Source organism: Lissotriton helveticus, chromosome 12, assembly GCF_964261635.1.
Source record: "Lissotriton helveticus chromosome 12, aLisHel1.1, whole genome shotgun sequence".
NCBI lineage: Eukaryota > Metazoa > Chordata > Amphibia > Caudata > Salamandridae > Lissotriton > Lissotriton helveticus.
The window spans coordinates 485,203,240-485,347,418 of record NC_136073.1 but is presented as its reverse complement, the minus strand read 5'-3'; the positions used below and the strand labels follow the sequence as shown (position 1 = coordinate 485,347,418).

The 144,179-nt window shown below is 44.6% G+C and overlaps 1 long non-coding RNA gene across 1 annotated transcript; it reads left to right on the top strand.

Annotated features, from left to right (window-relative positions):
• Positions 1-66,793: 66,793 nt before the first annotated feature.
• LOC144799856 (uncharacterized) lies at positions 66,794-127,200 on the top strand. The gene is made up of 3 exons (XR_013603889.1): positions 66,794-66,892; positions 70,827-70,907; positions 127,000-127,200. It is a non-coding gene; the product is annotated as an uncharacterized LOC144799856 (long non-coding RNA).
• The last annotated feature ends 16,979 nt before the right edge of the window (positions 127,201-144,179 follow it).

The window sequence follows — 144,179 nt, the reverse complement described above, 5'->3', positions numbered from 1 at the left end:
TTCTTATATTAGCACTTGCAGTTCACACTTTATTTGATATGGCTCTATATCAGTGCCTCTGCATTTAACTTTACAAACAGAGTGTTTGACATGAAACTGACAGCCACTGAACATTAAGCTACATGGTGGGTTACCACCATGCTTATGAGCTCAGTGACCTCGCTCGAACCACTCAAACATCATACACATACAATGACTCAGTTGTTACATATTTGTACCCAAAGTGTAAAGCATATGAGAGAGACAGGAAAGGATGGGGACTCCACTGGCAAGGCAGGAAAAAGAGAGATAAAATACAATTTGTAAATATGTTAACCTCACTGAGGCTATTATTTAGGATTTAAATGATTGAAGGAAGAATTCCTTAAAGCTTTCTTCTTTATTCCTCCTTGCTACCTTCACCTCCTAAATCCAAATACCCCATTTCCACTCACAGGCATGAGCACCAGATGTATTTACTCAGTGGCCATTTTGGTCTGCTGGATAGTCTATTGGTATACAGCATTGTGTTTTGGCATTTACTGTTTTCAGAGGGCAAGCAAAGTTGCTGAAGAGGAGTAGGGTTCTGTGAATGAAGATTACTGGATATAAATGAGAACTTTCGAGTTGATATATAGGAATGGCTTATAATTTCATAAATACATAATGTCAGAAAAGAAGAAGCATGAGCTAAATGCAAGAACATGTTGTATAATTTTTGAAACATTTGCCAGATATGTAAAGAAAAAAGTAGTGAGTACCATCTTGTGTCTGTCAGAACGAGCGCCATAAAAAATACGTTTTTTACTGGTCACAAACCCTCTGATTCGCTAAAAAGAAGGTTTGCAAATAGTTAAAACCTTTTTCTACACTATTAAACCCATTTTGGTATTGGGAAAAGATTTTCTGAATCATTAGAGTGATTCTGAAATGATTAACGAATCATAGTGTGGAAGAGCCGTATTTGGGGCATCCCTTCCAAGATGCAACTGGTAACTGATGTATAATAGTTTGTGTAGGAAAATCATATTTTCTGCATGGTAACGCACAATTTGTTTTACCTTTCCCAGGACCCTATATTTTTGCTGTCTTTAGAACTCTGTGCACTTTACACCTTCTAACCTGTAGTAAAGTGTCTGTAACCCCTCTTAAAAACATAGTTGAATTAGCGTATTCCTAATTAGCGCATTTAGCTTGCCTGTAGCTCCCTAATGTATGGTACAAAGTATAGCTAGGGTCTGGAATTTAAATTCCAGTAGTGGACTGCAGCACCTGTTTTGCAATCCAATACAGTGGCAAGACTAACATGACTTGAGGCTTACAATTGTAGCCTGACTGTCATACTGTAAAAACTGCAGTTCATCATATCAAAATAAACCCTTTTTGGCAGATATAAACCTTCCTTTCAAATAATCTTAGTCACCCCTACATAGGCCTTGAAGCCCAGAAGGCAGGCCACATGGTATTTAGAGGTAAAACATGTGGACATTTGATTTTAACATGTGCATACAGTTATGAGCACCATGAAGCTATTTTCACTGTGGCTGGCATAACTGTCCTATGTATAAACCCATAGTACAGATTAAAATACTAGCACTGGATCTCGGGAAAAGGACCAGCTAGACAAACAGTGAAACTACTATTTTTAATAATCAGAGTCCAATTCAATAGTGATGTTAGATTTCCAAAAAATATTGAAGAAAAAAGATTAGAAAGTTACCTTTTCCCTGCCTGAAGTTCTTGGAGGTTAATTTAAATTATCTCTCCAGCTTCTCCCAACCTGTACTTGGCCTGAATAAGGTGTGAATGAGATGTGAAATTTCTTCCAGGAGCTGCACAACAGGTCATTGTGATTGACAGGTCTAATAGAATAGGTAGGGATGACTCCTTTGAGCTCAGCAGAAGGGTGTGGTCTGTGCCCATCCTGTTGACACAAACTGTCCAATCGTGCTTGACAGGTCAGCTGAACCACATATAACACTTGGGGAACAATTGAAAGGGAACATGGTGCCAAGACAATCTTGTGGAACCACTGTCTTGTTGCTAAAGGACTCTGCTTTTGTCCTACCACACTTCTGTTTCTTGGCTTGTGGTGGGAACAACAGAAGCTCCAAGCTGAAAGTTAGTGTTAGATGTGGAGGACACTATGATTACCATAGTACATTCTCCACAATCACACCCAGCCCACAGAGCCCAAGTTTAATATGGCCAAAAACTTTCACCATCTTGAAGATGCCCAAAGTGGGTAGGATTGGCCCGGGTAACTTTTACCTCATTGGTTAGGGCATGCCCAGGAGTTATTCTCACCCACTAGCTATTGCCAGGCATAAATGTGGCCCCTCCAGGCACTTCAGAGCATGCTCTGGATCTGAGGATGACTGGACAGGCTGTCTGTGACCTGAGAGGAGCCCAGAAGGAGTGGACCGATTTCCTCTTGTACCCAGGACATGACAAAGAAGTGGATTGCAAGGGTCAGATGGCTAACCTCCTTTTCAAGCTGAAGAGACACACCAAGTTACACCAAGCCTTTTCTTAGAAGTACCAGGCTGCTGTTGGTTTCTGCCTGATATCCTGTGAGTGTCTAATTACCTCCTCTGTGATCCTGGGAGGCTTTAGTAGTGTTCTCCTGCAGTCGATTTGGACTTAAAGGACTATGGGGCATATTTATGAAACTTGTGGTGCAGTGCAGCGCAGCAAATCACCTTGCTGCACTGTCCTTTTGCCACAGGAAGAGGGCAGAAGTGCAATGTATTTCTCCAATACATGCATTCCTGTCCTCCCTTGCTCCGGTGCTGTTTTGGCAGCCTAGTGCTAATGTTGGCACCCTTGCACTATGGTGCAAGGGTGCTTGTCTTGTAGGCAGGATTGGTTCTGTGTAGAAAGGGGCACTTTCCTGCACAAAAACAATCCTGAGAGTCTTTTTCCTCTTTCAATGTGTGATGTAGAATGCAGCACATGTAGAAAAGGAAAAAATGAGTGGAAATAAACATATTTCTCCTCGTAACACCTCCCCCAGGGGAGGCATAAGATTTTGGTGCATTCCCAGGTTTACAGTCCTTGTAAATCTAGGAATGTGTCAAAATCCAGGGGAATTACATGGGAACACCCACAGCAATGCCAATGAAACACCTACCCAGGACAGAATAGTCCAGGCAGTGATTTACGCTGTGTTGCCTTAACCAGATTTATGAAGCCACTCAGACCCAAGCTAAGTGGCTGTGCATGGCTTCATGAATCTGTTGTAGAGGTTAGCATCGAGCATGTACCACATTGCAAGGTGCATGCATGATGTACACCTCCCAAAAAGATGCCCTAATGTCTGAAGGAAAAATATTTGACTGGGATGAACCTACTTGGTGTATCCAACCCGTGCTCCAATTGTGGCTAATCGCAAATTGCACCCAGGTCCTTATCAACCAGTGGCTATCATTGGCGATTTGTGCTTTTTGGAGAAATTTCTGACATTTTGATTTCATTTTATTTATTACATTTTATTCAAGTTTTCTAATTTGATTTGGCACTTTTATGTTTTGCATTTTTACTTTATTACTGTTTTGGAACTAAATACATTACCCATTCCCCTAAATTAAGTCTGTCTGCTGTGCGCCATAGCTACGAGGGAGGTTGACCTTAGGTTAATTTAGTGAGTTTGAGGGTTCATCCTGACATGGGTTGCGATTATTCATTGAGGTTGGTAGTCACCCACCCTAATTTCTCTTTCAGTTTTATATCCAGCAAACTCTGTCCAAAGGTGTTGGAGTGCTTTACATGACCACCAGTTACATTACACAAGAACACATTATTTTTATTTTAGGCACAGGGAGATAAAATGATTTGACCAGAATCACAGGATGTTGAGCCGACACGGACACTGGAACTTGGTTCACCATCCCCAAAGATGGCAGGTCAGGCAGTTACAAAGCAAACACAAGGAGATGATGGACGGAGCGAATAAACTTTTCAGACGCTCACCCCCGGTCACAGATCTGGGTTGAATCCATCATAGTTCTTTAGCTCCCTTCGCCACCCCAGTTCAGACCCAGCTATATACAAATCAGTCTTGATCCTGTGCCTTATGGGAACAGTCCAGCCCGAACTCCCAAGCCAGGTCTTCCCTGGACTGGAAACAAGCATCCTGGGATTGTTTTCAAGGTAACACCCTTCATCAGCCAGGCTAGCTTGAGTCCAGTGGCAAAGTGAGCAAGGGACCCACGTCTGGGAATACTCTGCCAACTTTGGGCAAACAAAGCAAACACAAGGAGATGATGGACGGAGCGCTGAAACTTTTCAGACACTGAACCCCGTCACAGATCTGGGTTCAATCCATCATCATTCTTTAGCTCACTTCGCCACCTCAGTTCAGAACCAGATATATGCAAATCAGTCTTGACCCTATGCCTCATGGCAACAGTCCAGCCCGAACTGCCAAGCCAGATCTTCCCTGGACTGGAAACAAACATTCTACAGTTTGCCATTGTAATTCCTATAGTACATAGGTTGGATTGCATAATACATTATTTTCCACAAGCAGCCTAGGCCTCTTCTTTTTACCTCTCCAATAGTACAGCTGGCTGTAATCGTTATTAGATTTTGGAGACTGTCATTTATTTCAGACATACCGGTGCATGAGATTATTTAACGTTCTGGTTGGTATATGTGTGTCTGTTTAGCTCTCCTCTGTGCCTTATGTATCTGAAATAGTTGGTGCCAAAATTGCTGGAGCCACTTTCTGCAACCCGTGGCTTCATGTCTTGCCAGGATCCTGGAGTAACTGGCTGAATTCATGAAAGGCAAACAATGCCCCTGGCGGAGGCAGCGTTCCCGGGAAAACCCGGAGCAGACATTTTCTACAATTTGCATAGTGGGACCATATTTCTGACAGGACAACGTTATGACACTGCTAAGAAAATGAGTTACAGAGCACTGTGTGGGAAGATGCCGATTCTAGTCTCTGTTCACATTCAGACATTTGTACGTTAGGCGAGACGAACGCTTCACCTGTGTGTCTCAAGGGTGTTATTAGTGAACACACATGATCAGGCAGAGCTGCACTTCCCGCTCTTTTGGGACTCCTGTGACGCTTTCCCTCCAAGACAATTATCAACCCTGGTAAATTAGTAAACACAATGCGCACATTAAGTCTCTTTTTTTTCTACAGACGTTCTCTGCATTGTTTGATTTACACTTCAAACATTACGAAATGTTTTGTTTTAACAACCGTGCATGAGGATTGTCTACAAACCTTTAAATGGTGCACCTTGATGTATCTGAGCCGTACCGAATCTCTTTCAGGAACCCCGTGCCTAGGGTGACCAGATCTTGAGAACAAAAAACCGGTACATTTTGGAAAAATAGAAGAAGGACTACAATTTTTCTTCCACTGAATGGTGCAGAATGACAGCTCTGACCAACATAGGACCAAAGAAGATGCATTAATAAAATAATTAAAATGTAATTTCTACAATCAACATCATAAATCTTAATTAAATTGCTTGCATATAACAGCTGCTAACAAGCATAGCCTCAGAACACCCAAAAAAAGTGCCTCTCACTGTTTTCAGTCGACCCTAAGTGACCCATTTGAAGTCCAAGCATTGCCACTTTGTACAGCCACTCCCACGAGGCTGATGTCACTTTCCTTGCTAGTGCCTCAGGGGCAAGGTATAGTCCTCCACCAGCCAGCATATGCGCTGGAGGCCTCCAACCTCACAAAAAAAGATTTTCAATTGTTTCACGAGGGAGCACCAAGCAGTGAGCAGTTCTTTTAAAAGTGGCTCCATGGTGCTCATTCTCTCCCTTTTGTGTCCTCCCCGATGCTGGTAGCGCAATGCCCCCTTCTCCCATTAACACCAGCCACCAGTGCCACTAAAAAAACAGTTTATTGTCATTTGAAACACCCTTATCATTGAGCAAAGCACAAACAGCAGATGTAGATAATGTATGCCCCAAATGATGTTACTAAAGTCATACGTTCCTGTGAACTTCTAGTAAACTACATTTCAATGATATGCAGAGTAAAAATGCATCATAGAAAATTACCTTGCCATTGCCAAATCTGCCAACATAGCCTAAATGCAAGGTAAAGGATGACAATCAACTAAGATGTTTTTGTTTAATGTGTGAAGATTTACACATAAACACAAGTCTCCAGACCTCTTGCAGGCCAAAACCACGGGGGAAATACACCCAGAAAAGTCTGTAGGTTTGATAATACCCTCTCAGCAAAGATTGTCCAAAAGTTGTTTTTAAAAGATCCCTTACACTTAGGCAAACTTGTCACAATTCATGTACTATTGGTACCACATCCCTTTTTATTTTAATAGAATGTTTAAACTGTCTAACTGATCCAACCTGATTCATAAAAATATCAAGAACTTTTAACAATCTGAGTGTAAACCCACCGAACCGTCCCCTAAAACCACATAATTGTCTGATATGGGCTTTAGAAATAAGCCTAATTTGGCCAGGTCCTGCCAAACCGAAATTTTTCTTTTTTAAAGGCAACATAGTATTTAGTTACCATCTTTCTACCTAAACATATTAAAGAACTGACAAAAAACGTGACCATATCAATACTCACGAAACACTTGATTGATCTCTGTATACTCTCGTTTTACCATCTCTTTTTTCCACAATGTGTAAATTGTGATTTCAGAAATGATAGTTATGGATGATCCACAATCCGCCATAACACTAATTTCTAGATTATCAATATAAATATCACAGTTAGGACTCGACCAAATTGTTTTCAACTAGTGTCACATCCATATCCACAGTCAATACCAGATTATTCATTTTTTCCTCACATTCTTCCTCAGTCTCTATCTTGTTGACTTTAACATTGGCAATCCTCGATTTGCAAACTGTCTGAAAATGTCTAACGTTTCTACAGTTATTGCAACGTTTTCATTGCGCTGGGCAAACAGAATTGTTACCCATGTGATCTTTGGTCCATGCCTGAAACAGGTACTCCCAACCTTTTATGTTACTACTGCGAGTAGTGGAAGTGAAAGTGAAAGTGATTTTTTTTATTGTTTCAGTTAATTAAAACCACAGCAATACATTTAAAAGAATCAACTAATGTGTTTAAAGTTTCTTAATATATAAGTGCAATCTCTGTTAATAAGTTCTAAAACATTCTCAGTCTAATACAGTGTTTAAAATAGAATGAAGTGAAATTAAAATACAGTCTGTCTAACTTAGTTCGAAAGTTCTTGGTTTTTTTCCTCTGTTAGGTTCCCGAGAGCCCTCTCCCCGAGCTACCACTGTCGTGTTATCCTTTTGTGGACAGGGTGCCAAATTGTGTTTTAGCGCTTGGGAGTGGGCTGCAAGGAACTTTAGTAGTAGACAGTTCAATCGCGTGTCTATTGGGCTTAAGGTTGCCATGATTGCAGATCTGCACGTTCTTATGCCCGCTCATTCATAGACTTTTTAAAAAGAGAGATTCAAGCTTGAGCTAGGTTCGGGCAGATACAGACAAGATGAATAATGTCCTCATTGCTCTTCCCACATAGTCTACATATTTTGGGTCTGTCGTGCACCCAGATTGGTTGGTCCATAATCGGTGGAAGTTCCCCAAACGGAGTCCCATTAATTTTTGTTTTCTATGAGCTGGGAAGGTGATTGTTAGGTATGGGGCTGCCACGAGTGTTTTATAGTTTGATATGACCATCCATGCGTGTTTTCTGGTACTAAACATAGCTTTATCAACTAAGAGGGAGTGGAGTTTTGTCGACTTGTTTATAGCATGTTTAAACGCCGGGTAAGGCAGGTTGAGTTCCCAAAGTTTTCTTGTTCCAGTCTCAGTTATGGCCTTTTCAAGATACTGATTATATGGGGACTTAGCATCTGATCCTATTTCTTCCCATAGTGCTTGGTGCAGTTCCGAGGCAGACGTATTCTGTTTTAGTGTATACCAGTACTTGATATTTGCATATTTTCTTCCCAGTGTTTCATTTATTATTCCAAATTCTAACCTCGTCTGAGCTGGTGAGGCTCCCTCTTGTATTTGGAAGGTGGATTTGAAGATGGCTGTCTGCATTTTGTTAAGCAGGTCCGCATCCTTCCCATGCAATCCTGCACTGCCATATGACAGGGTTGGAAGAACTTTTGCTTTTATTGTTGCCAGTAGAGGTTTATATGATGGCCCCGTGAGCTTTTTGGCCAAAGATCTAAAAGCGAATGAGAGAGAGTTTGATCTCTGAGCGATGTACGACATTTGCTGCTGATGGCTTTGTCGATTATCAAAGTAGAAGCCCAAGTACTTGAAGTTGGACACGGCCTCTAGCTTTGTTCCATCCAAGTAGATGTGTGGGCTGGCTGTCCGCCGCCTGGTGATAAGCATTGGTTTTGTTTTTGTTGTGTTTATCTCCAGGTTGTTGTTTGTTATGAATTCTGCCAGCCCTACTAATAACCTTTGGATGCCAATCTTCGTTATGTTCAACAGTACCACGTCATCCGCATAGGATAGATGAGTTAGCGGAAAGGAGCCAAGTTTAGGTGGATGGGATGGAATCTTATCTAGACTTGATGTTAGGTCTGCCATAAAAAGGTTAAAAAGATGGGGGGCTAGGACACAGCCCTGCTTGAGACCTTTGCTGGTATTGATTTTTCTTGAGAGCCGTGTTCCGTTCCCCAATTTAACTTCCATCCAAGTCTTGGAATAAAGGAGTAAGATCCTTCTCAGGATTTTATCTGGGATGTTCCAACTGCGCAATTTCCTCCATAAGATGTTACGATCTACGCTATCGAATGCTGCCTTTAAATCAATGAAACATAGGTGAAGGGGCTGTTTTCTTCGGAGATATTTATCGGCTAGCACTGAGAGAGACATAATATTTGTCAGTGTCCCAGTCCCTTTCCTGAAGCCTGTTTGGTTCAATGGTATTCTCTTAGTGTCGTCGGACCAGTTTATTAGATCTTTCAGGACAAGGGATGCAAAATGCTTTGCCTCCACATCTAGGAGGGCGATCAGTCTGTAGTTAACTGGGGATGTTCTATCTCCTCCTTTGAAGATGGGTGAAATTATGGAGCCCTGCCAACTTGATGGTATTTGGTTTTCGCTTGTTATCTCTTCAAATAATTTTTTTAATTTTCTGCACCAGAAGTCCGGATCAGTTTTCTAGACTATTGGAGGGATCCTATTCGGCCCTGGAGCTCCGTTGCCACGTGACTTCATTATGATTCTTCTTATGTCCTCTTCGCTATACTGTGTTAGTTCTACCTTGTTTGTTGCGTCCTTCTTCTCCCGTGGGCTAACCACGTCACGGTGAAGCCTGGTTACCAAAAGATCCCCGTCTGGAGATGGATTACCTCTGCATCCATCCTTTGGGTTTGGTGTTTGCATGCAAGAGGTTCTGATTCCACCGCTGGGGGTAATGCTCCCTTTTCTTTTTTTGGCCACTTCGTTGGTAGTTTGTTGGGTTGCTCCTGGGTTGGGCTGGTCTAGTGTTACCTCCGCGAACCTCTCTGTTAATAACGTGACCCAGTCCGCTTCTTGGACATTGGATGATGTTGGGTTTGAAGGGTGATTTAAGCTGTTAATGATCCTCCAAAATGCGTTTGAGTTGGTGTTCTTGGCGGTGCAGAGTAGTTTTACCCAGAAGTCATCCTTCAGAGATCTTTTGTGTTCCTACATTTTCTTTTTATATTCTTTTTTGAGGGTTTGTCTTTGGGCCCAGTCTTTGGATGATGTAGTTGTCTTTTTTAATGCTCTGGCATTTCTCCTTATCTCTATTTTGAGTTTTGCCAGGTTCTTTGGCAGAGAAATTTTGGTAGTTGGAGGCTGTGATTTATTTGGAACGGACGTACTTGCTGTTAATTTTCCCATAAAGTTCTCCCATTTTTGTATTTGGGTACCTATTGTTACCTCACTCTCTATTTTTAGTCTCTGCACGTTTGCCTGCAGCTCATCGATGTTGGCCGTTGTCCAGTTAAGTCGTTTCAGGTTAGTGGTAGGGAGGTTGTCTCCCACTGTATTGCAGCTGTGGTATTTGGGCAGTTTTAAATTGAAATAAATATGCTGATATGAATGATCACTTTTTGAGGTGTGTTCTATTGAAAATTGCTGAACGAATGGCAATAGTGGAAGAGAGACTGCTGTGTAATCAAGCCCTGAGGCCGTCAAGGTTCCTAGATGAGTATACTGCGGCGGGTTGTCACCTTTGGTTCTTCCGTTAAGGAACCACAGCCCGAGGAATTCCAGGCTTGCTACCAGTTTTCGACCAATTGGATCGAAGCGCTCTGTTTGCAGCTGAGTTTGAGGTTTGACATTCCAAAGTTCATTGTCAGCTGCTATAATCTCATCATCCTCAGGTGTGTAAATTAGGTTTGAGTTAAAATCACCTGTTACGATGATTTCCCAGGGTGGATTATTGTTTCGAATATCCCTGATTGTGGATTCTAGCTGATCCAATGTGACTTGTTTCTCTTTCACCTTTGGAGGTGCGTAGAAGTTAACCAGTAGTGTCGGAGTTGGTCTGCCCGGCATTGATAGTTTTATTAATTGCATGTTTGGCCCATATGGGGCTATTTGTTCTGAGTTAATCTTGATGTCCGACGCAATATAAACTGATAAACCCCCTTTTGGTCGACCATAGTGGAAGTTTTTCCTTGCTGGTATATTGAAGTGAGTGTACCCAACAAGAGGTAGCTCCTCCAATGCCCATGTTTCTTGGAGGGCAATGATGTCGCATGCTGTCCAATTGTGGGGTGGCGAACCTTCTTCCATCCATATCCTGGATCCGGCTATGTTCCAGGACAATAGGTGGAAGATTTCCTGGGTACTATCCTTTTGGGGTTTTTGGAGAGGTCAATTATTTTTCTGTTTGTTTAATGTATCTGTTAGCCAGTGCCAGTAGGCGGCGTCATCCTTGGAGTTTATTTGGTTACCTGTTGCAGTTGGGGGATGGATTGTCGATAAAGGGCTGTTCCCTCTAGCGTTCCGTAATACTGAAATTACCTGATCCTTTTTTTCTGTCAGATTTTCTGTTTTCCCCTTTGTTGCCGGACGATCTTCAAGAGGGCCTGGGTAGCGTGGTTTTACCGGCCTGGAAAGTCTTATGCCCCATGAATCGAACCTCTCTCTAAAGGATAGTTTTAACTGGGCGATTTCTGCTGTTCGCCATGTTGTTAATGTTTGTTCCAATGAACTAGTTGTGTCTTGCTTGCAAAATTTGACTGAGAGTAGGTCAAAGTTAGTTAGGTGTTGAAGCCCTTCAATGTTGGCGTAAAGTTTAAACAAATTTCCCCTATTGAGGATGTCATGCTGCCCCTGAGTTTCGTATTCTGGGGTAAAAAAGAGTTGTTTGAGATGTAAGTTGTCATTACTAGACCGGTTCTCAGGGCCTTTCCCTAGTTCTGGTATATTGTCTTGGCTGATTTTGCAGTGGGGCCCGGTCCCAGCGGATGTTTGTGTTCCGTGCGTATTGATTGCCTGTGTGCGCTGGGATATCGTGGTTATGGTCTGGTTACTCTCTTTCGTTAAGCCTCCGGTCGTGGCTGTGCTAGTCTGAGGAGCTCTAATGTTCTCAGACTCTGTACTCCTCTCTGGGGTGGCGTCCTCATTGCAGTTCAAGTTTATGTGACGGACTCCGTGCCTTAGTAGTATTTTTATTCCCGCAGTGGGGGGTAGACTTTTTCCACCCCAGACCCGGCTTTTCCAGTTTATGGTCCTTTCAGTTGTTTTTGATGGTACCTCCTGGTTGTTATTTACGTTAGTAAGTATGCCCTCTGTTGTGGAATCTTGTAACGTACCTTGAGACCTGCTTTGTCTTGGGATTGATTCTTCTCTGCTTGTGGGCAGTGTTTGGTTCCTTCGTATTGTTTTTCTTGGGTGACGTCACATCTTTGTCTGGCTGGTGTTAGTTTTTTATTCTCGGCCGCCTCTTGGTATTTTCCGTGGATCTCCGGGGTTGTAGGTAAGCCTGGAGGGCCGGTTGGTTGTGATATACTGCCGGTTTCCGTGCGGCTTCCTTTTTCCACTGCATCAATTATCTGTGTTCAGTTGCCCCAGACTAATATCCGATGTGCGTCTCTGTTGTTTGTTTCGCCTATGGCCGTTAATTCTGTGCATATGCCAGCATTGCTCATCGTCTCTGTACGAAGGGCCTCCCTTTCTTTTTTTGTTAAGAGCTGTTGTCCTGATGAGTTGTGTGTTTGATCAAGTGAGACGTCGGATTGTATTGTCGTGTTTGGTGTTTCCTCCTTATTTATAGCTGAGGTAAATATGTGGAATATTCTAGTACCTTCCTCCGCGTGCCCTGTTGGTTGTTTGTTCCTTGCTTTCCTTTCTCGTTTTTTTGTCGTCTTGTTAAGGAAGTTTTTTTATTTGGAATTGTTGTGTTTGCTGCTGAACTTATTTCTGCCCTGTTCTTGCCTTTGGGTGTGTCTGTTTCTGGGATCTTAACGATATTATAGTCAGTAATTTTTTTGGTTGAGTTCACTGTTTCTGGACTCTTAGCGTGGTTGTGATCAATAATTTTCCTGGTTGAATTTTCATTAGGAAAATGTGGATCTGCTTTTCTTACAGCCAGTATTTGTTCTATTAGGTTGGGAAGGAGGTTTAATTTGTCTATTATAGGACCGCAGGTGCAGGGACTCTGTTCCAATGTATACTTTGATTGAGCAGTTATTATCAGATTATTTAATTTATCCAGTTTGTTGTCGATCCCCGCAATGTAGTGGGCTATGTTGTTCATTAAGTCGACTTGGATATCCATTTTGTCGGATTGCCAGTTTAAAGCCTTTACTGTTGATTGAAGTGTTTCTATTATGGAGAGCAACAACCCTGAGTTGCTTACACTAGCGCTCTGTTCGTCATTCTGATTGAGTGGCGAATCAGCATGTTCTTGGGGGATCGAGGAGTTGCCCGGTTTTGGAGTAACAGTTCTTCCATCTCTGGGGTTTTCCGCTGTTTTTCCTTTGCTTTGCTGTTGAATAGACTGCCCTTCCTCGTTTGTGTTGCCTGGTTTTTTGTCTGAGATTTCTTCCCTTTTGTAGTTGGTTATGCTTGTGTTTTGCCGCTTTTCCTTGTTAATTGTTGGGCTTGATGTGAGGCTTGCTGTGAGGCTTGATGGTTTTATTTCCCCCATGCTTTTTCCCCCTTTATTTTTACTTGTGTCTTGCATTGATTCGTTGTTTAATGTTGGGCTTGGTGTGGAATTTAATAGCTTCAGCCATGACGTTTCTGAAGTGTTCTGACTAGTCAGTTCCATTTGGGTTGTGTTTTGTTCCCTGTGTATCTGGGCTTTGAGTATCTGAGGCTCTTTGTTAAATAATTTCTGTATTTGCAGTGCTATTGGGGGGCTTTGTGATTTGGTTTTTGAATTTTATTTAAAGAAGGTTAGTGCTGCTGTTGGTGTTTTGAGTTCTGCATTGGATGCTGATTTTTCTGTGCACGTCAATACTTCCTTCGTCCTCTTACTATCTGGGGTGGCCTCTATTGTGATTCCAGTCGCCTGTGTTTTACTCAAATCCATGACAGAAATATCTTCTGTACTGCATTTTTGCAGCGGCGAGTTTTCCTGGTCGAGATCCTCTCCAAGTTCGTCCTGCATATGGGCCATTGCTTTCAATTTGTCCTGGTACCTATTTTGGCGAGGTGAGCTGCTTGAGTTGGCCCGAGGTACCTGGGGGTTTAGTTTCATGAATATTGATGTAGGCCTTTGTTGCAGGAGACCTTCTCGGGAGTTAAAGGCGTAGGTAGGTCCGGAAGAGGTTGTTGGGCCGTAAGGAGAGTGGCTCCTGGATTTTTCAAAAAGAAAAAAGCTTTGTTTGTCTCTAGTTTCTCTCTCTTGCCCAGCTTTTTTCTAAACATTGATGCAATTGGAGAGATAAGTTGGGTGGGTAGCACTCTTGTTAGCCCTTTTTTTGTATCCGTTTTGTTTAGTGACATGTTTTCCTGGTTTGCTTTGCACTGATCAACTGGTGGAGATTTCTTTGTCTTTGGAGTCAGTTTTTTTTGCTTAGGTGTCGTCCTCACCCTACCTGATCTCATCCTTTAAGGGCTGTGTGGCTGGTTTTCTAGTATCCTTGCAGCCCGGTATCTGTACCACCTGTACCGCCTGTGCCGCCTGCACCGCACCAACCTCTGCCTCCCACTCCACTCAACTCCCCCTCCCAAGCCTGTCTGCCCCCAGTGAGTAGGAGCAGCTGCCGTCAGGGAGGATGGAAAGGTGTGACTGCAATGCAAAGCGTGTGAGGTGGGGCGGCTAATAGCGGCTACTGGCGTTACAAGAGTACTTTGGAGTACTTTGGAAGTCTAATTTGTCTGATTTACCGGAGGTATGCTAGAGCCTGGTGGAACACAGTGCCTCTACGATGGCGATGGCGTGGAGGCGTGGAGGCTCCGGCGTCCTGCTCAATGCCGGCTCCACTGCCTCTGTTGCTTCAGCTCTTTCTCTTACTGCTAGCTCTCTACTGCTAACCACTGGTGTTGAGTAGGGAAAATACTCCTCCTCCAATAGAGAACAGATTTTGAGAGAACTTGAGGAAATAGAGCCTTGAAGACCTTTGGGGGTTCGTGCTGTTGTAGCGCAGTTCAATGAAGGGAGGAATCATAGGAGGCCAGCGTTCCGGGAAAGAAAGTCAGCCACCCAGCTTCACCGGTGGCTCCCCAGTTAATAATTTAAGCCAAACCTCCTCGGACCCCACGACAGAAAAGCATGGAGGGCTCAGCAACCCAATCCGATAGCGGTCCAACAGTCTGGCAGTCCTGGTAATAGTAGGGACTCTGTTAGGGCCTCAGTGGGAGCCAGCACTATATACTTAACCTGGCCTCGGTGATCTCGATGATATTCCCCCCACCGAGCCAGGATCTCCGGGAGCCAGAATCTAGAGGCTCGATCTCCCCCCCTCTGCCCTCCCTGTTGAAACAACAGAGCCACGAGACCGAAGCAGTTAAGGGGTTTTGGAAAAACTCACGAGTGTCCGTTGTGCTGCCTCTCCGCTTTCCTCCGCCTCGCTCCGCTTTCCTCTCTGCACTCTGCTCGTCTCTCTGCTGCTTGCCCGCCTGCAAGACCAGACGAGACCGGGAGCGAAAATTGTGAAGCCTGTTAAGCCTAACAGCGTGCTGCACAAGCCGCTCCGACCGCACAAGCTGTGCCGCCCCTCAGGCCATCCATCCGCTCTGGCGCTGGAAACCAGAAACCGTGCGGGATGTAACAGGGCAAAGCAGGACAAAGGCAAGTTGGCCGACGGCAGGCAGCGGTGGCAATCGTAGCAGTCGTGGGCGCAGGAACAGCGGCGGCGGCGGCCTCTCGTTGTGCTTGTTGCGCCTGCTTGTGCTCTGGGCAGTCTGCAAAGCCTGGAGTGGAATCACTGGAATTCACCTTCGAGTAGATTTATGTTTAGTAGTCAGTGCATACATTGGTAAGGACTCTCGAATACAGTGAACTGTCCATAGTCCCTCAGTTAGAGCAGTATATCAGTTATAGCAATTACTGTGAATTCTTCAAGTGCTGGATTTCTTCAGGTCAATAACCTATCTTGAATCTTTTTTGAAAAGCAATTTAAATAAATTGGTCTCTGATGTAAGTATCTATGCTGCTCTCAAAGTCACAGGTCACAGCTAAACTACAAAGCACAGCTATGTACTCCTGTACACTTTCATCACTATTCTGTTTCCTATTAAAAAATGATGTCTTTCAAATAAAATAGAGTAAAATATTTGGCTCATTAGAAATTTGCCTCTGCAACCTTTGTTTAGCTTCCCTATATTCATTCCAGACAGAAAGCTGACCTCGGGAAGCTTCCACATCGGACAAATTGTCAGACACTTCATGCCCTGAAAGACCAAGGTGTTTAAACAGTAGTTTATATATTTCTTTGATGGTTCAAACTTTACACCATCTATTGCTGCTAACTATTTTTTTAAGATGCGTAACCTCTGCTTCCATTTTATAGGTGGCTTTCCAGGATGCTGGAAGAATGGAGCTGGTTGCATAACTTGTGATGAAGTCATTCTAAGACATGAGATAATAGATGCCCAATTATAAACAAATATCGTACAGTACAAAATAGAATATTATATTAATTGTTTCCACCAATGACTTAGTTTTTGCTTCTTAGTAACAACAGAAATTGAAAAGTGGGCTAGAAAATTTAAACAAATGTTACCAGCAACAGTAAACAGTGTAGGCTTAAACTGGATTTCAATAACCAGTCATTTAAAGATACTTCAACAAATTGATTCACTATAAAGCATTGGATACATATGTCAGCATCAGTTGCAAAAGTAGATAGATATGCACTGGACGACGATCTTTGAAGAATGTGGATTGGAGCTTGAAAAGTCGTCTTTTTATGCCGTAAGGTCGCTCTGAATGATCATTGACTGTGCAACGGTTTGGAAGCAGCCCATTTGTACACCTTTGTATTTCATGCTTTGAGTCACAGTACGGGTGACAAAGTGTTTAATTGTTCGACAGCATGATGTTGATTGATGCACCACTGTCGATTATAAAGGTTATGGGCCAACCATTGAATTTTAGTGAGATCTTTAGGCATCATTCTCCTTATGTGTTCAGAGCATGCGTAGCAGGTTGAATTATTTTACGCATAACATCTTGGAATATTTCTGAAGCAAAAGACACTCCAAAACCTAACCCTTTGTATCTAAATAAACAATATGATTTGAAAAAGCAGTTATGTACCTAAATTTTTCTTCCAATTCGAGTTGATGGTATCGCTCAATCAAGTCAAGACGGGAGAAGACTTTGACTTTGTTCAGCCGCATGATCATGTCTGCCATTTGCGGACCAGAATGTCTTTCCCTCTCGATTTAAAAACAAAAAACAAAAAAAACCATACAATAATACAGGTGCAGTACGGTGCCGTAATCAACGTTTCCAGATAGTCATGGTAAAGTAATACAATCAAAATAAGAAATTATCACAAGGTCATTGTTGGAATCTTCATTTTCGTGGTTTCCCTATATATTCACACATCAAACATCTATGCTAGCAGACTGTGCTGAGGGGGAATCGGTAAATGGTGTACAGAGGACGCCTCTACTTTCATTCAATGGGCCCCAAATTCTTGTCCATTTATGCGGGCAACCCCATCTCTTGTAAATTACTCTCTCTGCCTGCATACACTAATCCATATATGATTCCTTCCTTTTCGATTTGTAAGTATTAAACTGTTAGATGGGCATGATTTTGATTGATGCACCACTGTCGATTATGATGGTTACAGGGCAACTGTTGAATTTTAATGTGATCTTTGGGCAATGTCCATATGAATTCTTTTGTTTTGTTGACTCACGAGTTTTTATCATTTGTTTGTCTTCTTTGCACGTGGTAAGTTTCATGTGTGAATGTCGCTGTTGGACCTGGTCCTTTGGGCAGGTTCACCCCGAGATTTTTCGCTTTTTCCTAGCCTGTTTCTGGAACCTGGGTTGGTGATTTTAGGCCTCTATACACTTTTTCACTGTGCCACAGTGTAAAGTGCGTGTGCTCTCTGTGTATGTGTGGTGAGTGACCTGCCCTCCCATAGGAATGAATGGGGAATATGTATGCCCATGGTAGTTCCTGATGTGTGGGGAGTGCAGGGTCGAGTTTGATATGTATGAACTCGTGAGAATGAATGCTGCGTAATGGAGTATGCAGCATGGTTGTGTCTAGTCTAGAAGCGCCACTTTTAGAAGTTGGCATATTTGTGTAGTGAGTCTGCTGGCACGTGATTGGCTGGTGAGCCTGGCCCAGGAGTGCCTGGGCCTGCTTGTGGATTTACTGTCTGGTTTGAGTGGGACAGGGGCTGCAGGGCCCCGGAGGGAGTCGGAGACAGCCCGTGGATGAAAGGGCACATCTGCTGCCAGGGAAGCGGGAGGAGATAGCGCCTGGTGGTGCAGGGCTGTGTCTGCCTGGCCACCCTGCTGGCTCCCCCTCCTGCCGGCCCACTGTCACCTCTGACCCTGATGCTGACAGGAGAGGGAAACCAGAAACACCCAGGGCTCAGGGCCCGCTTACACAAAGACTTCAAAGGACTTCAAAGACTTTTCTGTGTATAAGAAGGGGGTGTCCCCTTCCAAAATCTTCTTGTTTCTGACTTGAATCTGCCAGGGGCGTGCTGCTGCTTGGGCTCAGGGGAATCCCTGAGTCCTGCCCAGCCCCTGGACTCCTGATGGACTTTCCTGGATGCCTGGACTTCTGGGGGACCCCTCAGCCTTGCTTGGGCTGATGGGGGGACTTGGCTTTGCCCCCCCTGGGAAGCTCTGGGACCGTTGCAGCATGGAGAAACTGCATTTTCCTGGGGAGAGCGCTGAAGCTGTATTTCTAGCGCCTGGAGGTGCTGTGCTTCCCCCTGAGCGCCTGGGAGCGCTCTGCCTGTGTTCTAGCGCTTAGGAGCGCTTCATTTCACCCAAGCGCTTGAGAGCGCTTTATCTGGACTTTCTAGCGCTTAGGAGCGCTTTATGCTCGCTGATAGCGCTGGACGCGCTGAGGTTTCATGCCCGTATTGATTCAAGTATTTACGAGTGCCCACCTCGATTTTCCGCGGAGAAAACAACCACGAAGGGGCCGCGACCGGATTGGCCGAGACCCGAGGAGAGCCGTGCTCTGATTGGTCTGTTGAAGGGGGCCTGGTCCAGGAGCCGCGCTGTGGTTGGCTGGCTCCTGGAAGCTGTATGACGTCAGGAGAAGGCGGAGAGAAGATGGCGGCCGTTGCGGGGCTCCCGTGATCGAGAGGGAGCCCCGAGAGGAGTGTGGCCGGCCGCTGGGGCTCCCGTGTGCAGAGGGAGCCCCGCGTGAAGGAAGCCCGGGGAGAGAGAGAGAGAAGCTCGACCGCCCCCGCCGCGAGGCCTCCGTGCTGCAGGGAGAGCCCCGCCTTCACCCTCAAGGGAAGCGCTGCTGCCGCGCGAGGTGAAGGAGACGCGCTGCCCCCACGTCCAGGAAGCCGGTGAGTGGAAGCCGGCTGGGAGGGGAAGTGCGAGGTCGCATACCTCGCTGGTGCAGTGTGCTGAGCCGCCCCGCTCTGCAGAGGGCTCTGAGGTGGCTACGGCTGGTGCGTGGGACGGGCATAGCAGGAAGGACCTGCAGGGCGGCCCCGGTTGGCAGCGGGTCGCCCCAACGTGACGCAGAGCCTGTGTGGCTCCAACATGAGGGGGCATGGCCTGCCGAGCCTGGGTGGCTCCCACATGTGGGGCATGTGATGCCCAGAGCCTGTGTGGCTCCACCGTTTGGCCCTTTTTAGGTAGGGGGGTGCCGGGGCATATTGTCGGTGCCCGCCCCCTCCAGCCTGCAAGTGTATGTGTAGGGCCCAGAGAGGCTCAAAGGCCCATTGATCTCGAGCCCAGAGAGGCTCAAGGGGGCACCGTTGGTTTAAGAGCCCGTGTGGCTCCAACGTGGGGCACGTGTACTGCCAGAGCCTGTGTGGCTCCAACGACCCCTTAACTGTGTTAAGAGCCTGCTAGGTTCAGGGGGGTATTTTGTTGAGGAGCCAGAGGGCTCCAGAGAGGGGACTGGATGCCGAGCCTGTGTGGCTCCCCCTGCTGTGGCGCAATTCGCCAGAGGGGCTACTGAAGGCCCTGCCACAGTTTGTCAGGATTCTCCAGCTGCCCAGCAATTAGTGGGCAGCTGCACCGGTTAGGCGCAAGATGGAGAGTGAGTCCCTGAGAGGGATAGAGATGGCACAGAGGTGCCCGGCCAGTCACAGCTGCGCAGCACTTAGTGCCAGCTGCAGCGTTTAGGCCCTTGTGAGTTTTCCCAGGTGCCCAGCAAGTAGTGGGCACCTGCATCGTTTAGGCCCCTGACATTGAGACTCAGGGCGTTCTAGCCCCAACAAGGTCAGTTGGCCTAGGGACTGCCACGGGTGGTGGCTTATGTGAGGTTTTGCGCAATTGTATGGTTATTGCACCTCTGAATGTATTTCCTTGCATCATGTGTTATTCCTGCACCTCTGAATGTTTTTAGACATCATGTGACTTTTGCGCTACTGTAGTATTCTGGTACCTCTGTATGTATTTGTATTGCATCATGTGCTTTATTCTTAACACCGCTGAATGTGTAGGTTTATACATTAGGTGTTTCTCTTTACTACTCCTCTGAATGTATATTTATGCATCATGGGTAATGTGTTCTTTTTTAGACCCCTAAATGCTGTTTGATACTTAGGTGGTTTTCCTTTACTACTCCTCTGAATGTGTTCCATACATCATGGGTAATGTGTTCTTGCTTAGACCCCTAAATGCTGTGTGATACTTAGGTGGTTGTTCTTTTTAGTACAGGTGGTCCTAGTGAGGTCTTGGTCCCCTGCGTGACAGTCTCCTAAGGGTTTAGGGTTGCGTAGGAGGTACTTACCTGTTCCCAGTAGTTACTGGATGTGATCTATAACTGTTACTTTGTGTTACAGTGATTTTATATACTTGTATTCTAATTTCTGACAAGTATTTCTATATCTGCAAAGTGTTGATTCTGACAGTGGCCCATGTGGCCCTGTCTTGTAAATAATCCCTTGTGAATATTGCCGTGCCAGTTGGCACCATGTACATGTGTGATTTCTATCTGATGTGATTTTTACAATACAAAAGTTATTTTAATATAACCTTGTGTGGAGTTCCTTTTGTGGTGTGCCTAGTATGTTGTTGCTGTTGTGCGCTGGCGCAAATGCTTTACACATCGCCTCCGAGTTTAGCCTAGACTGCTCGTGCCAAGCTACCTAGAGGGTGAGCAGGGGTTATCTTGGCGTGTGACTTCCTGGCCCTGACTAGAATGGTGGTTTCTGCCTGGCTTTGGCGTCAACCTTAGCCTACCAGAAATAGCCGGTTATAACAGTCGCTTTTTAGGTTGTTCCTGCACAGCGCTTGCGCTTTGCTTGAGAAATCTACTGTTTTAATATAAACTTAAAAGGGACTTAGATCCCGCCTCCTTTCTTTGCTGGCTTTTCATTGGTTCCTGTACATGCCACTTACCTTTTCTCCCTTTTTATTGGGTGTAGCATTATTTCCTGCATTTACCAATGCTTGTTCCTTGCCTGCTTATCTTATCAGTTCCCACTGCCAAAATACTGTTAACATCTATTTTGGTGGAACTATATTTTCATACAGTTTTGCCTTTTACTCTTGCAGCATATTTATATCACAATTTATCACCTTGCAAAGAATCACAGGATGTTGCGTGGAACCGCCGAGACTCCAGCTGGGATCCCTAGCTCTCAAGTCAGCATCTCTGGCCTCTGCACCACATCCTCTCCACTCCCATGCTATTTGTCAGGGAGATTTTTCCTTCTCTCGGACGATGATTAATGAAAAGAGCTCTTCATTCACTACATAGGTGAAAACAATGCATTACCAATGCTTATTTTTAGATGCAATCACTGCACACTCACCCTCTTCACTGTCGCTAAATGGTGACATGGAGGCACTCCTGCAGGATGAACTTGATGATGATCGACTTCCTCTAGTTTCCACCTGTCACAGTTGAGTTTGCTTCTTGACATTGTGGTTGTGGCGAGAATGCTTCTGGACCCTTCGGGCATCCATTTTCTAATCTTGCCGTATTGGGGTGGTTTCTATTTACTATGCAAACCCTTATGAAGTGGTTCTCTTTTCTGCAACCTTTGCACGTCTGTCCAATGGCTGGACATTTACTTTAATGTGAAAATGATAATCCACATCAGAAACACAGTTTTTCTTTTTTGAGGATGTCGACTTACGTGCATCAACTTTATGCTTGTATTTGCTCTTCATGATTAACACCAAGTCACTTTTTGCTGTTCCAGTTTCCATGTCAGCAGCTTGCCAATCTGCTCTTTCCTCAGCTCTTGCAGCCATTAGTAGTTTTTCTAAAATGAGCATCTCTTTTCGTCGTTTGTCTGAGCAAGTCCAAAAGACAGGCATTAATGACTCTGAGGTGCATGGCTTTTTTATTGTTAAATTCACTAAACTTACAGTGTTTGCTAAGCACATCAAGTCTCTCAAAAAACTCATCCATTGTTTCACCAACTTGGTTCTCTCGCTTAATTGAAAATATATCTTTTATAGTTGGCATTTTGACAACCAATTGAACTCGGCTCCTAATGCTTCTGTGATCTGACTGTACGATATTGTCTTTGTGAGATTTTCTTTATCACTTCTTTGACTCCATCACCAGTAAGATTCTTGAAGTATTTGATGATTTTCTTATGACTCACTTCTTCCAGAGTGTGAGAAGTTGGCCTGGTGTATGATGCCCACTAATTAAAGTGGGCACCTTGCACCAGTCCAAATTACCCTTTTGATGTATGAGGTCAAAGATAACCTTTAGAAAGCTATCCTAGTGGTAGCTGTGGAGATCAGCGTTCAGGCTTAATCTTGAAGGAATGTAAAGCAGCTTGTTTTACCAGAATATCACCTCCTGAATTAACTAAATGAAGGGTAACCACACAGTAGTTATATAAAAATGTGTATTTATTAATATAACACGCTCTACTAGCCTCTACACGAGGATAGAACACAAAGCACACAATACGAGATCAATAGAACAGTTGTAAGTAGCACAAAACACAGTGGGCTCCAGGGGGACACCAAACCTTATACTAAAATAGTGGTACAACAATCACAACTGGAATTAAGATAAGGTCTACAGCACATATAATCTTTGGTACCCCAAGGAACCACCCAAGGTGAGTAGATAGGGACCCGACAGAGGACAGGTGCAGTGTACTAACACGACCGCGGGCTCCGTACAATTCTATGGGGAAGTCGTGGTTGCAATTTTAAAGTTTAAGAACTTTTCTAGGAGGACTTCGAGCAAACCCTTTGGAACTTAAGAGTTTAGAGAGCCACCCCACCCATGGATACCGAAGTACCAGATTTACCTATCGCAGAGGAGCCGGGTGCATAGGTCTGGGATAGTGTCAGAAACTGCAGTTGTTCTCAAAGGAGGGCTGTGAAGAAGTACTTCTGCCGTGAAGGTGAAAAGGGTCCAGAGGAATTAAAGCCTGGATTCTCGAAGGAAGGAAACTGAAAGCCGAGGGGACAGAGTCTAGGTCACCTCAGAGTGACCAGGGGCCCGATAGATGAATGCCCACGGATGTCGGTGCTTCAGATGTGAAGAAGGGATGCTTGACTCTTTAGCCATGAGACCAGGTGATGTAGATGATGGCCAGGAGCCAAATGCAAGCTGTCCCATGAAGGATGTCGAGTGCTATGGGGTTGGCAATAGCAACCCACGCAGGAAGGTCAAGCAGGTTACGGTGTGGACATTCAAGGTCCAGGGGACTCACCAAGCAATGAGGAGTCAGGGCACATCTGGAACAACCAGGAAAGCCCAACAGAAATCAAGATGACCCTCAGGAAGACCCACAGGCTGGATGACCAGGAATCGTGATGGGACCTTGAGCAACATCGCAAAGTACCATCCCACGGAGCGCTCGGTACGAGGAGGCTGGAGTTCTTTAGTGCAAATACTGCTCAGAGTCAGGACTACAGGGAGTCAAATGCACAAGCTCGGAAATTTCAAACAAGCATATGCAACTGCAAATGGATGCGGTGCACAGGGGTTCGGGTTATGCAGTCCCCACGAGGGATACTGGCCTCAAACTTGCTGAGAGGGCAGATCGACCTCAGGAACCTCCGTAACTCACCTCCTGTGTTGCTCAAATCTTCGGAGTCCTCAAGAGCTCAGGAGCAACAGACTGGTCAGTTGCGTTGAGGTGCCTGCTAGTGCAGGTGAGTGACTTCTTCACTCCAAGGGAGATTCTTCAGTTGTCCTTAGTGCACCACAGGTCCTGTATGGTGCGTGTATGGAGCAAGGGCACAGACAAAGCTTTGGACAGAGAGGGGAACAAAGTTGAGCCCAGTCGAGTTCCAGCGAAGTCCAGAGTGTTCAGACGGCCGAAGATCAGTGGTTTCTTCTTGTAGAATCTTGTCCACGTAAAATCTAAAGTCTTACAGCCATTAAGCCCTTTTGTATCCACTGGAGAAGGTTGGACAGATTCAGGGGACCGTCCGAGGGGAGGGGCAGGACACAGGGGAAGTTACTCCCATGTCCTTTGTGTAGTTTCATGCCAGAGCAAGAGCCAGTGGCTCCCAGAACTGGTTTGAACTGGACTATGCACTGAGACACCATATGTGCCCCAGGTGCAGACTTTCAGGTACTCTCAGAGTGCACCCACCCAGTCCCAATACTCTAAATCCTGTCTAGGAGGTGGTCACACCTCCCTGTGACAGGATGCCTACTGTACTGCCTTCCTCTACTCGAGCTTGGCTCAGCAGTAGGAGGGCAGAAATGCATTTCTGGTCGGCAGCATCCTTTTTGTGCTACCAGGGTCAAGAAGGCTGGCACCGGATAGACCAGTAAAACCACGAAGCTTGCTTCTAAAGGGTGGATTCATACCTCCCACACCGGTTAACGGTGTGGAGGTATGATTCCATGGTGTTAGATGCCAAACACGATATGTAGCCATTTTAGAGATAGCATTTACCGTGAGGTTATAATGCACCTCTACCTATGTGTCCGGCTGAGTCACAGACCCAGGAGAATGGTCTCCGAAGGTTGCAGAGAGGCTGTGCTTATGCAGGGGCACCCTCTCACATAAAACCCAGCACCTTGCCTTCAGGATTGATACGGCCTGCTATAGGGGTGACTTATAAGTTTTAAGTGTAGTGACCTGAAGATATAGTGAACCTATATAACATAACATAACATATGTTATTTTTTGTTATGTTATATACTAGGGACTTATAAGGGTATCCCAGTATCCAATCTGGAGTGTACCAAAGTATGCATGACAAATGAAGTGAATGCCAAACAAGTATGGCCTCAGCTTCTCCAGAGCCCAAACCACAGCAAAGGCTTCACTTTCAATAGCTGACCAACATTTCTCACTGGGGGACAGCTTTCTGCTTACAAAAGCTACTGGCTGATTCGGACCCTCTTCATTCAGTTGTGATAACACAGCCCTACCCCAACTCAGATGCCTCAGTTTGAACAATGAATTGTTTAGAATAGTCAGGACTTTGCAGAATGGGAGCAGTGCACATTGCCTGCTTCAGGTCATCAAATGCCTTCTGACAGCTAACTGTCCACTGAACTTTCATAGGCATTCTTTTAGGGGTCAGATCATTTAAGGGGGTCACTATAGATCCATATCCCTTAACAAATCTCCTGTAATACCCAGCCAGGCCCCAGAAAGCTCTGACCTGAGTCTGGGTAGTTGGAGCAACCCTCTCCATGGTGGTCTGGATTTTGCTCTGCAATGGTTGAACCTGGCCTCCACCCACAAGGTGACCCAGGTACACAACCTTACTCTGCTCTATCTGGCCCTTGGTGGTCTCGATAGTGAGGCCTGCCTTTTCCAGAGCCTCTAGAACATTTCTCAAGTGGACCAGGTGATCCTCCCATGTGGAACTAAAGGCAGCAATATCACCAAGATGAGCTGCACTGTATTCTTCCAGGCCTGTGAGAACTTTATTCACCAACCTTTGAAATGTGGCAGGTGCATTCTTCAAGCCAAAGGGCATCATAATAAATTGATAATGCCCACTAGGGGTTGAAAATGCTGTTTTGAGTTTGGCATCCTCAGCTAGCCTGATTTGCAAACAACCAGCAGTTAGGTCAAATGTACTCAAGAAATTTGCTGAGGCCAAAGTATCAATGAGTTCATCTGCCCTAGGAATAGGGTGAGCATCAGTCCTAGTGACTGCATTGAGCCCCTCTGTAGTCTACACAAAACATCTTTTCTCTTTTACCACCCTGGGTATGAGGCTTGGGTACCAGGACTAATGGACTAGCCCAAGGGCTATCGGTGGGTTCAATGACTCCCAATTACAGCATCTTCTGGACCTCAGTCCTGATGCAGTCCCTGACATGGTCAGGTTGCCTGTAAATCTTATTTTTAACAGGCAGACTTTCACCTGTGACCACATCATGGGTACACCAAGTGGTCTGACTAGGAGTCAGGAAAAACATATGTCTGTACTGCTAGAAGACCTTCCTGCAATCAGTCTGTTGCTGCTCAGTGAGGCTGCCTGCAGAGGTTACACCATCAACTGAGGCACCATCAGGGTTCTGTGAGAAGAGGTCAAGGAATAGGTAATTCTCATCCTCCTGACCCGCATCAGTAGCCATGAGCAAGCCCATGTCTGTCCTGTCAACATATGGCTTGAGCCTGTTCACATGGAGCACCCTGTGGAGGCTCCTGGGAGTTCCAAGGTCCACCAGGTAGGTGACCTCTCCCTTGTGCTCAAGTATTGTATGGGGTCCACTCCAGTTGTCCTGGAGAGCTGCTGGGGCCACAGGCTCCAAAACCCATACCTTCTGTCCTGGCTAGTATATAGTCAGTACAGCCTTTTGGCCATGCCAAGCTTTCTGTAATTCTTGGCTAGCCTCAAGGTTTTTTGAGACATGTTTTACAGTAATAAATAAAAATGTACAAAGCCTGAAATCCTACCTAAAAAAGATGATGGGGTCAGGCGTGTCCAAGATGGCGACATGAGCGGTCAAGTCTTTAGCTCGCTCTGTCGCGGCCACCAATAATCCTGAAAATAGGCCACCAATGACCAGTCAAAGTCCTCCGGACCTGCTGCGGGATGCACCGGGGGCGTCCCGCGATCTCGTCAACACTCGTTTCCCAGCATTTTGGACCGTGGGGAGGCCGTACGTTGTAGCGTTGACCTGAACTCTTGTTCGTGGCCCTTCCCCAGACCGGACTCCGGTTGAAGATGCACCCCGCGGAGGCCTGCTATGTCCCTGGTGGCCTCTCCCTCATCAGTGCACAGCGATATGGTTGTGGCAAAGGCTCGTCGGGACATAACATAGCCAAATTGAGCCCCCCTGGGCAACAGTCATTGTTGGGGGAGCATCACTTCGATATACTGAAGACGGGCACGGACGCTTGTAGGCTGCCCGTGCTCCATTCTTGCTGGAACAGTCTTGAGGCTCGTAAAAGCAAGGTCGGCTGGGGGCCACCTGTTTTCCCATGGGCTCCCCCCCACGTCTACATCCATGGACCCACCAGGTGGCAAGAGGGTAGCCCGGGGCCCGTTCACTAGGGCTGATTGATCGGAAGGAGTGTTGCCCAGCACCACGCTTTTCCCCCAGTCATCGAGGGAGAGCCACTGCACTACACCCGAGCTGGGGTAGGCGAAAGACACAGGTAGGCCGCCCATGCTCCACATCTTGTGCGCACATCGAGTGCAGCAGCACACTCTGGCAGAGACATTTGGGCCCTTTTTCTTTCCCTCCTCCCCAGCACATATTCAATAAGGCCTGAGTACAATTGTGTGCTCTCTAGCCGTGCTTCGGTCGCCACCCCCAGGATTCATGGTTCAGGCCGCACAACTATAAAATGGCACCCCCGGCTCATAGGAAAGTGGGGCATGATGACCTTTTTCTCTTGCCCGGCCTCACCACATAATCATCCTTATCACCAAATGCACCGGTCCAGGTGCGGCACCTCCGAAGGGGGTGAAGATTGATGACTGCCTCCTTTGCCCGGAGGTGCATTCAACAATGGGGCACGAGCATTGACCCCAACATGCTTCTATTCCTCCTCTCCCTGGAATCTATGGAGTATTGTCACCAACAGGATGGGCAATACAAAACCGGAGAAACAGGAGTCACTGACTACGGGTCCACAGGGCCCATCGGCAGGTGCCGACCAATCATCAACTACCCAAACAATGCCACAGGTAGATCTCTTGCATTGCCTAGATGAACTCATGGCGGCAGTAATGGACATCAAATCCACCCTGGCCCCCAAGATCAATACACTATGCGCAGAGGTTGGCTCCCTGCGCGACGACCATAAGAAACTGAAGGACAGGATGTCGGATGTGGGATCCACAATCGCTAGATTGAAGCCCTCCATATTCTCCACTGTAGCCCAAGTCAAGACACTGCAAGTAGACATGAACTACCTCAGAGATCGTGTCGACGACCAGGAAGGTAGATGTTGACGGAACACCTTGCGCCTGGTGGGCTTGCCAGAACGAGTTGAAGCACAGAGCATGGAGCTATATCTAGAAACCTGGTTTTCAGACACCATACTCCATGGCAAGCACTCCAAGTTCTGCTCCGTGGAGCAGGCACATAGAGTCCCGGGAGGCCCTCATTGACCGGGCACTCCCCCCAGGCCGGTTGTCGCACACCTCTTCACCTAACATAACTGGGACCATATCCTACAGATCACAAGACACTGTGGCCTATGGGAAATGGAGAATGCGGATGTCCACATATACCCGAATTACACATTAGTGGTACAGCAACACTGGACATCCTTTATAGATGTTAAACGCTGCCTCAGTGAGCATGAGATAAAATATGCACTACAATACCCGGCCACACTGCGCATAAAACATAAAGGCAGCACAGTTTTCTGTCAATCTCCAGAAGATGCCTGGAACTGGGTGGAAAAGAATGGAGTGGCTACAGCTCCGAAATCTGCGGGGGCCCACGCCAACAATGAAAGAAGGTTACACGCCATGTGCGCCGAGGCCAGCTTTGCGGGCCATGCCCCACCAAGACCCAAGCAGTGCAGGAAAGGGAACAAGCTCTTAAACACAGGAGAAGCATGGAACCACCACATCACTTCTCCGCCCAGACTCAGAAATAGAGACCTCCCCGGAAAAGGAATCCTTACTCTCGGACTCACAGCAGCAGTTGATGCTAGGCGACGGCCCCAACGTGACGCCTCAGACTTCTGATGAACTGGGTTAGCTATCAACAGTACTTTGTCCTACAGGAACTGCATAAAAGAGAGTAATAGACCATTACATACAAGCAGGAGGCAACCATTGATTGCAAATCGCTGTCATTCCTTGAGTGGCTGGCTCATGAACACAATACTATGGTGGCTAGAAGACGGCAGTGAGACTGAGCGAGTATCTACATGCCCTACGCACAATAAGTGACTGTTACAGACCTTCTTGTGTTGTGCAATTGTTTGTTCTTCTTTGCTTTCTTATTTAACTATGTTTGCATATAAGTGCATATGTCCTCTTGCCCGTTGGCAATTCGGCCATGGGGTGGGGGGATTGGTTTATAGTATACCACAAAATGCCGTTTAACAATATATACCTGTGTGCCTTGCTAAAATGCAGAATTATCTTGTGTAGGCTATTGAGTCGCCTACTGCATGAGGAGAATGTACATTTATCGTAGGTGGTCGGGATACCCCTAAACAGTCTTCTTGCCCCCTCCTTCGTGTAGGTAGTCACTACAACGCTAAAGCGGGTTGGTCTTTGTTTCTTTATTGCTATGAGATAAGGTGTTGTCACAAACAGCAAAGTCCTTTTATAACGTGAACAGAAGAAAGACAAATTGTCGGTTGTAGGGTCTATCACTGAAGGCTTGCTTGACACTCCGGTCCCAGCTTCTTCTTAGAGTAAGGCGAGCATTAACCCAGAAAGTAAAAAACAAAGAAAAGAGGGCTCAGGCTACTGTTTTCTTGCATAAGTCTTAATCATGGGGAAGGGAAAACGTGCACCGTCACCAGAGTCTAATGTGTGTGCTGTGTCTAGGGCGCAGGGAACAATAGTGCTCTTTCACTGGTGCCCGATTAAGCGTACCCACAGCCCCTTAACTAGCCCTGAGCATGCACCCAACAATTGCCTTCTCCCACGACCCTCCTGGGCCGTGGTGATGGGAGACCCAGCCTCCTCACCGTTGGGGAGAACAGTGGTCCTGAGGGCAGTGCTCCTTGAGCGGTTGTGCTCTTTTTCTTCCTCCAGCCAGCCGGTGTGCAGATCCCGCGTTGTTCCTCCTGGGTAGGCAAAGTCGACGTCCTCCTTCTCGTCGCTCATGTTCCTTGCTCTCTGGTCTTCTTCCGCTTCGGAGCATGTGGTGTTCTCTTCTCCCGCAAACCACTCCGAAACACCTGACACCTCTTACCGACGCTAGCCGTCTTTTTCCACGACCATGTCCGCCTGTCCCTGTTCATCCACTAGACCGCTAACCGCACTTCCGGCTTTCTCGGCGGTGGCGGCGGCCATGTTGGGTTGGTCGGCGCCATCTGATGGTCGCAAACCATCACATCGCACTTAGCTCTAGCCGATGTAAATGCATGAGAATAAGTACTTATTGTTGACTTCAAATGTGCACGGTCTGGCTGGTTGTGCAAAGAGACACAAAGTGTACCAGTATTTACGCAGGAAGAGATCGCCATAGCTCTACTTCAGGAGACTCATTTAATGCAACAAACATTGCAGTTGCGTAGAAAAAGATGGAGGGGCACAGTAATAGGCACAACTTACTCAGGCTACAAAAGGGGTACCTGATCTGGGTGGCACCAGGTATCCCAATACAGATAATGCATACGTGCGTCGACCCTCAAGGCCGCTATGCAGTTCTGGAAGGTTCTTTAGACGTCGTCCGTTGTCCATGGTATCTCTTTATGTGCCTAACTCAGGACAATCCATATTCCAACAGACACTAACCCCGGCACTCCTCAGGGACTCATCGGTTCCCACTTACTGGGGGGGCGACCATAATGGCGTACCCGGCTTAACTCTCAACCGCCTCCGCCCTCCCCTCCCTGGAGAACAGGCTATTGGGCTTGCACACACCATGAGGGCTTGGGCCACACAGATGCGATTGACTGACGGTTGTTGCGCAAAACACCCTATAGATCGGGTATACTCACATTATCACACTCTCCATGACCTGCACACGCGTATTGACACCATTTACTGTAGGTAAACATCGCTCACACATGTAGCTCAGGCCGAGTACTTAGCTCGCACGATATTGGATCATAGCCCCTTGCAGGTTCAATTGACTTGGGGTGCGCTCAGACCCAGCATACCGACTTGGCGACTCCCTCTAGAGTTATTACGCGATCTGGCTTTGAATGCCACCATTTTGCAGTCCATAACCACATACTTCCAGACCAACGAAGGGATGGCCACACATGCCGGCATTGAATGAGATGCCCTGAAGGTTGTCCTAAGCGGGCACGTCATACAGGCAGTATACAGAATCAGCATGACACTTACCAGGGAAATCCAAGGGCTAGAAGCCGACATACTACACCAGAAACGCATGGCCCCCACGGACTCAAACATACTACCAGCACTCTCCAAAAACAGATTAGCACTGGATAAACTGTGCACTTTAGATTATAAGCAGTATCTGGCTAGAAGACACGCGGAGGGCTGCAAAGCAGGCAAGACGCTTGCATTGTTGTTGAGAAGTAATCTTGCGCAACCACCTATTACTGCAGTATATACCCCAGATGGTACATTAGTCAATACCCAAGAGCAAATTAACGACTCCTTTCATAAATACTACGTGCTATTATACAAGGACCGAGACTTAGGTGACCCATAGGCAATGCATCAGTTCCTAGAACAGGCGGCCATCATACAAGTAACACAGGACCAATACTCTGATCTAGAGGTGCCGCTCACGGCAACTGAAATCACAGACACTATCAAACAGCTAGCGAGAGGCAAACCTCCAGGTATGGATGGGTGGCCCGTGGAATTCTATGCCACTCAGCTGGCACCCTGGCTGCTCATGGTATTTCAAGAATCCTTTGAAAGAGGCACATTGCCCCCTTCCCTTCGTGAGGCTGTACTGGTAGTCATCCCAAAACCCATGCCCGTGATCCCCTACTCATGAGCTTGTACCTCCCGTTGTCTTTACTTACATTGGACTACACAATTCTGGGTACGTTGCTGGCCAATAGATTGCTGGAGGGCGTTCCCCTGTTTGTCCATGCGGACCAAAATGGATTTGTCCCAGGCAGAAGCACGGAGCTGAACCTTCGACACCTGTTTAAAGTCCTAGAGTGGGCCCAACCGGCTCACCAACAACGCTGGATAGCGGCATTAGATATATAAAGGCCTTCTATACTCTAGGGTGGATTACCCATAGGCGGTGCTGGCTCAATTTGGCATAGGTTCTAAGTTTCTATGCTGGATAAAAATATTATACACCAACCCATGTGCCTGGGTGAAAACAGGCTGAGTAATCTCGCCCGCCTTTGATATTGAGCGCGGTACCAGGCAGGGATGCCCACTCTCACCCATGCTGTTTGCCTTGGCCATGGAGCCCCTGGCCTGTGCGCTCCGCGTGTTATTGATTGGGCGCCCATGCGCGAATGTCGGGCCTGAAAGTTAATTGGTATAAATCAGTCTTAATCCAGATGTCACCCATCCAAATCGAGCAAAGGCAGCGGCAGCCCCATGCACCACTTACCAGACCGTATGACTCATTCAGATACTTGGGAGTTCAGGTCTATCACTCCTGTCTGATCTGATAGACGGTAATCCCGGAAAGGCGATCGCTAGTGCTAGGGTGAGTCTCCCATTCTGGACTGCTCTTCCATTATCCCCCATGGGCCGGATTGCCATTCCCAAAATGCTTCTTCTCCCTAGATTCCTATATTTTTTCGCCGTTCTCCCGAATAGACCGCCTCAGAAATTGTTGCATGACCTACGTTCGCTTTTACTGTCTGAAATGGGGCAACTCCAGGGCGAGGGTAGCACACTCAAATCATCTCCCTATATCGGAGGGAGGACTAGGGGTACCCAATTATCAGTTATACTATGCAGCTGCCCAGCTCCAGTGGCCCATGCGCTGGCTTGCAAAGAAGAACCTAACTGAACTAGACACCTGGGCAATATCGCTATCGTGACCAGATCTGCTTGAATGGCTGTCAGGTACCAGAATTCAGCTCCAGAGGAGGGAGGGTTGTACTCTGCTACGGGCAGCCCGTAGCGCCTGGTCGCTTTATGTGATATCCAAACTTCGTCCCATGTCATATGCCCCAGACCTTCCCATTGAGATGCTACCAGGATCATACACCCGCCTAAAGTGACCGGAACTGGTTGATTGGCAAGCAGTTGGACTGACAACATAGGGAGTCTAATTCGTAGACTCTGCCCTATGTGGTTTTGACACTCTGCGACACTATACGTGACACTGACACAACAGCCAACGCACATCTGGGGGGAAATAAGTATGATACCTGTGACTTCTGAAGCTTTACACACATTACTGACGCACGGGTCAGATAGGAAAGCTATCACGGCCATATACAATTCTCTTAGAACTGACACAGCCCCCTCATTGTCCCCACTGCGAGAATATTGGACAGCGGTGCTCTCCACTGAAATCACAGATAAGCAATGGCAGCAATGCATCAGAAATCCCAAGACAATTTCAATGAATGCCCGTTTGAAATTCACGCAATTCAATTACTTGCATCTCACATATTTATCCCCGCACAGGCAGCACAAATGTACCCGACCTCCATAAATGTTTACCCCAGGTGCCACGACACGGACGCTGACTTCATGCATATGGTCTTGACATGTTCCTACATCATAGCCTACTGGGGAAAGGTCTCTGACATATTAGCCACGGCAGCAGGAACCATATTTCCAATTTAGGGGATGCATTACCTACTAGGCATTACCAAAAGGAACGTGCGACGCAAGACCCTCAACAAATTCATTGACTTGGCATTGGTACTGGCCAAACGCTCACTGGCCAAGGCCTGCAAGTCCCCGACTGGCCCATCCGTCAGACACTGGCTACTTGCCTTTCGGCGAGCCTTGGTGGCTGAGCATGATATATCGACAGCGCAACTCCCTCATGCAACGGCTTGGACACAACCTGTGGACTGGCAACACTACATGACTACTATAGAAACAAGACTCCAAGACATGAATGACCATGGGTGACAGGGCACTAACACTGTCGCTGCTTCTGACCAATATAACTGAGATGCCCTGAGCACCATTGCGGGTGAGACACTCAGCAATAACTGTTTCACACTTCCGGCTCGGCCTAATCGCATCCACACGTACCGCAACATTGGGTCTGCATTCTCTCCCTGTCTACTCTGCTCCCATAACATGTATTACAGCAGGACCCTGTTGGCCTGCACTTCGCATAGATGGCACATCAGGCGGGTATATACATATGATAGTCATAGAATAGGCATACTAGCAAGGTGGTATCAAGTTTAATAGTTCTTGCTTTGTTCTGTTTTATTCTTTTACACTATGATTCAATACAGCTTAGTACAGTAACATCTGCTGCTAATCTCTGTAGTGACTTAATGCTGCCAATGTTTGATTGTAATGTCAAATGCGGGGATTTGCCTCCCTCCCCCCCCCAACTAGCGGGCACAAAAATGCAAATGGAGATGTATTATAATTTGAATTTAATACGACGTATATACAGTTGTATGTTTTACTAGATGTAAAATGAATAAAGATTATTTAAAAAAGAAATTAAGATGATGGGGTACTCTTGGATGTGAGACACTCTGCATCATTGTTAATTCTAGTCCCTGCTGAAACGGATTTGCACAGAGATTGGTAAATTCTCTTAATCAGGGCCATGACCAGAAGATGCCCTATTTCTCACACCAAAAGTTTCATGTTTTGCCTCTTTTCGTGGCATTTGCCCCCATTTTATGCTACCACTTTTTTGTGGTGGAACAGATCAGTGGAAATGTATGCAGGTGTCAGTAACAATTTAACAGTTACCAATAGCTCAAAGGAGATGGCGAGCAATTTGCAAATGGGAAACTGGCCTTGTTTGACAACTTCCTCTTTGGGAATTGTGCTGGGAAGCCTCTGTCACACAATGTATTCTCAAAAATGGTAACTTTTTTTTATAAAGCAGCATTGGTTAATTTAATTAACATTGGCTGGTTTCCCCAAAAAATTAAAAAAAACTTTTCCAATTTGGGAATTGAAATGCAGGGTTTGTAGTCTTTTGTTCCTTGCAGGCTGGCAACTATTTGTAGCCAATCACAGGTGATCGCAAATACTGATCTACCTAATTGATATTCATTGGCCCTGTGGCTCCATATTATGTGCCACGGATTATTAATGCATATATTGCATTGCAAAAGGAAAAGCAGGACCCAAAAAGTGAGTGTGCAATTTACACCTACTATTTTTGAACTATGGCTTCAAAATATCAGATCCTAGGTGTAGTACACAGTTAGTCAGGAGTACTCATAATGTCACTATTTTGGTGTAAGCTGCAGTGGCGTAACAAGGAGGGGCACGAGTTTCGGGGGCAGCAGCATCCACCCCTCTGTTACCTGTGGCCGTAGTGGGGCGGCAAAGCCAGGAATCACCAGCACCCCTCCTTCTCCTACATGCGCCCGCTGTGGGGCGGCAAATGCAGGTGCTGCCTTGGGCGGCGAAAGGTCTAGCTATGCCACTGGTGAGTTGTAACTTTCTTGATTGCGTGTTGCTCAACCTCTATTTACAACTTATTTTTTTTCCGTGTGCACTCTACATCATTTAGTAAAAGTCAAAGTATCTGCATTAGTTCAGAAAAGTTGAAGCCTGACAAACAATAAACAACTGCATTAAATTGAGATTTAATTCAGACATTGATGACGGGTTCAATGATCTAACCTGGGTTTATTGCCAACAGGAAGTTGCAATCAGCGCCATGTTGCTTCACTTCACTAATATGCTAAATCTGGTTGCAAGCGTCACACAAGACAAGGGACCATTTGGCAGTTATGCTCAAACAGTTTGGTCATGACTCATCCACTTCCTTGGACTATAGACCCTTGGAAAGCATACATGATGACTAGTGCAGATAATTAGCGCATTGGCTCCAATTACACGTAATGCGATTTTATATGCCAGGGTACTGCATATGCCTGGAATGCTATTCCAGCACATAGATCCGGCTATGAGAAGTCAATCTCCATAGAATGGGGAATATTGGTGTACAACCAATTTTCCCAGATGGATTTCCACAGGGATTCCCAATTCCATGAGATTAACATTTCTATTTACCACCTTCTCTGAGCTGAGCAGGGGTAAATCGAGGCTGGGGCCAGTTTAGGGCAGTGTTTGGAGGGAGCGTGGTGGTTGGTTGGCAGAGGGAAGTGGAGAATGTGGCCTTGCAGGGGAGAGCATTACCATTGCTTTCGAAAGGAGTTGGGCAGGAACCGGCGATCAGGGCTGGGTTGGTCTAGGTGCCTAATTGAACAGATATTTCACCAACCAGATTTTACAGGTGGCAAAATCAGTTCTGAACCTGGAAAATTAGGGTGCAGGAAGACTGGTCCAGTTATCAGTCAATCAATCAATCAATCAGAGCATTTGTATAGCGCACTACTCACCCGGAGGGTCTCAAGGCGCTGGGGGGGGGGTCCGCTACTGCTCGAACAGCCAGGTCTTGAGCTGCTTCCTGAAGGCGAGGTGGTCCTGGGTCAGGCGGAGGTGGGTCGGAAGGGAGTTCCAAGTCTTGGCGGCCAGGTAGGAGAAGGACCTTCCTCCTGTGGTGGCTCTTCGGATGCGGGGGACGGCGGCGAGGGCGTGGCTGGTCGATCGAAGCTGGCGCGTGGGAGCGTAGAAGTTGAGGCGGCTGTTAAGGTATCCTGGACCTTGGTTGTGTAGGGCTTTGTGTGCGTGGGTGAGGAGCCGGAAGGTGATTCTCTTGTTGACCGGGAGCCAGTGCAGGTCTCTCAGGTGTCCGGAGATGTGGCTGCGGCGGGGGATGTCCAGGATGAGTCGTGCTGAGGTGTTCTGGATCCGCTGGAGTCTCTTCTGGAGTTTGGCGGTGGTTCCGGCGTAGAGGGAGTTGCCGTAGTCCAGACGGCTGGTGACGAGGGCCTGGGTGACCGTCTTCCTGGTCTCGGTGGGGATCCATCGGAAGATTTTGCGTAGCATTCTCAGGATGTGGAAGCACGACGAGGAGACGGCGTTGACTTGTCTGGTCATGGAGAGGGAGGAGTCCAGGATGAAGCCCAGGTTGCGTGCGTGGTCAGTTGGTTTGGGTGCGCTGCCCAGGGCAGGGGGCCACCAGGAGTCGTCCCAGGCGGAGGGTGAGGATCCCAGGATGAGGACTTCCGTCTTGTCTGAGTTCAGTTTCAGGCGGCTGTTCGACATCCATTTGGCTACTTCTGTCATCCCTTCGTGCAGGTTGGCTCTGGTGGTGGCGGGGTCGTTAGTGAGGGAGAGGATCAGCTGGGTGTCGTCGGCGTAGGAGATGATGTTCAGGTTGTGCTGGCGTGCGATGGCTGCGAGGGGGCTCATGTAGACGTTGAAGAGAGTTGGGCTGAGCGAGGATCCTTGAGGAACGCCGCAGATGACTTCGGTGGCCTCGGATCTGAACGGGGGGAGGCGGACTCTCTGTGTCCTTCCGGTGAGGAAGGAGGTGATCCACTCCAGTGCCTTCTCCTGGATTCCGACGTTGCTGAGGCGCTGTACTAGGGTGCGGTGGCAGACAGTGTCGAAGGCCGCGGAGAGGTCCAGGAGGATGAGGGCCGCTGTTTCTCCGTTGTCGAGCAGGGCTCGGATGTCATCTGTGGCTGCGATCAGGGCGGTCTCGGTGCTGTGGTTGGCCCGGAAGCCAGACTGCGAGAGGTCAAGGGAGCCGTTCGTCTCGAGGAAGGCGGCCAGTTGCTTGTTGACGGTCTTCTCGATGACTTTGGCCGGAAACGGGAGCAGCGAGATGGGGCGGTAATTCTTGAGGTCGGTAGGGTCTGCTGATGGTTTCTTGAGTAGAGCGCTGAGTTCGGCGTGCTTCCAGCTCTCCGGGAAGGTGGCGATGTTGAAGGAGGTGTTGATGATGTCCCGCAGGTGGGGTGCGATGACAGCGTCGGCCTTGTTGAAGACGTGGTGAGGGCAGGGGTCTGTCGGAGATCCGGAGTGGATGGAGTTCATCGTGCGGATGGTGTCTTCGGTGCTGATCGGGGTCCAGGCGCGGAGTGTGGTGGTGGGGGGCGGTGGTTCGGTCGTGGCGTGCGTTGGTTGAGTGCTGAAGCTGTTGTGGATGTCCGCGATCTTGTTGTGGAAGTAGGAGGCGAGGGAGTTGCAGAGGTCTTGCGAAGGGGTGATGTCATTGTTTCCGGCGTTGGGGTTGGAGAGCTCTTTCACGATGTTGAAGAGTTCCTTGCTGTTGTGTGCGTTGTTGTCCAGTCGTTCCTTGAATGCGGTTTTCTTGGTGGCGCGGATCAGCTGGTGGTGTTTTCGGGTGGCGAGCTTGAGGGCAGTCATGTTGTCCGGTGTTGGGTCTGTGCGCCAGGTTTTCTCGAGTGCTCTGCAGTTCTTCTTGGAGCTCTTGAGTTCATCGTTAAACCATGGGGCTTTCTTGCTGCCGGGTCTGCTCGGCGGGGTCTTCAGCGGGGCGAGTTCGTCTGTGCAGTCGCTGATCCATTTCGTGAGGTTGGTGGCTGCTTGACTGGGGTTCGTTGTGCTGGTGGGAGGGTTCTTGCTCAAGGACGTAGTGAGCTGGTCTGCAGTGATCTTGTTCCAGCTTCTGCGGGGAGCCTGTTGCTGGTGATGGTGGAGCGTGGTCCTTCTGAAGCTGAAGTGGACGCAGCTGTGGTCCGTCCATTGGAGTCCCGTGGCGTGGCTGAAGGCGATGTCCTTGCTGGAAGAGAAGATCGGGTCGAGTGTGTGTCCGGCGTAGTGGGTGGGGGTGGTCACCAGCTGCTTGAGTCCCAGGTTTGCGAGGTTGTCCAGCAGGGTGGTGGTGTTGCGGTCGTTGTTGTTCTCCAGGTGGAAGTTGAGGTCCCCGAGGAGGATGTAGTCGGCTGAGGGGAGGGCGAGCGGGCTGATGAAGTCGGCGATGTCCTCGCTGAATTGTGTGCGTGGTCCCGGGGGTCTGTAGATGAGGGTGCCTCTGAGGGTGGTCTTGGGGTTGACGTGGATCTGGAAGTGCAGGTGTTCGGCGGGTGCGATGGTGTCGTCGGTGTTGGTCGTGATGCGGATGGTGTTCCTGTGGATGATGGCGATGCCTCCTCCTGTCTGGTTGACGCGGTCCCTCCGGATGATCTTGTAGCCGTCCGGGATGGCGATGGCGATGTCGGGCACTGAGGAGGCGTTCATCCAGGTTTCTGTGAGGAAGGCGACGTCTGGGGCTGTGGTGTCGAGCAGGTTCCAGAGCTCGACGGCGTGTCTGTGGACGGAGCGGGTGTTGAGCAGGATGCACTTCAGGTGGGTGCTGCTGGTGCTCGGCTTGGTCGGTGCTGGTGCAGTGCAGGTCCGGATGCAGGAGAACTTGCAGGACTGGCAGATGAAGGGTCCGTGGGTGCGTCTCGGGGTGGCTTGGTAGCATCCAGGGGTTCGGCCGGCGTTGAGTGCGTTGAGGGTGGCGGCGTCGTACGTCCGGCGGGTGGGCTGGGGTCTGCGAGGGCCAGGGGTCCTGGCACTGGGCGCGGTCCAGGCGCGGACGGGCGTAGACGGGCTTACCTTTGGCGCACCTTCGGCGCTCATTTGGTGCTCCCGCTGCACGCGTCCGCTGCGCGGTCGCTCTGGGGGCGTCATAAGAAGGGGGACGTGAGGGCGGGTCAGCTGGGCGGCGGGAGCGGCTCGTCCAATGGGCCGGTGGTGGGCGGGGCCTGGGCAAGCAGCGGCGGGAACGGGCGAGCGGCCGGCTCTGCAGTGGCTGGGCCGCTCGTGGGACCAGGGGGGCGTCTGCGGCGGCGGGAAATGCGGCTAGGCAGGCTGGCAAGGCTGGCAAGGCAGGCTGGAGCAGGAGGCGGCAGGAGGAGCAAGGGGGTGACCCGGCCTGGTGAGAGGCGCAGCGGTCACTCCCATGCACTCCTAGCTGTCCCCTTAAGAAGGGGGACGTGAGGGCGGGTCAGCTGGGCTGCGGGAGCGGCTCGTCCAATGGGCCGGTGGTGGGCGGGGCCTGGGCGAGCAGCGGCGGGAACGGGCGAGCGGCCGGCTCTGCAGTGGCTGGGCCGCTCGTGGGACCAGGAGGGCGTCTGCGGCGGCGGGAAATGCGGCTAGGCAGGCTGGCAAGGCTGGCAAGGCAGGCTGGAGCAGGAGGCGGCAGGAGGAGCAAGGGGGTGACCCGGCCTGGTGAGCGGCGCAGCGGTCACTCCCGAGCACTCCTAGCTGTCCCCTTAAGAAGGGGGACGTGAGGGCGGGTCAGCTGGGCGGCGGGAGCAGCTCGTCCAATGGGCCGGTGGTGGGCGGGGCCTGGGCGAGCAGCGGCGGGAACGGGCGAGCGGCCGGCTCTGCAGTGGCTGGGCCGCTCGTGGGACCAGGGGGGCGTCTGCGGCGGCGGGAAATGCGGCTAGGCAGGCTGGCAAGGCTGGCAAGGCATGCTGGAGCAGGAGGCGGCAGGAGGAGCAAGGGGGTGACCCGGCCTGGTGAGAGGCGCAGCGGTCACTGTTATAATTCGGTAGAGTAGTATACAGGGATCCCACTCTGTCCAACATGTAACTGGCCCCTCATTCTCATTTTATGTCAACCACCTTTCCCGAAAGCCTGTGCCACAGCAGTGAATACTTTAGAGCGTCAAGAGTGCAGGATTTCGAGTGGTTTTGTGATTTAAATAAAGATAATCATGGCAGAAAGTCACAGACATCCAATGTTGGTTTAATTTTCTGGTGGTGAGGTAATAGATTGAAGGGTGTTTAGGGGTGGGTGTACTAGGCTTTTTCGCCTAGGACAGCAATCGCCAAACAGAGGAAATGACTGTTGGCTGATGGAGCATTAACAATACTGGATTGTCATCAGGAATTAAAAATCCAGATTCACAATACTGCACTGTCTGACCTTGTGCACATAAGCTGTATTAATGACTAAGATGTGCCTGATTTTTTTTCTCTGGCTACCAAGGAAGCTATTTTTATTTCCTGCTAGTGAAAGTAGCAACGGGCACAAGCAGAAAAGAGTTGATGGTCTCTTATAGTATTGTAGTAAATTCCAGTTAAAAGTTCTAAAAATAAAAGTGAGGCTGTGTGCAGACAGATGAAAACGTACAGCCCATGACTGCACCAGGCTGCTCCTTCCTGAGGACAATTTCCACTAATTGGCAGAAGGGATTAGGGGTAATAGTGATTACAACTTTAGCTTAGAAGGACAGGGCATTGTCCCCACGTGGATTGAATTAAGGATGTAAAATATCATTTTATTAAGTCTCTGTATATCACATCTGTTTTATACAGTGGGAAGCCAAGGACACGTTTATGTCCCTCATAACAGTGAATTAGTGACCTTTCCAGGCAAGTGAAATGAAATCGCTTGAAAGGGAAATTCTTTTTAATTGGTGTGTTCATAAAAGGAGATTTTCTTTTTACATGAAATGCCCAGAGAAAGTAAAGCCTCTCAGCTTTAAGGCAAAATGAGGTAGGTGTGTCAGGAAGCAGTCACCGCCTGGGCCTCTCTCTTCCTCTGTGCTGGAGGTACAGTCACTGCGGTTCCGCCTCAGTGGCCACGAAACCGAGTCTGCTGAAACTGAAGGGCTCGGCTCCTGAAAGCCTCATCAGGACTTGTCATCGCTCTAATGAATATCATTTAAATTGCTTTGTATATTGGTGGGGTTTGGATGTCGATTTAATTTGTGCATGTGTTTGAGTTCTTCTGCTTGGCTGGGCTAATACAGAGCAACAGCCTAATGAAAAGTGAGTTTGTGACAGTGTGATCAGGCCCTACCCAATCAAATGGCTTTGAAGGGCAGTTTTGACAGCGTTCCTAAAAGTAAGCCTTATAAACCAGGGTGCAGTGTCATAGCATAGCAGACGAATCAATCTCAAACTTTGCCTGTTTTTGCACATATTCATATTTTAATCTATGCGGCCCTCCTTGGCACTTTGTAACAGACCATGACTACACTGCGTGTGTTTTTATTATATTTTGCCTTGACAGATGTGGTTTCATATTCTGAAATATGTACCTAGAATTCTCTGTCTCTAAAACCTCATGCTATTTGAATGCAGTCGATTAGTTGTAGCCCCTTTCATATGGCTGAAAGCATTGTGCTTGCACTGGGTTACAGCAGAAGCATCAGTTGACTGTAACAAAATAGATGTAGAAATAAAAAAAACACACACTTTATCATAGGCAATGGTTCAGGCCTTGTCAGGCTGGTGCCACATTTACTTAAAAAAATAATTTGCAAGCATATGTAAAAAAAAATTCAAAAGAAGAATAAAATGCCACCGCTTAAAGCTGGCATCAATATTCTTGCAACATATTTTTTTTAATAAAAAAAACGTTGCCTATAACTGACGTTATGGGTGTTTCTTACCAGTCCAGTGTTCCAAGATATAAAACCGATTTTTAGTTATTATGCACAGAAAATGGAAAATATGATTTCTATTGGTGCAAACAAAATGGAACTATTTACATTGAATTGCAGTAAGATAAAATCATAGATCAAACACACAATGATGATTAACAAGCATTGACAAATGCATTAGGTTTCGTCTATGTGATTAATAATATATATTTTTTTGTAAGTTTCAAGTTGTTGAGTATTTGTGCAATATAAGTTAAAGAAACTGCAAAAGTGTTGTGGCTTGTTTTTTTCAGAAAGGCAATGTATTGTGCAGTATCTGGTTGTTATATAAAGTGGTCCTGTACATTCAGAGCGATGTTTTGAAAGCCAAACTTATCATTGGCCTGGAACATAAAGGGGATTGGATGGCGATGCGAAGTTGTGAATTCCATCACACTGTAGTGTTTAGTGAGGGGCACTAGGCCCTCATTACGCAGATGAGCAATAACACGCAGACACAGTGGCTGGGGATTAGGTAATGGGCACTGAGCACGTGCGCTCAGCCCCTTTTATAGGCCAGGGTCATCTGACCTATGACGACTGGTGGTGGGTGGCTGTTAGGTGTGCTGGTACAATGAAACTGAGACACTAGACCGTGTCTTACGTTACTACATCCATCGCAACCTTAGTTAAGAAAACGACCCTAACTAAAGTCCAACCTGCGGGAAAGAATAGAGTTCACACAAAACCCATAACTCAATCACGACCACTCCCACGTAGTCTTCTCCACTGCTGGTCACGTCAAATACTGGCAATGGTGTCTCTTCCTGCCTCGGCCGACTTGCAGCTAGTAGGTGGGCTGTACAATCTCTTTCGCTCTGTTTCACATCCTGTGAACGTGTAGAGGTAATAATAGCAGGTCTAGAGTGTGTTGCTTTCCGCTGGATCATCCTGGTCAAGGTGTTCGGTTCAAAACTGGTTTCAGCCCTTGACGGGATCTTCAGTTGCAGGTTATCCCTCTCACTGATACCCCTCTCTCGTGGGTGTCCCCTCTCACTGGATGACCCGGAGGCCCTTTTCTGCCAGGCTTCCACTGAACCAGAGGACATGCCGCCTTGCCGCTCCAACGTGTTGAAGGACGTCGCTACGGGTCCTCTCTCCGTGTCCGAAGTTCCACCTGAAAGGGTGTTGTTGGCACTGGTTCCGTCGTGTGCGATCTTCGGTCCTCCAGAATCTTCAGCGCGAGCTTCAACAGTCCGTCTCTCGTTGTGGGATACGCTGCCACCGGTGTCCCTGAGGCCTCTGCCCCTGGATTTCCGCGGCCCTGTGTCCGTTCCATCCCAGAGGTGGTTTTTGGCAACAGACCGGCCTGCTCGCTTCCATCATTCCTGGGTGACTGTCGGGTTCGCACGTGGATGCTTACTTCCAGTGATGTTACATGTGTCCCGGTCGTGCGTGTGGACTGTCGTGCACCTTTCACGTTCTCCTCGGTGTTTCCCCTTCTGGTGTGTTGTAGTGTCTTGGTCCGCACTCCACTTTGCTCTGCTCCTTTCTCTTGTCTTCCTGTCATCGTGCTGTTCAGACCTCTTCTCCTTTCTTCTCTTTGGCGGTGGCAGATGTGCCACTCAGATCTCTTCTCCTTTCTTCTCCTTTTCCTTTGTGGCGTCGTGCCACTCCTTCGCCATCTTCCTTTTCGCAACGCGGTCTGGTCATCTTGCTGTCTCCATCTTCCTGACCAGACTTCTCCAGGCAGCGTGCACTCCGCCTGTTTTGCCCTGGTCTTGTCCTGGTTCTCGGACACTGTCTACTTCTCATCCGTGACTGTACCGGTCGTTGCGATCTTCTCTTTAGACTTTGAATGTTGAATTGTGGTTGTTGAAGTTCGCTAGTCGCTGATCGTGGACTGTGTCTTGGTGTTCGAACTTCTTGGACCTCTTGCCAGTCCACTCTGCCGATGCAGGCAGGCTATCTTTGGTCCTCTTGCGGGATACTTGCTGTGTTACGGTTTGTTGACCCTTGCTTCGGTCACCTCCTTTCGCGACCCCAAGTGGGTCGGCTTTTGGTGCGGCCATCTGGCTGGCCGGCTTCTTGGATGCGTCACGTCGTGTGACCATCCGGGTTCTTTGTGCGACCATCTGGTTGGTCGGCTTTACCTTCTGCTTTGCGACCAGACTGAGTGGTCGGCTTCACCTTCTTCTTTGCGACCAGACTGAGAGGTCGGCTTCACCTTCTGCGCGAGTCCTCACGCTTTGCCGTCTTCCGTGTGCTCGCTCTTCGCTCCGTTCTGGTGCTTTAGCGTTGGTGCATTTCTGTCCGCTCTCTTCCTGTGCTTCGTTGGGTGTGGAGGGTTACGTCACCACTCCTTGCTTCGTGCTCAGATCGCTCCCGTTACTTCACGGAGGTGCTTGCTTTCTTTCTGGGACCCTGGAGTAGTGTCAGTGGTTGTCGCGCTTCTTCCGTGTCGCACTTGCCTGTTGGGGAGTCTTGGGACCACTGTACATTCGTGTGGTGTTGCTCCTTTACTTTCTTCCGGCAGCAGTGACAGTCTGTGGCCACTAGGCGTCACCGTGCTTTCCGTTGGTGTGACTTCAGTGCTTCTGGCGGACTTCGCCGTTGCTCCGTCATCCTTCCTTGTGCGAGGAGTTCCTTCACTCCTTGCGCTTTCCTGAGCAGCGCAGTGTTGTGCTGTCCTGGTACCTGTGCAGAGTCCATGTGCTCCTGGCGCACTCCTGCGCACTCACTTGTCAGCGTCGTGGCATCTCTCCCATGGTGTGGCGTCTGTGCGCCAGTCCTGCGCAGCTGTGTGGCGTCGCTGTGCCAATCTTGTGCTGCTGTGTGGGTGTCCTGTGCCACTGTATAGTGTCTCCCTGGTGGCAAAGTTCTCTGGTGACTTGGTACCTGTTACCACTGTTCGCCTCTTTGTTCATTTTGGGGAGCTCTGTCGCTCCTACACGTGTGCTGTATGTAGCCTGTCTTGTTTTCCTATACCCTTCCTTGGCTTGCCGTGTGCTTGTGGGCTAAACACCAGTCTCAACTATGATCTGTTGTGCAGTGTGGAGGCCGCTAGAGATGTGGCTGGCATAGTTCAGCCACATTGGCTAGGCGCTCCTCCTTTCAATCCCCACCTGGGTAGGGCACTGGTGCTGCTATGGGCCCAGCAGCTTTCACGCTCTCGTCTTGAGACATGCCACGATACTTCTGGCTGCCTCTTGTGCCGTGCCTGTGGGTGTGCTGCGCACCTCGGCGGCCAGCAGGTGGCGCTGCAGGGCAGACCTGGAGATCTTCCCCCATGAACTCCCCTCGGTTCCCGGTACAAGTTGTCCTCGCGCCTCCTCAGGATTTCCCGGTGAGTTGTCTTTTATTATATTTATTTCCCTGGGCCATGCAGGAGGGCCCAATGCATGTTCAGTGCTTTCAGTGTTGTGGGAGGGGGGCGAATGTTAACGCTGCTGCTGGAGCCTGCCTGCTTCATTTTGAGCATTCTTCGACCATGCGGTCATGTCGAGCATCGTCGGGTCGCGGGTGGGCTCCGCTGTAGTTCTCAGCGCCCGGCAGCTCTCCACACGCTGCCGGTCGCTCACCGCTTCCCTATTCCAGGTTGGGCAGCATCTCTCCCTGCAGCGGGTGGGCTCCGCGTATTGCTCGGTCATCAGGGGATGCTTCAGGCAGGCCGCGGGTGGGCTCCGCTGGCCCTGCTTCAAGTCAAGTTCATTTTCGGCCGCATCACGCATGGCATAGCGTCCTGACTATGCGGGTGGACTCCGCTTCGATCTGCAGTCAGGAGGGAGGTCGCTTCAGGCTTGCGCGGCCCCCCAGTCACTTTTCGGTGCCCGGGCTCACCTCCGGCCTGCGGGCCTCATTCCTCTCACGGGGGTCAGTGGCGGCCGACGCGGGTGGGCTCCGGTCGGTCCGCTCTTCACAGGGCTCAGTTGCGGCCAGTACAGGTAGGCTCTGGCCGGTCCGCGCTTCTCTCGGGCCACGCTGTCGCGGCTGACACGGGTGGGCTCCGGTCGGTCCGCTCTGTCCTTCGGGCCACCGCCACGGCAGGGTGGCTCACAGCATGGGCACCCGGTCACTTTCTCATGGTCCTTCGGGCCTGGGGCTCGTCACATGCCCCGCGGGTCTCTCGGCGGCCGGCGCCGATCCTGCGGGGGAGAGGGGGGGGCGCGGCGTCGCCCTGCAGATCTCTCCTCTTCCCAACAATGTTTTTTTTTTCATTTTGGCTGTGGCACGCTGGGCACAGCTCCGCCTCATCGCCATTGTAGTGTTTAGTGAGGGGCACTAGGCCCTCATTACGCAGATGAGCAAAAACACGAAGACAAAGTGGCTGGGGATTAGGTAATGGGCCCTGAGCACGTGCGCTCAGCCCCTTTTATTGGCCAGGGTCATCTGACCTATGACGCCTGGTGGTGGGTGGGTGTTAGGTGTGCTGGTACAATGAAACTGACACACTAGACCGTGTCTTACATTACTACACACACCATATTGAGAGGATTTTCCCAAGGCACCACCGGGAACTTGGTTACGCCGCCAATATGGCGGTTGTGGAGGTTCCTGGGACGCTTCTCTGGCAGGGGACGGGACCCGCGTTAATGACGCTGTCCATGCCCACCCCTCCCATTGGTTGCCAGGCCACAGTTCCCAAGAAGCATTACATGTGCTTCCGGGGCAACGCAGAAGTTACGGGTCCCGGATCTAGCTGGGACCTGTTTCTGCCAGCTGGAGGGTTTCTCTCTCCCCCCACCCCCTTTAATAGGCTCGGCGGAGCGGTGAAGGAGCATCTGTTTTTGCCACGCCGCCGAGGAGTGACATCACGCCAACTGTGCTCGCCAGACACTCCAGGGAGCCTCTGTGTTTCTTTTTGCTCTTTTCCTTCCCCTGCAGGTTGTCATCAAGGGATCAGCAGCAGCTGGGAGGGTGTCAACTTTTCGGCGCGAGTGGCACAGGTGCAGCCTGCACAGAATGGAGAGGAGCAGTGGGGAGAGCTTTGTTTATACTCTGCGGGAAAAGCTGGTGACCTTGGTGGTGCGTGGCTGAGGAGGAGCAGGATTTTGGAACTACATGCACCCCTGGCAAACCAGCATTTTGCAGCAGTCAGGAGCCACGTGGGTAAGAGCGTTGCTCACCTGTCCCAAAGGATTAGCCTGAGGGAGTGGCTCTAGCTGTAGCTGTGCTGTGGTCGACCAGGGAATTTGCCTAATAAGGTGAGGGTCTGGGCATTGTCCCAGACCAGCGGAGGGGCAGGAAAGCGGGGTACAAACTGTATAGCGCCTTGTTAGTGTAGGGGCTGAAGCCTCTAGGGGGGACTGTGAAGAGTATCCCAAGGTTTTTGTATGGTGCTTAAGTGGTGTAGTGGCTGAACCCGATTGCCTCTAAGGTTCGCTCTCTCCCGGAGATGTAGGCATTCAAGGCTGTGATCTAGCTTGGTGAGGTAGCCAGGTGACAGTGTTTGGGGGGAACTGTTAGCTTCCACAGGCATTTAAACAGAGTTCTTAAGCAATGGCTCCAAAGGCAAAGAGAGGTCAGGTCCCATCTAGGATGGAGGAGTGGATGGCTACCTTGATGCTCACCATGAATGACTTGGGCCAGAACGTGGCAGAGCTGCGCAGGAAAGAGGAGGGGCAGGAGGAGGAAGGGGCCAGGCACAGGCGTTCAGGGGTGGCACCCAGTGCAGCTTTCCCTCCGGTTCCCTGAAGAACAAGGAACAAACTGGAGAGGGGGACGTCCCCTGCAGGGTTACCAATTTTCGACGTGCCAGTACCTGTAGTCCCACCTCTCCCATAACCCCCTGAGCCTGTAGCACCAGCCATTCCAGGGCCATCTGCCCCAGTTCCCATAGCCCCAGTGCTTCCGATGCCTGCCGTTCCTGCACCTACGCTCCCACCAAGGGGAGGGTCACCAGGGGGAAGGTCTCCACCAGCGGGCACCGGAGGCTCTGTGCAACCTAGCATACCGGGGGATCCTAATAAAAATGGGGCTGTGGCTACATTAGTCCTACCCCCTGGCAGTTCCCCTAATGTAGTACCTGCCCAGCCTGATTTAGTTGTCGGTTTGGCAGCAGTGCTCCATTGGCTAGCGAAGGCAGGGACAGTGAGCTCATCTGCAGGCAGCGGGGTCTTGTTAACTGAAGGGGATGCTCTGGAGAGGGCCAGGAATCTGGTTGCGCAAGTTGAGAAAGATAAGCCAGTCGATACACAAAAAAGCACAGGGGCCAATGCTGTGGCACAGAACTCCGGAAGAAATCCACAGCTGCAGGATCTGATGAAAAAAAGGTGAAAGCAGGCACATCTACAGGTACAGTACAACTGTTGCCAAGTCTAGGTTTGGGGGAGCTGAGCTCAACCAGGGAACGCCTGGCAAGGCACATAGCGCAAGATGTAAAATAACAGATTTGGAAGGGGGAATATGTGAACATGTTTTCCCTGTTGATAGACCAGGATGAGAAGGAGGAAGCCAAAAAATGAAGGGAATGGGTTCACCCAAAAGACTGGGCCAATTGGCCTACTTGGAAAAAGATTGAAGAACGCTAAACAACTGGATAAAGGCATTCTCAAACTTCATGATAGAGAAACTCCCAGGGCTGGGGGTAGAGTTAGTGTGTTACCAGAATAGGATCACATGCATACATGATGAGTATGGGGGAATGTGTAAGAAGGAGTATGACAAGGCATTTAGGAGGGAGAAGGACTCTGACCTAGCCCTCAGATGGGAGCAGGTGGATATGATTTTGTGGCTGAAGCATATCAACTACCTAAGCAAAGAAGCACCAAAAGGGCAGTCCTTTCGCAAGGGGCACCCCAAAGAGGGGGCAAGAAGGGAGCATGTTGGGATTTCAACAGGAAGACATGCACCAGGCCCAATGGGACGTGTACATTCAGATACGCTTGCTCTTTCTGTGGCTTATCCTCTCATCCCGAAACTAAGTGTTTCAAGAAATCAAGAGACAAAGGGGGTAAGAAACAAGAATGAAGGTCCATTACTTGAAAAAGCCCACTCACCCATATACATAATGGTTTTAATTCCCTGGTTCAATGGGTATAGCTGCCCAGCCACAGCCCAGATTTAGTTAGAAGGTTTCTGAGATGGCTTCAGGATTCCTGCCCCTGGCTATTCTGGGGTATCTTACTGCCACAACCAGCAGTCAGTCAGGTATAAAATGTTAGATGACTTGATGTGTGTTTAACATTGAGGTGTAGAAGGGGCGCTGGGCTGTAAGCTTTCTGCTAGATATCAGCATGGAGACCACTCAGACACCAGCTACCCCTGTAGTTAAGAAAGCTCCTAGGCTTAATAACTTCACAGACCCTGTGAAGAATAAGTTAGGCAGACTTGTAATGCTCACACCAAAAACACTTTTGAACAACTGAAAGTCTGTGACAAACACCAAGTCCCAACCAAATGGAAGCTATCCCAAATGTTTGTTGTCAAAAAAACATAAGCAAACTCAGTGCTGCCACTTACCCGTGTTCTGCAGAGTACATCACATCAACGGCAGTGAAGTTCGGGCATGCAATAAGTAAAGAACCCTACTCCAAGTCTTCCATGCTAGAAGTACTTGTGGCTATACCCCCATAGTCAACTAGAGCATGACCCATGATGCGCAGAACACACGCACATAAAGTAAAACACAGTTTGGTCAAGTAAAGACATCATTTGCAAAAAGTCACACCCCTCACAAAGTCATGCCATTTGTAAAGACTTGAAGCCTGTCGGCAGAATGTAGCGGGTCCATTTTATAGAGTAACAACGACAAAATGTGGTTGGTATGGCAAAAGTGGGCAATATAGCTTTGCTGCATTAAAGGCATTGGCCAAAGGAATGAAAAAAAGGGACAATCAAAGGGAAGTGGACACAGGGGCTGATGAGAGTTGTACTCAGGAGCGGTCCCATTTTACAGACTAAAAAGGAAGAACTCAACGTATGAAGTAGTAGGTGTGTTAAAAGTGAGCGATACAGCTCTGCTGCACTAGAGACATTAGCCAAAGTGAATAAGAACAAGGGGAATAGAAACTCTGCATAACAGAAAAAAGTTCCCCAAAATAGGATAAAAACAGTACATGGGCTTGGGAACTGATAAGAGCAAACACACAGGAACAACAGGAAATAGTATGCTACAGCCAACAGAAATGGAGGAAAGGTAAGTGGTGAGCACAGGAACCAACGGAAAGCAAGGGGGTGGGATGTAAGCCCCTTTAAAGATTGATATTAAATAAAACATAGGGTACAAGCACAGTGCAAGCACCGTGCAGGCAAAACCTAAAAGAGTACTAAGAATGTAACGAAAAATGTTGCACAGTAAACTATGGTCCATCAGCCCTGGCACTGAAGAGTTTCTTTTTTGAACAATGTGCATGTGTGACTTAGAAAAATAACGTGACTTCTATTGCAATGTTGGAATGGGATGGCTGAACCATGCTATACGCTGTGGTAGGTAGAAGGAAATTGTGAATTACAGATGAACAACCAATTGCTGAAAAGGTCTGACCCAAAGCTCCTCTTTGTATACGTATCTTTATTTATTTATCTATTTATTTTGTAAATGAGGTTGACCAGAACATTATTACTGTCTCTACATCAGACCTAAAAATGGCTCAGCTTATAATTTTCTTGATTTATAAGAGTTGATCGGAGTGGGTAGTATTATATTCCTAGCTCTGGGGAGTGGGGAGGGGGAGAGGAGTTGGGAGGAGTACAACAGTATTCCTTACAGACATGCTCACAAAGCCAAAATTCAGGTCTCTAAAAGCAGCACATATCATGCCTCATATAACATCCTTTACTTCATGGTGATGCTAATGCAAAGAAGTTTTTTCAACAGCCAGTGCACACGGTGTATAAACCATGAATAAAAACATAAAATTGATTGCATTTTTAAACCTTGGACATGCAACCTCTTCCACAGATGTAGTGGTGTACGCACAGCTGCAGTTGTTCTGCTTCTGCCTGGGTGCATTGGTGCAGTTGTAATATCAGTACTTACACACCACTAGGTCTGTCCATAGAGCTGTGCAGCTTCTAATCTATTACGTCTGTGCCAAGAGCAACTGGCTCCTGTGTGTTCCTTTTGCATATACTAAAGATGGCCCAGATGTGTGCTCTATCTGGGCTTAATAAAGTATATGGATTTGGGATGCACCATGGGTTTGTCTTGGGTATTGGCTATGCTCTGCAAAAAGTGGCTGCAGGAAATCTGCATTTGAGAGGCTACTTGTAGCCGCTTACATATACCAAGACTGTGGTCAGTCGTCGGGATTATCAGTGTGGTGAAAACAATGCACCATCAGAAGTCGATCACTGGAAGCATACATGGACTAAGCAATGATAAAGATCCATATTAGGTATGTATGAATACAAAAACTGCTGGTTTTAATTAAAGGGTTTAGTTAAGATGTGTGAGAAATAAATGACAAACATTTGATTTGCAAGTCATTTTAAAACCTTTGATTTTCATACTGAAAAAATGAGACTAAGCTACTGCTACTTAAGGTCCACAATCATTAAAAAGCATACACAACACATACAAAACCTTTACTTTAAATTATGTCGAAGCTCAGGTATGGAACAGAAGCAATCAACAGCATTGCCAGATTCTATGAGGTATATGTAGCTCCACTCCTTACACACTATTACAAGTGACACAATTTATGACAGCACAAATGACAACACATATGACATCACCAATGCAAACATCAATGGTATAGTCTTGTTTTACTATATTTTCTATTGTGGTAAAATGACTACGATAAACAAATTAATTAAATCTCATACCATCAATTAATTACATACATAGAGGCAAATTGTATATTGTAATGACTTAGCATCAAGATATTTCATTAAAATTGTCCAAATGTCATTATATTTCTTTAAGATGGTAGCTCTGCTAGTGTATTATGATTCTAAATACATCAATGTGCATCTTTTTCAAACCAGTCTTTAATAGTTGTGCTATGATTTAATTTCTAGATCTTCAGAATTATTGGGCATGCAATGGATACTGTTATGAATATCAAGATTCTTTTCAAATTATCTAAAATATTAAGATGTAATTATGAGCCCTGCAAACTTCCATACAAATGACATCATTGATCTTAATTGCAATATATTTTATATCATTCCAAAAAGAATTTAGTCGAGGACAAGAACCCTGTGCCTTTGAGAACAGTTGGTCTCACTCACCCGAAGGTGACATGCTTCATCATTGGGCTGTGCTCCTCGCCAGGCCAGCGCTGCAATGCCTCAGCTAGGGATAATTTATCTGGGGCTGAATCTCCTCTGAACTGTATACTGTGATTTGACTTCGGTTAGTGTGCGGGGAGTGTATACTGGACCGGTAATCTCCCTGTCCTCTCTTGTGATATAAAGGACTAGAACCTACCATTTGCTGCTGTCACCAATAATATTATTTTGGTATTGACAAAAAAAGAAAGGGGAAATATAGTTAGATTATATCTGTTAAGCAGTTTGGGGGTATAATAGATCATCGATCTGGTGAGAAAGTTCATAGTCTAAAGTTTGCCACAAAAATGATTTGTGACTGACTGGTAAATTTAATTCATTTCATTCCATATTTTATTATTTAGTGGGCTACCAACATCCGTCTCCCATATATCGAAAACATAATTTAATATGTTTACAGTTTTTTCTTGTTTAAGCCAATCAGCGTCACTTGGCACTCTCAAAATCTCAGATGAAAATGAGGTAACGTTTTCAACAAAAGGTTTCAAGAAGTTTTAATGGTGAAAATATTAAGAAAAACCACATTTCATTAATATTGCAGATATCACTAATCTGTGGCTTTGTTTTCAATTCTTTATCAAGAGTAATACCTAAAACAAGTTTATAGTAAAATCGTCCTTATTTCTTGATGGCTCAAATTTCTAATTTAAGGTAATATAGTCTTTAGTCTTGTACAGAAGTGTAATTATGAATCTCGTGGAATTTGATATAATCTGAATTCTTTTATATGTAGTGATATAATTTTTATATTCTTATATCTTGTTTTCGTAGTGCACTTTGACACTTTTAAAAAGAAAGGCCTTTATAATATACCAAGAGTCTGATATACCCATATTTTTTATGTTTTGAAACAGCAGCTATATTTCACAGTTAGGAATACAAATAGCCCCACTTGTCTCAGTCAAGTTGGAAACATGCTCTGTAAATAGTTGTTCTGGAAATTAAGTTTGAGATAGGGTATTATTATCCCTTTATGCCTGCATGGTACAATCCAGGTTTGATGTTGTGAGCTCACTTTCTATTACTGTGTATAAAGCTTGTGGAACCCAAAGTGGGGCCATGGTTTTTGACAATTGTAGGATCAATGTGAGTTGTGTCTTTCTACTTCGTATTTTCAGCCATTGTGTCATGCAGTTTTTCAGAAATTGATGATGAGGGCGGCCAACATAGGTCCCTGCAAGTTTTCTCACCCAATATTCCATCTCCAGTCAGACCTTTGCTTCACGAGTACCCCCCTTCATCGTCTACAGGGGAAATGCGATAATAGAGACTTCATGGGGATGATTGACTGACACATAGCAGATGCTTGATTTCTAGTTTAGGGGCTTGAATCTACTTAGCCGAAGGAAATACAGCACAGCTGTACACACTCGCTTTAAAAACAAAATCAGGCTTATTTCACCCTCGCTGCTTTACTTCCACTTTGGCCATACTCGAAGATACTGCCAAATCAGCCCCCCTTTAGCAGAGTGAGCTCTTCACCCAGCTCCTGAGCAAATGGCCGCTCTCATCTCCAGAGGGCATTGCTAGAACAACTGAAGGAACAATAGCAGTGATCCCTGCAAGGTGTATGCAATTGGGGGTTGTCACAGTGTTCATGATATGTTTTGTCAGATTCCTTGTTCTGCTACATTTAGGTAGGTCTTGGCATAGTCACAGAATGAGATTGCTAACATCAAGGAAATAATGTAAATACCCTTTGTTAAGTCGATGTCCAGCAGCAGGGTAGCCTGGCTGAGAGGAGTCTGAAGCTGAAGACTGATGCACAGTGAGTTTCGTCACTTCCGCCCTCCACTTCTTCGATGGCATAGTCACTGACATCACTGCTTGTAACTAACACGTCACATCACTCAAGTCTGCTTATTAAACCTAATGGATTGCTAAAGGCCACCACCTTGATTTGACAGATGTAATGACAAATGATGTAAATAATCTTAAAGATAAAATAGCGTTTTACATTGCCCTCAACACTATGTAGAAGAGATAAAATGAATGTAGTATCATTTATTGGTTTGGTCACTGACAGAATATTAAGGACAAAAATATTGTGTGGACAAAACATTGTGTCAAAAATATCTTGAAGGTAAGTGCAAATAGGTAAGCATAGATTTACTATTCTTAACTCCACATCTACGTGCCTCGAAGAGATATATATCGTCAAGGTACATGTATGTGGAAGTAAGAATGGTAAAACTTTGCTTTTCCATAGAAATTTCTTGTCACAATATTTTTGTCCTCGATACTCTTGACACGCTATTTTGTCCGCACGATATTTTTGACTCTATATTTTGTCCAAACACCAATTGTGATTATACCTTACCTTGCATTTAAAAAAAAGTTAGAAAGTGACAAAAAAATGCAAAAGTTAAAGTAACTTTATAGTAGGCCAAATAATAAGTGACAGTGTAGCATTTTACACCACAAAACACTGTAATTCACCAGTTACAGTTATCTTCAGTAAGTTTAGCTTGTGCCCTAAAGTAACTATAACTTGTGCCATCACCATGCAAGTTTTGGCATCAATTATGTCATTTCAAATGTTGCAATGATGTTATTAGTGCTGTCATAGAACATTTCATGAGTGATGTAATATATGGGGCAATTAGCAGTAAATGGGACGGGCATAGAGCACTGCTAATTACCCCACATATTACATTGTGCAGCCTGTGGCCAGGCCCTGTGTCCTACCCCGCAAGCAGCTAACCCCCACCCACGCACAGTCTTTGGCGTTGAGAAGCGTGGGGTTGGCTGGTGTGGGGTTGGCCCCAGGGCTTGGCCCAAAGCCAGGCCCTGTGCCCAAACCCTTGCGAGCACCCTACATTCTGCAGCACAGTGCCTTCAGCAGTGCGCAGTGTGGGGTTGAGCTCAAGGCTATACATTTTAATAATTCACACAATGTAATATTTAATAACAGTGATATTATCAACATGCTTAAAACGTTTTAAATAAAAATGTAAAATCAACATGTCTGTGAGTGTTTCTTGTAGCATAGTTCTTATGATTGCATTTTGTTGGCTGAAAAATGTTAAATAAAAGACTTAGAGACTTTTTAAAAAAAATAAAAGCAACATAAATCTGAGTCTTTCATTTAACATTTTTCAGCCCACAAATGCTCTTCGGGTGATGGATTAAATGACCCAGGAGACTTACTGTGTTTTTTCTTATACTTCCGGGAGGTTGTTGCAATCCCTGCAGCCCCCCAAAGTATTGAAAAAGCTTGGTGGTACCCCTGGCTCTTCTAGGGACATCACCAAGCTAAATAAATATAAATAGCCCTCACAGGGCATTATGAAGAGTTCTTCAAAGTGAGTGTACAATAAATAAGCAATTCCTGTCGCTCTTTTACTATCCACTTTCTTTCTATTTTGTGGGTGTCACTGTGCCCACCCAGGACTCTCACATGTTTAATTTTAGTTGTGCGTCAGCAGGATGTGCATATTGTATATTAAGTGGGTGCACCAATGCTCAGCTGGGGCATCCAAAGCTCCATTTTTATTTGGGGGAGCCCCAGAAGCCCTGTGGCTCCAGCTGATTCCCTTAGCGTAGGTAGAGGCCCTTTTGCCTACAGGGGCATCACCAATCCGGGGTCTATGAGGGCAACAATGAGAGCCTCAGTGCCCCTAGGGCCCCATCCAGCTCCGCCTGCGGGAGTCAGCCACTTTTATTAGTAGGAGTGTGCCCCTATGCCTACCTGAGGCACCTATACTGCTGGGGTCATTGGGAATAGCAATGGGAGCCCCATGACCCAAACACCAGCCAGCTCCCCAACCAGAACATACTGGGAGCTGGCAGGGGCAAGCACTTTCTGTTTTCTTCTGTGTGGGGAGGAGCAGCATTTTGTAAGTGCTCCTGCCAAACGGGAGCAAAGTTTAATGCAATGACTAGTACAAGATAATCAGACACTGGTGTCACACGTGAATAGGGCAGGGCACGTCCCCATTGTGTACCAAACACTTCCCAGGCAAACGCTTGGTGGCGCTGTTGAGACGCCTGTTGAGACGAGTCAGACCAGAGTCAGACCAGAGGCGAGGAGAGAGGCGAGAGGAGCGGAGTGGAGAGAGAAGCGCACGCCACCACTGAGGTGCTGCGGAGCGAGGGGGGCCTCGGTGGACACAGCCGGCATACTTCCCCCCTCTCTCCCTCGAGAGACTCAGCCCACCAGCGGAAAGCGGCAAGGAGCAGGAGCCGCAGCGGAAAGAGCCGTGACCCGTGACCCGCGATGAGTGAGCTAGCTGACATCTGTGTGGGGCCACAAGGAGATAGCAGCTGCGCCGCGGGAGCGGCAAGAGGTGAGGGGGGGCCGCGAGAGGGAAGTGAGAGCCGCGAGCACCAGTATCAGCGGCCCGAACATTCACCCCCACTGAACCCACCTGAAACCACCTCCACCGGTCTCTCTAACACATTAGAACGTTAGAACGCCAGAAGCAATTGTCGCGGCAGCTGGAGGTGGAGTGCTCTCCAGTGAGCCCCGTGTGCTCCGCTGGACCCTACAATCCCCTTAAAGGAGCCGCACACTTTCTTTAACTTGGAAAAACCCCCGGGCAAGTTTGAGTGCCGCAGAGAGCCACGAGTCACCCTACAATTTGAGCCGTATATTCTACAGCGTGGTGGAGAGCCATCATTCACCTCACAGAGCGACAACTCGCCCCACAGCACACCTGGCACGTCTGAGCGTGGTGGAGAGCCACAGTACGGCTGAGAATCGTGAGCTGATCCACAGCGTGGTCTGGCAGCAGGGACTAGCACTGCGAAGAACACAGAAAACAAGTCCGGATAATTCCTGACATCTCCAACGCACAGACGATCGTCCACGGTAATTGGATTCTTAAAATCTACGCCGTCCGCTTTAACCGCTCCCCACACGACAAAAGACCGCACTTCTATCAGTGTCCCCAGTGACGACCCCGCTATCCCGGCCATAGCCACGCAACAGGGCTATCGAGAGGTCACAAGGAGCAGGAGGCAAGTCCTCTAAACACCAATACCAACACCAAAACCAAATTTGTATCCGCATCATGAGATCAGGGAGAATTAGAACAGACCCAATAGTGAAATCAAGCAAAAGCAAACAACCATCACGCCATAAAATGAGCGAAGAACTTACCCTCACATCTGACGAGGACTCAACAGAGGAAACGTTAGAGGCGAAACAGATGAAAGATATCACTATCAGCGTCCTTACCGTCAAAACACCAAAGAAGACAGCAGCCCTTAGGAATGCCAAGATTACAGACTTCCTAATCTCAGCCACACCATCAGTGTCCCCAGCGTGGCAGGAACTAAACTCAATGACTGCAATTAACATCAAAAGAAGATCTCAATCAGTGACTTCATTAACAAAAGCCCTTCAGTTTCAAAATAACACCCAGAGCAACAACCCCCATGAAAACGAACATCATCCCCGGGACAATCCCCAAAAGAATCCAATCAAAAGGATGAACCAACTCAAGGTGAATGCCCAAATAAACAAAAGGGAGGAAGTTGGCGACCCCTACTCTGATGTTACGCCAAGCGACGAGCGTATCGAGGGCACAAAGGAAACAGCAATGGCACCCACTTGCATAGAGACGCGGCGCTCCCTTAGCCTAGACTCATACTTCGGCCTGAGGGACCAGGCCGACCATGGGGTGGACACACGATCAGCCCTGAGAATGGAAATCAAGGGCACACTGGACACCCCGGACACACCGGACAAGGTCACCATCGAAACCGTCAATAAGGATCCACCCTTCAGTGAAAGGAAGATTTCAAACGATCTAACACAGCCAAAGGATGGTTCGCCAGGCACAGAGGCACAAGTAAAGCATATTTCCATATATAATTCCGTTGCATGTGCAGATTCGCAGGAGGCTTACAATCCGATGTGTACCACAACTATCAATCAAACGACAAGCAGTAAAACATAAAACCGCCTGTCGGGGCTATTACCGCTCCACTTTAACATTTCTACATCAAGCATAATAACTTCCCCTAAGGGCCCTGAGCAAAGGAGCAGAACGGCCAATCACACACCAACCATTGACATGGGCCAGGGTGGAGACCAACGAGACCTACCAGACTTTCGAGAAATACGAGACTTGGGTTCAGGAAGGCATAAATTAAGGGCCAAATCTCGGAGTAGCCCCCAAGACTCGAATCATTCAGCCGATAATAGCTTACCAGTGTATGCACCATTGTGGCAGCCGTTCATAAATATGATGGAAACCATCTCAACAGCCTTACTCCAACATTCTGAAAAGTTGGAATCTCAGATAGATATCTTGCAAATCTTAGCCACGCACGTCACGAGCATAGTCAAATAGATTCTCGAGCTGAATTCTCTCATAGAACGGGTACAGAAAGACCCGTACACCACGTACCACGAATGCCAGTGCACTGAAACATTGAACCATCTTAAAGTTTTACCAGCAATTCTAACCGACATTATGGTGGAGGTTCAAAATAAACCAAATAACATCCACCATTCCCCTGAAACTTCTGGGACCAAAACCTCACCCGAAAGCTTGTTAACCTTAACCTCCGGGGCCATTTCAGACAGCGAGGACATAAGGGAGGACAAAACGGAAGGCAGCTCACCACCTCGCCTTACAGCCACCCAGAAATTAATCACCGAAGTCACAAGACACCATCAAAGAAGCACTTCGGATCCAGCCTACATAGGGAAAGATGTTTCCGAGACACCGGAAAATAACAGAATTCAACCCTACAGAATGCCGGCAGAGACTGAAAATCTGAGGAGTGAAGAACCGGAAACAACACCCAATGGGCAAATAAACCAAATCATCCCACTGACAAAGCGCGAACGTAAGAGACTGAGAAAAGCAAGACAAAATAAGCATCAGGTGAAAAAAGATGCTAGAAGGTTTCCCAACCCTATCACAACTACAGGTACAACATTGCATGGTTCAAACCATAAAGAGTCACCCAGGGTGGCCCAGGAAGAGCAAGCAGACAGGGGGTCGATAAGTCCCCCAGTGACTCAGCCCCATGCAGTTACATCAACAGTCGCCACTAAGAATCATAGCACTGCAATCGTAAACCACAAAGAGTCACCCAAGGTGGACCAGGAAGAGCAAATGGCCAGTGGGTTGACTTGCCCTCCGGCAACTCAGCCCTCGGAAGTTTCATCAACAGTCGCCACTGAGAATCAAAGCATGCCAATCGCAAAACAACCCCAACCAATAATGCAATTGGTGGTCGGCTCTTCCGCGCCGAAGCAGTACGCTGAACAGAAAACTATCCCACACTATTTTTCAAACATGGTGTTGGCACCCAAGGAATATCAACCTGCAATAGAGCATCAATTGAGATCCCACACTCAAGTGCCAGTGGACTCAAGACGACTGCAGTCGGCTTTTGATATCGAGCTGGAAACGCAGCCGATCGCCCCAAATCAGGGCAGCCTAGACAGACTATTCACACTAAACAACCAATCCCATTCTTTAAATCAGAAGGAGAAGCCAGATACCATTTATCCGGTGGGCTCAGTAATGCATGAATTTATACCGCATTACAATTCAAGGGGGAACCATGACATCTTAAATTGGAGTGCTATTCTAAAACTCACCAGCTCGTTCAAGACGCTAAAATATGTGAACACAACTCACATTGATAGCATTGAATTTAAAACAATTCCCAATACAAACGGGAGAGAAATGACGGTGGCAACATGTAAGGACCCCGAAATTGCCAAAGAAGTGTGGCGACATAGAGACGAGTTCGCCAACTGGGGAATTGAAATAAAACCAGTGCCGCCAGAAAGATACCCAGGCCCACTAGCCGCTCTGGCGGAAAAAAGATCCAAACCAGAAGGCGGAATTCTCCGGGGGGCAGTCGGTGGTATGGTCACCAACAAGGGGGAATGGGCTAATTTACGTATCATCAATCACGGCCAGATAGGGGGATTCAAAGAACACCGGAAAATTCTACCTCCCACACAAAATTCATCGGTGGCAAGGACGGTGGAAGCATGAAAACCGACCCTAAAAGCCTGCTCTTGGAACATCAATGGCTTGGGGGGCAAAACCAAAAATGCTGATTTAATGTCATTTCTAAAAAAAAATGACATCATTCTATTACAAAAAACCTGGCTAATGGCTCCCCAGCAAATAGACGGTTTTAATGAAATCCAACTACAAGCAACCAAAAGAGTCCTCTCAGGACGGGCTGCCGGAGGCCTATCAATCTATCTGAACACCGGTATCGCTTGGTCCTATGTTAACATCTATATAACTAACAAAACGGTATCGGAGGGCTAAAGGGACATTTAAAGACCCATCTAAGTTCTATCCCCTTGAAGGAACAACATGAACAACAAACAAACTTAGAGGTCTAAATCAGAAACCTGATCTGAATATCTTTCAAAATACCTTCATGTCTAAAAAGTACATCAAGATAAAGAAGTGGCTAACAGTTATGAACAACAGACCAGATCGCCAAGAAAAGGGCCACCTGTAATTGCTAATCAAAACCCATTATGGATTCCCATCAATAACTTGTATGGCTCAATGTTTTCATTTGGTAATCCTACCAGGGTATTCTGTCTCTTGATCATTGAGACATACGAAATACCCCCATCTTTGGCATGGGGTAATGACCTACAATTACTAGATTAGACCAAATGATGATGATCTGATGGGAAAGTGCAGTGCAAAAAAATGAAGATGAATGTGATGGTTAAAACAGGATAGGGAGCTTTAACAAAAATTACTTTATTGGGCATAAGCCCCTTCCTTGTTAAAAACAAGAACAGTGCAATAACATAAATGCAGTTTAAACAAATAGCTGCGAGAGGACCAACATGTTTCAGCCTATTATGGGAGGAAACCCAAGGCTTTTGTCAGGGCCTCTGTTCTCAAAGAATGCTACTGCCAAATTAGTGAGAAACGTGTGAAAAAATTATAATAAAAAACACACAAGTGAATTAATAACAGTAAAGGATATATTTCTCCTACATCTATTTCAATTCCTCCTTGGCACCTGGTGTGATCCAGTGTGCCCGGGGAAAGGACCTCACCTCTTCCTGGACCTGGCTCAGGTAAATGTGAGACCCCGCTCTGTCCGTCGTTGTCCCAAACGATGACTGAGTCAGGGGGAGCCAAGGAGGAATTGAAACAGATGTAGGAGAAATATATCCTTTACTGTTATTAATTCACTTGTGTGTTTTTTATTATAATTTTTTCACACGTTTCTCACTAATTTGGCAGTAGCATTCTTTGAGAACAGAGACCCTGACGAAAGCCTTGGGTTTCCTCCCATAATAGGCTGAAACATGTTGGTCCTCTCGCAGCTATTTGTTTAAACTGCGTTTATGTTATTGCACTGTTCTTGTTTTTAACAAGGAAGGGGCTTATGCCCAATAAAGTAATTTTTGTTAAAGCTCCCTATCCTGTTTTAACCATCACATTCATCTTCATTTTTTTGCACTGCACTTTCCCATCAGATCATCATCATTTGGTCTAATCTAGTAATTGTAGGTCATTACCCCATGCAAAAGATGGGGGTATGTCGCATGTCTCAATGATCAAGAGACAGAATACCCTGGCAGGATTACCAAATGAAAACATTGAGCCATACAAGTTATTGATGGGAATCCATAATGGGTTTTGATTAGCAATTACAGGTGGCCCTTTTCTTGGCGATCTGGTCTGTTGTTCATAACTGTTAGCCACTTCTTTATCTTGATGTACTTTTTAGACATGAAGGTATTTTGAAAGATATTCAGATCAGGTTTCTGATTTAGACCTCTAAGTTTGTTTGTTGTTCATCCTATGTTAACATCGACACAGGCCAACAATGGATACAGTGCATTAAAACTGAGCTGACGCAAGATCCCGGCAAAGGCACACAGAGGGCTCCAGACCTTTTTTCAATGATAATCTGTAACATCTACCTACATCCAGACTCCAAGAACAAAGTGGAGAAAATCCTGACTTTAAAAGCCCTCATCAAATCCATGGAATCCATCTACCTGCAGGCAGGGATGTTTGTGTCAGGTGACTTGAACATGTTCTTGCTCCAAAAGGACCACGCCCTAACCATGACCCAAAATAAATGGAATGGCGGAATAATCCCAAGCATCATAACTAACCATCGCAAAAAGGATAAGATTGGCCAACAGTGTGCTTTAATGTTCGCAGAGGTTGGAATGATCGCTTTGAACAGCCGTTTCCACACAAGACCAACCAGCATCTTCAACCAGAATAGCCAAACAGGCTCACTCACTCTTGGACTATACCATTGTGGATTTAGTGGTCCTGCAATCCATCGTCAGTTATAAAATCATCCACAAATTGGAGAGCGACCACAGTTTGCAAGCATTTGAATTCAGCGTCCAATACAAAAGGGCCACGACATGCAAAGTCTTGACCGAATTTGCAAGCCTTTACAATCTTAAGAGACTTGTGTGGAACGGTAACAACACCAAAGAGATAATGACGCACTTTAAAAACGCCCATACGGAAGCGATCAGAGATGGCCCATCCGCACATCGGGACAATTGGGAAAGACTGATCACAACATTAATAGAGAGATTTGGTAAGCAACCTCATAGTAACCAAACGACCTCAGGCAAAACCCCACAAGCATTCCGGGACCCCATAACGCGTAACAAAAGGACCCTAAACCAAGAAATTAGAAAACTACAAGCAATAGCCAAGACAAAGGGCGAAGACACAGCCAATCAAATTTACAAACTAAGGCAAAATTACAAAAAAGAAGTGTGGCTAGAAAAATCAAAATACCAAACTGCCATCTGGCAATCATTATTAGCATCAAGCAAATCAAACAATAATGGGAAATTTTGGGCAGATATTAACAAAGTTGCAAATGGAGCTGCTCAGATCTTTAACGCCAATATACTTGAGGGAGACTGGATACAGTATATAGAACAAACACAAAGCAAGAACATTCTAGCATGGAGTTCAGCCCAGCAGATCCTACATCCAAATAATAATCGAGATGCAGACCCACACTTTGATGTAAACTGGATAACGCCATCGCAGGTAGCAATGGTACTTAAAAACCTGAGATCCAAGGGGGCACCAGGCCCGAACGGCTTACCAAACGCCCAGTTCAAACAAGATCATCAGTTCTGGGCAGAATATCTCACCCCTCTATATAACACCACCTTTCAGTACGGAAGTATCCCCCACTCATGGAGAGGCAGCATCTTACGCCCAATCTTCAAGGCAGGAACAAGATCTGACCCAGCCAATTATCGCCTCATCGCGCTCATTGACGTCGAGGCCAAAATTTACGCCTCAAATCTGTTGAGGGCCTTAGAAGACTGGGTCTGTGCGAAGAAAATTCTCCCGATCACGCAGACAGGTTTCAGACCTGGAACCAACACACTATGCAAACTGCTGGCATTAAATCTGTTGGTCGACAAAGCAAGGGAGAAAACAAACAAGTTGTATACGTGTTTCGTCGACCGAAAAGCAGCGTTCGACACAGTCCCGAGGGAGGCACTATGGCAAAAAATGGCTTCTTGGGAAATGCCATCAAAGCTGTTGCGGGCCATCATCAACCTATATTCATCCACCTGGGTAAGAATAAAACTAGGTAAAGGTGACAGAACAACTGGAAAAATACCCACCCATGTTGGCCTCAAGCAGGGCTGGGTACTGGCACCAACGCTCTTTAACATCTTTACAGCGGACCTGGACAAGAGCATCGCGGAGATAGAAAGCGATCCACCAAAGCTAGCCCAGCACAAAATCAGGAGCATACAGTACGCTGACGACATCGTACTGTGTAGTCAGACCCCGATGGGCCTACAACGCTCCATCACAAAGCTTCACGATTACATTAGTGCACAGGGCTTGCAAATCAATTACAAAAAAACGAAGATTGTCTGCTTTGCCTCGCGGCCTGGGAAGAAATCCTTTAAATGGCACATTGCAGGCAACACAATAGAGCAGACCGCCTCATACAAATACCTGGGCATAGTGGTCGATGCCAGGTGGACTCTGAAAGACCATCAAGTGTATAGAAAGGCTCAGGCAAACAAATTACGTTTTGCCCTAAACCTACTAAAAACAAAACAGAATTGTCCATCTAACTCGCACCTGCTGAAGGTAATAGCTGGCAAGTTCTTACCATCTCTCACATATGGGTCGGAATTGTACAGGGGAAAGGATGCAAATTTCTTGAATACTCAACAGTCAGAGCTGTTTAAACACATCTTTCAGATCCTGAGGTTCGTATCCCAATCACAGATTCGTCTGGAATGTGGTCTATCAGATCAGTACCAAGTCAGTCAAGCGGCCATTCTAAAAACATGCTGGAAATTAAGAGCAGCTCAAGAGGACACGCTTATGGGCCTCTGTTGGATGGAGATGAAAAACCAGACAAAGTCGAAAAACGACTGGAAAACAGTATGTAAGAATGCCCTGTCAGATCTCAAACTGGAAAAGGCATGGAATACAAACCAAACCTCTGCGGCTTTCAAAAAAGTGACCAACGGGGCCGCAAAGCAAAGATCATGGTTATTAGACAAAGCCGCAACAGCAAAGAAAAAACATGGTTGGATGGTGTTGGCCACGTATGGGAAAATGGAGCCGCAACCTTATTTAGTCAACCACGTATCAACGGCCGCCCAAAAAACTCTTCTAAATTTACGTCTGGGAACATCAATCTTAAAAGACCACACACCAGCATGGAAGCAAACATGGCTGACAACTGACTGCAGACTATGTGGACAAAAAGGAAGAATCAGTGATGCACATATTGTGCATTTGCCCCTCTGTGAAAAATTTGAGACGTTACTACCTCCTTCACGCATTCCGTTTCTTTCAAATTAGAACATGCCGCCCGGCCATCATGCTAGCACTGAATAGCCATCAATTGCAGACGGCTTGTAGGGCCGCCAGATTTTGCCAGAAGGCACTGCAGCAAATACAAAACATTGAGAAAAAGGAAACCAAAGGTCTGAATCCGGATGCGTGAAGCGTAACGAACAGACACTTTGAAATATCCTCCATAATTATGCCAAACACATGGACTTCTAGAAAGCTTTCTTTTTAACTACTCGAGAATTTGTACCTTTTCAAAATATGTTTTTTTTTTTTTTTTTTTTGTTGTTTTTGCTATGCAAATATATTGTAAAGGTTTTAACTAACTATATTCAATAAAAATGTATTACACTAGTACAAGGTATGCCTGCACTCTCCCGGGCAGGGAACACAGTGTCCCCGGGGTGGGATCCTCAGCACACGGTTCAGTATCTGGCCTCGGAGGACAGGGTCCCAGGGCAGATACCTACTAGGAGAGGAGAGGGGCTTGTAGTCCCCTACCCTTTATACATACATTTGTCACAGGGCCTAAAGTGGCTTGAGTAGAGGGAAAGGATGCACCCTCCCTTTTATTTCCTATTTGAACCTCGGATATGAGGTTACAATGGCCTGAGCAGACTTGGCTATGGGGGCTGCATGCCCACCTCCCTTTCATATATATTTCGGGCCCCAGGAAATGCAGCCCCTGGGGCAGTAATCGGCTATGGTGGAGAACCACATTCACGCCCACCTTCTCAGTAGTACATACATAGACCGTCAGGCGCTGACCCACCAAGGGGGTCCATTACATAAAAACAAAATGGTAGTGGCCTTTTTGTTTTATTTTTCCCTAATGCCGCAAGAGTACCGTGGGATCACAGCGGAAAGAAAAACATTTTTTATCCCAGGATGGTCCCTTTGGGACCCCCTCCCACCAAGGCTAGAAGAGAGGATAGCCTTACACTCTCACTTTAAATGTTTTTTTAACTATTTTCAGGGCAGGTGACTAAGTCCCTGCCATTCTGTAATGGAAGCTGTAACATTTTCTTTCATGTTGTAGCCAGCCAGTCAGAGCTGTCACTCCCGAGGGAGTGAGTAGGCCCCAGGGAAAAAAATGCCTCTATGCCAATTGGAATGCTCTATATTTTCTAATTGAGCTCACAAGAGTACCTCGTACCTAACTGCCCAGATGTACAAATATTTTTGTACCTCCATTTCTCAAAAACAACTACGTTTTTGCTATATTGTATTCCTAAAAAGTCTGTGGAAAAAGAATGGGGATTTCGTGTTTTGGGACCGCCCTCTTTTTCTCAAAATGTTTATGGAAAGTTTGATGAAGATTATTCAAACGACACCAAAGTTATTAGCAAACCAAACAAGGCATTTCCTCAGGAAACGCAGACATAACTATAACTACCCAGTGGTGACCGCCACAACCCCCACTAGTGTCCAACTCCCCACTGCACATGGCCCCACGCTGTGGAACGACCATTTGTCCAACCCTCCACTGGCACTCATCCTCGCGCTTCGCACAGTCCTCAGCCATGCAAAGTGTGGGGTTGGGCCTAGGTCCAGGCCGTGGTTTGGAGTTGGGCTTCCAACACCCTCATTGCCCCCTGGCTGACTATGTGATGTAACCATAGACATGGTGTCATTTTAAGTAAGGTGTACCTACTGGCTTTTTCAAAGGGTCATAACAACAAAATGTAAAAAGTGGGCCTATTGGCTTTATCAAGGTGTCTTCACATCAACATATATAAAACAGAACTTTTGTTTTTGTCAAAAAGTCACCAATAAATCAAAACAGATTAATGTTTCATACATTTACACATTACAATATTACAATGTTTAATAAAAGTGATTGTCATGAAAGTGTTTAGTAAAGGTATATTTACAAAAATCAACACGTCTGTAAGCCTTTCTTTTAACATTTTTCAGGTCACAAAGTGCAACCATAGAAACAACCACGAGATGTCTCCAAACTCCAGCTCAAAATTATGACCCTCCAGCTCGGAGTGCTTTAACAAAAATATGGTAAGATCTCCTGGGGTCATGAAATTAATGACCTAGGACACGTACAGTTTTTTTAAGGTTGGAGGACTGTATAGATTTAAAAAATGCTTGGTGGTGCATGAGGCACCCCAAAAATATAAGTAAAAAGCCCTCACAGTGTATTATTCGGCACTCCATGCTGCTGGAATAGTGAATAATAAATTTGCAATTAAAAAATATCTATTTCTACTAATATTAAAATCACAAATATCGGAAACAAAAATATTTTTACCTTTAAATAGCTATAAAAAATGTCAAACATATCGAAATACACAATATCGACTACACTAATATAGCAAAACATAAAGCCAAATATTTCCAAATGCTATAATAATTCGATTTTACTTTAAACAAATAAAATTAAACTCTGCATAATTTAATATACCATCTAACTACATTATTTAAATATTATAACATTAAAGTAAACATTAATATGAATTGGAGAAAGCTTATGGCTCCCAGCGATGGGATTTTTTACAAGCAGTTATGAAGCAGATGGTGCTAGAAGATGGTGTGGATTAAGTGGGTGTAATTATTATAGACACGCCCCATGGCGGGAGTGAGAACAGGCAGCATTTTCTCAGCCTCATATGATGTCCATAGGGGTACCAGGCTTGGATGCCCCATGTGCCCACTTTTATTTGCTCTGGTCATTGAACCATTGGCGGTGCGCTTCAGGCAACAGGGGGCACAATATGGCTTGCCTTTTAGTGGAGGACAAAAAAACATAATATCACTATATACAGAAGATTTGCTTTTGTATTTGAGAGATGGAACCCAGGAAGTCCCACATGCCTTCACTATTTTAGAGGAGAACTCAGCATTAGCGGGCCTCCGAGTAAACAAATCCAAGACCTACATCTTCCCTATAACAAGTCGGCAGCAACGGCCCGCAGCCCTGCCTCATGACCTGAACTGGTCCCCCGGTTGTTCTGATATTTGGGTAAACAGGCATTTCACACCCAGGAAGACCTCCTGGAGGGTAACTTGGGCCCGGTGCTGCGCTCCTTATTACTAGCTTACAATTCTGGCGCTCTCTTCAACTGCCAGTCATGGCCCGAATTGCATTCTCTAAAATGATTATGCTCCCAATACTTTTGTATTTCTTTGTGAACCTCCCCATTATCATCCTATGGGGTGGTTCAGGGGCCTGAATGCTCTACTTCAGGAACGGATCTGGGATGGGAAAAGGAATAGAGTCTCCCTGGAGGTTCTGTGAAGGACCCCGGAGACTGGCGGGCTGGGATCCCCAGACTTCTAATTATAATACTTAGTGACCCAACTTCAATGGTTAGCCAAGTGGCTGGACAGCAGGCTTTTTAAGCCCGCAGGCACAGCGGCACTAATAGACAACCCAGGGTTGCTAATAGTGAAACTCCTGTACCTGAAAGTGGTCTTTCCCATGTCAGGGGTGCTGCTACAGGTAGCACTGGAATGCTAGCGCAGGAGCCTCTGGCGTACATCTGGGGGCCCCCTCTATGCCCTGGACCTTACCTTGGTGGGGCTACAGCATTGTGGTGATCATCCCCTATTCACGAAGCTTTAACTGAGTGACTGGACTGCGGGCAGGGCAGTGACAGTGGGGGACTGCTTCCTACAGGGGGAGCTGATCCCGCTGGAGGACTTCTTAACCCACTATGATCTTCCCCCTGGACATTTTCTGCTTTACCACGTGCTGGTGAGGACATTTAAATATTTGTGGCCTGGGGATGGGCTTGAACAAGAGACACATACACTGCTCCAGGTGATGGTAACTCTGGGGTCAGCCAGCCACCGTGTGAGGTGGCTATACATATCGGTTTTAGAGATGACTGCGAAACCACTGACCAACATGCAGGAGCGGTGGGGAACCCTGCTTGACAGGGAGTTATCTGACACAGGCTGGTGAGCCCGAAGCAGGTCTCCAGAAATATAAACTTTAAACTCATTCAATTTAACTTCGAAACATGACCTACTTAACCACACTTAGACAGCACATTATATTCGAGAATGACGAACAACACTGTCTGAGATGCAAGGAAGTGGATGAAGGGTTTGCACACATGGTATGGGGTTGTCCGACACAGCGTGGATACTGGCCCAAGATCCTGTCTGTGCTTAAAGAATTGCTGGCTTGTACACCTTCTTGCACAGCAGAGGTCTGTCTTCTGGGCTTATTTCCCCTACCCAGATCCAAGAAGGTGGGTTGCAGGTTCATGGAACTTTCATTGATCCTGGCAAGCATGCACATAGCATTGAAGTGAGAGAAGGAGGCGGGACCCACAGTTGAAGCCTGGGAAAAAGATGTAGAGGTTTGGGTCAGTGTGTTAGAGAGGGCACTGATGGGGGAAGATGTCAGAGGACTATTCATCGCCCAATAGCAGGGTTGTGGACAGAAGTATTACAGGCTTGAGGCTGTAGACAGGGAGGTGCCACAGACCAGGAGGATCCTGAACCCCTAAATGAGGAACCACATGGGCCAAATCTTTGAGGTTTACCCCTAGAAATACAAGACACGAAATGTTGATGTTACTGATTAGTGGTGGAAGGATACTACCCCCCCCTCCCAGAGCTCAAATACTATCTAAGTCCTTACGTAAAGCAGAATCTCTCCTCCGGAATAGTCCGGAACCTCAATGTGTTCCTCCATAAAGCATAGCTGGATGCCATAATTGTTCTCATGTTTATGGCTGTGCTTGTTGCATGGTTTTCTAAATTCATATTGATATGTCTGTAACCTGGCAACTATAGTAGCTCTCTGTAAACTTTTTTCTTTTTTTTTTGTGTGTTTTTTTTTAAACCTTAACTTGGGTAGGGCTATGGGCTATGTTACTCTTTGAGATATGCAGAGACCTGATGAGGAACTATTCAGAATGGTTATGATAAGTATAACATGTAATACTGTTCGCAGGTGGCATGGGAATTATTTATTAAAGTCCTGTGGGCTCTTACACATAAATGCATGTAAATATACTAAAATGCCCAAAAATATATATTTAAAAAAAAAAACATGAACTATAAACACATAAAATAAAATTGAAATACATTTCAATACATTAAATTATTAACAAATAAATAATTCATACAATTAATTTAATATAAAAAGTAATAAATAAACATAAAATATGTATCAGGAATAACCAAGAAACAGAAATATATATTAAATCAGAAACTTTAATTAGGGTCCACCATAAAAGGTAAACCATACAGGATGTTAACCAATAAAATATTAAACGAATTAAAAATACATTATAAAAGTAGCAGAAAATGTCAACACTTACTACACCAAAAATGCTAAACGTCCAATACACTGCTGGATTGCCATCTGAAAACCTCCCAAAAAACTTGGAAGAAAATGTACAACTACCTTCACAAGAAAGTAAAATATTTATATTAACATAGTTGAAAGAAACATATTTTTAAAAACTTTAAAGTACAAATAACGAACAAAACTCTCTGTTTGTATGTACCAACCAAACTTTAAGTACTACACAAACTGTACAACAACACAATCTATAACCTACAGAACCAGCAATGAAATTCAACAATCGAACAGCTGGAGAAAGGCTCCTGATAAATGAGTAAGATTGAGGCACTTCTAAACATCAGCTAAACCTTAAATGTACAAAATAGAACTAAAGCACTTAACTCTTACAAACTAACCCAAGAACTGTTTAATATATAACTATATATTCATGGGTGTGTCAGCACGAGCGTGAATCTGAATGTTGAGTCTTTGAAGAAGGATCAGTAGCTCTGAAACGTGTCAGGCTGAAAACGACATCAGAGCTGATATTTGGATCAGCATGCAGGCTTTCAGTTTTACCTGAAATAAAAGGCTTTTCTGAGTCAGCTGTTGTCCGAGTGCATCCTTGCTCTTTGGGCACTTGGTTTGAAATTGATATATAACTAATGCAACTTTTTTTCTCCCAATAAGAACTAAACCACCTGTTTCACATTGGACCGGCTTCAACAGAAAACTGAAAAAAGAACTGCAATTATAATCAACAACACATATGTAAGTATAAAATGCAAAACAATTGCAGTAATAGCTTATGCACATTAGCAAAGCAAAAGTAAGAAATATTACAATTTATTTACCTGTATTAAACTATTTTCAGACACAATGAAAGAAAGAGCAAGATATATTTTGAGATATGGGTTGAGATTCTTCAGCAATTAGCGCGGGGATACACAGTTGTGCAGCCATGCGCTCAATAAATGTTTTATTATTATTATTATTATTATTATATATCACAGAAATTACTCCCGCACATGGGCTACACTTGTGCTATGCTGACATGGGCGGTGCCTCCACTGTACTGCTGGCCTGCCAATCCTTTAAGGCAGCCCTTTCTTTGATCAGATGTATTAGAAAAGGGAAAAATTATTTCCACACTTAAGATATGTAGGCTAACCTGAGTTAAAAAATACATCACAAACAAAAATAACGCAGAATAGTATACATGACAAACATCTGTGAAGGGAACATAGCTTGTACCCAAATTTTAAGTAATTGTACACATCATTTAAATGTGTGCTTAGATGCTGTCTCAGCAAACCCAAGTACTCTTGCAGTGATCTGTAATGAGGTGGATTATTTATTTCAGCTTCACCGAGGAGATCCTTGCTCTTCCCTTACACCTATGTTCCTACTCAGCCTCATAAGCATAAAAATTGGGTGTAAGATTTGAGAAAACAAATTTATCTCAGATGTATATGTATACGTGATTGGAGTGTTCATTCAGGAACAGTGTAAGGACCCAATGTAGACCCTGGCAGACAGAGTATGGTTCATCAGGCAGGTGGAGGATTTAATGCCCAATACTCTGATGGACGGTAATCCATCCTATTTAGAGATGACTGCCAAGGCAGCAGTCATCTCTGTATATTGAAAGTAGTTTCAATCAGAGCACACAAAGGGGCCGATTAGGATGGCGGACGGACCTGCGTCCGTCCGCCACCCCAGAGTAGGAGGGACCCTCCGCAGGGGTAGCGGCGGTCCCTCCGTGCAAATTAGGATGTGACCGCCACCCTGGCGGTCACATCCTGTATTTTTAACATTGCGGCGGGTGCTGCTTGAAGCAGCACCCGCCGCAATGTTAAAAATGAAAGCAGTGCATTTGCATGCACAAAGCGGCAGGCACCGCGCGGTGCCTGCCGCTTCATGCACGCAAAGGCAGGGGGGTACCGTAGGTACCCCCCATGTGCACCCCCACCCCCCCTTCACCCCTGGGGGCCCGCAACGGGCCCCCAAAGAAAAGACTGCATGCCTTTCCACGGCGGAAATGCCGCCGTGGAAAGGCATAGGACCACCAACATCCTAATATGCCTGGCGGTGTCTGATAGACACTGCCAGCCATGTTAGAGCTTTTCCACTGCGGTCGGACGGCGACCGTGGCGGAATAGCTGCGGGCGGTCTTCCTGACCCCCCAGCCATCCTAATCTGGCGGGGGGTCTTTGAAGGCTCCGCAGCGGTTTTTCCGCATCCTCCGGGCCAGCGGACACTTCCACCGGCCCGGAGGATGCGGAAAAACCACAATCCTAATCGGCCCCAAAGTTTGGTGGACGGATGTATGACGTTACAACGCATACTGTTACAACGCCTACCTTTACAACGTAAGTTTTACAACGCATACCATTACAACGCATAATGCTTTTGGGCGCTGGATAGTGAATAGTTTAATTTACTATTCCAACTCCAGTCCCCGTGGATAGTAGGGAAGGTGTTGGATAGTACATTAAACCTATTCCCTATCCTAGAGCGCCCCCCAGCGCTATGCGTTGTAATGGTTTGCGTTGTAAAAGTTGCGTTGTAATGGTAGTTTGTTGTAAAAGTTTCGTTGTAAAGGCTGTATACCTTGGTGGACAGTTGCTGTTAACTTTTGACAGCCATCCATTGTTTTGTCTGTCCCTCACCGTCAAGGATTTCCTGGTGGACAGAAAAAACACGAAACAGAGTGGGTGGTGCGATAGCTTTATTCCAACTGACCTTACTCCATCATGCTGTTGAAGGTAACTTTCCATTGACGTAGCCAACAGGTGCTCCATTTACAGGTAGGTGGCAATCGACCTGTCTCTAATTTAAGAGGGTGGATAGTCAGTTTGGCAGACATCAGGTTTGCAATGGTGTACCCTGTCTGTCAAAAGTTGGCCTGTCTTCTGACAGGCCAACTTCCTCCCCCATCTTCTCTACACCCTTAAGAACCGACAACAGTGCGCACTACAAATGGATTTATAACAATTTAAGGATTTAATTAAAGATGGCTCCAAAAAGCAGTTTAGCAGTAGGCACTGCATTACGAATTCTGGCGAGCATAGAATAAAGAAGAGAAACTAGAAGAGCCGCCGTGAAGAAATTGATTAAGCAAGCAAGTAATTTGTGGGAAATAAGCAACAAATGTAATAAAACAAGAAGACATTTCGGACAGGATTTTACTGTAATGTTTTTTGCACTTTATCAATAGATTTTGATGACAATGAGCTTCTGTTTTGCCAAGGACATGAAGCAACTTAGACAAAAACGCGCTGCTAGTAAATGCACAGTCTGGCAGACAAACAGTTACCAAGTAGGCTACATTATTTGTGTCGAAATCCCCCTTAACTTGAAGATCTGTATGGGACCTCGGATTGCAGTTTATAATGAATATGACTGACACCACCTGCCATTTCACTTGCGGTCTCTTTAAAAAACATGACAGAAAATAGATGAGGAATATTTTTTGTGACACATGGCAAAGGGGTCATGTTACTAGTTTTGTGAATCCTGAGATCATCATGCACAAAGAAGGAAGGAAGTGGCATAAAATATACGATTTTGGCATAGTCTGTTCCCAAGAGAAACCTTGTTGTCGACTACAGGGGAGCAGGCGATGAAGTAGAAACAGACACAGAGTTGGAAAAACGGATTGCATTTACTCACGGAACAACAGGCTCACAATAATATCTAATTCGGCGACATCCCTACCACAACAAAAATATGTTATTGTTGTTTATATAGTGCTTCATAGCTATGATGAGGTGCTGAAGCACATTTGTGGATGGGTAAAATGCTATTAAGAGGGAGCGCTGTGGATGTAAATCTATGCGTGTATCATGTGGCCTATGTGCATAGGGCCTCATTGATGAGAAGTGACGCATTGCTGTGTGAAAGCAGCGATGCGTCACTTCTCAGTGCGCCCTCCTTGCAACATGATTGATGCGTCATATTTACTGTATGACGCATCATGTAGCAAGAAATTACAGATATGTCAGAATTTCTTACGTATCTGTATGGCGCAAAAGTGACGCATTGCTGGAGTATGTCACAAAAGTGACGCAACTCCAGCAATGTGTCCTTTCACATGGGGCAGGCCCCATTGAAAGGGCTTGCGTCAGTTTTATGCCTGCTATGAGGCAGGCGTTAGATATTGACGCATTTGCACCCTAGAAGTGGTCCAGTGATATCTGGTAGATTTCACTGCGTCACTTCTACGAGGCTTACTTACGTGGGAACGCCCACCCTGCATACATTATACCTGACGCAGGTATAATGTAGCGCAGGGGTTTACAAAGTGACGCATCTGCTTAGATGCGTCACTTTGTAAATAGGGCGCAACAGGAGGCATGTTTTACGCCTCTGTTGCGTCACAAAAAATGACACGACAGTGGTGCAAAACTGTCGCAAAACCTCATAAATAAGGCCCACGGTGTTTTGCTGATGTAGGTGAGGACCAGAGTTCTGCTCAAATTGTGCTTAGACTACGCGTAAACTTGAAGGAAAAAAGCGTGGGAGATTGGGTATGGATTAATGGAAATCATGTGATACAGTGTGGCATGTGTGGAAAGTGTTTTGGTACAATGCATGGATGGCAGACTGTGTCACAGCAAGCATGTAGCTGTGCCTACACTAAGGTGTAGGATACAAGTGTGAGAATAGATGCAATCGGATATACACCATCTTGGAAGAGGTGTGCATCATACAGTTGTAACCACATTGAATAGGGGCCTAGGACAATTACCAGAGTTGGAGGGTGCTGGGAGGTAGTATTTTTCATAAGTTATAGTGTATGCTGTGGAATACATATAGCAATGGCAGATATGCAACCCAAAGCAATGTGAGGAGATCACCAAGGTGTGGAAGAGACCAGCCAATACAAATTGGCATTATTAACCAGGAAACTGCCTTTATCATGCATCCGTTACCACTGAATGACTTTACCACGCATATTTTTGCTGTGCATAGGCCTTTACCATGTATGCCTTTGCAACACGATTGTAAGTATATATAATGTAAGTGTATATATATATATATATATGTGTGTGTGTGTGTGTGTGTGTATATATATATATTTATATATTCACTGAAAAAAACAGATGTATACTTAGATGAATATCTCAGTGACAACATTAAAACACACAGAATTCACCAGTGCAATACCTCTACACACCTATGATGCACTAGGAGCGCATGCATTTTGTAAACACTTACACTCATTAGCTGGACACAGGCTGTACAAAATTTGGGAGAGAAGTCATATGGTAGCTACCTGCCACTATGGAAACTATGTAACAAACTAACACATTTCTCTGTTTTTTTGTTTAAAATGGTAATGTTGTTACTGACATATTCACCGAACTATAAAAACACTTTAACATTTGGTTTTTCAAGTGAATTTCTAAGTAAAAAAAAAACAAAAACAGATCTTTTCATCACACTTAACTATAACGTTACTTTAACTTTTGTTTTTTTCAGTTAATTTTTAGGGTTTAGTATGCATAAAGTAATATTTTATTACCACACATAATGACAACCCCCTGCTGCGCACAGCCTTTAGCTGTGTGCAGCAGGGGGAGTTGACCGCAGGCAGTCAACCCCATGCTGCACACAACCTTGGGCTGTGCACAACAGGGGCTTTGCAACCATTCCTGGCCTCCAGCCAGCCCTGTGGCCAACCCACCCTGAGGCAGCCAACCCTTCTGCAGGCAGCCAACTCCACACTGTGCACAGCCTTTTGCTGTGCATCACATGGGGTTGGCCATAGGAAGCTAACCCCATGCTGCGCACCCCCTTTGGCCATGTGCATCGGGTTTTGGCCATAGGGCTTGGACTGCCACCTGGCCCTGTGCCCAAACCCACAGCAGGCTGCCAACCCCAGGCCGTGCACAGCCTTTGGTGTGTGCGGCATAGCGTTGGCCTTTAGAGTTTGGGGATCCCATTCCCTGGGGCCACAACCTACATTCTAAGGGGAGGGCATGCCACGGCCTTCCCTGAGCCTTACTTGACCTCTGGACCTCATCCCCTGGGGTCAAATGCAATAAAAAACTGGTAAGGGGCCACTCAGCCACCCTACTTGAGCCTATTTCTGCACTAAGGAACCCATCCCACATGGCCTGCATTATTTATTGGTGGTGGCCCAGTGCCCACCCAAGGCACCCACCATCCACCACATTGGGGGCACCGGGGGAGCCCGAGGGCCCCAGCAGCCACAGCCAGCTCCCCGCATGGCACTGGAGCTGCCATTGTGCCCACCCAGAGTGAGCTGCTGTTTTCTTCTTGTTTCCACTGGCTGGGAGCAATTTGTGTTCTCTTTCCCTGCGTGTCGGAGTGCGGGCAGGGAAACAGAACAAAAGTTGGCTGCCACCTAGTGGGAGGTTGTTTAAATCTCCCGCTGCCAGGTGGAAGCAAACACATGTTTCCCTGCCACTTCCATGGGCAGGGACACATGTGTGTGCTCCCATCTGGCGGAAGCATTTTTAAATCTCCCACCAAACGGAAGTAATCACTAAGGGCCTGATTAGGAGTTGGGTGGTCCGTGGGACAGTCAAACCTTCGGTGGAGGTGTGGTTATGGTTGTGGACTGCCGCACCAGTGGTCCGACTGTCATATTACGGTACGGCAGTTGGACCGCAATAGGACCACTGCAACTACCAGGGATACACGATCCCTGTCTGTGGTGCAGTGCTCTGAAGGCCACAACATGCTGATGGAGACGCTGTGGCACCACCAAGCATATTATGAGCTTCCTCCCATCCACCCTTTTTATGTAGGTAAGCCTGTCATGAAAAGGGTGGCAGTGAGGTTAAGTATGGAGCCCTACAGGGCCCCCTGTTCCCTCAGGGCTATGGGATGTATGCAGGGGGGCACATGGTGTGCCCCCTGTCTACATGCAACCCCTTTCCTGCATGGAATGGACTTTGCAGTCCATGCAGTGGAGGAACAGACTTTGGCACACCCATTGCAGTGCCTTTTTAATAGGCATTGCCGTGGCAATGCCAAAGTACCGCCCGTCAGTCCACAAGATAGCTCGGAATTTGGTGGGCGGCCTGCAGTGAGGTTTGGTGGTATGGAGCGGGTTGGTGGGGTGGCGGTCTGCTCCCAATATTACTTAATGTTAAAAAAAACCTGTAGAATTCTGCTGAAAAAAACAAAGGTTAATTACATTATAGTTAGGTGAATATGTAAGTAACAATATCAACATTTTGAACAAAAAAACGACAGAAATTCACCAGTTTTGCTATAACTTTACGCCCCCTTTCCTTTATTAATTACTCAACCCCAAGGGATGTGGTCAGGCAGAGATTTAAATATGCTCCGGCCAGCTGGGTGCTGACTTGTGTTCTATTTCCCTGCCGGCACTGATGCTGGTGGGGAAGCAAGACACCTATTGCTGCTGCCTCTAGGGAGCATGGAAAAATTAGCAACTCCTTCTGGGCTGGAGCAATGCCGACAGTGAGTTAGCTATGGCCGCAAGGGCCCTGGGCCTACCGCCAAAGCCCCCAATGTGTTTGTTGATGGGTACCCCAGGTGGGCACATGGGCACCCACCTACTATAAAGAGAAGCCCCAGGGATGCTTTATCCGGGATGAAAATTGGCTCAAGGAGGGGTGCCGCACCTAGGGGTTGGGGTGCCTAAAGCCTATAAATGATGGAAAAGGGGGGCTGTGCGCTTCCCCTCTTCTTTTATTTACATTTTGGCACTCTGAGATGGGGTCCACATGGCCTAATTAGGCTCAAGGGGGGGTTGCACCCCTCCGTTCATTAATTACTTGGTCCCAGGTGATGATGCCTCCAGGGCCTAATAAGGCCTAGGAGAGGGGACTGCATGGTCCCTCTCCTTCCTTTGAATTAGGCCCTGGGGAAGGAGCCCCGAGGGCTAAATAGAACTTGGAGAGGGTGCAGTACACCTCTGTCTCCTCAATACATATATTTTGACTTGGGGATGGAGTGCCCTAGGGCCCAAAGGCCAACCCTACGCAGTGTCGCCAAAGGCTGTACGCAGAGTGGGGTTGGCTGCCTGCGCGATATTGGCTGCAGGCCCTGTGGCCAATCACCCGCCATGCATGGCTGTAGGCCCTGTGCAGTGTGGAGTTTTCTGCCTTTGGGGGGGTTGGCCACAGGGCCTGGTCATTCATAGTAAAGGTATATGCATGGTAAAGGCAAATTGTGGTAAAGGCATTGCATTGTAATGAATGCTTGAAATAGCATGCATTGTAAATGCATGACTGGTAATATCATACAACCGATTAAACCATACCATGATTGATTTTTCAACCAACCATGATATAGGTTCTGAAGAATGTGTCCAGAAACATGGAGCAACCAATTGTCAGTATTTATTTTAAGCCAGTGTTTGCCAGTGGGGGCCACCGACACTCATTTTTGGGGCCCGGTACTTATTTTTCCTCATCTGACATTTTGCCAGAGCAAGAGAGGGACATAAACACAAATGGAAAACCTTCACCAAGGGAGAAAACACGAAACTGCAAGAGTCAGATATAGGGGCAGTCAGTGTTTGCCAGTGGATTAAAGAGGCCAGATGCGTATTAGGCACTAGTAGTCTCTGTATTCAGCACACTGACTTTTAGTAGCGCCAGTCATACTTCTGAATGGCGCTTTCGGGCACTAGCACTCACTATTTTACAAATTCATCACTGACCATAGTAATGGACATTATAAAAACAGCCACAGTGTATGTGGAACTGAGGCCTCCCCAGAGCAGCAGCAGAAAAGATTAGGCAAATAGTCAGTATACAATCAGCCATGTTATATGTTCTGAGACGTTAGACCAGGCATGGCGGGAAGCAACCCATAGGAATAGTTCAGGCAGACATAGAATATGCTCTGATAAGTCCACTAAAGATTGGCAGAGGAGAAACCAAGGACTCAACAGACACCACACTCTTTTTGGTCTATAGTAGTCGACAGAAGCAGTGATGGGTGAGTCAAGGAAATTAGTTAAACTCATGGAATAATCAAACAACACACTTACATGGTGTATCCAGGGGGATTTTGACAGGATATCAAGGAAACAAATATCATGTGGACAGAATATAGTGCCAACAATATCAAGGACCAAAATATTGAGAAGGTAAGTGCAATGAGGTAAGTACAGATTTACTTCTTGACTCCAAATCTACATACTGTGAAGGTATATATCATCAAGGTACTTACTAGTGGAGTCAAGTATAGCTAAAGTTTGATTACCCGTGGAAACTTACTTTCACAATATTTTATTCCTCGGTTTCCTTGACACAATGCTTTGTCCACACAATATTTGTTCTCTGATATTTTGTGCAAACATCCCACCCAGGGGCAGTGATAGCAAAAGCCATTGGCGTGGGTGACATTATGCAACCAAAGAGAGATATCTTTTTTCTGGGCTGGCACTAGACCAGAACCCATTGACCAACAATAGAGAAATCCTCCAAGTAGTTTGCAACATGTGAAGGTGAGTGACAGGGTTTGTATGACGGAAACCCGCAGGCATTTACCCCACATGCCTTTACAGTGTTGTCACCACCCCGCTTGCGACATTATCACAAGTTACTTTAGCAAGTAGGTTGATAAAATGACTTGCTTTAGGGGCACTGGACTTTGGAATAGTATATATTACTATTTCAACTCTAGTCTAAACAACAGTAGGGAAGGTGTTGGACTTAAAAATCCAACACCAGTCCAACAATGTGCCCTCTACAGCAAGTTGTTCTAATGACTTGTGTGGTAAAGTAACATGTGGTAACGTCACATTTGGGGTACTGACTTTGTTTTAAAGACTGGTCATTGTACGGACTGCCGGGTAAAGGATGTTTCCCATGACAGGAAATTATTAGGCTGATATTAAACAGATAACACATGTAGGTGGCAAAAGAGGAAGAGAAGGCTTGCAGGAGAGCAAAGTGAAGAGAGAAGCAGTACACTGGGAAAAAGGAAAAACGTCAAGCTCACAAAAAGTCATATAAATGCATCAAACTAATTTGACTATAAGGCAGCACTTCTCATGAATGAATTCTGACTATCTAGGTCTCAGATTAATTTCAGTGTCACAATATTAGCATGTAATAGTTACCTGAAAAGCTTAAGCAGGAGATTTAGATCTGCTAAGAATCCTGTCTGTCCATAACTCTCTCCTGAGGTATTGACCATTTGAATGCCATACAAGAGAAGGATGGGAAAAACAGGGAAGAGAGATACAAAGGAATACTTGTTGTCGCAGGTTGGTCCTGGCAAATCCTAGGGGGCTCTCCTTGTGGATTAGTCGACTTACTCACTATTAGGTGTTGTAGGTAGCAAAAGCTAAATGAATACATGAAAGAGGTAGAGGTAATTAAAAAGGAAGTATTTAAAGATGTGTGGTAGAAAAATACCTTAATCCCTAAAAAGGCTCTAATCTTACCCAAATCCCGAGTGGATAATGCTATCATGAGAGCAGATATCTACCAGGATATTGGCATTAAAGCACATCTAGGCAGCTAAGATCAAAGACCAGCAGCAGCTGGCCTACTACAACCACATGTAGGCAAGATAATCAGGGAAAAATAAAGAAGGGAATTTAAGTAAGGTCTACGTGAGGAAACAATATAGAATTGAAAATAACAAAAGGTGAGGGATCCATGATCATGTGAATGAACTATACAAAGCAGAAAGCCAATACAACTGTGAATCCTCACCAGGTAAAGAGACTAGTGTCGAGTGCAGTTAAATATTCTCCAACACTATTAACCCAAAGTATACTACAATCTGGAAGTTCTCACCCCGCAGTGGTTAGCGGTCTAGCGTTCCTGTGCTGAGTTGCACAGATATCTATTTATGTACGCTGTCAGATCACAATGAGACACAGTAAGAAAGCAAATATCACATGTATACACTTACCACTAATATTTCAATTGCATTTTGATCCTTGGTATTACAACCAAACTTAATAATTTTCCTTTATGTGGATGACCAGCCAATCAAACAGCCCTCTCCTTCTCTAGAATTCATATAGCATTGACAGCCACTATGCCCATGGCACCCCTCCTTTACCTGACCTAACAACCTCTACATGAAAATGGTAAAGAATATATTGCCTGGGGTCCTTTTGTCTGTCCCAGCTCCTCTCAAAGAGGAGTCAATTTGGTCCTATCTAGATGTGGAAATAGCTGACAACTTTTTTCTGCTTCAAACCCCTTGCGTTGATGCCTTGTGTGCATGCCCTTTTTTCCAGTCTTTCCTAACAAATTCAGGTACCTATTGTCCTTTTGTCTATGTTTAACATTATGAGCCATTTTCTCACTTGTTTTTCATTTTCTACTGCTTCTGCCTGTCCAACTACAAATTTAAAGGCAATGAGAGGATTAAAGAAAGTTTAGCAGAACCAGTGATCTAAAATCACCTCAGCTTCAGAAAAACATAGCTTGACTAAAAACAGTCATAAGTTCAATATTACCTTTCTAGTATTCTTGACTTACTCTTGTGCTCTGGCACATCCTTTCAACATACAAGGACTATTTCACCTATGGGTTTTTCATAATAACCCCAAACAAATTTACTATAAGATGTCAACCCATAAGGTTTTATCCACATGGTTCCAATTTCCTGCCTCCTAGAAGCTTTAAATGATAGATCACATCACCCCTCCCTTTCTCCCTTCCTTTTGCCATTTGTGGTGTGTTACTGGTGACTTTTCCAAGATGTTCTCTTCATTTCAACCTTTATGTGTTCTGTGTGCCGAGTGTCAAGAATCAATATTCGATGTACTGCTTCAGTTCCACTTTGGTGTTTGAAATGTGGCCCACATCTGCCTCCGGAACAAACTCCAGGAATCTCAACCGACCATGAATGAAATATTGCATCAGCTACCTTGTTCATCAAGCCTGAGATATTCTTTGTGATAAACAAAATGTCTCAATTCAGACACTGCAAAACACACTTCTCAGCAACGTTTATTGATCATCATCCCCTTGATTGATTGCTTGAATCTGATAGACACCACTGCTGTGAGGAACTCTTGGAGCAAAAAAGGCCTGTTGGCCAACACTCATCATCAATACTAAATAATATCCAGAAATTCTATATCACGCTTCTATTCTGCCAGCCAACACCTATGATAGATTAAGACATACTTAGATGTTCTCTTCCAGATCAGCAACATTTTGCAGCTACTTCTTTGTTTTTTTGTATAGCAACCAAATTAATGCCACTATAAATCAACCAGAAAGGACTCCACAAGTCCTTCTGCAGGATATGTATTTTGCTTGACTTGTTGTGTGTCTAAAAAAAACCCTCACGTGTAAGCTATTTGCAGCCTGGAGGAACTAAATTGCATGCAAGTTTGCTGAGCCATAGAAATGACTTCTCTTCCCTTAAATCCAATTCCCTTTTTACAAACACATTCTTTACCAAGCAGAAGAGTGAATCTATTTTTTTTTTGCAAAACTTAGACATCATCAGCATGTTCATATGCCAAAGTTTCCCAATATAACTTCAGATTCCACTGCTATATCTTGCAGATGCCTTAATAGTGACGCATATTCTACTGGAGCCCTAATTTTCTCTTAGAATGTAGCTTGTTAAGACATTATAGGACCTGCTCTCACCTTGATGACCCCCTCTATCCAGAAAAGTACTGAGCATCTCAAACAAGGAGCAATGTATATAAATGAGGGAGGCCTTATATATTAACCTAATTAGGGAATCATAAATACCTTTTCTTTAAAAGATGACTGACTTTAAAATGGCCAATTATAGGAATTAATCTAATGCCAATCCATGATAGATCATTAACGATAATGGTGTAACTCTGTGTACCTCAGATCCTGGGTATATGCAATATGATCTACAATGTGTTCTGTTGAGTGATGCAATTACTTAGCAAACAAGTAAATTCAACAACTAGAAAGAACAGCAGTGTAATTTCTAAATAGCAAACAATGCATAGCAAATAATCTGGTCATAAATGTGAGTCAAAACACACCTCAAACAAAATTTTTGTTCAATTGAACAAATAACATAACCAAATGTGACTTTAGTGCGCCATGTGACATATAGTGCATGCGTGCCAGGAACACAAGTAACCAGAGAGTACAAATTTCATCAACATATGCACAATACATGTAGGTGTAGGTCCATCCTTTTAATACATAAGGGTCTACAGTCACCCTTTAGACTCCCTTTCTTCTTAGTTTGAGGGTGATGAGACTATGGACATGAACTGATCATGAAGCATTGATGTTTCAACCCAAGGTGTATGCGTACATCGATATACGTCACGGCAGGCCTTCCTCAGGACTGGTCTATAACATGTGGACAGCCTATATGGAAGAGGGTAATCAGCAGTGAGTCAGGTGTGTCAAGAGAGGAATATCCTTTGTAAAAAAGTGGATACAAGACAACTTACCAAGTTGGAAAAGAATCAAAATACACTCCCCCAGTCCAGGAGGGAGTGTGAATGTATACAAGGAAGAAGATTCCTGAGTCATCTCTTAGACATAAGGCAATGCATCTATAATTTAAGAGTAGATATAAATTCATAAGTAGATATAATGGTATATATCCATTGGATAAGGAAGCTAAAAACAGCACTGAACTCCCCCGAGTCAATAGTTGAGAAGTTTGGTCGGCCCGAAAGGGGTGGTCAAATATTCATGTGCACTTACATAGTGCCCACCATTTCCCCCCCTGCTCTAAGAACAGAGCAGATCCGCACGCCCCATTGAGACGCCGAAAAAAGGAACAGATAAAATGATAATAACGCAAGTTATTATCATTTTACTTTTACTTTTTTTTTCACTGCAAAAAGCATTGGAACGACGCTCCTCCGCCTTAGCGGAGGGGCCGCCACTGGTCCAGTTGCAATCATGAAACAGATGGGTAATTTGAAGTCGCTCTTATCTGACTAAGAAATAAACAAAAAGAAGGGACCAGTGCGTTCCTAGGCTTCCCTCGATATTTGAAGAAAGGTTGGCTTGACAGGTATAGGATCAAAGCTTATTAGTGTATCCTGAAAGAGAGAGAAGTATGCTGTCAGGCAGCACGTGGACAGGCATGGCGATGGCTGACACAGGCTGCCTCCTATTGAATACACATATGATGAGCATGAATCAATTTCTTCATTCAGTAAATACAATTATACAAAACGCTTTGAAAGGTGTTGCACTTTGAAATTGTAACATCATAATAATGTTTCAACAATCCTAATCCCTGATATGGGGTCCTTACTAAGCCTCAAATACAGTTCCCCAGTGAATTAGCAGAGCCCTTGTCAGGTCCCGAGCATATATAACGTATGTTTATCACTGATCAGATGCAATTACCTTTGACGCCATTAGCAGGTACTGCTGGTTTGATTCGAACAGTTACACATTTAAATGCTTTAACATCCAGGGAAACCGCATATCTCAGTAAACACAAATATTATAGCTGGGAGGCGAACAGCAGGTGTAGGGGTTATAGTCATTATCATTAGGAGAACTGTGAGGAGGATGCAGCGATACATCTGACTAGTCATGGCGGAGTGGCCAGTTATGGAGCCATAACTGAACTACAGGTAGGAGGATTTAATAACCCTTCCGAGCAATTATGGGGGTGCTCATGTAAGTACTAATACATTTGTTCCTTTTGTGCTATTTTCCTTAAATTATGCTGCTGTAGGTTTAGCTTTAGGAATGTGTAGCATCACACGTCACGACTGGTGTAAGGAAACATGAGATGCCCACCTGCAAGGGACGTGGTGGAGGACCCCCCTCCGGTCTCAACCAGGAGCTCTCCAGTCAGAGTATTGTGCTGAGGGCCCCCCTGCACTGCGGGGGCTGTGGGGGGCTTTGTTGCATCACTGCACGTCACCAAGTATAACCTTTCCACTGGAAATGATATCTGCACCTATTTTTTGTCGTTTTATATAGAGTTCACTTGACTAGAGGGCATTAGATCACTTTCCAAGAGAATCAGATTACAGTTCACATTGTTTTAGGCACGGGGAATTTAAGTGATTTGTTAGAATCACATGATGTTGAGCAGAGGCGCAACTAGAGCCACATTTCGGGGGGGGGGGCTACGAAAATTGTTTGGGGGCTTAATCTCTAAGCAGTAAGTAGGCAGAGTGGAGCTGCAGGGGCTCTTAGAAGGGGTGAAGCAACAACAATGACTCATTAAGAAGCAAAAGGTCTTTAAAAGACCTGTGAAGTACTCGGCGCGGCTGTGTGTGTGTGCCCGGAAAGCAGTCTCATCCCGGACACTCCATACACGAGGGGAGGGGGCTGAAGCCCTTTGAGTCCAATGGGCGTTGCGCGCCTGATGTTGAGTAGAGGCCAGGATTCAAACCTGTTATCCTAGTTTTAAAGTCGGCAGATATCTCCTGCTATGTCCCTGTTTAATATTAATTGGTAACTTGAATAATGGGCACAGAGGACCAGATGTAAAACGCATGTTTTGGTCGCAAATGCTCCAATATGGAAACTTTCACCCACAAAAATGCTTTTTTTACAATGTACTAATAACATGCTAGGCGTCAGAAAGGTTTTTTGAACTCCTAAAATTGGTGTCCAAATGAATACAGATTCGTTATCTGGAAGGGGCGTGCTGTAGGAATAGCTTCTAAGTACCTCATTGGTATCTTATATATCAATGTTTTATGACTGAAAACCAGTCACAAAACACTGAAAAGGTACCAACCCCTCAGAGGTAAATGGGCTGCATTAAAAATGGTGTATATTTAAAAAGTGATCACAGACATGTTTGTCTGCACACCCCAGCAGGCAACATTCATATGATGGCTACCAATTGTAGTAAGTTGCAATTTGCATCCAACCTCATGAATATTAAAAAGAAAGGTCGGTTTGCAGCAGACATCGATTAAGAATGTTTCGATGCCGACCTGTTATTGCCTAGATCAGTTCACTAAATTCCACATGTTGCAATTTGCGACCAATATTTTGTAGCCATAGTTTTGTACGTCTGGCCTGTTGTTTGTCAAGCTGTTTTTTAACCGTTGAGCTAAGCACTTGCAGAAATCAATCTTTTTAAGATGCAGTTGCTTTTTTTGCAAATGAAAGTCATACTGATTTGTTCATTACCCATCTGCACAGGCAGTGACATCTTTAAAAGAAGAATCCTAGCAAGAGGACTTAATTTGCCACCACTCACCTACACAGGAAGTGACGTCACAGAGTTTCTCATCATCCATCTGCACAGGAAATACCTTCACTTGTTTCCTGCCCATGGCACCCTGTGTGCCTCTCCCTCCCAGGACCTACTTAGGGGTCGATTCTGATTCTGGAAAAAACGCTCCGAATAGCTGTTCGGAGCGTTTTTCCCGTACGAATCGTACCCTGCAACGTCCCCGTACGTACGACGAAGTACGATTCGTACCAGGAGCCGTACTGCGTATGAGTCGTACAAGACACCGTACGACTCTAATCTCCGTACGATTCTCCCTCGGAACCCGCTGTACGCGACATCTGTAAGGTTCGCGGCTGGTTTTTACGACCCAGCAAGTACGATATGTGTCGGGTATGCACCGTACGACCCTTTTTCTACGGGAGCTGAAAACAGCCGTAAAAGCAGAGTTCGCGCCGAAACAGGTACGGAACGGCCCCCCCGGGTACGGTGCGTACCCCCCATGATCGCAGGGGTACGCACCGTACCCCTGCAATCATGGGGTGTACGAGCCGTACCCCCATTGTAAGATCGGTGTATGAGCCGTACCCCCATTGTACGATCGGTGTACGAGCCGTACCCCCATTGTACGATGTGTGTACAAGCCGTACCCCATGTACAATGGGTGTACGAGCCGTACCCCCATTGTACGATCGGTGTACGAGCCGTACCCTATGTACGATGGGTGTACGAGCCGTACACCCATCGTACATGGGGTACGGCTCGTACACCGATCGTACAATGGGGGTACGGCTCGTACACCGATCGTACAATGGGGGTACGGCTTGTACACCGATCGTACAATGGGGGTACGGCTCGTACAACGATTGTACAATGGGGGTACGGCTCGTACACCGATCCTACAATGGGGGTACGGCTCGTACACCCCATGATCACAGGGGTACAGTGCGTACCCCTTCGATCATGGGGGGTACGGACCGTATGGTGTATATGTGTTTGTGTGCTTTTCCGTATGACTCGCCCTTACCTGTGACGTGGACCGTACGAATCGCGTCCTCATACCCCGTCGTACGGTTCACGGTTTCAGCCTTGCAATACGTATGGATCGCGACAATTCGGACGGATTCAAGGAATACGGATCGTACTTCACGAATCGGACGGACTGGTACGATTCGTACGGAGAGGGCTCCGGATACAAATCGTACGGACGTTTTTTTTCCCGAATCGAAATCAACCCCTTAATGTCAGCTGCAGGACAGATGCACTGCTGGTGTGCCAAAAACATACCAATGACAAGTCAATCTGTCCCTGTACGTGCATGGACCACACCCAGCACCAGTAATCTTGATTCTTCCCCCACCCACAGCTACCCAGCCATGCTTCTCCGTGCTCTCAACCCCAGCTGCTACTTGTTGCACTGCTGCCATGCAGCACCACATAACATTGAAGGAGCATTCTCATGAGCCTCCTGCAAGTTCTCCTGCACTCTCACACCCTACACCCACCACTCCTGCACCAGCAGCATCCACCACCTCACTTACATACACTCACTCAAACCAGCCACCCATTCATGCTCACACAGGCCAAACGCTACCCACACAACATGCCACGCTTGCACACATGCCCCACCAAACATGCCACAGAGATATGGTACCTACTGCATGAACATACTCCCAACCTGCTCTTCCTTCTGGAAACAAGGCTAAATCCAACCTTCCATCCAGAAATCACCACAGCCATCCCCAACATCTACAAGATTGCCAAGCAAGACCATCAGCGCAAGCCCGGAGGTGGAGTTGCATTCATATTTAAAGATACCATCAGCTGAACCACCTTCTCAGACACCCTGGACACCCCCACCAGCCACATGGAACACTTTATGTTCAAGATACACATCACAGCTACCTTCTCTTTGACAGAACCCGTATATACAGACCATAAGGATAACACACCAATTTTGCATCCAACATCATGGACTCGTAGCAGCTCTCTTCATGAACACCAGCACATTCATCCTCTTTGGAGACCACCTAGAAGACCACACCAACCCAAATGCTACAGCCCTGCTTGAACTTCACAAAAAGCCTGCTTTAAAGCAGCATTTTACCAAATCCACACACACTACTGTACATCTATTGTATAGGATTTTCTGCTCAATCTGCAACACCATAGTCAGCAAGCCAGAAATAATGACCTGGACAGACCATGCCCCCGTAATTTCCCAGATTCCCACCCTGCACCACCACAGACCTACTACCACGGGATCCACCCACCATGGGTGGAAAAGCATCAATGAACAGGAGTGGGCTTCTGATGTTTCGCACACCAGCAACTTTCTGAAAGGCATCAAGAACCTCAACAGCTGGATCACTGCATGTGCTGCCACCCTGGCTCTCCTCAAGGGCAACCAAATGGCAACAACTCAACCACAGGTCATTTGGTACACAGAGGAACTCAGGCTGATGAAATGCCACTGCAAGTAATCAGCCCTAAGACAGTACTGCCATCTTCACCCTCTTCTTCCTACAACACAAAAATCAAGGTCATTTGCATTTAGTGATCCAAAAAAACAACAGCACTTCCTTGCGTATGAATAACTCAGTGGACAGTGGTGAGGCACTATCTGCTGTTTCCATTTTCTTCAGTCAGCGGTATACAAACGTGGATCCATCAAACAATACAGATTCATGTTGGCATTTGCCTCATCTTGCAGAGGAGTGAAAATTTGACCAGGCTTCCTGACCAGCATCTTGACTGACATCCAGGCCCAGTGGAACCCGTTGGCTGTTGTGATGCAATTTGTGGCTGTAATATAGATCCCAGTTGCCTGTATTTTCAGTGCCTAACTCATAGCTGTGTGCTCCTGTAGAAGAGATAAGCAAGAAGCTTGCAGGTGCACCCTGAAGACAAGAAAAGATGTGCTGTCAGCTAAGTTGCTTTGCTTGTCACGATGAGCTTTATGCCACCATGCACATAGTAGTTTGGCTTACATGTTCTGCCCACTTGGACATGGTTAATGTAACACAACATCCAGAGACATTGAAAACCTACTGGAGCATACTGATTACTCACACAGAGTTGCATCTGTCATGATGGACTCCAATAGTGCATTGGTTACACATCTATCACCTTATTCTTTTCCCTCTCTATCATGGCATAGGCACTGTGCTCTGACATTGGATATTATTGCTTTCCTCATTGATAAGGAGTTACATCTTTATCCATGGTGCCAAAAGCAACATGTATCTTTGACCAGGCTCCTAGCAGACTACAGAGATTTTCATCAGCACTTGCCAGGATCAAAAAATATAGTTGACCATTCAAACCCTCTCCCCATGGACATCACAGACGTTTCCCACTTTCTCTCTATGTCACCATGGATCACTGACAGTATATTGACAACAACAATATCGACCTACAGAAAATTTGGTACATAAATATCATTGTCAAAAATATCGACCTCCCATCTTCATAATGGTAAGTACAAAAATATCGGGAAAAAATATTGTTGTAAAAAATATCGATGTATAAAATATCATTTTTATTATATGTATAACAATAATGTAAAAAAAAAATTAAATAATAAATGTAACTTAAAAAAATTATTTAGATTTATTTGTAAATGTTAACAATTATAAGTATTACATTTAATGTAAAATAAATTAAACATACATATATAAAATGGAATATATATATTTACTTAAAAACAATTAATATATAGCAAATCTAATTAATTTTGAAATGTTATAAAAATGTTATAAATTATAGATAATTATGTATACATACACCTGTAACATAAACATTTAAAATATGTATATATATATATATATATATATATATATATATATATATATATATATATATATATATATATATATATGTATAGTATACTTTAAAATATTAAAATATGTCATATTTTTTAAACCTACATTTTGCACTACATTGAGGGCAACAGTAGAAGAAGTGTTGGAGAGCGGAGGTGTAAAAAGTGCTATTTCCACTCCAGCAAGTGCAACATTAGGGAGAGTATTAGATAGCGTAGAAGTAAAAATTACTATTCCCACTCCAGCGAATGCAACAGTAGGGAAAGTGTTGGATAGCGGAGGGGAAACATTACTATTCCCACTCCAGTGAGTGCAACAGTAGGGAAAGTGTTGGATAACGGAGGGGAAAAAATACTATTCCCACTCCAGTGAATGCAACAGTAGGGAAAGTGTTGGATAGCGGAGGGGAAACAATTACTATTCCCACTCAAATGAGTGCAACAGAAGGGAAAGTGTTAGATAGCGGAGAGGTATAAATTACTATTCCCACTCCTACGAATGCAGCAGTAGTTAAAGTGTTGGATAGCAGAGGGGGAAAAAATTACTATTCCCACTGAAAAACATTCAAATTTAAAAACAAACAAAATATCAATTACAGTACAAAACATAATAAAAAAAAACAGAACATATATAAAAATATAAAAATTACAAAACATACAAACATATTATAATGTTAAAAATATCTAAAAAGTAGAACCAAAGAATATATTTTTTTAATTTACAAAATAAATTACAAAAAATAAATATTTTGTAATAGAAATTATTTATAATCAAAAGCATTAACTATTACATAAATATAATATTTGTTGTACCTACCCTATAACACCACACAATTTAAAACACACATCTAACTTAAAAAATGTGTACCTCCATAATTGACACAAATAATTATCAACTAAGCAAATATTATTAATTAGAAAACACATTAAAACAAATAAAAATTAATGTACTAACCAAACGTTACCCCTATATAACAAAAATCCTCAAACAAAATATAAATAATCAATTCTAATAAAAAGTTTATGAAGTAATAAATGAATCTTAATGATCAAGTAATGATGAATTAATTTAAACTAAATTAGTTTCCACCCTCTACCCCAATAAATACCACAACACACACCTAAAAATAATTACACAATTTCCATAACTAATTTTACATTATTAAATTAATATCAACTAACCACAAATCATTAATTTATTGAAGAAAAAATTACTTCCCACCATTTACCAACTATAAACTCCACAACTCACACATCAAAGTAATTACATAATTAATATTTACATTTTAATTAATTTATTAGCCTTATTTAACAAATAAATAATTATTTATAAATAAATTACTTCCCACCCTAGTCCCCTATAAACTCCACCACCCATTTCTAAAAACGATACACAATTAGCATAATTAGTTTACTATTAATTAATTAATTAATACACAAATTATAAATAATTATTAATGAATCAATTCCCACAATTAACACTATAAAATAAAATTAAATACATATTATATCAAATGTATTAATAACTATTTTAAAATTAAATTACTTCCCACCCTACTCCCCTATAAACCCACAACCCGTTCCTAAAAAAGACACAATTAACATAATTACCAATTAATTAATAATAAATAACAACCAATTAATAAATAATTAATAATAAATAATCACCACAATCAACATCATAAAATATTAAATAAATGAATATTAATTAATAGAAAATAATAATAATTTCATTATAATTAAATTACTTCCCACTCTATTCCCCTATAAACCCACAGCCCACTCCTAAAAAAAATACACAATTAACATATTTACCAATTAATTAATTAATAAAAATGAACAGCCAATTATTAATTAATTAATAATAAATGAATTCCCTCTCCCTCTGCTCTTAGGGGTCGTAACATTCTTGTCTGACAATGTACCTATAGGCTGAAGGCTCTGTGAGATTCCAACTTGCTGCCTATTTTCTTTACATCGCTGAGAAAGGGTACAGACAGACTGTTTGTGCAATGAGGTTTGAGGTGAATGAGGACAACATTTGTTTTTATTCACAATATCAAATCTAAATTAAATAAATACTAATAAATAAAAATGAATAGTTAATGTATTATAATTAAATTACTTCCCACCATATTCCCCTATAATCCCACAACCCGCTACGGAACTGTAACACAAATGTTTTTTTAAATTAAATTAATAACTACTAAAAATGAACACATGTTAAAAACAAAAGCAAAACGTAGGCAAAAAAAACAGAGCACATACATTTAAAATACATACTAAAATACATAACACTAACTAAAATAACGATATTTTTAACAACGATATTTTAGCAAACGATATTAATGACTTCGATATTTTAAAAACCAATATTTCTTACCTTAAACTCGATATTCTGTACCACAAAATTCTTGCTGTCGATATTTCTGTTCCTCGATATTTCAAAGTCGATATTAGTGCAAGTCGACATTTACAACTCGATATTCTGACTCTATATCTGTCCCCACACCTGTGAGGTAGACAGTGATAAATGGGACATGTGGTGTTGACAATCATGTGTAGGTCACTGTGTCACCATAACAGGCTGCATATAGACAAGACACAGACAATATAGACTTATCTGAAACAAGTTCAGTACCTAAAGCAGAAGGTGCACATTCAGAAGCTGTGGAATAGGGGGACACGCTTTATGATACTGAACTGTTGGTGGGGCAGAGAGAAGTCTAGAGTGATGTTGTAGGTAGGATGCAGTGTGTAATTGCATGCCATGGTCAGCATAGTCACAAAGCTTTCCCCACTGCACAACTCTCCTTTTTCAGGGTGATCACTACCTTGTTCGAAGCCTGAGTGTGTGCTGGCTGAGGCTGGTCCATCAGGAAGTAAATCACTTGCTGCAGGTTGTTATATTAAATGGTCCAACAAGCCCTATGAGGGTAGATGCTGTGCTTTATAATATTCTTAATTAAACACAACATAATGACACCTCTCTTTGAGTTTAGAGAGAACTGAGCCAATGCAATGGTCAGAGGCATCAGTATACAAACTGAAGGGTGACTTTGTTCAATGTATGTATGTACCATGCATGTATTGAAGTATGTAGCGGTAATTGTATTATGCAAACTGAGGGGCCTATTAGAATGGCATCCTTGTGGAGCTGGGACCGTCTGCCATAGGTGCACCGGTCCCACCTGCCCTATTAGGATGCGTCTGCCACACTGGTGGGCGTATCCTGGTACATTAACATTGCGGACGGTGCTGCTGGCTGCAGAACCGTACGCAATGTTAAAATCCCAAGTTGTGCATCGCCATGCACAACGTGGAAGGCACCGCGCGGTGAAAAATTGTCAATTGCTTTTTAGAAGATGATGCATCACACCCTGAGTGGATTTGCAGCATTTCGTGTTGCCTCTCTAGAAGCCTTGGGGGTGATTAGGATGGCGGGTGGATCTCCACGTACAGTGATTTACCCCCTGCCATATTATAATGGCGGAGGTATCGCGGCGGATGCAAAGTGCGTCTGCCGCTTTTCCGCTGCCCGGCAATCGCCGGGCGGACTTGGGCCAAAATATGGTGGCGGTGCCAAGCAGGCATGGCTATCCATAATATGATGAGTGTGGTGGAAGGTCTAGTTCTCTGGAAAGGTCAGGTAAAACCCAATGAGGCCAAAGAATGCCAGCATATGGGTCTAGGACGCTGCATCTCTCAATTCATGAATGACCTCAATCTTGGTCTTGGTGAAGGTTCAAACTTTTCACCCTCTACTTGTGGATCAAGGTAAATAACTGAGCTTTGCCCAAGCTGGTCTTATTTGCCTGTGGGGTGAGCTTAGCCTATTCAGTAACTGTAATGCTTGTTGATCAAGGTGAATAACTGAGCTCTGCCCAAGCTGGTCTTATTAGCCTTTGGGGTGAGCTTAGCCTATTCAGTAACAGTAGCACTTGTTCGGTGAACAAGATGCTTTGCCCTGGTATTAGAAAGCACAACCAAGGGAGTGATTAGGATGGCGGGCGAACTTTAGTCCACCTGCCATCCTCGCAGTGCTGGACCGGCTGACAGACGTACAGCGGTCCCGCACTGCTAATTAGGATGCGACCGCCACCCTGGCGGTCGCATTCCGCATGTTTGACATTGTGGCGGGTGCTAAGCAGCACCGGCTGCAATGCCAAAGTGCCATGGTGTGCAACGTGGCAGGCACCACACTGTGCCTGCCACCTTGTGCATGGAAATGGAGGGGGTACCATGGATACCCCCCAAGTGCAACCACCTCCCCCTCCCCCCGGGGGCCCGCAAAGGGCCCCCAAAGCACATCCCCTCCAGCCTTTCCATGGCAGCATCACCGCCATGGAAAGGCCTTCCACCACACTCATCATATTATGGATAGCCGTGCATGCTAGGCACCGCCACCATATTGTCGCCAAAGTCCGCCCGACGATTGCCGGCTGGTGGAAAAAACGCAGACGCACTTTGTGTCCACCGCGATACCCCTGCCATTATAATATGGCAGTGGGTAAATCACTGTACGTGGAGATCCACCTGCCATCCTAGGATGTATGACGTTACAACGCAGGCTATTACAACGCCTGCCTTTACAACGCGGTTTTTACATCGCAAACCTTTACAACGCATAGCGCTTAGAGGTGCTGGATAGTGGTAAGTATAATTTTCTATTCCAACTCCAGTCCCCGTGGACACTAGGGAAGGTGTTGGATAGAAAATTAAACGTATTCCCTATCCTAGAGCGCCCCCCAGCGCAATGCGTTGTAATAGTTTGCGTTGTAATGACCGCGTTGTAATGGTAGTGCGTTGTAAAAGTTTCGTTGTAACGGTTGTTCACCGCCATCCTAATCACCCCCAAGTCTTCTACAGAGGCAACACGAAATGCTGCAAATCCACTCAGAGTGTGATGCATCATCTTCTAAAAAGCAATTGACAATTTTTCATGTGTGTGAAAATGCACAAAACTTACCAGAATGGCTTGATGCCATTTTCATATCACAGTGAGTGGGAGTGGGGAGATGATGTGGCCTAATGTTAGGGCGGTGGACCTCAAATTTGGGGAACCTGGTTCGAGTCTCATCATCGAAGCTCAACATCCTGTCATTCTGGGCAAATCACGTAGGGGTCTATAGGATGGTGGACGGATGGCTGCCGCCGGGCCGACGGTGGCAACCGCCGGTCCCATTAGCATGGCGGTGAGATTTTCCACCCGCCACTTTTCCGCTGGTACCAGTCCGCACGCCTGCCTAACGGGTGGAACTGGACCGCTACAATGGTGCTGGTGCAGGGCCAGGCTCTGCCGGATTCATTATGATGCCGTGCGGTAGCCAGCCTTTCCGCGGTGGTGGGACCACCATGGAACGGCATGCGAAGAATGTCCCCGGGGGCCCATTGCGGGCCCCCAATGTGTTGGGGGGTGTGTGGGTGCACTGGGTCTCCCTATACCAGGTGGCAGGCACTGTGCAGTGCCAGCCACACAGTGCAGTGATATGCATGACATGCTCCTTTTCACATCGCAGCGGTGCTGCTGGCAACAGCTACCGCCGCAATGTTAATGCCTGCGATCATACCGCCGCGGTCGGATTTTGACTGCGGAGCATGCTAATCGGACCAGCGGTTATGCCGCGGTCCTTGTGGGCGATCTTTTCCTGCTACCATGGCAGTCGGGCTGATCTTCTGACCGCCATCCTAATAGACCCCAATATCTCCCTGTGCCTAACAAAAATGAATGTGTCCTTATGGAATGAAATTTGTGCTCATGTAAAGCACTCTGATACCTTCGGGTCAAGTTCGTGCTGTATAAAACTCCGGAAAAAAAAGTTGAGCACAAATGTGCATAATTGTGATACTGCACTTCCACCTTCCACTGATTAAAACAAAACAGGAGGACGAAAACAAACTTCCCACGAACCAGAAACTGTCCAGTTTATGAACAGTCCAGTATTTTCATGTGGTGCATGTAGTTGGTGTGAAGCTTTTTGGACCATATTTTGTTGTCAGGGGAGAACCAAACAAACTGAACGAAATTCTGGAATTACCTGAAGAATGGTTTGGATTATGTTTACATCCAGTTTTGCCTTGAAAGTGGATTGACAAAACAGCCAGACTTCACCCTTTTCACAATTAGGCAATTTTATCACACACCTCTGCTCATGAGTCTGCTATTTTTCTTCTTAACACTTCACATCAAAAGCACAATCACCAATCTCCTTCACCCTGTGGTGGTCAGTATGCTATTGCAGGAGTTCTTCAAAAACACAAAGGAAATACCCTCAAATCCACTTAGGGACAGGGTGAGAGATTGCAAAAAACAAAATGATTTTTTTTTAAAAAAGTATTTATTTTTTATTTTTATTTTTTTAATTTATTATTATTATTTTTTTTAAATTAGCACAGTATTTTAAGATACCCTCTTGCCTGCCACAGTAAAATGATGAGAGGTAAAAAAACAATTCTTAATATACATACCAATCTTACTGTAAGACAATACAAAAATGCAAGATATGAAAAACTATTATTCTGTGAATTTGCAGATCAAAACACTGAGAGCACTGAGTAAACATGCACAGATCAGTTCAGTTGATTAAAAAGATACGATTTTATTCTTAAAAACAAGGTATATCCCTTGTACACAATCTCATATATCACATATCACAATTTAAAACAAAGAAATTATACAAAAAAACCATAAAAGTCGACGCAGCGTTTCAGTGCTTTAGTTGGAAATTTGACACCTTTCTGGAGTTTGCCGCCACTGCCAAGAGTCAATTTGGGCAGCAAGGAAGGAGCGAGGACACTTTTGGACGTCACTCCCGCCGAAAAAACGCCATAGAAGCCGCCGCAGGCGCGCTGGGACTACATTTCCCAGCAGCCCCAGCGGCGCGGCGTAACTGACGCCGCAACACCACGCCAGGAGGCGCATTTAACCAGACCAGCCCTCGGTGGAGCGGTGGAGTTTCTGGAGTTTGCTGCCACTGCCAAGAGTCAATTTGGGTAGCAAGGAAGGAGCGAGGACACTTTTGGACGCCACTGCCGCCGAAAAAACGCCATAGAAGCCACCGCAGCGGCACTGGGACTACATTTCCCAGCAGCCCCAGCGGCGTAACTGATGCCGCAACACCGCGCCAGGAGGAGCATTTAACCGGACCAGACCTCCGTGTCGAGGGACGAGCTGGGCGAAGCCCAGTCCAAGGGCGGGCCCGTTAAAGCCCGTTCAAGACCGGACAAGAACGGGATGGTCCACCCCCCTAACTTCTGCCCCAGCCATCCAAGGTCAGTGATTTATTGCAAAGTCCTGGTGTGTTACAGCCTGTAAGTTAAGAGTACAAAGTAGCAACCCCACCACATCAAGCATGGCTACCTCGCCAAACGCAGGATTAAATGGTAGGAAGTCCACTGGAGGTTCATTAATGGGCACCCTAGATAATTTTCTTATCAGGGTATCGTCAGCTTTGGCCAAGGATATTGAACTCACAGAAAAGAGACTATCCTTGGACATTCCTTTTGATAAGAGATCTTCTTTGGGAAATCTGGCAAGGGCTAGATCGCCAATACATCAACAGGCTGACTCTCAGGGTACGCTTCCTCCTTCGGGGGTGGAGGAGAGAAGCTTATCACCACAACCAGTGATTATCCTCGAAACAAGTGCGAACTCTCCTAGGGGTACGGGCTCTCACAGCGCTGGAAGGAGAGTCCCCTCCCCTAATATAAAAACTTGTTCAGCCTGCCATGCAAAATCGGGATTTGTTCAGCAGGAGGTGGGGGTGCTAGCAAAAAGAAAACGGCCCGGGGCACAAATGCAAGCAGGGGGAGGAAAGCAAAAATCTCCAAAAATGCTGCATCCACTGAGGATCCTGTTGTTACGTCATTCACTAGCCCGATTCGGCCTGTATTACTTGACAAAGAGGGGCATAGTAGTCACCGAGTAATTGTCGGGGATGAAGCACAATTCGATTTGGGTCCATTGTTCTGGAAAAGACTAGAGGGCACCTTTAAGAAGATATGTCATCCAATATATGATCGGTTGGACTCTATTGAAAACAGACTGGTGTGCCTTGAACTCTCGCTTGCATCAGTCCAGAAGCAGGTGGGAACCCGGACAAGTGCTCCAATTTGTGTGCAGAAAACAACCATAGCCCAAAGTTCAACCAAATCTAGTACTGTTGGAGATGTAACAGGGGGTGATAGCTCTACTCAGACTGCCACCATGGTGTCCGGTGTTGTACCCCCGTCTTCTACTTTGACAGGGGCCGGGAACATAGCTCTGAGCGATAGGACACAACAGGCATATGGGAGCAGATCTGTAGCCACACAGCAAAAATCGTCTACAACGTCTATTGCACATAGTGTAGCTACCTTACCCAATATTGATCTCCCTCCTGAATCAGCCCCCTATGTGGTAGTCCTGGTGGGGGTTCCCTCATATGTAGACCTTAAAAATAAGTGCACCTTCTGGCTTAATGAGCATCGACCACTGCCGATTAATATACGTGCAGAAATTTTGTTCGCCATGAGAGTGAATTGGTTAGGTAGGAGTTGTAAGTCGATGGTGGGGGACTGTGTTATCATTAACTTCAGAGACTGGAGGTGTGTTAATCACATCTGTAACTGGCCTCAAAATGACTGGTCCCCCGGGATACAAGCATTCCCCTTATCCTACTTTTATGGCCCCCCCAATTCCATACAGAGGGATATTTTTCCACTGGGAGAGGCACTTAATCCCTGCCCCTTGGGGAACATCTGGCTGTTCAACAGATTTGAGGCCTTGTCGGGGCTGGGGGACTGCGACTGATGGTATGTGTCTCAAAGTCCCATCTTGAATAGCATAGCCTCAGGAAATGGGGAGGGTGTAGAAAGGAGGACAGGGTAGCAGGCATGAAGGGAATGGTGGTTGCAAGCAAAACATTACATGTGTAGGTTCTGTAGAGGTGGCTAAAATGGAGCTACCATTGGCAAAGCAGATTTTTGCATATCAAGCCCCTAGTGTATCTTTTGTGTCGGGAGAACTTGTTCTTAGATCTGATGGTTCATTATGCCAGACATCCTTTATTTCCTGGAATGTGGCGGGTGTGGGGCCCAAACTTAACTCACCTGTTTGGATGAATTTATCGTCAAATTTGACATCTGTCTTTTTCAGGAGACTTGGGCGGTTGAACCGGTGTTTAAAGTGGGCTATTTGAATTTTTTTGTCCCTGCAGTTAAAGGACAACCGGGCCGCCCTATGGGTGGACTAGTGGTATGGGTTAGGCAGAGCCTTAAGTGTTATACTCAATTACTTCCTGTGACAAATACTGACATTCTTGCCGTGAGACTCAGCTTTCCATCAAGTTTAAAAATTGATATTTTTAATGTCTATGCCAGGGGCCTACCAAGGGGTAGGAAATCCGATGTTGTATCAGCTCTGGAAGCATCGATTCAGGCCATCCCTGCTAATGTACTGCCACTAATTGAAGGAGATTTTAATACCACTTTCGAACCAATTGGTCTCGATGACATGCACCTAACAGAGGATGAGGATTGTAGGTGGGGAGTCCCCCAACTGGATATTAAACCTATAAGAAAATGGACAGAGGCCGCAATTCAGATGAAGGGTCTCTGCATGGGGAATCAGTTGAGGGCTGCTAATGGCCGAACATTGTCGGACAGGATGGGTTAGAAAACTTTTGATAATGGTGTTAGGGCAAGTAATATAGATTACTTACTTGTTCTCCTTAAGCTGTGGTATACTCTTCTCGATATGGAGGTGATAGCCCCCATCGAGAGCGACCACAACCCCCTGACCGCACTGTTCAACCTGGGCCTACATAAAGTGGATGAATTGACCAGGGGATATATACCGCCTGATTTAGTAATAACAAATGATGAGCACCACCTTAAGTGGTGTCAAGTTGCAGAGCATCAGAATATTATGACTGATATTGAGCTAGGTTTGGAAGGTGTGCTAGCAACTATGGAGGTGGATATAGCGCATGAATCCTTGCATAAACCTTTTATGGAAGCCCATGATAACTTTTTCATCAAACTTAAAACATACTTCTGTAAACCTAGTCAAGGTAATAGAGTCCATATTCGAAAAGTGGAGAGTTGGTATAATGGCACCTGTCGGCAAGCCAGGGGGGAGCTGGGCCAAGCATTAAAAACTAAAGATTCTAGTAAAGTTAAGGTGGCTCGAGCAAACTACAGGCATAAATAGTGTATTGCCAAAAAAGCATGGGAAGAGAGTAGGTGGCAGGACCTTAAGGCGGCATGTAAGTCTAAGAATCCAAAAACCTTTTGGAATCTTTTTAAATGGGACAGGGGTGGGCACCGTGAGAGCCCTCAAAATAATGTTGCTCAAAGCTCATGGGTTGATTATTTTAAACCACAATACGCTAGAAGTGAAGTTGGCAGTAGCGAGGGGACTTATGTCCACACCTTTTATTAGGAGGCTGCCTTCACTGTAAGAGAAGTAGACAGGGCGTTAGATTTAGTGACTGAGGGACGCGCCCCAGGTATGGATTGTGTCCCCGCCGATCTATTCCTAAATGATAAAAGTAGATGGCGGTTTTACATTATGTACCTGGCAAATGCCATAGCTCAAGGGATGGAAGTTCCTCATTCGTGGAAAGGTGCTGAAATAGTGCATATTTATAAAAAAGGGGACAAGTCAGCAGGCAACTATAGGCCTATCAGTCTGATTGACTCCATCCAAAAAATTAAGGGCCGGCTGGTATTGGGAAAAATCCAGACCTGGATGGATGAAGATAACATCTTGAGTCACCTCCAGGCTGGCTTTCGACCCAGGACCAGTACGATAGATCAGGTCTTTCGGTTCATTATCCTTTATTGGCTCACTGTGGTTTTGGAGAAAGGTACTCTGTATGCCGTATTTGTTGACCTAAGGGCGGCTTTTGACCTGGTCCCACGTAATAAGTTGTGGCAAGTCCTGGAAGAGCTAGGGATGGCCCCTGAGTTGTTGAGCTTGATCGTTCGCTTACATGAGGACACGTTCGCTCGGGTTCGGTGGGGACGCCAGGGCGAGGTTACGGAATCCTTCCCTGTAGAGCGGGGAGTGAGGCAAGGGTGCGTCATGGCGCCTACCTTGCTCTTGCTCTTCGTGAACAGGGTGGCGGATTTCCTCTCCTTGGTCCCGACCGATGCCCCTGTGACGTCTGGTAAGCGAGTTCCGATCCTCATGTTCGCGGACGATACCTTGATAATCTCAAAAACGCCAAGTGGGCTACAATGTGCCTTAAGGCGCTTTGAAGATTTTTGCTCGGATCGGGGCTTAGAAATTAATACAGCGAAAACAAAGTTTATGGTCCTTACTGACCATAAACCACTCAGGCTTGCTAAACCTTTCAGAGGGAGCATTTATATGAATAAATCCCCGCTAGAGCGGGTTTATTTTTTTTAATTTTTTTATTTTTATTTTTTAATTTATTTTAGAGAGTTTTATATAGCGCGAACTTGAACCGAACCGAATCAGTTATCAGAGCGCTTTACATGGCACCAGTTACGTTACATGAGGACACACTCATTTTTTTTTTTTTTTTTTGTAGGCACGGGGAGATTAAGTGATTTGCCCAGAATCACAGGGGTTTTTTGGCGTCATTACCGAGACTCGAACCAAGTTCCCCAGGTCCGAGGTCGAGCGCCTTAGCCGTTAGGCCAACCCCTCCTAAATACTATTTAAAGACATATAGATCATATCCCATAGGCATCGGTTGCTGGGAAAGGAATAATCCTCTGGAGGTCAGTGTGCTGCAGCTACTTTAGCAATCATACCTCGACTTTGAAAGAGATGGTTTGGATAAGTACCTGTGTTCCTATGTATTGTTTACTTCATTTGTTGGTTTACTGTGTGGCATTTGCTTATCTGAGTTCAAAGTCTTGTGTATGCATTATGACATAAGGACATTCATCTGGAATTGTAAGAGTAAATTCAGAGGTGGAGGGTGGAATGGTCTCCTGATTGCACCCCTATTTTTCCCTGTTCCAAGTTTCTGTCCCGGTATTAAAAGTTCCTTTTGATCAGAGGTCCTCTTTGCTTAACAAACCAGAACGGTGCGGATTTGTATTTTTACTCAGTCTTTTAGCTCATCACCCAATTTATTGTTGCTTCTTGTCCGGTCACGGCCTACCTAGATCAGCAGTGTCCGCTGTAAGCGCTGGTGGTCCAGATCCATGCCAGAATTTCAAGATATGATACATGGAAATCTCAAGTAACAGACAGTGAGTGTTAATCCTAATAATCTGGCATTGACTGGCCGTCCTGGACCAACAAAGTATATGCATGATTTAGATCACCTATGTTGTAATTTAAGGTGGATACATTCCATCGCAGCTTCCTCTACAGGACTTTGCCCTTTTGCGATTACTTACATTACTCCTTTCTCCCCCTGTTGCTCTCTTCTGCTCCTCACCTTTATCCTCAGATTAGGATCACTTTGGTTCACTTAATTTTTACTGTCTTTCCTTTCAATATAATTCACTTGGGGGTGAGGGTGTGGAGGACTATTCTTCCTGCTGTGTTTTCCGCCTATCCTACGCCACAATACTTTAGCAAAGGAACAGAGGTGAAAATGTAAGGGTTTCAATGGCGTCATGGAAGAACTCTGGTACTCCAGAATAAAAATTGCCACTTGCCCAAGGAAGACCATATACAACTTGAACAGAGAGGACAGATGGTCCAGCTTCTTGTGTCAATAGTTCTAGCGTTTGAGCTCTAATGAAATACTCATTGCAAGAATACATACGGAACATGGCGTCCAGTCGCACAAGGCAGCTGATATAGTTGTCAAAGTCCATGTTTCCATTTTCATCAGAGTATCTGCGAACAATCATACTGTAGAGCTGGTCATTCAACCGAAACCCTGCTGCTTCGGGTTGAGGCCTTTACTTATCTGGGGGTTACCTTCCAGAGAGATCTGGGATGGACTAGCCAATTAGACCTTGCAGTGTTAAAACATCACCAGCAGGCAGGTATTCTTCTGAAAAGGTTTAATACGTCCGTATCAAAACCCATCAGCCCATTATTAGAGATATACGGATTGAAGGTGCTAAGTTCGGCCCTTTACGGAGCTGAACTTTGGGGGTTCAAAAACCTAAGAAATTTGACACTAGCGGAAAAGGAATTTTTGAGAAAAGCAACTAGCGTTCCGCAGAGTACCCCGTTGACACCATTAATGTGGGATCTGGGAAAAAAGCTGTCCAAGATCTTACTTCCCTACGACCGCTACTGTATTGGCGCAGGATATGGACTACAGAGGAATTACAGCATTATGCGGGGGGCTTAAAGAAAATAATTGCTAAAGATTCCTCCCATAAAATACACTGGCTGAAGGCCATTAGGTCCCTGTTATTCATTCTGGGATTGGGGGAACTTTGGGATGACCCTGCAAATGCGATATTCCCTTCCAAAAAAATCCTGAAGGAAAAGTATTGGGAGATGGTTAATCTAAAAGCATGTACAAAGGGTCTTTCTTTACATCTAACAAGTCGTTTTCTGGAATTTAAGGCCCAACCGAAGCTGGAATTATATTGGGATGCCATAGAGAAGCAGTATGACCATAAACTCTATTTCCAACTTAGAGTAGGCACCCTCCCAACAAGGTCATTTACAGCTAAATAGGCAGGAGAAAACGACAATGATAAATGCCCTAGGTGCAGGGACGAACAAGAGTCTATAAGTCATCTTCTCTTCTTTTGTCCCCTTTATGCTGCTCCTAGATCGATGTGGGTGAAACTTATTTGTAAATTGATTGGCACCCGCAGCCATGAAGAGGCATTAAGAATTTTATGTACTGACCCCAGTCCCCCAATTGCTATAGCTGTGGCCAAGTTTTTAAAATGGGCATGGGTAATTCGGACAGAGCAATTACAGTAGTAAACTGAGAATCTAATATTCATCTACTTAAATTAGCTGTAAATATAGGGGATGTATTCTTTAATTGAGCATTGTGTAATATCACCCTGGACTGTATACATTGATGAGTTTTATGGATTTTATGAATTTAAGGATATATGACGTTCGACAATAGTCCTTCGTAGTTTAATTTCTTTTTAACTATTTATTGTATACATTTTATTGGAATTTTATATATTGGGAAATGTGTATTTTAGGTACTGCTTTTATGACTTAATTGTCGAATAAAGTTTATGAATGACACTTTCTTCAGGATGGTTTTTTATCTCTTAGTGAGTAAGAGTGAATCTTTGTCTTTATAAACACCCCCGTTCAGGATAAAATGGCACCGCTTGTTTTTTTGTGTGCGTATTAATAATCCTGCAGTTCCTTAACATGCGTGTAATCCTTCATAAATTTAGAGGAAACGACATAGTCAATCTTCATATGACGTTGTTGCAAACACTTTGTGATTCTTATTGTCACACTTGGTTAAAATCGGCTACCTGAAGTAATCAATTGCAGTGAGGGACTGCACCCGTCTACAAGGGGATGTCTGGGGGTCAAGTGGACCCCGATTCACCCCCACCAGAGGGCTGCTATCAGGGGCTCACTGACAGTGTGCCACCTTTAAGGTGGCACACTATCAGTGTGCCTCCTGACAGCTTCTTTGCCTCTGCACCCCCATGTATAATACGGCACAGGTACAGAAGCAAAGTAATTCCCTCATTTGTATGGGGCCACATCCCCATGCAAATGAGGGAATGCCCTCTGAAGACAGTGCTGTCTCTTTATGTACGCCAGTGCTATTGGTATTATACCAAAGTGCCCGGGGGGCACAAAGCCAGCATAAAAGCCTGTTGCACCCCCGGGGCATATTTGACAAATCCCATCCTGCCTCTGGGCAATTTTTGTCAAAAGATTTGCACTCACTATTAGCACATGCGACCTAACTAATGCTTAAGACACAACAGGAACATACCCGCTGGGCAAATCCATCAAGTGTCCACATTTTCTAAAGTACATCCCATTTTTTATGTATTAGAATTGTCACTGGGGCCAGGATTATATTGATTTAGTTGTATCAGTTGTACAATGTTGTGCAATTTTTCCGAGTGTCGTGTAGCTCCTACTAATCTGTAGGATCTGTGCATTGTTTGGACAATGTAAACTAAGGGGTTGGTGCCTAGACTTATTCCAGACCACCCCCCCTCCCAGGATATGTTGGCCTATAGACCAGCTAGCTCATAGTGCAACTGTAAGACCCCCTGGTTTACCAAGGGGCAAACAGTTCCTTGCAACCCCTGAACATGACTACCCTGATTCCTCAGAAATCGAGGATACAGTACAGAACCTTTCGCTCAGTCACTTGTGCTCACATGTCTTCACATAAGTATACAGAGAATACATAGTGGGAAGTTTTCAATAATATTTATTGAACCAATGTTATTCTTGCATAAAATATGCGTGCTGCAATGATTAAGAGACAGAAGCTTATAAAGGACATTACAGGCACCAAAAGGATAAACAGAAGCTACATTTCTACCATGGTGCTAAAGAAATGAATATATGCAGTCATATATGTAATGCGGTGATCTAACATAACCCTATTATGCAAACCCTACTCTAAGGATACCTAGAGTGTGTATAGGTGTAGAGCCACGAATACCCCCAAGGGACGTCCCTACCCCATTACCTGATCGGATAGAGTGAAGGACCCCATCTTGGTCTCGAGTTGGACACCCCTCACGGAATCTCAGACCAGTGCATGATGATTTCTCAGCCTGTAGGGGTCTTCAGTGTCAGAAGAAGTCCATCCACACCCAATCTATCAGGATGCTTAATATTTATAATAAAAAGGCACCCATCGTGATGTGTGTGCTAGATTAGAGATGTTATGGATATGTAGATAGTGCTGTCACCCCATAGATGAAGATAGAACAACTTTTGTACCTAGTGCGTAGAGACGCCTAGTACATGATGTTCAGGGCATCGTGACAATGTTGTGCGAAGCTGGATGTATAAACAAAGTAGTTTCAGAGAAACCAATCCAACATTGTTGTGCATGCAAATGTGTGCAAAGGGTCACTGCTGAAACGTTCTTTTCTAGGACAATATAAGGAATAAGCTGCCTTGTTACATGGGCCTAACTCTGGAATATAACGCAAGCAGAACCCCCGGCATATTGCAGCACAGACTGGCAAATTTTGCAATCCGGAAATGGCAGGATTCACGGCAATACAACGCGATACAAATTTTGTGTCATCTTTCTTGTTATTTAGAGTCAGAGTTACTCTGTTATTACCTTCAAAATTGATCCATTCGACATATCGGTGTAAGAAGGGGAGCGCCACAGGCCATCTACCATGGGGGAATGGTTTGAGGCTGGTTGTCATGGGTGAAGGGGCACAGGATACAATATAACATGGGGAGGTTGCACATGCCTCACTGTCCTGCAGGGTGGCACAGAAATTGAAAGAATGTGATGTACCTATTACTCATGAGCACCACATGAATAATAACACTGTTTTCATGGAGACAGCAGATATCGAATATACCTTCTGAAACCAGGTACATGCAGCAGAATAAAGCATGTGTTCTAGTCACAGAATCATAATGGCTCTTTCACCTGCACGCTCTAGGTACTCTTTCATGCCTCCATTCCCCAATTTCCCTTTTCTCAACTGCACTCACCGAGTTTCTGATAGGGAATTTCTCTCACCTGCATTCACTGTGCTTCCTCTCCTACATACACTCATCAGGTTCTCCTCCATCTCTTAATTTCAATGACAACCAAACGTGTCAAAGTGTTTCAAAGTTTCTTTATTCGGTTAAAAAGTTTAAAACCATCAAAGCACAGTACAGCATTTCATTCAACAGTTTTCGCATTTTAGATGATTATATACAGACAACAGGTGCCTCTAAAAACATAAAAAACTACAAATTTGGCGGAAATAAATACAATTAAAAACACTTTATCACCCGCAGAAACTTACTCAAAAAGCACCCAGACACAGAGGGGCTATAGCAAAATTACGGTAACAATGTTTTGTTTCGACTCCTGATCGCCCCAATAATGTAGCTTGGCACCCCAAAACAGACCACCGGAGACCCAAGCATTTGTAAAAAGGTCAGAGCCGGTCTGACTTGTTCAAAATTTTGGCCCCGAAACAATGGGACAATACATTTTTTACGATGGGGTACATAAAACTTGCAAAAAAAGATCATATGAAGGGTATTCTGATCAGAGCAATTATCACATGGGCAATGCCCCAAAGTCCCAACTTTCGCAAAACCTTTTGGGTAGGATAACAACCATGGGAGCATATTGTACTTAAACCTTATCAGCACGTAGCGATGGAACGGCTTGTTTATATAAGTTAAGTACGGCTGAATGTCTTTACATATACTCAACATTATAAAACTCCTCACCAATGGTTTCACCAGTTCCTCTTCTTCTCTCTGTGACTGTGTCCTGTTCAGAAACATGGCCTTTACAGCTTTAATGGCAGTTTTGCTTAAAGCCGTAGGGTTCGTAAACAGTTCGGGAGAACCCATTAAATCAGTTTGAGTTTTAATATAACTGATCCAAGGGATGTCCAGGGCCCTGTCTAGAGACAGACAGTCTTGGATAATTAACTGGTTTAAATTCGGAGCTTGCTGCGCCCATACTCTGAGCCACCCCAACAACGGAGCTACAGCGATCTGGTCTGAAATATAACCCACCCCTAGATCTTCTTGTACATTAAAAGCAGCTACAGTTTGAGGGAGCGACTACAATTTTCTTAAAAAGACATTTTCGGTGGTTTGGATCTCAGACATGTTCAAATAACCCCAGACTTCACTCCCGTAAAGGACCATGGGTACACACTTGGCATCGTAAATTTTCACAAGAGCCGGTAAGGGCTTACAACCCACTCGTTTTGCAAACCCCAACAGGGCGCCTGTTGCTCTCGCTAATATATTCTTTTTCAATGCACGTTGCGCAACCCACGACCTTCTATCATCAAAGACAACACCTAAATACGGGAATGTAGGTACTTTAGTGAGAACCTGACCTTTACAGAAAAAAGATGCCTTCTTTGCCTGCCCTCCACCAATTGACATAGTGTGTGATTTTTTAAAATTTGTTGTTAAGTCTAGAGAGTCCATAAAATTGACAAAACAATCTAAAAGAGATTGCAAGCCTCTTGCCGTTCTTGATAACAAAACAGCGTCATCCGCATAAAGTAAAGCTGGGATTTTTTTTAACCAACTCTCGGAATATCTTTATTTACTAGGGTTAAAGCATCACCCAAGTTGTTTATATAAAGCGTGAACAACAGGGGTGCCAGAATGCAGCCCTGCCGTACCCCCCGCTCTACAGGCCATGCATCGGTCAGACTTCCATTCTCGTTGTAGCGGACTGCTGCACTGGTATTCTCGTGGATTTCTGCTAGGAAGGATATTAATACAGGATCCAGCCCTATGTCACACAAGGAAGTCCATAATTTTTGTCGATTTACAAGATCGAACGCAGTCGACAGATCCATAAATGCTAGGTGTATATCCCCCTGCTTTGCGACTGTATATTTCCCTATGACAAGATGTAAATTTAGACATTGGCTAGCAGTACCTCTTCCTTTTCTAAACCTATACTGCAGGTCCGAGACAACATTATTCTCTTCCAACCAGTCTGACAATCGGTTTAAAACAGCTTTTCCCATAATTTTCGCAGCCGAGTCTAAGAGTGAGATCGGCCGATAACATGCCGGATCTTCCCTCGAGCCCTTCTTGAAAATTGGGACAATAACTGCTCTACCCAGGACGCTGGTAGGCCAGCATTAACAGCTGCATTAAAAACAGAAGTTAAAATCTTTGCCCAATAATTTGGGTCCGCCTTGTACAGGTCCGCAGGGACCCCATCCGGGCCTGGAGCTTTCCCATTTGCAGTGGACTCAATTGCCTCTAATATTTCCTCCTCTGTGAAAATGATTTTCCCAGCTTGTATATTCACCCCACTAGATGTAACGGAAAATGTGGTTATCTCAGCATAAAGACCACTAAAATGCTCCACACATTTTTCTGGGGCAATGAGGCAGTCCTTGTTTGTATTATCTGTCTCATTAAACAATGGACTGTTTATCACTTTCCAAAATTGAGTGCTGCTTTTTAGAACACTCGATTTGGTTAGTTCTTCCCATGCCATATTTTTTAGCTCATTTTTTCTCTGTTTGGTGGCATTTTTATAGGCCCTTCTAGCTACAGCAATCCTATGTGGGTCCCTATCAGACTCTTTCAGAGCCTCTAACAGGGCTACATGCGTGCTACTGCAAGCCTGATCAAACCAACTTTCCAATTTTTTCTTTCTGGGTTTGCTTTTCCTACTTAGCTTTTCTGCTACATGAGTTGTTATACGATTAAAAGCACCCAGAATTTCAATTCGGTCTGAATTTACTCCTGTACATACATTCAGTTCCTCTGCATTACACCTATGCAGATCCTCTAAAAAATCCATAGGGGTAACCGCTTCCCTCCTTATTCTCCTCCCCTGACATATGGAAACTATATTAGAATTTTTAATAGGAGCCAGCGTATTTTCCCCTTTAAGAGCCCTGATATTGATATCCAGACTAAGGGGATTATGATCACTAAATCCATTTTGTATTACACTGAACGAACCTATGCTATCCATCAGAGGGGATGAGACAAAGATATAGTCCACAATGGACTGGTGACCTTGACCAACAAAAGTCGGAACAGGACACAAAACGTCCCCTTGTGATAGGGCAACCAAATAAAACTCAGATAAAAGACTCTCAAGATACATCCCGCTTCTGGTGTGCTCAAAATGAGTACCACCCCACGGGTCAACTTCATAATCAACATTCTGCAGACACTTAAGGGGACAAACGTGAATATTAAAATAGCCAAGAATTATAAGATTATAATGTACCTCGTTACCCATACTATAATCCTCCAGAAATACTGACAGTGCTCTCAAATGTTCCATTTCATCAATCCTGGTGAAGGAATTAGAAAAGTTTACCACCAGAATTTTGGGCAAGTCTTCACCCTCCAATCTGACTGCCAAAATATTTGGGGAGCTTGACACCACTAACTCATCTCTATACAGTAATTTAAGGCTAAATAGTAACAACAGCCCCCCCCCCCCCTGGATCTCCCCATTGGTGACGGTATTGTAAATTTATTAAATGATTGGTAACCGTCCAGATGATAACCTTCTTAGGAGTCCCAGGTTTCCTGCAGTGCAATTATATGAAAAGGAGATAGCGTAGCCTCCCAGTTTCGGTTCCCCCTTTTTGAGCGCAACCCCGCAAAGTTCCAAGATAGAAACGCAATCTTATTCTTATTCAAGTTGGCTCTATACTTCTTAGAGTCACCAGCTTCAACAACCTCCCAATTTAATGTCGCTGAGTTAGTAACTCCATAAACCTCTGTGGACCTTAAGGTCTGAACAGCCATTTCATCAAAAGACCCGTCTCCTACAAATTGCACCTCATGGTTAGGTCTTTCAGGAACCACCTCATTTGGTTGAGAAATTTGAAATCTATCAGGAGAGAGAGTAGTCTTGACTATCATTTGGGTGCCAAATCGATCCTGAAAATCCAGTTCTGTGGATGAGTGCACTTTACGATCATCAACCGAGCTGGTTGATCCTGGGTCTAGGGTCTCCGCACCACAGAGTCAATCATTCGTATTTAAGCCACTTAATGCCTCATACCTATTGGTCAGCTCAATGGGCCCAGCGAGGGGAGCTAACTGAGTAATTTCCCTGCATTCCCCATACCCTCCGAAATTCTTTGGGGGATAGAAAAAGCCCAAGGGAAGAACATTAACATAATCAGGATTTATCCTATGTGAGCCTGCCTGCTTCAGAATATGATCAACCAATATTGGGCAGCGAAAACTTACAATTACACAGTCACCACTGAGAATTTTCTTTGTTTTCCCCACCCAGGGTACCCTTCTCACCATTTTAAAATTGTTAAACAGATGTTCACCCAAAACAGTTTTAACACTCAAATATTGCAGGGCCTTATTTTTAAGGGTGGTCCAGTGTTCCTCTTTACCATCCTTTGTTTTTGGAACATTTGCCAAAATTATTGAGTAAGGACTGGCTTCTGGGGGAGGTGCAGCGATGCGTCGCGAGGAAAGGCCCGAACAGAAGAGCTTATTCTCCCTGACTGGCCTAATGGCCCTTGTTTTGATCCTTGACTGTCCCCCCCCACCCACAGCCAACACAGGAATAGTTGGCACTACAACTTGGGGTACAGTGACCATCATAGAATCTACAAGGTCAGTTACCCTCGTTGTTATTACACTTAAAGAAAGTGTATCATGTTGGCTTTCCCCTTGCATTGGAACTTTCTGTTTAATGAGATGTTTTTCAATAGTATCTAGTCTTCCGCCTATTTTCTCCAATTCAACCATGACTGGGGTAAGAAATGCTTTCCGCCGTTCTTCCATTATTGCAATAAAGTGGCCCATATTGTCCCCCGTCTTGTCATTTACATGATTACCTAACTCTGGACCTCCCTTCCTTCTATCTTCCATAGTCGGTTCTGTGATACTTGCATCCTGTCTACCCCTCCCAGACGAAATACCTTTATTTTTACTGTTCCTGGGCTGTTTAGCTTTTCGCCAAGTACTTTTAAGGGGGTCACTTGCCTTTCTTTTGCCTGGCGCATCATTATTGTTGGTAACTGAGGTAGACAGTAACTGCCTAGTACATGTGACTATGGGAGAGGTTAGTAAACTAGACACATGAGATGAATTAGAGGCAATAGACAGACTAACATCAACAGCAGCCCCGTTTGTAATAATGCGGATAAGGGGAACATTAGTGTCTGGGGGAGGCTCTATGGTTACTACAGGCAAAGGTACTTGACAGAGTGGTTCTAACGATATCCTTCTCCCAACAAGTTCAATTTCTTTGGCCACAGCTGTTTCTGCATGTTTCAGGAAAGTGTCCTGAGTCCCAACCCCCCCACCCCCAGAGTTTGCTTTAGATAAAGATTTAGCCATCTCAGAGGATATATTATTCCCAGTTTAGAACAAACAGTCTTGTCAACCAAGTATATAAATCCGTAAGCAAAGTTAAAATAGTGCTGATGATAATGGCTCACCCCCTGATAGTGGCGATGTCAGAGGGGGGGGCCCAGCCCAGCCTCCTCTGGCCTAAGAGGGCCCGCCCTTTGCCCAGGCTTAGCCCGGTGTCCCGCTCGCGTCCCGCGACGCGGGTAGTGCGCGCTTTGTGTAGCGCCTCCGGGGCCGGGAGATGACGTTGGTGGCTCCTGCCGCTATGCCCCCAGGGAGACGTCGGCCTCCTCTCGGCGGCCGCTGATGGAAAGAGCGGCGGCGGGAGGAATACAGGCGGGAATGAGGCTGGTTGGTGGCGTCTTGACCGAAGGGAGCAGGAAAAGCCAGGTAGTTCTAAAGAAGTATCCCCAAGCAGCTACAGGTTACACACGCTCCACCGGTAGTGCGCGCTTTTTGTAGCGCCTCCGGGGCCGGTAGATGACGTTGACGGCTCCTGCCGCTATGCCCCCAGGGAGACGTAGTCCTCCTCTCGGCGGCCGCTGATGGAAAGAGCGGCGGCGGGAGGACTACAGGCGGGAATGAGGCTGGTTGGTGGCGTCTTGACCGAAGGGAGCAGGAAAAGCCAGCTAGTTCTAAAGAAGTATCTCCAAGCAGCTACAGGTTACCTTTTTCTGCCTGGACCTATCAGGCTGCATGCTGTCAGGGAGTGCAGAACCTCTGAAGCCCTTGGTGCAGAAATAATTTTACACAAAGAGCAGTATGTAAATGAAAATCTTTAAATACCGGGCCTGTAGTTGAAGTGATGATTGGCTTGGCCTCAGATCATTCCCTTGGAAGTGGACCTGGTATGCTCTTCTTCAATAGGCTTCAGCAGGGCTTCTCTAGACAAGTATTATGAATTGCCAGGGCCTTATGATGCCAGGTGCTACAGGGAGGGGCATAGCACTGGAGGCTGGTTGCCATAGGAGAGAAAGAGATATACAAGAGAGGGATACCATGTAGGAGGTGGGCACACAATGAGGTGTGGTCACAGGAGGCTGCAAGGTGGGTGTCAGAGAAGTCTGCATGCTGTAATGAGAGGGCCAGAAGAAGCTGGGTGCCACAGGGGAAGCAGAGCACAGGTGGCTTAGAGTCTCTGTGGGGAGGAGTTTCAGGGGTCCACAGGGCAACATGGGTAAGGAAGAGGCTCTAGAAGATGTCAAGGGCTGGTACTTTACAATCCAGCCGAGTCTTAACTTCCAGGAGCCTTTCCTCCTTGTTGTGTGGGCTTTTGTTCTGGTGCCTAATGCTGGTGGTGTGTTGGAAGCTTACTGGCTTGCAGGAGGTGGGTTTTGGATGGGTTGACAGAGCATTAATGGTGATATTACATGTCATCCATAAGGGGAAGTAAACATCCCTTCTACCACTTGCCCACCCTCCCATGATTGTCCTGTTGCAGACCTATGTTAGGAGATCTGGGGTCATTTTTTTCACTGCAGGAGTTTTTCAAAAAAGCCCTGTCTTTTTAATTGTTTTGCAGATTGCAAAATCTCTACATTGCGTGGGGGCTGTCCAATTTACTATATGTTGGATAATTGTAAAAAGTTATTTATTATTGCAGATCTGAAAAGGCCGGCATAAACTGCACTGGTTACAACTGGAATCACGGATGTATTCACACCTGTAGTTCTGACCCAAAAAAACTTGTGGAATTGCTCCACAATAGCTTGCCCAACAACTGAGCTATTCATTTTGCGGAAGGTCTGATGGGTCATAAGATAAAATACTTCTTTTACCACCAAGAGGATTAGAAAGAAGGCTGGTGAAAAGCATGGGAGTATCTTTCAATAGGGCAGTCGATACGATGCTACAAGAGTGAGGGGCTCATTTCACCCAAATTAGTGAAATTAGTTAATTACTACAGAACCAGTGGAAAAAGGGCCCAGTTTACTTGCTTGCAATTTGGCCTGTGGAACCCTCATTACAACACTGGGGGAAAGCCTTGCCTTGTGCTGCACGTGAAGCGTACAATAAATACACTTTCAGAAAATAGGAGATGTTTTAAAGAACTCCTAAAAAATTCTAATATATTGGGAGCTCTCTCCAGTGCTTAGATACCTTTTTTCGCTTTTTGATACTATATTATTTGCAAGGTGAGTGAATGATACTGTGCAGCACCTAAAACAACCGTATAGCCTAGTTTCCAAGGGCCTGGTTCAAAAAGATATATTTTCACTTTTGTGCAAATGTACTCTTTTTCGGTATTCACAAACTACGATTTAATAGTAACTTTACGAATGCGGACACTTCGCAGTCAGGGTGGAGAACTTGGCATATAAAAAAATAGGCAAGGCCTATATTTTTACAGGCGAAGTTTACCTTTGTGATTCAGGTCCAAAAAGTACTAAGAGGATTATTTAAAGTGGCATATCATGAATGATTTTTTACAGAATTATTTTCTGCTTTTTTAGAACACGTTTTATGCATGCATGCAAAGATAGGCACACAAAAAATCCGACATCATCTTTAATACAATATTCAAAAGAAATTAGTCACCGAACAGTTGACCTTCACATTTGAACTACCTGGCACAAAAAGTCGCCATGCCAGTAGCAGTTACAGTTGAATGTTTCTTTTTCCTACAGTCAGTATCTCGGTAAGGAAGCAAACCATTTGCTTCCAGAACATTCTCTTGAACTGAATGACAGCTACAATAATTTCCTCTATTAGTCAGAGCCATTGTCTTTATTTCATAAAGAAGAACTGTATCAACGAGGTAGACATCTAGTGCTCTGCATATTTTAAGGGTTATTTGGCAACATGACTAGAGCTAAAAGTAGCCTCTTAATCTAATTAATTGACATTTCTGAATCTTGCTTTCACAACAACACATGGTTTCATGTTCTGGGTTTTAGCACTTGTCAAGCTTTTTTGGAGAATGTTTTGGTCAGAATGACAAGATAATTTGTGACTAGGGCTCCAAGCTAGAGAAGTGTTTAAGGCTATAATGATTTATTATCATCACAGAATAACAAAATTTACAAAGCATCACATCAGAAAATTTGAAATGTATTTGCCACCGTGAGAGCAGCACTGGGGAGGTTCATAATTCAAGTATGAATTCCATAGCAACTTTTTTTTATGCTACAATATATTTATGGTGAAGCTTTATTTGACGAAGAACTGCTGCTCAGCTAGTTGGAGGCTAAAGGTGATCTTTATGGCAAAGACAGCTATACTTTTCGCTGACTTTGAGAAGAGTTTTAGCATAGGATACAAAATAATGCACATTTCAGTTTGCATGGTTTTTCATATTTTGTGTTATGCTACAACAAACACATTAGTTCATAAAAAATGAAAGTTTGTAGTTATAGATAGAGATGCAAGGGTTTCCGGAAAAAAACAACGTCATGGGAAAAAAAAAGCATCGTGAAAACTTAGAAATGGAAAAAATATAACATGAGCAATCAAGTGCACAAATATGTCACCACCTCATGCAAAGTACCGTTAAAAACAGTGAACAGTGGGCAGGTTCATAACGTTGATGCGCCAAGAAATATTATACATTTGTAGTACATCTACTACTGAGCGTGCTTCTTCACTTGGATGGAATTCACTAAAAAGCCTCTATTAAAGTTTAGGAAAGCCTTACAAATCCGGATATTCACTTAAACCAAACTAAACAGAAAGATAGGCCTCCCAGGCAGGCTATGTCGCTCCAAGAGACTCTGCCAGAAGTGTTATCTACACTATACAAAACCCATAATTACATAAAAAAACAAAAAAAACTGTGAACCCCGAGGGTAAGAGACTGAGGGTGCAGTTGCCAAACACTCTTGTCATATAACGAGGCATGAAAATCAAATACAAGGGCATGTACAAGGAAACAACTAGAATACCTAGAACTAACAAGAGCAAGTGTCCTGGCCAAAGACATCGAACTAACGGAAAAAAGACTGTCTATGGACAATCTGTTAGATAACTTTAATGACAAAAGGTCATCTATGGGAGATATGGCAAGGGCAAAATCTCCAGTTGCTCAGGGGTCAGAGCACCAGGACATACATATTTCTAGTGGAGAGGAGGATGATAGCTATATCTTACAGTCTGCAGAACTACTTGTAGGTCGGAACTCTATAGGAAATGTGACAAAAACGGGGATACAGAAGAATAAATCCCCGAGGAAGCCCCCCTCACCCAATATAAAAACAAGGTCAACCGCTAAAACAGGGGTGGTACAGTTAACGCAAGGCCCTATAGCGCTTAAAAGAAAAAGAACTGGGGCACAAAAGCAAGCTGCAGAGAGAGGGGCAAAAAAGCTAAGGATGCTGCCTACACGGAGAACCCTGTTGCTGAGTCTGTACAATGCCTACAGGAACTGGCCCCAATAAGTAAAGAAGCCAACCCACAGATAAATAAGGAAGGGGGGGTAGGGGGTGATTCACCTTCTTTTTGGAAAATCCTGGAAAATACTATCAAAAAAACGATTAAACCGATTCATGATAGACTGGACAGGATCGAATCAAGATTGGGGAGTATGGAACTCCTGCTTGCATCAACACAAACAAGGGGTCACCAGGGCAGCGACCGACATGGCAAGGCTACAAAAGTACCTGGACAAAATTCTGATTGTAATATCACTAATAACAAATCTAATGTTTTAGCGAGTCCCAATGCTTCTTTAGTAGGCTGTCAAGCATCCATAGCAAACAGGCAAGCGACAGCTGAGGGCCCCCCGACTAGTTCAGTAGAGGAAGGGGGAACAAAACGAAGAAGTCTGGAGGTCGGTGGGGGGCCCAGCAACTACGTAGCTCAACCCTCTGTGGTACAACCCCAGCCTGTGTCTAATCCAACCATAAATCACCCGGTAATTACACAGCAAACGATAGATCTACCCCCAGACTCATCACCCTACGTGGTAATTCTGGTAGGGGTACCACCGCTTGAGCAGGGGAAGAGGGAATCATATAGAGAGCTAAAAAACAAATGCATATATTGGCTCAATGAAAATCTCCCTTTGCCACCCTATATGAGTGCCGAGATATTGTTTGCTAGGCGGGTAAATTGGGTTGGAAGGCGGATAAAGACAGGAGAAGGGGATTGCATTATCATTAATTTTAAGGACCCACGATGTGTAGAACATATTTGCAGTTGGGTACAAAAAGAACATAAGGGTCAGATTCAATCAATACCTTTAACGTATTTTTACGCTCCAGCACAGAATAGACAGTGGGGTTATCTAATTAACCCAAACAAGAACAATGGACAGAACCTTCTTGCTCTGCAGAATATAAGGTTAGAGAACAGATTTGAAGTATTCTCCGGGTTGTCCGACTGTGACTGACAACAAATCCAGAAAGGTGTAGAATGTGAAGGCAGCTCCTCACCTATCCCAATCTCTATAGTAAAACCGTGCCATAGACCCTTGCCGACTAAAGAACCACTATTAATAAATCAGTGGAATACCCTGGATTTGTTGTCTTGGAATTTGGCAGGTTTATTAACCAAATTCCAAAACAAGGAATGGCTGGAGTATATAAATACATTTAATGTAATTTGTGTCCAAGAGACATGGGCAGTGGACCCAATTAACTTTAACTTGGAAGGCTAAAAAATGTTTAGTGTCCCAGCAGTTAGATCCAATGCAGGAAGAGCGAGAGGAGGGCTTGTCATGTGGGTCCGCTTGACTATAAAAGGTATATGGAAGGACTTACATTGGAAGTCCGATTGTCTGTTGGCGGTACAGCTGAAAATGAAGGAACTCAATTTAATTATCGTTAACTTTTATAATGTGGGCGGGGGCAGAGGAGAGGAATTGGAAAAATGTCTAGCCACCCAGATGGAGCAAATGACAGATATCCCAGCACCACGATTTTTGATTGCAGGGGATTTTAATTGCCACTTATGCCCCAACCTAATACCTTTCACAGAGGACTGGTCTTCTTGTAACATGGAAGAGAGTGCCCATTTTGAGCATACCACAGAAGGGGTCAAACTAAATACAATGATGCTAAATCTGGAGTTGGCACACTCAATGGATTTAATACATCTAAACCTGGAAAGTGGAATCAACCCGACATTTAAAGAGAGAGGGTGCGGTTCCTACATAGATTTTGTATTGGTGTCCCCTTCAATAAAGCTAAGATTATTAGAATTCAATATTGAGTGTAGTGGTTTTAGTGATCACAATCCCTTCACACTGGTAATGGTATTAGCTAAAGGGGAGAAGGAAACAAGAAGGAGATTAACTGATATCAGGGAGACGGTAACTGAGCAGGGTAGGCGTTTAAAGTGGGCCAAACTGGATGGGGTAACTTTTTATAAAACACTAGTGGCCAAGGGCACAGAATACTTGAATTTATGTTTTAATTTGGACGTAAATGGGACCCCGGTAGTCGAGGCGTTTGAGAATTTAGGACGGCTAATTGATAGCCTTCTATATACAAAGGGGAAGGGTAAAGTAGTATCTAACCATAAATGGTTTGATAGAGGATGCTCCCAAGCACAGAATAAGCTCAGAGCAGCGCTCAAACACAAACCGAGGGATGGACTTATGACTATGCGCTGCAGAACACGCTATAAACAAGAAGTCAAGCGTAGGAAAAACGCTCTCCAAATGGAGACCTGGGAAGATCTGAGGGAGGCATCGAAAAAAAGGGACCTTTCAATGTTTTGGTCCATAATAAATAGACCCTGCTTTCAAGAAGGAGAAAGCCCCTGTGTAGCATTGAATGTGTTGCCTGAGCAGTGGGTGGCCCACTTTTCTGGGCTATACAATCGAGGCACCCAGGAGGAGGGAGAGCAGGATGCGGGCAGGGTGATAAATATAGAAATGAATACTTTCTCCCTACAGGAGATTGAGGGGGGCATTAGAGGCCTCACTCGCAACAAGGCACCAGGGCCAGACGGGATCCCGCCCGACCTATACTTAAGTAATATGGAACTGTGGGCCCCGATATTGACGAGAGTCATTAATGCCGCCATAGTATCAGGACTTCCCCGCTCTTGGTCGACGGCCATTATTGTTCCTATTTTCAAAAAAGGCAATAGGGACAACCCGCAATGTTATAGGCCCATCTCTTTGATTGATGTAACTGTAAAGGTAATGGGCAGGGCCATCTTGAATCCCCTCATGCGTTGGGAAGAAGAGGACTGTATCCTGACAGAAGTACAATATGGCTTTAGGGCAGGCCGATCTACCACTGACCAGTGTTTAAATTTATATTTACTGGTCACAAAATATACAGTGGCAAGCAATGAAAAAGTGTACCTAGCCTTTATGGATCTGGCGGCAGCCTTCGATTGTGTAAATCACTCGAAGCTGTGGGCCATACTCTTTGGTCTAGGTGTTGATGCTGGTCTCATTCACATCTTGAGAACCCTACACCATAATACAACGGCTAAAGTGAGGTATAATAAAGAGAGGGGCTTGACCGAATCCTTTAAATGTACCAGCGGGGTAAGACAAGGATGTATTTTAGCACCCTTTCTGTTTTCAATATATATAAATGGGCTTGAAAAATCTCTAACCAGTTTACAAGTGGACTCCCCAAGGATAGGAGATAGATCAGTGCCGGTCCTGCTCTATGCAGACGACGCAGTCCTGTTGGCTCGCACGCCACTGGGTCTGCAGCGTCTAATTGATGGGTTCATTGAGTTCATGAACGGCCTAGATCTATCTGCCAATTTAACAAAATCTATGTCATGGAGGTGGGCTCTAAAAGTAAGGGGAAAGACTTTAACTATAGAATAGGCTCAACGACTCTGAAAAAAGTCCAGTCTTTTTTATATTTGGGCATTTTATTTGAAAAGATCTTAACTTTTAAACCCCTGATTGAGGGACATGGAAATAAACTAGCAGTAAGCTCTGTTAGAATTATGAATTTTGGTCGCCGTTTAGGACGCTGGTCCCCGGAACAAATGATGACCCTTTACAACTCCGTCTCTGTCGCGAAGGCGATATATGGAGCAGAGCTGTGGGGAATAGGGAACGTAGATAGACTGCAAAGAAAGGAAAATAAATACCTGAAGAGGCTTCTTAAAGTTCCACAGGGCACATCGTCCTATATAGTACACGAGGAACTGGGTTGTACATTTTTGGAAGATAGAGCACAAATAAGGCCTGTGGTGGCCTGGTTAAAAATATGGGTCAACCAGGAAGCCACCCTGACCCAACGAATAATTTCAGATTGCTTGGGTAGGGAAAAAGGCAGTTCAATTCCGTGGCTAAAATATGTGAAAGAGGCTCTAGAGGGAATTGGTTGCGGAACCCTATTTTCAAATCCTCAAATTATTACTAAACGGGACCAAGTGATAGTAACCGAAAAGCTTCTCAAAACCAAAGAGGCAATACGAGAATCCAATTCAAAGAAACTGCAGACAGTCCAGGCTTATTAGGTAGTGAAATTTCATAGGGAGCAGGAACCATATCTTGCTCTTGTATATAACCCACATGATAGGTTTTTAATAACATGTTTTAGATTCGACATGATTCACCATGTGCTATCAAACCCTTTGGGGTTTACTGAGTCAGTTGAATCAAAGTAACCCTGCGGCTGGGATCACCGATCTCCGCAGGATGCCCTCCAGTTTGTATTATTATGCCCATTTTATTTAATGCCCAGGCGCTGTTTTTTAAGAGGAATTTTAAAGAAAGCTAATTTTAGATCCGCGAGAGACGCGTTGGCTTTTTTAAAAGTGTCTAAAGAACCCCTGACCCTATTTTATGTTACAAATTTTTTAAGGTCTTCTGTTAGATTGAGGTCTAGTATAGAAATATGACGACTGTTATTGAATTGGGGGAGCGATACCTGTTTTGCTACCAAACTGTTTTCATGTATTATGTTAATTATTGTGTTGCTGACTGTGATTTTCTACTCTTCTATGGTATTAATGGACGAAAGGTCAGCACATTTTATGAATTGGTTTTTTAATGTTGTACTTTTATGGTGTTAATCAATCGCCGAATAAAGTTATTCATGATGATGATGAACAAGAGCAGAAGTGCTAATTTTGAAAATCACTCATCTGAAATGATACTTGAAGCTCTCAGGAAACAGACAAAGAGTGAAGGTCTTAGGGCAGGAGAAAGTCCAATTGTGGCCGCATTTATGGGTAGGGGCCTTCACTAGTGGAGTTAGGCCTAGAGAAGAAAGTGTATTTATATGCCTGGCATCAGCCATTCTGGCGGCAGTATCTGCACAAGGGTTGAAATGGCTTAGGATTGTGATGTTAGAATAAATGCACAGAGCATTGAATGATTAATTCCTCCATCCATTGAAAGCAGTTGGTATCAATATAAGGTAGGCAACAGGATACGATAAGGACTAGACGAAGTTCGGGTTCTAAGGTAATATCGAGCAGCAGCGATTTGGTGTATGAGTACTGGGTAGATGGAAAAGAATTGAAATGTTTGTGATAGATTAGAGATACACCACCTCCTCCTTCACTTCTGCACTCACATCTAATGAGTGTGATTGGGTGAATAAGCTAATCAAGAATGAGGTTGCAGCCAGGAGCAAGCCAGGATTTGGTTAGGCAGGATAGATCTAGGTGCTCATTGGTAATTAGGGAGAGAATTAATGAGCTTAGTTTTACTGCTAGCAATACAGTAGAAACGTATTGGCTGGAACGGGTAGTGCCTGATGGTAGTGAGAGAGTGGTGAGTGTGCTGGAAGTAAGATATAGAGCGTGTGAGTGTTTTTATATAACTATTGTTAAAGTTTTGCATCTACTTCCAATTGGTTTGTGTTTTCTTTTTTGTTAAAAAAAAGTGTGATGGCGGTATGCGTGGACTGATGCTTGGTTGGCGGTTTACGTGGCCTGGCGCTTGGCTAGAGGTGTTTGTGGACTGGCATTTGGCTGGCGGTGTGTATGGGCTGGCCGTGTGTGTAAGTTGGAGCTTGGCTGACGGTGTATGTGGACCGGACTTTGGCTGGCAGGATGCTTGAATGGTGGTTTGTGTGAACTGGCATTCAGCAGGAGGTGTGTGAGTAGTGAATTGATGCTGGTCACTACACACACTTCTAGCCAAACGCCAGTCTACACACTCCATCAGCCAGCAGCCGGTGTGATTGTGTGTTAGTCATGTGGACGTATGAAAGTCTTGGGCCCTTGTATGGCACTGATTGTTGATGTGAGTGTTGTAATGTGCTGGCCCCGTGGCTTGCGGTGTAAATGGTCTTGTGTGTGTCACGCATAAAAAGTGTGTGAATGGCCTGTAAAGCGTTGGCACCTTGAAGCGGCTTTACAGCTCACGAGCTGTAAGTCATTGGTTCCATTTTTTGACCTTTCAATATTAACAGTTTATTTAATTTTTGTGAAATCTCTTGTCAATAAAAATTTACATTTTGAACCTTTCACTGATACTCATGCCAAATCTAACTAGTTGTGTGTGTACTTGAGGAATAGATGGTTGGGAATTACTATTAGTCTTTTCTGGGAATCTCTGCCAGGGTGTACATTATCTGTAGGGAACATCTACCAAATCTAGATATTTTTGTAAACTAAACACCCAGGGGAGTACAGGGCGGTGTGCCCCTCGAGGATTCCATCGAATTTTCTAACCTACAATGCCCTGCCAACCCCAAAATATGACATCAATTACTCATTTCCCTTGTATTTCAGTGCCATATTCTTCCAGAATATGAAGGAAACCATACATTTCCTACCACCCAGCATTCCCCTCCCAGGTCTCCTGATAAAAATGCTGCCTTATTTGTGTGGGTAGGCCAAGTGCCTGCGATAGGGAAGTGCCCAAACCGTATTGTGGACACATCAACATTATCTATCACAAAACAACCTGTTTCTGCATGGGTGGCACTTGTATTTTTGGTCCTGGGCTCAGTGACCATCTAGGGAAACCTACCAAACCCAGATATATCTGAAAACTAGACACCCATGGGGAGTCCAGGGAGATGTGGCTTGCATGGTTCCCCTAACGTTTTCTTACCCAGAATCCCTACCAAACCTAAACTTTGTCTTAAAAATTCTAATTTTCCTCACATTTCTGTGATGGGAAAGTAGTGGGATCACAGGGCCAGTGCACATTTCCTACCCCACCATGGACTCCCCCAGGTGTCTAGTTTGAAACATATGTGCTTGTTTGGTAGGTTTCCCTAGGTGCAGAATGAGCTGGGGACCAAAATCCACACCTACCCACTTTGCAAAAACCACATTGTGTTTTGGTGGAAAAATGTGGTGCATCCATGGTGTGCTTTGGACTGTTTCCTGTTGCAGGTACTAGGCCTACCCACACAAGTGACATACTATTATTATCAGGAGACTTAAGATGCGGGTGGATGGAAGTTTGTGGCTCTCTGCAGATTCAAGGACTTGATTTTCTAGTCATAGTTTGAGGTTTGCAAGGGATTCTGGGTAACAAAATGTGGGGAAAGCCATGCAAGCCAGCCCTCCCTGGGTCTCACTAGTTATCTAGTTTTCAAAAAAGTACAGGTTGGCTAGGTTTCCATAGATGCTGGCTGACTTATGGTCTAAAATTAAGAGCTAACTATGTTGGGTTTTGGGCCGTTTCTTGTCACGGGCACTAGGCCTACCCAACAAGTGAGGAACCATTTTTATCAGGAGACTTGGGGAATGTGGGTAGGATGGAAGTTTGTGGCTCCTCACAGACTCCAGAACTTTCCATCACAGATATTTGAGGAAAATGTGTTTTGTTTTGTCAAAGTTTGAGGTTTGCAAGGGATTCTAGGTAACACAATGTGGTGAAAGTCACGCAAGTCAGCTCACCCTAGATACTACTTGGTGTCTAGTTTTAAAAAATGTACAGGTTGGCTAGGTTTCCATAGGTGCCGGCTGAGCTAGGATCCATAGTCTAGGGAAAAATGGGATGTGTATTTCGGCCGTTTTCTGTCGCGGGCACAAGGCCTACACGCACAAGTGGGGTACCATTTTTATCAGGACATCTTCTGGAACACAGAATAGTACAAGTGTGACTACCTATTGTCTTTCTCATCATTTGTGCCTTCCAAATGTAGGACAGTGTGTAGCAAAGAAGTAATTTTGAGAAATGTCCTGCAATTCTCATGCTAGTATCGTTACCCACAAATTCAAAGATGTACAAATAACCACTGCTTCTAAAGTCCACATCTTGTGCCAAGTTTGGAAATAAATAGTTTTGCTTGATACCTATTTTTCACTCTTTATATATTACCCAATGAATTGCAGTATATCCAGTACACAATGAAAAACTTTTGCAAAGGTCAGCTCGGTTATTGGCTCTAGGTACCTCGGCTTCTTTGAGAACCTACAAGCCCTACATATCTTCGCAACCAGAATGGTCCTACAGAAGTAACAGTATATTGCTTTTGAAAATCTGCCATAGTTAGAAGAAGTTACAGGTGAAAATGTGGACAGAAATAACTGTTTATTTCAACTCAATTTCAATTTATTTTTATTTTAACTGTTACTTTCTAAAGGAAAACCTTGAAGGATCTACACAAATGACCCCTTGCTGAATTTAGAATTGTGTCTACTTTACAGAAATGTATAGCTTTCTGGGATCTGCCATTGGTTTCATACCCATTTCTACCTTTCTACCACTGACCGGAAGGAGGTTGAAAGCAAAAAAATTGGAAAAATAGGCTATGCCCAATAAAATGGCAAAACTATGTTGAACAATTTGGTTTTCTGATTCAAGCCTACCTATTCCTGAAGGCTAATAAGAAGGTGATTTTAGTACCACAAACCCTTTATTGATGTAGTTTGCAGGAACAAAACTGCACATTTCTCCGGATTACCTTTACATTCCCTGGATGTTGGGAAAAGAAGGACACAAATTTAATGTGGATACCTTATGTGGACAAAACTTGTGGTGTCCAGGAGTTGATTACTCTGTAAAAAGATGCTGTAATTTCTGTGGCCACATTAACTAATAAGTGTCACAAAAAGTGGTCACAAATTGCCACAAGACTTTTTGCAAGATGTATTTAATTTTGCAATGTGACCCATGTATTAATAGATCGCTTTGCAATATAAGGAATTGTAGAGGGTTGCAGAGTTAAATGCCTAATGAATATTAGGTTGGTTGCAATTAGTGACCTCTTACGATAGGCTATAATTAAATGGATGGCATTGGTGGCATGCACATGCTACAAGTCTACCATGCCTGTGATTGTATTTCAAATTGAAAACTCTTCTTTTTTGAAGCAATGCAATATCCATAAAAAAAATAAATGCTGCTTTAAAAAAACTTTTTACATTTTGAAAAACTTATTATAGATCTGGCAGTGGTACCCTCGAAAATTTGCAATTGCAACCCCTCCCCCCCCTTCCCAAGTTGCCACCTTAATTTCCACAGGGGAAAGGGTCCAAAGGGAAAGCCTTCCTCTTTTTTGATTAGTTATCACCCCAACTCTGGTTTCAGTAACTGTGCATTGGCCTGTGACAAGAATTAAGACAGTAAATCATTAATACCTATGGTATTGAGTCACAATTTGGAAGGGATGTCCAAAGCGCATCTCTTTGATTTGCAAATCAGTAACCATTTCTAAACTAGTTTTTTCGAGTTGGCAAACCAAGAAAAGGGGTTTCTGTGGATCCGAAACCATGTGACTTTACGAATTGCTGGGTTTGCCAAATTCCCTTAGTACATCTGGCCCTAAGTTCTGAATAGTGTAATTCATGTTAGGATCTCTTTACTGAAATTATATTAATACATTTCATTCCTTTACTTCTCCCATGATGTTAATGAACTACTGTCTCAAACAGAGAAATCCTATTTTCTTGCAGAAGCCTAACGTGTGGAGTTTGAGAAATAGCCAACTAGCAGCTGAAGTTTTAACTAGAGTCTCTAAATCAACTGGCTGTTTTTAAATAACATTTGCTTCAGGCAAATAAAGTGCCACTTATTTGGAGTGAATGTAACCACACAGGCTCTTCTACTTCATGCCAAACTCAAAAGCAGCAAGGGAAACTGGTCAGATATTTTACCTCAAAGATGACATTGAGATTTTAAGTCATCTCTTCCCTGTTAAAGCAGAGCTTACCTACAAGTCTCTTAGGGGTAAGACTCATATTTCCCATCTAGACCTATTTTAGCTAATCTGTTTCAAATCTAGAACAGAAATGCCTGTTCTACTGAAAAGGCATTTTCAGTAACTAAGAAAGCACAACCAGACTTTACAGCTACTCATCTTGCAAGCATTGATATCCTATCTCCTATTGACGTTATACTCCTACAAGAACACATTTAGTTATAATTGAATTGGATTAGGTCTGCCCTTTTCTTTCAAGAATCATTCTGAATTCTTCCAGATTTTGATACACTGGGAAAAGACCTCAGTGCATTGCTCCACCTTACCACTGATTCTGATTCAGCTCTCCCACTGAACCACACATCTGCACATAGATGAGGAGGTGCTAATTTTTTCCACTCCCACAGTAAACACTTGATGAGGCCAACACTAAGATCAGGTCTGGACAAAATTTTCATTACGCCTGTGTAATTTTGCATAGTTTTCAACATTTCAAATCCATTCGGGTAAAAATCCTATTGGTGGAGCCAGGACCAGAACACAAGCAACCAGTATTCATGGCACTTAGATTTTCTAAACTTTTTACAAACATTTTAAATTGCTCGTTATTAATTTCCAAGGTATTGAAAAGTCCACATACATTAATTGTGTTTTGTCGTTATTGCATCTTGTTCAGTATGCCTGGACATTTTGCAGGAGACTCATCTCACATCGTTTTTGGTTCTGTTTAAATGCTAACAGATAGCGCAAAATGCTAGATTTTCATTTCATGTAATTATGCACACCTCTTCAGAAATTGAGCATCATTACGCAATAGAAAATTAAGCAATTTTTTCACATCCATAAAAAAACACTGATTTGCAATGGTCTTACTGAGAGTGTTTGCCCAAAGTTCATACACCTGTAATTGATTATAGTAATACAATTCATCTAAAAGTTTACAATTTCAGAGTTTTTCAGTTTTGAAAAAAAAAGTGATTCTTAAGTACAATACATGCTTGTTGAAACTTAAAATATTTTGCTTTTCCCTAGGAAGTTGTTCCCGCCATATATCTGTCACCACCAACTCTCTCGGGGAATGTGTAAGAAATGTTTCTTCCACCTTAATTGAATTGTTATCTATTTAGATCATTCAAACATCTGGTCTAGGACCGCACTGTGGGGGATATGATTTCACATGGGTTTCTCTTAATTACTTTAGTACAGTTTGATTAAACAATGCCAAATAATAAATAATTCTAGAAGTAAAATGTTTCATTTGCGAAGTTTTGCTCTATCATCAGAACTCAAGATATGACCAAAAGAAGTCCATGCCAACAAAACTGTAAATATATATTTTATCTGTAGCCATAGAAATCTCATTTTTTTAGAGTTTTAATTTTCTTCTACTTTTCTTGCATTGTCTTTTCCAATAATAAATCTACTCACCAAGTGCCACTCACATCCAACATAATTACAAACTCTGGGGCATATTTATGAGAGCCTTGTGTCAAGTTTGCATCATGCAAAGTGGTACATGTGTGACACAAGGCTCTGAGTCAGTTATGAAGCCACACAAAGCCACACTGCATGGCTTTAAGTGGCCTCATGAATGTTGAGGTAAGGAAAACCAGAGCAAATCACTGTGTCGCCTTAATCTGCGCAAGGGAGGAGTTCCATGGGCTTTGCTGGGGCTGTTCCCACACAACTACCATGAGGTTTGACACATTCCCAGATTTCCAAGGACTTATAAATCAGGGAATGCATCAAAACCTCTGCCTCCCCAGGAAAGGCGTAACAAGGACAAATATCTTCATTTTTCCTTGTTTTTTCCTTTTTCTATTTGTGATACTTTCTGCAGCACACATAGAAGGAGGAAAACAATCCTGCCTATGACACAGGCACCCTTGCATCTGCAATGGTACTAGGCTGCTAAAATGGCGCCAATGCAGGGGGAAAGGACAGGAATGAACCATGTTGCATAAATACAGTGCATTCCTGCCTTTTCGCTTTGGCATAGGGCAGTGCAGCAAGGAGACTTACTGCGCCGCCCTATGCCAAGATCCCATAAATGAGGCCCTCGATTTAAACCTCATAGGTCAGCGTTCTTACCAGTGCGGAGTCAAGGATAATTACTGACTGTATGGTGATGAGGCAGGGTGGCTCCTTATTTATGCAAAGATTACAAAATCTTTCAAATCTAGGTTGTCAGATCAAATCACAGGAAGGTCAGTATTGGTCAAAATTAATTATGATCTCTCAGTAGTCTAAAAAACAGTTTTTGTGGAATCTGCACAGTTGGTACTTGGGGGGCATATTTATGAAATAGTGGCGAGGTGAGGAGCAGCAGCTCACCTTGCACTGCGGCACCAAGAAAGAGCAGGAATCTGTTAATCCTGCCCTCATTTAACCCACATGGTTTTATGCACTTTCCTATTAAGCAGTGTCTGCCTTCCACAGGGTCAAGTCTATCACTATACTACACGTATTCCCCTCTTCTCTATAGCAACTAAGCAAGAGGAGCGGCTACGGTATACAGCCTTTACAACAAGACTTTTACAACGAACTACCATTACAACGCAACTTTTACAACGCAAACCATTACAACGCATAGCGCTGGGGGGCGCTCTAGGATAGGGAATAGGTTTAATGTACTATCCAACACCTTTCCTACTATCCACGGGGACTGGAGTTTGAATGGTAAATTAAATTATTCACTATCCAGCGCCCAAAAGCATTATGCGTTGTAATGGTATGCGTTGTAAAACTTGCGATGTAAAGGTAGGCGTTGTAAAAGTATGCGTTGTAATGTCATACATCCGCGACTACAGAGGCTGCACATAAGGTGAGCGGTTTACTGCTCTGTTGATTGGACGAGCTCAGAAAGTGTCAATGATCAGTGTTTTGTCAATTTTGCAGGGCTAGGAAGGGCAAAGTCGTTTCTCATGTTGTGTGATAATTTACATTAGGATCTGCTCTGCCCTAACTAAACAATGCCCTGTGACAGAATACCTGCCCACTCTATGAGGGTCATGGTTTCTTCTACTGCTCTTACCAGGAGCGTCCTGGTGACTCATGTGAGTTAGTGCCATGCATTATAAAATTTCTAGTAATGAAAATGTTTTACTGTTGTTACTTTTCTGTCTGCTACTGTAAGGCTATTTCGGATCCTCATTGTTTAGGCAAAAAATAAGAAGCTGATGGCAGAGCAGCAGGCAGTGCCATACATAGGACATTTTACGTTAATAGTCATGACGTAAGGAATCTGTGGGAGTATGGCTACTAAAGGTAACTTCCGAATGTAACATGTGCTAATGCTTCTGAATGCTTGAATTAAAAGCATTGTGTTAAAAAATAAAATATAAAAAGGGCAGGAATGTGCCATATTTAAGGCATAAAGCACATTCCTGACTTTCCCCCTGCGCTGGTGCACTTTTGGCAGCCGAGTGCCAAAGCAGGCACTTTGCATCATGGCGCAAGGTTGCCTATGTTGCATGTAGGATTGTTTTTGTGCAGGAAGTGACACCTTCCTGAAAGGCATTTTCCTCTTAATTGCATGCTTCAGAATGCAGCACACATAGAGGAAGTAACAAGGCGAGGTGTTTCTTTTTGGTGCATTCCAAGGTTTGCAGGGCCTTGTGAATCTGGGAATGCATAATAAAATATGGAAGTTGCGTGGAAATACTCACACAATGCCCATGGAATGCCTTCCCAAGACAGAGTAATGTAAGATATTGCTTTGCACCACATTGCTTTACTCGAGATGTTTAGAACCACTCAAAGTGGCTTTGTGTGGCCTCAATAATCTGACTTCAGGTTTGTATCACAACCAGGTAAAAAATATGCCCCCTGGCCTGATTTATTTTCCTTTTTTCTATAGCGCTTTGATACCTAAACATTGGTGTTAGTGTGCTTTATATAATAACATCAGTTAATAATCTATGTCGATTGATATTGCAAAGTACAGGCACATATAAATGGAAGGTGAAGCAGAGAAAGCTGGAAGAGATTTCAGGCAGGGCATGTAATAGTGAGAGGAGTTTGAACTTTAGGATGGTATTGATGTAAGGGCCGTTTTACAAAGGAAAAATCTAAATCTACAATTCTCTTCTGCTTCTGAAAGCCTCTTAGTTATTTCTGTGCGATTTCTTTGCAATTCACAAGGTGTTTTATAACTGTTTGAAAAGTATTTAAAATTCTGTTATGAAAATGTGTATTTTACACATGGTTAAATAAATTATTGTAAATCCATAAATCACAAATTAAATCAAAAGGTACAGGACAAAGCAATTGACATTATTATCACCCATTACAAATGTGTTGTTTAGCATAAACTGCAACCCCAGATCAAACAACTGAAACCACAACAAAACACTCTATAGATGGTGCAACACCTTATTCATCGAATAAGCAAGGAACATCAGAGCCTACATATGGACCAATGAGTACTGGGACAATTATGCAGACACATGTGGCCCGAACACCAATGCATATACATATGTGTTCCTCTGCTAACCCAGAAAAATCATATTATAGGTCCCATACAGTTAGATGCATGATTCCTGTCATGAAGCATCAGGAGGTGGAGCCCCAAAAACACTCAAGAATTGTAAGGACAGATATATTGACAAAACATATTGATAGATAAATTATTGTAATGCTGCACTTCAATGCAAGGACATCTGTACAAACATTTTAAAACAAAAGTTTCATGGGTCCTGGTTGGAACAATTCGCATCAGCATCTTTGGCTTCTATCTGTGGTCAAACTATTATACCAGCACAAGATAAAGTCACCCAACGATGTCACTGACCATCTCATGAGTGATGTAATATGTGAGGTCATAAGCAGTGTATTGCGCTGCGCAAGTCATAGTTAGCTCAACTAACTATAACTACTAAATTTCTCTGGTTTTGCATGAGTGAAACCTGAGCCTAACTATAATGTCTCTGTAACCTTTGTTTTTTTTATATACATATAGATATAAATATTTATCTGCACATATATACACACACACACAAAACAAATATAGCAATTAATTTCCAAAATATTACATACGTTACCAAACAAATACAATTACAAAACCAAAAAACACATTTGCAAAAAATATTATGAACATTTTTTTTTAAATACTACAAAATTAATATTATAAACACATATTTAAAAAATATATATTTAACCAGTATTATGAAACATAATGGAAATCTGGGAATACTAGATATATTATACCAAATCCAGTTTATGCAACAGAAGAGAAATTGCAGGACTTCAGAGAGGTTTAATATATTATTATCACTCTAAACAGCACAATGATAGGGAAAACATTGGACTTTAGAGGGCAGTTAAATTTACTATTCCCACTTCAGCCTGTACATTGAACTTCAGAAGGGTAAGATTTACTATTCCCGCTCCAGTCTGTTCAACAGTAGGGAAAGCATTGGACTTCGGAGGGGTAAGATTTATTATTCCCATCCAGTCTGGCAACAGTAAGAAAAGCTTAGGACTTTGGAGGGTTACATTTTCTATTCTCACTCCAGTCTAAGCAACAGTAGTGAAATAGTTAGACTTCAGAGGGGTTAAATGAACAATTCCCATTCCAGTCTGTGCAACAGTAGGAAAAGCGAAGGACTTTGGAGAGGTAAGATTTACTATTCCAATTCAAATCTGTGCATCATTAGGGAAAGTGTTGGACTTCGGAGGGGTTACATTTACTTTTCCCACTTCAGTCTGTGCAACGGTAGGGAAAACATTGGATTCAGAGGGGTAAGATTTAATATTCCCCCTCCAGGCTGGTCAACAGTAGGGAAAATGGACTTCAGAAGCGAAAGATTTACTATTCCCACTCTAGGCTGTGCAACAGTAGGGAAAGTGTTGGATTTCGGAGGGGTTAGATTTACTATAACCACTCCAGTCTAAGCAACAGTAAGAAAAGTGTTGGACTGGAGTAGTTACATTTACTTTTCCCGCTCAGGTTTATGCAACAGTAGGGAAAGCATTGGACTTCAGAGGGGTTAAATGTACTATTCCAACTCCAGTCTGCGCAACAGTAGGGAAAGCGTTGGGCTTCGGAGGAGTACGATTTACTATTCCGATTCCAATCCGTGCAACGGTAGGGAAAGTGTTGAACTTCAGAGGGGTTTAATGTACTAGTCCCATTCCAGTCCGTGCTACAGTAGAGAAAGCATGGGACTTCGAAGAGGTAAAGCACTGGACTTTGGAAGGATATGATTTACTATTCCCACTCTAGTATGTGCAACAGTAGGAAAGGTGTTGGACTTCAGAGAGGTCAAATTTACTATTCCTACTACAGTTGGGAAAGCATTGGGCTTTGAAGGGGTTACATTTACTATTCTCATTCCAGTCTGTGCTACAGTAGGTAAGCGTTGGTTTTTGGAGGGGTAGAATTTACTATTCTCACTCCAGTCTGTGCAACAGTAGGGAAAACATTGGACTTCGGAAGGGTAAGATTTACAGTTCCAATGCTAGTCTGTGCAAAAATAGGGAAAGCGATGGACTTCCGAGGGGCAGAATGCACCATTCCTACTCCATTCTGTGCTACAGTAAGGAAAGTATTAGATTTCAGAGGGGTTACATTTACTATTCCCACTCCAGTCTGTGCTAAAGTAGGGAAAGGGTTAGACTTCGGAGGGGTTATATTTACTATTCCCATTCCAGTCTGTGCAGCAGTAGGGAAAGCATTGGATTTCAGAATGGTAACATTTACTATTGCCAATCCAGTCTGTGCAACAGTAGGGAAAGTGTTGGACTTCGGAGAGGTGAGATTTACTATTCCCACTCCTGTCTAGGCAACAGTAGGTAAAACATTTCACTTCAAACACATTACGTACTTGAGTAACCCTATTAATTTTAAAAACAATATAAAACTCTAAATATAAACAATATCACTTAATATAATATATATAAATTAAAAAAATCAACAATTATCCAATTTAGAAAATTTATTAACAGTGTAATAATTATTAATGCTTATTAAATTATTACTTAATTAACTTTCCACCCTTTACCTCTACAAACCGAGCAACCGACACCTACAATTTAATGACAATAAACAAGTATAACAAAATGTACATACTTGATATACAATTACATAATTAATTAACAATTAATAGTTAACTTACTTAACTTCCCACCCTACAACACTAAAAACCCAGCAGCCCACACCTAAAAAATAACTAAGGTATATAATTATTACACAATTTACATAACTATTACTTAATCAAATATTTCATTATACATTACTAATTATTTTTGAATTATTATTTAATTTATTTCCCATCATATCCTCCTACATACCTAGCAACGCACAACTAAAATATGACTAAAATAAATCAATATTACATCATGTACATAATTAATAATTAATACAAAAATTAATAAGACATTGATTAATTATTAATTATTACTTCATTAACTTCCAATCCTATAACCCTACAAACACAGCACATTCCCCTAAAATATAACTGAAGTATATGATTATACCATAATTTACATAATTAATAATCAATTAAATAAATATGAATACTTTATTAATTAATTGTTAATTAATTAATACCTATTTAACTTCCCACCATATACCCTACAAATATAGCAACACACAACTAAAATATAAGTATAATAAGTCAATATTAAATCATATCCATAATAAATTACAATCACATCCTTACTTATAAATTATTAATGAATTAATTATTACTTAATTAACTTCCCATCCTATCTCCCTACAAACCCAACAACCCACAACACTATAAATTACTATTAACAATTGCATTAAAAATTCAAAAACACTTAAAATTACAAACTTTATTTTAATAAATTCAAAACAATTTTACAAGCAATACTAACACATAAAATCAATATATAAACAAAAACACAATAAATTAATACAAAACTGATATTATTTACAACTATATTATCGAAAACATTATTTACAACGGTTTTCCTAACAATGATATTACTTACCTGAAAAACAGTATTCTTGACAACGACATTTCTGCATCATGATATTTTTGCATCACAATATTATTTTTCAATATTTCTATCTCCCCATATTTACAACTTGATAATTTGTCCAAATACGAGCAAAACGTATCCAAGGAAGACAGATGTCGAAAAGGACTGGGACATTTTGGACCAAATAACATGAAAACTGGGGAGAGGGGGAATGGGGGGTTGAAAATACACTCATTCGTTTTTGGTGCTTGAATTTGGTATTCAAGTCTTTGGATATTGAATAATCTAATATCCCTTTCTATTTCTGCACTCTAAGGACTTTACAATCTTTCTGTGAAATACATGCTGATTATATATGAACATTACGACATTAGGGTCCTGTAAGGTGTTCCATTGTTCTGTTCACGGTTGTTTACCTAGTATATTACCAAAATAAAGTCAGATCAAGGAGGGGAGGTCCCAAAAACTGCTTCAACACAAGAAAAGGTTGACCTTAAATATCATATATGAAAAGGTGAAGATGATAGGTCAGGAATACTTGCAAACAATTATACCCTTGTTTGAATTCACTGGTGTACATCTGGCATACAATTTTAGCATTGAAAAGTGGATATACATCATCCAGAAGTTGTCCTGTGGTCCTCATTTAAAGGAACATTAAGGGGAGTGAACAAATAAAGGATCAGCCTCAAGGGAAGGTTCTATCTAAATGCCGAAGACCTTATGAAAAAAACCTACATCTACAACTGAGGAAATGGTCTAGACTCTGGTGACTGCATTGCGTGCCCAAGTCTTCAGTGACATATATCCCTACTGCTTAGGGAAAACCTCCTACTGTCAATGCCATGTTAGTACATGATGTGATATGCTTAAGGTAATCATTGTAACTTAAAGCAGTGCCATTAGAATGTCCCCAATCAGTAACTAGGGATGAGCAGGTACATTTCCTAGACAGCAATGATAAGCTGACTTTGGTTGGGTTTGGTTTGGTTTTAGAGGCATGTTGTTGTGTCTCACCTTTCATATAAATAAAATAAAATAATTGAAACTGATTTTCTCAATCTTTAGTTCTTCAGTAGTTTAGCATGATGAGAGTACTTCCTCCTTGTGTGCATGTTTTGTTGTCTATAAGATTCAATGTGAAAAAGACAAAGACTCCCCTAGAATGTATACACATATACTGCTACCCTTACATCCATCATATAAACATCTCACAGTCACTTTTACATCATACCATTAGAGCATTAGTTGTCCTTCAGAAGGGGCCCCCTGAAGATTAAAAAGGAGTCCAACAATAAATCTCTTGGATTCAGATATAGAGCATACCAATCTATAATTTTATTAAAATGACAAATATCACAAGTTTAAAAACAAGAGGAGAACCTCTCCATCTATTGGAGTCAAAGTCAATTCAGCTCCTTGTAGTACATTGATTAAAAACCCAACATAGACATTCAATATAAAGGCATATAAATTATAACAACAAAAACATACACAACATAAAAAAACAGGTTACATGAGGAGACGCTATGGGCACAGATATGAATTCCGTTGTCTAAAAGGAATCAACAGTATTATGTTCAAGAGGGAAACCTGTTGAGAGCCCTGCTCTTATCCTTTGGTCACTCCCTGTTGGATTACTTAGAAAAAATAGCGTTGACGCGTTTCAGTGGTGTTAGAGGAAAATAAACGATCACCGTCTTCAGGACTCAACAATTACGGGATTTTACTCCTCCATCGTATAGTCTTAATGACTAACAACCAAATCTCCGTTTTCACTCTCATATACATCCATTTAAAACCATATTGATCGTAGTTTGTCCAGTATTGTGCTGTTTCTGAAAGGCGCACCCTTAGATAATAACATCTCAGAACTTTTTTATCTCTCCACCCTTCTGCTTCTTATGGTTGTGAGGTAGGTAGACTTCCAAAGCTCTCTTATGGAGTTATGTCAACCTCCGGTGACTGTTCCTATGAGGTTGATGGAAAAGAGTAAAAAAGTATGCAACTTTCAGGAGACTTACTCATATCTGATCTTCCTGTTAGGATTTGTTTGCCTTTGTATGCCTTCGTGTTTAAATAGTATTTCTCTGATACTATGGAAACATGCAGGTGTACGGACAGTTCTTAAAAGTGCGAGTTGCGATAGGACCTCGACGAGGTGGACGAATCCTAACAGGGAGATAAGATATAAGAGAGTCTCCTGAAAGTTGCATACTTTTTTACTCTTCTCCATCAACCTCATAGAAACAGTCACCGGAGGTTGACATAACTCCAGAAGAGAACTTTAGAAGTATACCTACCTGACAACCATAAGAAGCAGAAAGGTGGAGAGATATTAAAGTTCTGAGGTGTTATTATCTAAGGGTGTGCCTTTCAGAAATAGCACAGTACTGGACAAACTACAATCAATATGGTTTTGAATGAATGTATATGAAATTGGAAATGGAGATTTGGTTGTTGGTCATTAAGACCGTACGATGGATTAATAAAATCCCATAATTGTTGAGTCCTGAAGAAGGTGGTCGTTTATCTTACTTTAGTAGCACCGAAACGCCTCAAAGCTATTTTTTCTAAGGAATCCAACAGGGAGTGACCAAAGGATAAGAGCAGGGCTCTCACCAGGTTTCCACCTTGAATATAATACTGTTGGATCCTTTTAGACAATGGAATTCATATCTGTGTCCATAGGGTCTCCTAATGTAACCTGTTTTTTATGTAGTGTATGTTTTTGTTGTTAAAATGTATATGCCTTTATATTGAATGTCTATGTTGGGTTTTTAATCAATGTACTACAAGGAGCTGAATTGACTTTGACTCCAATAGATGGAGAGGTTCTCTTTTTGTTTTTAAACTTGTGATATTTGTAATTTTAATAAAATTATAGATTGGTATGCGCTATATCTGAATCCAAGGGATTTATTGTTGGACTCCTTTTTAATGTTCAGGGGGGCCCTTCTCAAGGACAACTAATGCTCTAATGGTATGATGGAAAAGTGAATGTGAGGTGTTTATCTGACGGTTGTAAGGGTAGCAGTATATGTGTATAAATTCTAGGGCAGTCTTTGTCTTTTTCACTGTAATTTAGTGCTCAGTCCCCTAGGACAGTAGAGCCACCCCTTATCTTTTTTACATATAAGATTTATTGTTCCAATGTTACTTGTGTTACCATTCACGGTTACTCGTACTGCAGCCCACTTTGTTTGAACCTGTAGGGATTTTCATGCCCATTCTTCATGTGAACTTTTTCATTATTTGAGTGAATTTCGTGGGCAGCTCTGCAGGCATAGCATATGTTACAGGTTCGATGGGTAGCTATAGAGTGAGCTGTTCTGTAATCTCCCAGGGGGCTCCCAACTGTGAGGGGAAGACTGAAGGACTTGATCTTCCAAGGTAGTACAGCACTTTTACACCCCTTCATCACAGAGTTCACCAAACTGAGGTGACTGGTTCATTTGTAAATCTGGTGTTCTAAGGGTCCATGGTAAAGGTTATGTTTACTGTGTTAAGTGTACCATGGTTTATGTTTCTCAGAAGCTGTGCTCCCCCTTGATTCAGAGAACAAAATGTTTACATTAATGTTTATCACGAGTGAGTACTCAATTAATTAATTTTAATACTTTTGCATTAAAAATATTACATCGCAATGCATCAATAAGTTGTGCATACACGATTAGTATTCACTAAATGCAATATAATTAAATTTCTATCATGTAATGAAATAATAATGCATAAACAATAACGTTACGACACATAGCTGAATTGAACGAAAATGTTAAATGTCACCCTAAAAAAATATATATATATATAAATACAAAACGCAGCCACTAAAAAAGTTCAAACTGTTAACAAAGAATACATTCTGGAGAGTCTAGTCAAAATAAAAAAATATTTACAAAATTGAAAATGAAATAAAAATGAACAGTGCAAACTGCTGCTAGAATTGAATCACATAGCTGAAGTGTTGATGCTGGTAGGGCCTGATTGTACAACACAGCTTTAGTTTCTATAGGAAAATTAGTTCCTTATTCTGCGAAATCCACAGTCTGCCAGCCAAATGGATCTTCTCCACTCTATACATCAGGTGAGAACGAACAAGTCTCTTCAAGTTGAAGAAGCATAACTTGTACTCAGTTATGGAGTGAAGATGTAATTGGAGCAGTTTAAAAAAAGTTGTTGTAATGTTCTCAAACTTACATACCCCAACGACCAATTATGTCACCAAATAAAATAGACTCTTCTTTGCAACAAACATAGCCTGAGGAAGAACCATCACTGAAGCATTTTCTCCTTCCAGTCATGAGGTGAAAGATACTAAACAGCAGAACCAGCCAATCACACAAAGGAATGGAATGACTTGGGACTGATTTAAAGATTAGTGGATGGGTTACTCCATCCCAAACATGATGTCTGCCTTATTACAAGTACTATGGGATATAATGCAGGTGGACAGGATACCTGTCATGTTTGTGACTGAGTTACCCTTCTGTCAATCTCTAAATCAGGTACTTAATTCTCTTCAACAAAAAACGCTGAAAGGCACAAGCCTGAAGTAATTTATAGATGGGTAAAATAAATAATGCTGAAGGTTCTGTTCACTGCTACCTGGTGAAGGGCTGCACATAGGAGTATTGTCTGAAATACTTTTCAAACAGTGATATGTATCTTGTTTTCAAGTAAGCTGGTGTTGGGGCCATGCTTAGAAATTCACAAAAGTGTCAGATGACCTGAAAGCCGAATTACAAGGGTCTCTGGCGCTTGCAAAACAGTGGAAGGAATTTCTGGCACCTTTTCAACAGAGTGTCTCCTTAACCAAGTAAGGCCTTTAATGATTTAATTTCAGTTGTCACAGGATCACCAAACATGCTGCAGCTGATACCTGCTTGGCAGAGTCACTCAGATATGCTTCCTTGATTGAGAAAGGAGGATTTCACTGCACTGCCCTATGGTCGCCAACGAGTGGGTGGGTCTTATTAGATACATCGACATTCAACAACGCGTTACATGCATTTCAGTTTGATATAACCTGCACGTGGTTGAGCCTTTTGTGCAACGAATGCGGACAAAAGGTGAAGAATAAAAAAAAAACTAAAAAAAAAGATCACCATACCAGGGGAATTCCTGGGTTACTTCAAGATAATGAGCTAAAGTTGAAAGGGGCATACCCGCTCGCGCATCCGCCAGGATTGCAACACAGTACGTGACGATGCAGGACTTTGGTTTGATGAATCGCAGGCTGGAAAGTCCGTGAATTTCTCCTGAAAGACGGCGCATCTATCATGTTCTGGACATGCATTCCTTGTTACTAAGACTTTAACATGACACGGCTTGTTACATAAATCCTGTAGCAAGGCCATGAACTAAATCGATAAGACTCCCGAAGCCAGACATCCCCGCTGCATGTAGCTGAAGGAAGTTTTGCATATGCCAAGAAACGAGACACCTGCTTCTCTGCAAAGGTTTGTCTTTCATCGCAACTATATCTACGCCCAAGTTCAGCGTGGCCACATTTATCTTCACTTACGAATGTCAAAAACCGCTAACAGAGCCAAGTCCAGGACCACGCACGCATCAGGTCCTAGACTTTAGCACGCGCTCTCAATATTTACTTCTCTGGTGTGCACTGAATTGAATGTCATTTGTGAGTAGGTGTGGCTTGCCAGCGCAGTTGCAACCATTCCATATGTAATCAGCAAAAAATGGGCTTCAAGAAACATTATTGGGAGTTTGAGGGGGTTTGACTCTGTCCAAATGTTGATTTGGCTTAAGTACAGGTTTTGATTGCTCGGAAATTGTGTGCTTCCACTGAAAAGTTATGACAAAGACATCAGACTTGAGGTATGTATTGTGAAAAGCATATGTTAGAGCCAAGAGGCCTTTAAAACCGAATTTTCATTACGCTAGGTTAACTAAGGTTTGAAGACAGATACTTTATCACAGGTATTGCATTTTATGTATTGGAAAATTTACCTCTTTGAAGGGTCACCCCAAACATATTGCCTTCCTTCTCCTCTTTTTCTGACCTCGTTTTTGTTGGCTTTAGGACTCTGGGCAGTTTACCACTGCTAACCACTGCTAACCCCTTCCATGCTGGGCCGATTCTGCCGCTGTGCGGTAAACAAACGAACAGGGCGGGGCCGTGACGAACCCCAGCCGTCATCAGCACACGAGCACCGTGGAGCGTGATGGCTGGGGTTCGTCATCAGCATGAAAGGGGTTAAAGTGCATGTGCTCTCTCTCTCTAAAACATGGTAACATTAGCTCATACCTAATTGGCAGTTTTAATTTACGTATAAGTCCCAGGTGACGTGCACTCTATGTGTCCAGGGCCTGTAAATTAAATGCTGCTAGTGGGCCTGCAAACACAAGATGATGGACGGAGTGCTGAAACTTTTCAACCACTCACCCCCTGTCAAGAGATCAGGGTTTAATCCATCATTCTTTTGCTCACTCTGCCACCCCAGTTTGGACACAACCATATGCAAACCAGTCTTGACCCTGCTCCTCATGGGAACAGTCCAGCCCGAACTGACGTGGGTCCCATGCTCACTATGCCACTGCAGTCAAGCTAGCTTGGCTGATGAGGGCTGATACCCTGAAACCGGTCCCAGGATGCTTGTTTCCGGTCCAGGGAGGACCTGGCCTGACAGTTCGGGCTAGACTGTTCCCATTGGGCGCAGGGTCAAGACTGATTTGCATATGGCTGGGTCCAAACTGGAGTAGCATGGTGAGCAAAAGATTATGGATTTTGGCCCATATCTTTGTACTGAAGGTGAATGTTTGAAATTGTTCAGCATTCCTCCCATCAATTGTTCTTTTTGCGTTTGTCACCCAGGGTGGGACAGGTATTTCCAGATGTGCGTCCCACACGGACCATGTCACTGGAGTCAAGCTAGCCTGGCTGATGAGGGGTGATACCCTATAAATAAATAAAACCAGTCCCAAGATGCTTGTTTCTGGTCCAGGGAGGACCTGGCCTGGCAGTTCGGGCTGGACTGTTCCCATGGGGAGAATGGTCAAGATTGATTTACATATGACTGGGTCCAAACTGGAATGGTGTGGTGAGCAAACAAACAATAGAATGATATCCAGATTGCTGCACTGGGGGTGAATGTTTGGCATTGTTAAGCATTCGGTCCAGTAATTGTTCTTTTTGCAGTTGTCCCCCAAGTGTGTCGAGTATGCCCAGACCTGGGTCCGATGCTCACGATGCTAATGGAGTAAAGCTAGCCTGGCTGATACTGGAGCGATACCCCAAAACCGGTCCGAGGATGCTTGATTCTGGTCCAGGGAGAACCTGGCCAGGCAGATCAGTCTGGACTGTTTCAATGGGGAGCATGATTGATTTGCATATGAATGGGTCCAAACTGAAATGGCATGGTGAACAAAAAACTGTGGATTTTGGCCCAGATCTCTGTGCAGGGGGTGAATGTTTGACATTGTTCGGCATTCCGTTCATCAATTGCTATTTTTGCTAGTGGGCCTGAGGCACTCCTTGTGCAACTCACCTAAGTAGCCCCCAAGGCCATGTCTCAGTACTGCCATTGCAGGGCCTGTGTATGCAGTTTACTGCCACTTAGACCTGGCATTTAAAACTACTTGCCAAGCCTTAAAATCCACTTTTATTACACTTAAGGCACCCCTAAGGTAAGACCTAGGAATCCATAAGGGCAAGGTGCTGTGAAACTAAAAGTTAGGAATGTACTTTTACATTTTACGTGTCCTGGTAGTGACAAACAACTAAATTAGTTTTTGACTACTGTGAGGCCTACTCCTCTCATAGGCTATCATTGGAAATTTCTTAGTACACGTTTAAGCTGTAATGCCTCATCAGAAATGAGTGGCTTTTCATGTTTCATATATTTGGAATGATAATGATAAATCCTCCTTACTGGGGAAGCTGGATTCAACATTACTGTTTTAGAAATGCCACATTATGAAGTGGATATTTCACTGCACTTAGTGCTCAGTGTGCCTTGGAGCCTGTCTGACAGTGACAGTTACACTTTGTGCATTCCCTCCAGACAGCCGCAAACACAGGAAGGCTAGTTGTGGCTGAGTACCCATCTACTTACATCTGCATTCTGATGGCCCTTCCTAGGCAGGGAGGGGCTCACACCTACACTTCAAAGGATAGTGGCAGGGTGGTGTGGCCACGTCATCGACCAGCATGGCCGCATGGCGTTGAAGCTCCTGCTGCCGATGCTCACATGCGGTGAATAATAGTGTGTTGAAACCACCAACGTCAGCCAGACTGCATCCATCCGCTGCCTGAAGCTACAGGGCCCCTGGGTGGCACTGCAGAATGAGTGTGGGGTGCCATATTGGGCTGATCTGGCTCCGGAGGGGCGCTGAGGAGGATGTGTTATGAGGCCCAGACCACCTCCTAGGGCCCAGAGAGACAGGGTCTATGGGTGAGCCTGAGGCCGGAGTCATCCGACTCCCCTGGGCCTGCCACCCTGCCGTGGTGCTGGGCGCCCTCCACTCTATGCGCACCGGGACCTGGCGCCTCCTGGAGCGGGAGCGGGCAGCTCGCGGTATCGCCCAGTGAGTGGGGGCTGAGGGGGCCACAAATTGGGGCCTTTTCCATCCTGCTCTTTGCCTGGGCTGGTCCCTCCTTGGCCGGGGGCCGATTTCAGTTGGCGGTCCTTCAGGCCTCCCCCACCCTGGCTCCCTTCCTCATTTTCTGCCAGCCCACACCGGATCCCAGTTGACGGCCTGGGTGCGACCGTCCTGACCGGCACCTCCAGCTTTGGGGCAACCACCTATGTGGGGTCCGTAGGTCGCACGCTACTCCACCATTCCAGCGTGTATACCCCAAGATCATCATGGTTAATGCAGTTTTCTTGAAAACGGGTGCGCTTTTCAAAAGAATCGAAGAGTAATTGCAAGGTTGCAGGCCAACTCTGGACACCGGTGTTTCAGGATTATTGTCCTTCATCAGCAGAGTGTAGGGCGGTTTTCAGGGGTTGCTGTGCAGGCTGCCAAAGTGTTCTCAGGTATGGTACCTCTCCAGGCGCGTAGGGCGTTACCTCAGCTCGTCAGCTGAAAGGCTCAAGGGAGCCGTGTTAAATAAGGGGTCCGTAGGTCGCATGCTACTCCACCATTCCAGCGTGTATACCCCAAGAGCATCATGGTTAATGCAGTTTTCTTGAAAGCGGGTGCGCTTTTCAAAAGAATCGAAGAGTAATTGCAAGGTTGCAGGTCAACTCTGGACACCGGTGTTTCAGGATTATTGACCTTCATCAGCAGAGTGTAGGGCGGTTTTCAGGGGTTGCTGTGCAGGCTGCCAAAGTGTTCTCAGGTATGGTACCTCTCCAGGCGCGTAGGGCGTTACCTCAGCCCGTCAGCTAAAAGGCTCAAGGGAGCCGTGTTAAATAAGGGGTCCGTAGGTCGCACGCTACTCCACCATTCCAGCGTGTATACCCCAAGAGCATCATGGTTAATGCAGTTTTCTTGAAAGCGGGTGCGCTTTTCAAAAGAATCGAAGAGTAATTGCAAGGTTGCAGGCCAACTCTGGACACCGGTGTTTCAGGATTATTGCCCTTCATCAGCAGAGTGTAGGGCGGTTTTCAGGGGTTGCTGTGCAGGCTGCCAAAGTGTTCTCAGGTATGGTACCTCTCCAGGCGCGTAGGGCGTTACCTCAGCTCGTCAGCTGAAAGGCTCAAGGGAGCCGTGTTAAATAAGGGGTCCGTAGGTCGCACGCTACTCCACCATTCCAGGGTGTATACCCCAAGAGCATCATGGTTAATGCAGTTTTCTTGAAAGCGGGTGCACTTTTCAAAAGAATCGAAGAGTAATTGCAAGGTTACAGGCCAACTCTGGACACCGGTGTTTCAGGATTATTGACCTTCATCAGCAGAGTGTAGGGCGGTTTTCAGGGGTTGCTGTGCAGGCTGCCAAAGTGTTCTCAGGTATGGTACCTCTCCAGGCGCGTGGGGCGTTACCTCAGCTCGTCAGCTGAAAGGCTCATGGGAGCCGTGTTAAATAAGGGGTCCGTAGGTCGCACGCTACTCCACCATTCCAGCGTGTATACCCCAAGAGCATCATGGTTAATGCAGTTTTCTTGAAAGCGGGTGCGCTTTTCAAAAGAATCGAAGAGTAATTGCAAGGTTGCAGGCCAACTCTGGACACCGGTGTTTCAGGATTATTGCCCTTCATCAGCAGAGTGTAGGGCGGTTTTCAGGGGTTGCTGTGCAGGCTGCCAAAGTGTTCTCAGGTATGGTACCTCTCCAGGCGCGTAGGGCGTTACCTCAGCTCGT